The sequence below is a fragment of the Cryptomeria japonica genome, chromosome 10, assembly GCF_030272615.1.
Source record: "Cryptomeria japonica chromosome 10, Sugi_1.0, whole genome shotgun sequence".
NCBI lineage: Eukaryota > Viridiplantae > Streptophyta > Pinopsida > Cupressales > Cupressaceae > Cryptomeria > Cryptomeria japonica.
Window position 1 is genome coordinate 654335381 of NC_081414.1, and position 144179 is coordinate 654479559.

General features: G+C 36.4%; 2 long non-coding RNA genes across 3 annotated transcripts; one reads left to right on the forward strand and one right to left on the reverse strand.

Moving 5' to 3' along the window:
• The first annotated feature begins 11785 nt into the window (after positions 1–11785).
• LOC131859626 (uncharacterized) lies at positions 11786–115371 on the forward strand. Of its 2 annotated transcripts, none has more exons than XR_009359255.1 (4): positions 11786–11874; positions 66181–66532; positions 66769–66813; positions 115115–115371. It is a non-coding gene; the product is annotated as an uncharacterized LOC131859626 (long non-coding RNA). The 2 variants fall into 2 exon arrangements; XR_009359254.1 differs by lacking the exon at positions 115115–115371 and adding an exon at positions 108312–108638.
• Positions 30695–33421, reverse strand: LOC131859627 (uncharacterized). The gene is made up of 2 exons (XR_009359256.1): positions 32902–33421; positions 30695–30928 (listed from the first exon to the last, which is right to left on the reverse strand). It is a non-coding gene; the product is annotated as an uncharacterized LOC131859627 (long non-coding RNA).
• Positions 115372–144179: the final 28808 nt, after the last annotated feature.

Here is a 144179-nt window from a genome sequence, read left to right on the forward strand (position 1 = left end):
GCAACATCCGTGTGATGTACATAGTGAATGCATCATTCACTCTTTTATAGTCTTCAACTCTGTGCATACTCAATTGGGGGTAGCATTCATAACTCTTAAACTGTCCTTGCCCATTCCCGACTTCACCTTTGCATATTAATCCTCTGTATGAAACAAATCGTGCAAGCAAGTACACCAAGTAGGAAGTCATGGCGAATGACTTGGACCGCTCTACATTCCTCAACTGAAAATCCAGATTGTCACTTATGATCTTAGACCAATTCACTAGTGTTCCTTTAAGACAATCCTGGATGAAGTAGAACATCCATCCATGAAATATTGCTCCCTGCGGCATTCCCATCACTCTATTGAGTAGAAATATCAAATCACTATATTCCTCCTTAAAATCTATGCACATAAGTGTTTTGGGAGCCTTGGAATGATGATTCCTAGGTTCAATCATCCACTCTTTATTAATTAAACTCTTGCATACACCCATCTTCTTTGTGTATCTGTCTGCATAATCTTCCTTGATCACATCCTTCATGTCTGTACTGCGTGGAATTCCGAATACCTCAGCAATGGCATCCTCAGCAAGGTAGGCGACGACAACACCCTTCGGACTCTTGATCATTCTTGTGAGCGGATCGTAACATCGTGCACACTCCAGGATCAACTCACTACACTGTATGGATTGTGGAAACCCAGCGGCATGGAAAATGCCACTCTTCATAATATTCGCATATGCTGGAGAAGGAACATGATCTCTGGATCCGAACATCCGATGCTGCATCTGGTCGAAGTCCAAGAAATGCATGTTGGTATCAGTGATCTCCCTCCATTTGGATGAAATCTTGAACTCTGGATAAAATCTAGTTTCCAACGTCTTCAGCAGCTCTTTCCTTTCCTTGTATCCTGATTTTGACATCACACCGGATTGATGATGACTTAGGAAAGGTGTGAAAGGTTGTGTTTTCACACAATGAATGTCTGAAGACACCTTCCGCAGTCAACAATGGAGGTCAAAATTTTGAAGACAACCTGAAAATTCAGACTTTCAAAATATGTTGTAATCTTCAAAATGTGCATAAAATCAATAAAAATCAGTTTTATTGATGAAAACAATCATTTTCAAGAATGTAAGTATGGCTGGTAAAATTTAGTTTTCTGAGGACAAAGTCTGAAAATCGGACACTTCAGACTTACCAGCACCTTGCAAAGTGGTTTAGATCCCTGAAAATGATGAAAAATGGCTTAGGAAACAACCCCAAGCAAATTCGCCAAAATTGGTTAGGTCACTGGAAATGAAATTTTTTTAGGACAAGTGCCTAACAATGGAGTTTCAGACCTGCAACAGCGATAAAATGGTCTAAAAAGTGCACAGAAAACTCCACAAAATGTCTCCAAATGCTAAATATTCAAGTTAGAATTGGCTGGGCAATAAAAACTTAAGTTTGAAAATTCATGGCAGCCATTAATGGAAGTCAAAATCTGAAGCAAACCTCAGATCTAAAGCGAATCAGCAGGCTGGAAATGATGACAGCCAACAAACATGCATGAAAAATCCACCAAAATGTGGCCTCCAAGCAAAATCAAAATTTTCCCAAGTCTAGCGCTAAAATGGAAATCTGAAAATTTGATGCCAATGGTAGCTCAGATCTGCAGCAATGGAGGATGGCACCAATTTGGAAAATTCGCCCAAGTTGGGATTGAAAACCCCAAACACAAAATTTTGCCTTCCTTAGCAAAAAATCAAAATTTTCAAAATTCTGAAAATTGTTGTCAATGGCAGCAATCTGCAGAAATGAAGGTCTGAACAGCAAGCAAAAATGGTGGAGGAAAAATTGCCCAAGGTCTCCAAACACAAATTCGCCAACTTTCACCAAAAAATGCTAAATTTGGAAAAAATCGCCAAACTTAGCAAAATCGAAAATCTGAAACTGGTCTTTAATGGTAGCCAAGAGGAATAAATCAACAAGCTGAAAAAATGGAGGAAAATAAATCCTCAATCCCACACTTCACAAAAATGCCTTGCTAAAAATTCGCCCAACTTGAAAAAAAATCGCTCTCATGGAGACACCTGGCAAAAATAATAATAAAATAATGCTGAAGTTCCTCTCATATACTTGCTTTCAGCTCCAACTTTCACCACACAAGCAATGTGGGATAAAAAAATACTTGTATAAATGCTTGCTTGGTGAAACCCTAACTTGCTTCTAGAAGATTCAAACATTTAATAATAATTGCAAGTTATTAAATTTGCTTTTAAATTTAAAATAATCATTTAATAATTATTTAAAAGCAATCAAAATGGGGCTTTTTATTAGAAAAATGCAATTTAAATTCACAATAAAGCCTCCACGGGAAAATCGATGTCACTTGGGATTGAAAAATCCCTTCAAAAATCGCTTAAGTGTCAAAATTTGCCCCATGGGGGAAATTCGACCCATGCTTGGATAAAAATCCATGCTCAAAATCATCAAAATGCACATAAATCACCCTCCAGGGGAAAATCGATATGAGTTTGGACAAAAATCTAGACAAAAAATGCACTCATTTTGCAAAAATCACCCCCCAGGGGAAATTTGATGGGTGTCTGGAAAAAATCCACACTAAAAAATCACTTAACTTGAAAAAATACCTCCCTGGTGGAAAATCGACCTCAGTCTGGACAAAAATCCGGACTCAAAAACTCTTCATAATGTTCCCAATGGAAAATCGATCCCTGTCTGGATAAAAATCCGGACAAAAATCCTAACTTAGTTGTCACAAAAATCCTGGTGGAAAATCGACCCAGGCATGGAATTATCCTTGCACTCCAGTCTGCACTCCCAAGGGAAATTCGATGGGTGTTTGGATAAATCCTGACACTTAGCCAAATTTTAGCATTCCCAGGGGAAAATCGCTCCAGGTGTGGATAAACAGTGGGGGAAATTAGTGGCCAGTATGGATTCCAGGGGAAACCCATGTGTAGTATGGATTTTGAGTGGGAGAATGGGTTGGGTAGTCTGGAATGTGGGGAAAATCACCTCTAGCATGGATTTTGACCCTTTAACCCTTGGAATATGGATTTCCCTTAGGGTTTTAACATTTTAACCACTCAAAATCACTCAGCGACTTTAAATTTAACTGGACTTAGACTAATTTTCCAAAAATATGAGCGAAACGCTAGGAAAATGTTGAAATAAAGTGCAAAACCAACTTAAATATTACCTTAGGAGCGAGAAAACAACTCCAAAAGGTCTATGAATATCTTGGCACTTTAAAATCATTGATGCGCGTGTTTAAAAACACATTAACGTTCAAATGCTCAAACACTTAGCAAAACTTAGGATCATTAAAAATATCATCTTTTGCAACTTGATCCTAACACTTCAAAAACCCTAGACGACACTAGGCATGATCAAAAATCCGAGACTCGAGCACGGAAAATGCAAAATTGCCCACTAAGCAGCCAAAACCCTAACCTAACAACGCAGGAAGCTGAAAAAGAGGGGGTCCCCGTTAGCAATGGGGTGATGTGTGAAAAGGTCACAACACGTACCCAGGTACTCGTATAAGATATGTTAGTTACGTATATATATACATATACTTAAACATATATATTAAAAGGTAATATTAGTCCAGTCAACTTAATTAATAAACGACGAAATAATTTATTAATAGTAATAATTAATAATTATTTTAGGAAACGACAACCTCAGATTCTATGCATCGACCTACCGGTTAACTGACACACCGGCTAATCAAAGTCTGACAAGATCCATGTAGGTTTACCTGGCTTAGGCTAGGGTTTTCAAATGACATTGAGTTCTTGCATTCTTTCACCTCCCGACCTGATGATACTTTCCCTCCTTTCGGAGGGGACGACGGTCTCCTGCATACACTTGGCCCATGGAAATCGGTTAGATCAAATCTTGTCTAGTTCTGACAATTAATAAACCATGATAAAAGTGAAACATGATATCATATAGCTAACTGAAATTCCTCAATTTACTAAATCAATTTACATCAATTTTGCATAGAAAACATAATTATCATTATTCATATATGCATTAAAGCATAAAACTAGGCACATCATACATCACACAAGTATATCAAAATGCACTAGGGTTAACATGTATCAGGAGTCAAGAGGAAAATACTGCACAAAATCACTAGGGCACAAGTGGGATGTAACAGGCTGATCCACTATGAGTGTCATCACAAAAATCATCATCACCCTCAAAATTTTCAGAATTTGACAAACTTTGCTTGATTTTTACTATGGAGTGTTGAATGTCCTGAATGTGTTGAAGATGGAACTCGGTTTGTTGAGCCAACAACTTGGCTTGTTTTGCCCTTTCTAGCCATCCATCAATCAACCTTTGGGACTGCTCGATATCAGCTGCTCCAAAGTGCCTGAAACTTATCCCGAAATAAGACGCTTCTTCAAAATTTTCATGTCCTCTATTTGCATCATTTGTACTAACCATAGAACTTCCTTTCCCACAATTGAAGGTTGCCATATCATGAGAAAGTGAAGACATACTGCTGCTGTTCATGTACAGAAAATAAGGACTGATTTCAACTTGTTTGTCCTTGCCTTCGAATTCCTCTTCAATGCAAGCTTCATGCTCCACACTTGTAAACTCATCTTCACAAATTCTTTCATGTGTAAGGACTGCAACCTCATGAGAAGTATAGAACATAATGTTGCTGTCCTCAAATAAATCGGTGATGATATCATGCCATTGCAACATGTCTCCTTTATCATGAGTAGTGAAAATACTACTAGTTGCTCCACTAAGTAAAGGATCAACCTCCACATCATCCTCAAGTGGCCCTATTTGATGATGACTACTTTCTATCTCAAATTTTGTGCTTTCAAATGATTCTGAATCAGCATCACTCATCATATGAAAATCACCATATGTGCTGTCATCCAAGCATACATCATCATCCAAGGTTCTGCTGCTACGTATCTCAACTGATGGCTCATCTGGCAAAGTAAAAGTTGTTGGTATGACAGTACCTTCACCTTCTTCTACCTCCAATGTATCCGCATGTCCGTCTAACTCGCAATCCTGGAACTCCTTGTCCAAAAGTAAATCTTCAAACTTAGTTTCTAAGGTCTGATTTGAAAAATCAGACTCATCATGACTTGAATCCTCACCATTCCATGCGTCATTAGTACCCAATTCTTGAGTACTATCATGTGTCAACTCAAGAATCTGCATGTGTAGATGCTGCTGACTCATGTGGATGTAAGGTATCATAACTGCTGTCATCAGAAGTGCTAGGGGGCATATTCACCAAGCAATCATTTCCCAATACTGTCCTAATCTCTTGATTCAAATCAGCCCATGAATCACTTGTAAAGAAGTTGGATAGATTACAATAAATGAATGACTTGCTTTATAGAAAGCAAGAGAAACCTAATCTAAAATTAGGGAAACTAAAAAAACATAAAGGAGCTAAATAAAGCTCAACTTAGTGAACTTAATCTATTATTAACCTAGTCTAACAAGATAAAAAGCACCAAAGTTAAGCCTAAGTGAACAAAGAAATTAATTAAACAATTAGATAGTCTCCTAATTACTCCAACACTCCCCCTTAAGATTAACTTAGGGATGAGTTGAATGTCTAAGAATGAATGCAAAGAGCAAGCAAAATGAGTCCCAACAACAAAGCCATGATTAGGTACCCATGTACAAACCAATGCAACACTCAAAAGTGGAGAAAAAGAGAAAAACCTAGTGTGAGAAAACTCATTTCCAAAAGAGAGAAAAAGATATACGAAGTGACAAGAATGATAGACTCTAAATTTCCCCCCCAAGTACTTAATTGGTCACATAATTACAATCAATATCCCACCCATAGGAGAGAGAAAATCAGGATATGAACCTCACCAATAAAAAAGTATCTCATATGCTAATGATGAGAGTCTAAAGACATAATGCAATTTACTGCCTTCAAACAACATTTCTTGCCTTAGGAAGAAACAAATCCACTGGAGATATGAAAAGCCACTCCCTTAAACTGGAAGATGTAGGAATCTAGATCCAAACTGTGTGTGCGTATGGAAAATGCTTATATGTTGCTATGTCCATGATAGATAATGATGCTACAAAGCAATTAGCTACATGCCCAAACAATGTAGTAGGTGGCAAATTAGGACTTTGCAAAAGATGATGAAGAACAAGCTCCATGGGCGATGAGGATGGGCAAGAAACATTGATTTGGCTATCAACAAAGAGGAGATGAATATCCTCAAAATAATCCTCTAGATCTACAATATGAGACTCTACAAACAAGGATGATATGTTTGCAAGATACGAATCCCAAGTAGTTGTGTCTGAAAGAATAATGTCCTACTGTATTGCATCAATGGGGGATATGCATGAGCCAATGCTAAGGTCATCATGAACAACAAAAGATGCAGATGATTGAGCTGGGATCTCAATATGAGGAGTGAGAACTGAGAGACTAGCCTCTAATCCATCAAACACGAAAGACTCGTGATATACTCAAGCATCTCAAAGTACCATGATCATAGGGTATACAATTTGCATGTGCAAGGGGAATAAGACAATCTACTACAAGATCTTCTGGAAATGGAGAGATATTAGGATCTCCATAGATCTTCCAAAAGCGAGTAGAAAGTGTGGGGACAATCAATGTCCAATAAAGCACACAGTGTCAAAATCAAAACTAGAACCGATCACTCTTGCAACATGGTTGTTAATGATCCTCCAAGCATGCTTACCTCTCTTTGAGGCTAGTTGAGGGATGAGTCCATATAGATAAGGCAAAAAATCAAGCCACCTGAGATATGTCAAGATCCCCTTTTGCCAAGACTCATAAGTGCCCTTTGCTAGGTTGATAATAGAAGGATGAACAAAAAAACCCATGATACCTCCTCAAATGAAATAATTCAGTACATGTAAAGAAGATTAAGTAAAGCGCTCTCCAACAAATAGATTCATTCCAGTTGCCAAGACATCCAAGTAATTAACTAGATAGTGAAAACACTAAAGTTTAAGTAAAACATGTTTGGGGAAAAATTTGAATTTTTTTTATGTATAGATCTGAAGAGCTTTGAATCACCTTTTCAATGCCTCACGAATCACGAAAATTAGAGATACTGGTGAAAAGATATGAGCTTGAAACTGAATATTTGAATTTGAACTAGTATAACAAAATTTGGAGCTGAATCTGACTATGAAACCACAACCATTGGAAAGTGCTCGGAAATACCTTTCCAATGTGTTGACGTGGCTAAAGTCATGCTTTTACTCTCTCCGGTCAACATTGAAGAGAATGCTAAGTATCCTATCCTCTCTTGAATAGGGAAATCCTTAATGTTGTATTAAATGATCAAAGGGGACAACCTCAAGGTTCCAAATGTTAGGTCTTGACTGCGGGATAACTCAACGGTGGATGTGTTTTGTTGGTAACACAAGGGGGGCTTACGTTTACAACAAGCTGGCCTACATCTAACGATGTTGCGATTCTCAGACTGCAGAAAATAAAAGCAAAAGGGAAGGGTTTAGGGGTTCTAACTCCTAAGTGCAATAGTAGTAATGGCTGGTGCTGCGGGTAGACAGGTTTCCATAAACTAATCCCTGCTTCGCTAGAGATATGCTCACAACTTCACAGGGATAATGCAAGCTCCAAGGGAATGAAGGATTTTTAGACTAGAGGTACGCATGTAGGCACCCAATTGTGGCGCAACCTAAGACAAATATCTATAGTTGAACTAGGCACAATAGTAAGGTTCAGACTAACCATACATGGTGACCTACAATCAGTAGGCCCCAATGGTATGAACCGGAAATACATCAAATACCCCCCACATTTCGCCATTAAAATCATTGAACTCTACTTAACCAGCTGAAGGAAAACCATGCAAATAGAAGTAAACAAAGTCACTAACACCATACTTCAATGTTCATATATTGGTTTCAGTTGCCATTACAACAATTTCTTCCAACAGTCCTATTCTACTCCTAATATGCAAACTGCATCTAACTATTCTAACCTCTAAAATTCTAACTACTAAAATCTAACCCTTTACAAAGAGAGGTACTACCTTTTATAGATTTTACATTTCAGATGAAGGGCCAAGATTGATCTCTTCCAATGGCTGCAATTCACCTTCTAGAAGCTTGGCATCTTTAACTCGTGCCTATTTACTTCTTATAACTTCTCGACTGCCACTTTCAACCACTTCCTTAGCTATTGGCCACTGTTCTACAACAATTCGATCAATCAAGTAGCTGAGGAACAACTGACCTGTGTACCCCATTTGTTTTGAATACATTAATGGGGGTCCACAGGTAGCTATTTTACAATAAAACAATTTTGTTTTTACAAACTGATTTTCTGATATTTTCAACTGTGTATCTTTTGCATCTACATATTGAGTGCTTTTATTGATGTTTTCTAGAAACTTGGAACATCATCCTTTTGGTCCTTTGTGCTATGATTGTTTCCTTCATCTGGTCGAATTGATCCTCGCCACTGTCGTGTTTTGCATTCAACCTATAGCGTGTCCTTCATTGACACCACTCCACGATCATCATTTTGGTCTTGTTTCTCCTTGGCTCCTTGTAGCGGCATCGATCTACAAAAGCGAGTTCAAATTGAATCAATCACCTTGAAAAATTAAAGTAATCTTGACAAATATTAAATGTTTTCAAGGCAACATTGGGCTTCGTTTCGGCATATAGGAGGGGAAAATGAAAGATGTTTACTTTTAAAACAATTTGAACCTCCTTTACTTCATTCCACTTTTGACTTAAAATCACGCCACTTTAAAGGGAAAAGTTAGGCATTTCAGAATAAAAGTGCCAAAAAGTTCTGTTATTTGAAAATCTCACATTTTGCCAGTTTAAGGGGAAATATCGGCCTTGCTAGGCTAAATTGCAAATATAAACCCCTTTACATTTTAAAACGCCCTCCACCCCCACCCCCACCCCTTCCCTTTCTTTTGCTTAACTTAACACCTGGCAAGTATTTCGGCTATATGAGGGCAAAAAGAAAATTCCTTTTCTTCTAAACACATGAACGTAACTTTACCCAATATCTTCCTCATTATTCTATTCATATTGAACTGCTCTATGTAGTTCAACACATTTTCGGCGAAAGGAGGCAATTTAAGTTTTTTAACATATGAACCTTACTTATTTTGACCTTGTGTTTAAAGAGAAAAAGGTCGATTTTACTTTTTGACATCAACCCCCAACCCTTTTGCCCTTTGGTATTTTTCGGCATTTTGCAGGTGAAATAACAGGAGGCCCATCGAACCCCATTTCTTTTCTAAAATCCCGACCTTCTATTTGGCACTTTGATATACCTTTTGGCACTTTATCGGACTTTTTTTGGCGAATGGAGGAGGCCAATAAAAAAAATTGTGGCTCAAACATACGAAAAATGCTGAACTTTTTTAGTGTTTTGGTCGTTTTTCGGGGGGCTTCTTTGGCATATTTTCGGCCTTGAAGGCGATTTTGACAAAAGAATTCTGATTTAAAATGCCACGCGCTTTTGGCTTTGCGTGTTGTGATCTTATTCGTGATATTTTCAGTGATTTGAGAGGGGAAATGAAGGCACGAATGAAAGAAAGGGAATAATTTCATTTAAATGAAATACCCGCATTTTGGTATCCTTTGACTTCTCACTGTGTGGCTTGCTTCTCTCGTCGAGTTTTATTTCGGCCCTATAGACCTTGCGTGAAGGTTGGGGATTTTGTTGACTTTATCCAAGGTGATATCAAGATGGTTTGAAGAGTGCCTCAAACCTTGAAAGCCCGAGCTTTCATCTTCCCAACGCCATCGCTTACTTTAGGATATTTTCGGTATTTGGAGGAATTTTGGGCAGAAGACTTAAGTCATTTTGATTTACAAAGGCCAAGTTTCCTGAGTTTGTCTCGAGAAGTGGCTTGGAAATGAAGCTAGGTAGAGCCTCGGCAAGGGATTCATTGACATTCATAGCCTCTTCTCTCTCTCTCTTTTTCCCATGGGAAGAATGCAGACATGGGGGTTCTCGTCAAGGCTGGGGTGTGTTGTGCAGAGCACAACACAACAATATCTTGTTTGCCCAATTTTGACACCGTATGCAAAAGTTATGGCAAAAAAAATGAATAGGCGAAATTAACCAATTGACAACTTGCAGATATGACCCTTGCAATTTGATTTCTGCAAAATCCCTTGCAATTTGATTTCTGCAAAATCTTCTCACTTTCTGCAAAATCTGACAGATAACCAGATAGTTTTTTGGGGGCAAAGAGCCATACCCAAAAACATTTTGTTTGTTAAATAATTTTTGAGAAGTTATGGTGGAATTTTTATTTTTTTATTTTTTGTACTATTTTTAGCTTCCTTTTTGCTTTTTTTCGATTAAATTTGACGGATCTTGGAAAACTGAAAGTGACTCAGATGGTTATATATGGCTCTAATGAAAACCTAGAAATTTGTTTTTCTTCAAGATTTGCCAATTTTTCTCCTCAAGGTTGGATCTCTTAGAATTTGGATTGGAACTTAGTAGATCTGGAGCTCTGATACCATGTTGCAGTTATTTGTTCAACTCTACAAGCTGCATAATCACTTGCAAGCAAAACACCTATCACATTTGAAGAGAAGAAGCCATGATTAATGCTATATGCAACCTTGAGAGATATTGATCTAAAGAGGAATTTGTTATGTAGATTAACTTGTAAAGAAATTGGATAGATTACAATGAATGAATGACTTGCTTTATAGAAAGCAAGAGAAACCTTATCTAAATTTAGGGAAACTAAAAAAAGCATAAAGGAGCTAAATGAAACTCAACTAAAGCTCAACTAAGTGAACTTAATCTATTATTAGCCTAATCTAATAAAAGATAAAAAATATCTACGTTTAGCTTAAGTGAATAAATCAATTAATGGACCTAATTAATTAAATAATTTGATAATGTCCTACTTACTCCAACAGTTGCATCCTGAGTTTGAGTACTATTTTGGACTGTCGAGTCTGCGCCGTGTCCAAGTCCTTAAACTTTGATTTATAGAGTTGAGAAATATAATAAACTATAAATGGTATCTACAAACAAAAATCTAAAACCATGGATTCATATCCCCCAAGGATGCCCCATGTTTGACCATTCTTGCTCCTCTGTGACCCTTTACCCACCTCTAGTGTCTTTTAAAATTTCAAGGCCAAATTGGTTTGCTTAAAGAACAATTCTTGAATTGTGACTCTTTATATACTGTCTTGAAGTGTTTCTCTTTTTTCTTATTTGGTTGTTTATATTCGACCCTCTCATCAAATACATTTTTATGTGTTACAACAATTACATATGAGAAAATTGATCTAACCAAGTGTGGCATCCCCCACTTTACTGCCAATATTAAATGTTAGTTATGCAAGGTGCACAAGACCGACGCCAAGAAATCCACCTTTCACTTTATTGAACACAATTTTATTGTTCTTTTTGATTAAGAAGCAATTCTTTTTCTTTTGCATGATGCATCTATTAAATAGCCAAAATCTAAGGTCTATTTGATTGCCTAGTTTACTAGGAATATGATATTCAAGTGCATTAGAATTCAATTTTCAAATTTATTTTTAGAGTTGATAGCAAAAGTCAAATTAGATTATGCAAAACTCAAAATGAGAAAAAGAAAATGATTAAGAAAGGACAACTAGATAGAATTCTATCTATAGTATTAAATATAGTTTTTTCTTTTCTTTTTTTATATATCTTGCTACTGTAAGATGAGTAATTGTATAAGGTTAAACATGTTGGGTGGTTACTATATTAAACATGTAAATGTATCAATTCAGGAAAGATGGAGATGCAATTAAGAGGGTATCTCCACTACTTTTGCTTGGTTTTGTTCGCTCAATTCTTACAAAAGGGGTTGACTATCAGGTATCTAAAGGCGATGAAGTTGCTTCGAAGATGTTGAACATATACCAAGTATTTATTGCATTTTTTTGAAAAATGAGTAAAAATGAAGAATAACTTGCTGACTTTAGAACATGTATTTTTGATTGTATTCTTGGAAACTAGCTGTCTTTTCAGTTGTGTATTGTGGATTATATTATTCAAAAGTAAGTTTCTTTGCTTTTAACATGGTATTCATCTCCTATCTTTAAAATCTAGTTTCCTCCATGCGGAGTGTATTGTCCAAAACCACAAGTTTGTTGATTTTTGGCCAAAAGTTTACAATTTCTTATGTAGCTATAACAGTGGGAAAATGACAGTTTTTTATTCTCCTCTTAGAATTGCCAACATGATGGCTACATTTTGATGAACTTGAATGTCATGTTAGAAGGGCTGATTTTGTAAAGTCTTTGTCGGGACTTCAAAAATTTTGTCTAATTTTGAAGACCCAGGTTCAAAATTTTGTGAGTTGCATTCATAATCGCCTTTTTGAGCAAACTTGAGTAGTTCATTTGGTGAGCTCATATCTTTGCACCGGTGAATTGTCAAGAGAAATTCCTTTGGGGGATTGTTATACACTTTATATAGACATCATGTGTCTATTTGCAGCTTCCTCAGATCAGTTTCGATGCATTTGTGAAGTCTCTTTTGGAGGTTCTGAGGTTAGGTCTGCATTTTACACTTGTTTTCATTTTTCTGAGTGGCCCTGTTTGAGGCATTGTATCTTTATGCATGTTGATTTTCAAGCTAAACGGAGAGTTTCTTGTGTTTCCCTGCAATTTTTTGAGGCCCCCTACCAAGTTGCTAAGTCCCATCAGTCCGTTTGACAAGTTTCCCAAGTCAATTCCATTTGCAAAAAGTTCAGTTTTGCAACTGAACATTGTCAAGCAGCAATTTGAAGGCCACTTTGAAAGTTTAGATTTTGCACCTAGTTGACCTGCAATTCAAATCAATGATACCCCGTGATTCTTTGTAGAATTATCTACCATATCCCAGATTTGTAGCCCCCCAACTCGCCATATGATCAGTTTTTGAAGCCCATTCCAAACGTACATTTTCAAGGTTTCAGCATCAGCAATGTCCAGATTTTTAGAGTAGCCAACTTCGAGGGTGAATATTTTCCACATGTGACCTAATCAGGTCAAACCCTCTTGCACACTCATTTAGGGTATATTCATCTAGCAGTGTGCCAAGTGGCGGCCCCTGAAGTGATGATTTAATATTTTTTCAAATTAGGGTTTGAGTGCTACTCAGGTTGATTCAACAAGTTCAGATTCAGAAAAGCCTGAGTAGGCGACTTTGACAGTTAATAACTATTGCCTCAGATGTCATAATGACAATCCGTCAGATGCCCCAGATTCTTAGTATTTCAGTCTATCAGCGTGTCAGTGCCCAGGGTTTGGTCAGTTTTTAAGGCCTGTATCGGGAGCTACTCAGGTGTTTTGGGCAAATGTTGAAGTTGCAAAAATGATCAGAATGAAGATCTCAAATTCAATTTCTCGGCTTATGAGCACGTCCAGCCAAAAGGAAAATAAATATTATTTAAATTTCTTTGATTTAAATTATATTATTTTTAATTTGTTTGGCACAGTGAAAGGGGGATGATGTGATTTCATTTAAATCATTTATTTGATTTAAATAAGAAAAAATCAAATTTTATTAAATCATTCCCTAATGATTTAATAAGCAAAGGGATTATTTAATTTTTCAAAGTGGCCTAAAAGGAGGGAAGATAAAATCAATTTTTGAAATCACTTTAATAAGTGATTCAAGATTCTGCAAAGATTATTTTCCCTCACAAAAGATTATTCGCAGGCCCATGAAGGTGGAAAGCGATATTGAAATGAAAATTGCATGAGGTCCTCATCGACAAAAAATAAAATAAAATGTGGGACACATTTTTCTCATTCTGCATTGCTCAGTTGAGGAGGCACAACATTGCGCGAGATAAGCTACATGAAGGAGAGATCGGTGAAATTACCCCGCAGGGCTCGCAGAGCGACCCAAAGTCACCGCGGGATAAGAGCTAATGGGTGGGAGAGATAATATTTTCTTATCCTGCACCCATCCGGGAGACCAAACGAAGACCTGCGGGTTAACCATAAGGCAGTGTGAGGATAAGGTTAATGTTATCTCGTGGGAGAGAAATGGAGCCCACAATGCATCACGAGATACGGGGGCAAGGCACAATATAGAACAAATATTATCCCGCGCGCATAGAAGAGTGCCAATATTCATGCCACAAACAAAACAACCCGAGATAAGAAGAGGTAGGGCAACCAATGATATTGGTGCGAAGGAATGATTGAACCTAGGGTTAGCGGCAATGCTAGCTCCTCTTCCCTTTGGCCTTTGATTCGTGATCATTCTGTTACATATGATGAATTTTCCAGAGGGTTCAAAGGATGGGTAAAATTTTCTCTGCGCTAGTAAGGTTTGATTTTTACTCAGAATGTCGAATTATTGAAGGAGCTCCCTGTGGCTACAAGTGTAGATTGCAAAGTGCGTAGATTGACAAATGTTAATACCCACTTCTTGGGCAATATTGACCTTGCGGAGCTAATTGAAATGGATGGTAAAAAGAATGGGTATCAAATGGATTTCATAGCACTCAGCTTCAATGATGGGTCCATTTCTCCTAGTAATCACCTTGGCGCCTTGAAAAGTGATGCAAACGTTAGGTAGGGCGTAAGGAGGGTTGGTCAAAATGTAGTATATGCAGAGTGCAGAAGAATACAAAGATTCTTTTTTGTGTGTGGGAAATGATTCTCAAGATGTTCTTATAGTGATTTCTCTCATGCTTGGCGTAATGAACAAGGTATGCGCACATTACGTGGAAAGCATGGTTTTATCTGCAAAAGGGGTTCCATTAATAAGAAATGTGGGAGCCTTGGAGCACGGTTTGGACAATCATCAAGGCACCAATTGGAGTATCCCTAATAGCCGCAGTTTTGGGCAAAATCTCTCAGAGGCAAGTGTTGCGCATCAGGATGATGAAAGATCCCAAATGAATCCTTTTGTTGTTGCTGCTGTAAATTCTTAATTAAACATACTATATTTTTGTAATTTTCCGGTGATCTTATAGAATAGACAAAAGTTGCAGAAAGGGATTGTTTCTTTTTGGGTGATAAATAGCAACAACTGTGAAATAAAACAGTAAACAATGTTCATATGTAAGAACACTTAAGCAATCTGAAAATACTGCAAATCATACCAGCCAAATAACCTAGCTTTGTATTTAGCAAGAATCCATACATTTATTTGGAGCTGTTCTCAATCTGGATTGATGCCAGAAGGAGGAATATTATTGGCAACGAACAAGGAAGACCAAATAAGCTGAATACAACCCTTCAAGACAACATACAAACAAGGTGTGGTTGCAAAGGAGGCGTGGAAGCTGCTGCAAATCACGTGCCAGCTGAAATAGACCAGCCGCCCTGTTGAAACCCCCAATATGCATGCTGAATCTTCAGGCCAAGAAGATGTGTCTTCTACCTCTGACAATCTCTGTGCAATCTTGGATAAATCCACTGACAACTCCTGCTGAGGGCTACATCCCAACAAGCTCAGACCTGGGGTTTGCGTCCCAGACCAAAATCACTCTTCCAGAGCAATTCCCAAATTCGCAAGTTTCAAAATGATCAAAGATGCTATCAATTAGGTTTTCATCTCCGTATAACTCCTTTCCCTTTGCAAGTCGAACCCTAAAGAATAATAAAGCTTGCGCTTTATAATTAAAGTGACACTTTCCCAATTATGGTGTCAAACTATAGAAAATAATCACTTTATTGCGAATAAATAGCTTCAAGCATCCAAAAAGACTCCGGGAGGTGAGAATCATGTAGCAAAGTTCAAGAACTTTCCAACGAGTTATAACACATAGACATATCAAACCAGATGAAACCAAAAACCCCTTATTACTCTGAAATGGCTATATACATAGCCTTATTTTAATTTATTTAATCGCTAACTTAGGAAATATTTAAATATATTAAGATATTTCCATAGATCGAATAATAGCCCAAAATAACCAACCAAACATGAATCTAACTTTGTCACCTGTCTGTGATTGATGCCGAACAAGATGGGCCAACTGGCAGTCCCATCCATAAAATCTAGGGATGCTCCTAGAAACTAGGAAACACACCCAATCTTCCTGAAACTGAAACCATGGTATGGTCTTGTGGAACCTCAAATATGGAAACTGCCACAACCTCCTAAAAAGTAGGAACCTCTCTCCAAACACCTGTAACTGCTCAAAAGGATCCTGCTCTACTCGTTGGTCCCCCAGTGGTCATTCAGTCAACTGTCAGTTCTCCCTAAAAAATAGTGATGCAAGTATTGTCATTGATGTCAAATTAATTGAAAGCAGGAAGCATCTGAAATGACATCACAGAAAGAATGAAAGTATCTAAAATATATCCTAGAGTCGGGTGTTGGTTTGGAAGTTTCCTGGCAAATCAGCACGATGAAGCAAAAGATTACAGTGAGCATGGTTCATATCTATATCATTATCTGAAGGCAAAAATAGAAATCAAATGAAAACTATTAATGGAAAGACTTTATAAATAATCTAATATATTTATTACCCGATATATAATATAGAAAGACTTTATAATTATCGGCAAATATATTAATATAGCGGCAAGTTTATTAAAGCGAAAAAATGTTTTGATGGCGGATGTATTAACCAAGTATTTTTTACGGCACCTCATGAGCGTTAATATATTGAACAATATTATCCGTGACACACTTTAAATTAATTAAAGCAGAGATAGATATGGAGTGGCAAAATTAAAAGTGAAAAATAAATCTCGACAGTAAAAATTATTAAACTTTGTGTTTTGCGGAACTTACTTAATACCAGCTGGGAGAAAATAATATCGTAAATAAATTACATACCTTATTTTTACAATACATATTATCGGGCTTCATTAAGTTCGGTGGTTTGTTTATCATGAAAAGTATTGTTTAAGGTATAGTGGCATAAGAGTTTATTAATATAAACAAAAGTGTTTGGCAAACAAATACTCCCGTAAAAAGTTTATTAATAGAATTTAACAAAAAGAAGTTATTGAAATATTGAAGGATATGACTTTTCAAACTAAAAGTCATGTTGGTTTGCAACCGGTGGAACTAGCACATATATATATATATGAATTTTTAAAAATGCTTTGAGAAGGAAGTTGATATGCTGGATATATATACTTTGTATAAAACTTTGGATTTTTGAAAGTATACCTCACGTAGGTGAAGTAAGAGGTGTGCAAAGAGAAACATGAACAATCAATTCTAAAAGAGCATAAGTTTAGAATATAATAGAAGATATATAAACTTAGCACATGCAGATTTGAAATGAAGAGTCGGGCAGATTTATGATCAGCTTACAGTAGATTTAAGAAAGAAATTGTGACATATTTGTATGAAGATGTGTATGCAGATTTAAAGAGTGTTACCATTGTCCATCATCCATTGTTACAACAACATGTTCAAGATGTAAAATTAGATTTGTGAAGAGTGAGTTGGTGCTCACAATTTCAGTAGAGAGAGTTGGTGCTTCCAGTGGGTTGGTGCTCACAAAACAGAGTTCGGGGGTTGGTGCTTCCAGTGGGTTGGTGCTCACAAAACAGAGTTTGGGGGTTGGTGCTTCCAGTGGGTTGGTGCTCACAAAACAGAGTTAGGGAGTTGGTGCTCACAAAATTGTAAAAGAACATAAATATATAGCATTCATTTTCAGTGGTTTTCTCCCTCATTGGGTTTCCACTTAAATCTTTGTGTTAGTGTGTTCATATGCAAAATTATTTTTATTGATTGATTCTATCATATAAAATATTGAATTGAAAAGTCTCATTATATTGATTCACCCCCCCTCTCAGTATAACTATGTGCTCTTCAATTGGTATCAGAGACGGTTCCTTCGAAGATAGCCTTACAGCTTGAAGGTAGATCCTCAAAAGAGCACAATGGTAGATAACTATGGAGTTAGAAATCCAATTTTCGATGGGACAAATTATGCATTTTGGAGTATCAAGATGAAAGCCTATCTGAACGCACTTGGTTATGATGTTTGGCAATCTATGGTAGATGGATACACACCTCCATCAACTCCTCCGACCGATGCAGCAGGAAAGAGGAAAAGTGAGAATAATGCCAAAGCAGAACATGCTCTCCTATGCAGCCTGGCTAATTCTGAATTTACAAAAGTCATGCATTGCAAATCAGCAAAAGAGATATGGAACAAACTGAAAAGTATCTATGAAGGGGATGAAAAGGTAAGAGAGGCCAATTTTCAATCACTTAGAATGAAATTTGAAAGCCTTAAAATGAAGGAAGATGAAGATATCGCCACCTACTTTTTGCATGTGGATGAAATCGTAAATGCAATCACAGCATTAGGAGAAGAAGTTGAAGACACACCTATCATTCGAAAGTTGTTGAGAACATTGACAATGAAATTTGATCCTAAGATATCAGCAATAGAAGAAATGAAGGATTTGAAAACATTAACAAAAGATGAATTGTTTGGAATCCTCACAGCCTATGAAATGAGGAGAGAAGACAAACCATCACAAAAGGAGGTATCTTTCAAAGCATCAAAGAAGGGAAAGAACAAAAATCATACACCAAAAGAGAGTACAAGCAGTGAATCAGATGAGGCTGAAGCTTACTTCATGAGAAAGTTCAAAATGGGCAAAGGCAAATACAAAGGCAAATTCCCTTTCAAATGTTTCAATTGTGGCAAGGTTGGGCATTATGCTTCAAAGTGTCCTCAAAATGAAAGTGATAGCAGTGAAGAGGAGAAGAAAAACTATTCAAAGAAGAAAGGAAAGAAATACTTCAAGAAGAACTACTCAAAACATAAGAAAAGCTTCTACTCTAAGCAAAGTTCTAGTTCATCAGAGGAAAGTTCTGAAGATATGTCCAGCAGTGATGGAGAAGAGATTCTTTTTATGGCAATGAAAGTCGAAGATGATGAAGATGAGAAGGAAGAAGGACAAGATGCTATATGTGATGAAGAAGATGTAGATCTTGAAGAAGAGTTACATTATGCATATAAACAAAATGAAAAGTTAAAAGGAAGGGTCTCAAAATATAAGACAAAATTACAAGAATCAAGCAAGCTCATTGAAGACTTAAAAATACACTTGGAGGAAGCAAAGAAGAATGAGAAGGAAATAAGGGATCAGCTTAAAAGAAAAGAGGAAGGATGCAACAAATTAGAATTAGAAATTGTCTCCTTAAAACAAGACTTGGGGAAACTTCAAAAATTTGAAGACAACACCAAGAAAATGGATCGACTTCTTAAGGCACAAAGACCTACGTTCATTAAATCAGGTCTAGGAATGAAGAGGATCAAACAGCAAATGCTACGAAGTCAAAAACTTTGGATGATTCATGGAAGACAGTAGAAAACAAAAGAAGGAAGAATGATCCTCAAAAATCTCATCCTCCCACAAATATGTTGAAAACATCTCACATAAAGAAATCACATGTAACTAATAATTATTATCCATTCAAAGGACATTGTTTTTCATGCTATAAGTTTGGTCATAAAGCAATTGATTGTAGAAGTCATACTAGAAATATTTCTAACTTCACTCCAAAGAAATATAATTCATTTTCTCCTCTAATGAATTATGATGTAATATGTTATAAGTGTCACAATTTTGGACACACAGCCAGATTCTGCCGAACTGTCTTCCCTAGTTTACCAAGAAAGGGAGATGTACCTATCAAAAGGGAGGAAACATCTAGAATGACTTGGAAGAAAAAACAACAAGAAGAGAAAGAATCCTTATTTGTTCAAATAGCTCTTCATGCAAAGAACAGAAGGATAGATGGTATGTAGACAGCGGATGCTCAAGGCACATGATAGGGGACAAAAACAAATTCATCTCTTTTGAACCAGCAGATGAAGGATTAGTAAGGTTTGGTGATAACACAAAAAGAGAAATAAAAGGTAAAGGAACACTTAGTTTAGATTATGGAAAGACTAAAACTGAGAATGTGCTATATGTCAAAGGCTTAAAAGAGAATTTATTAAGTGTTAGCCAGCTTTGTGATCAAGGACATAGTGTGACATTTTTGTCTAAGGGATGTGAGATTAAAAAGAATGGAAGAATCATTGCAAATGCCCATAGAACTGCAAATAATTTATATATTCTAAATGAAATAAATGAAGAAACGTGTAATTTTGTTCAAGAGGATGAAAACTGGCTATGGCATAAAAGGCTAGGCCACCTTAACTTTGACAATCTTGTCAAGATCAGCAAAAAGGAAGCAATAAGGGATATCCCTAGAATTACAAAACCATCTAATGTCATTTGCAAACAATGCCAATTTGGGAAACAAACTCGAGTAAGTTTTAAATCCAAAGAATACTCGTCTTCAAAGCCTCTAGAGCTGATACATACAGACTTATGCGGACCAACCAAAACAAAAAGTTTGCAAGGGGAAAGGTATTTTATGCTACTCATAGACGATTACTCCACGATGACTAGGGTTGCTTTTCTAAAAGAAAAATCTAAAGCTCTTGAAAAATTTAAAGCCTTCAAAGAGTTAGTTGAAAATGAGATGGATGTCAAAATTAAGTGTCTTAGATCAGACCGAGGAGGGGAATTCACTTCAAATGAGTTTGAAGATTTTTGCACAAAACATGGAATAAGAAGACAACTTTCAGCAGCAAGAACTCCACAACAAAATGGAGTTGTTGAAAGGAAGAATAGGACAATTCAGGAAATGGCAAGAGCTATGTTGAATGAATCAAAGATTGCAGACACTTTTTGGAAAGAAGTAGTTCGCACAACACTGTACATATTGAATAGAGCATAAATACGGGTAAACAACGACAAGACACCATACGAACTATGGAAAGGAAGGGCTGCAACTATTGATTATTTCAGAATTTTTGGCAGCACTTGCTACATTAGAAGAGATGAAGAGGACTTGGGAAAGTTTGATGCCCGGTTAGATGAAGGAATCTTTCTTGGATATTCCACCAGAAGCAAAGCTTATAAATGCTACAATAAAAGACTTCACAAGATAGTTGAAAGTGCTAATGTGAAGATAGATGAAGGAAAGCAATTTGAGAAAGCTATAGAAGACCATCCTAAGGAACAAAGTGATGAAGAAGAATTAAAAGAAGAAAGTGAAAATGAGGAACAAGAAAGTTTTGAAACTCCATCAAAAACACCATCAAAGACACCTTTAAAAACACCATCAAAAACTCCATCAAAGTTTGTTTAGAAAAATCATCCAGAAAGCTTGGTTATTGGAGAGTTGGATACAAACATTCAGACAAGGAAGAGACTAGCTACCACCACAGAACATGCTCATTTCTGTCCACTTTCTAAGATAGAACCAAATTTTTTTGATGAAGCTAGTGAAGACAAGTATTGGGTAAATGCTATGAATGAGGTGTTGGACCAAATTGAAAGAAATCACACATGGGAGCTTGTTCCAAGACCCTCAAACAAAAATGTCATTGGGACCAAGTGGGTTTTTCGCAATAAAATGAACGAGGATGGCGAAATTACAAGAAATAAGGCAAGACTTGTGTGTAAGGGTTATGCACAAGTGGAGGGAGTCGATTTTGAAGAAACATTTGCCCCAGCTGCCAGATTGGAAGCTATCAGAATGTTTCTGGCTCTTGCAAGTCATAAGGGTTTCAAAGGCTATCAAATGGACGTGAAATCAGCCTTTCTAAATGGCGATTTAGAAGAGGAAGTGTATATTGAACAACCCAAAGGATTTATCCAGTCAGAAGAGGAAGATTATGTATGCAGATTAAAGAAGGCACTCTATGGTCTCAAACAAGCCCCTAGAGCATGGTACTCTAGATTAGACAACTACCTTCAAACACAAGGGTTTAAAAGAGGAGCAGTAGACAGTAATTTGTACTTCAGATGTGAAGGTAATCATTTGCTGATTGTAGTTGTTTATGTAGATGATATCATTTTTGGTGGTAGTAAGAATCAAATGTGTGAAGAATTTGCTTCTAACATGCAAAAAGAATTCGAGATGTCTATGCTTGGAGAACTTTCTTTCTTCTTGGGATTGCAGATTTCACAATCAGATGAAGGGATATTTCTCTCACAGACTAAGTATGTTAGGGAGATGTTGAAGAAATTCAGAATGGAGGATTGCCATCCTGTCAGTACTCCTATGGTCACTGGTTGCAAACTTAGTAAAAATGATGAATCCCCTGATGCGAGTCAGACTCAATATAGATCCATGATTGGAAGTCTCTTATATGTAATAGCTACCAGGCCAGATATAATGCAAGCAGTTGGCATAGCAGCACGGTATCAAGCATCACCAAAGGAAACACATGTACAGGCAGTTAAAAGAATCTTCAAGTATTTGAAGGGTACAATGAATTTTGGATTGTGGTACCCAAAATGTGATGATTTCACTCTCAAAGCATACACAGATGCTGATTGGGCAGGTGACAAGGATGATAGCAAAAGCACCAGTGGAGGAGCCTTTTTCCTTGGCAACAACCTTGTATCCTGGTTGAGCAAAAAACAGGCTTCAATATCTCTATCTACGGCAAAGGCAAAGTACATTGCAGCAGCAGCATGTTGTACGCAAGTATTGTGGATGAAACAAACCTTGCAAGATGTTAAGATTGAGTATGATCATCCTATCTCTATCTATTGTGATAATACAAGTGCAATCGGTATGTCAAAGAATCCAGTGATGCACTCCAGGACAAAACACATCCCTATCAAAATTCATTTCTTAAGAGACCAGGTTCTTGAGCAGCAAGTAAAGTTGGAATATGTTCCAACAAAGGAACAGTTAGCAGATATCTTTACAAAGCCTTTTCCAAAAGAGACTTTTGAGTACCTAAGGGATAAATTGGGAGTAATATCACTCTCATCCTCTCAGTAAGCACTTCGTATGAAGCATACATTAAAAAGGGGCAGGTTACAAACAACAAAAAATCCCTTGCCATTGATGTCAAAGGGGGAGAAATTGGAGACAGGGGGAGTGTTGGTTTGAGGGGGAGCAATCTGGATTGTAAGGTTGCCATCAATGACAAAGGGGGAGATTGATGCAAGTATTGTCATTGATGTCAAATTAATTGAAAGCAGGAAGCATCTGAAATGACATCACAGAAAGAATGAAAGTATCTAAAATATATCTTAGAGTTGGGTGTTGGTTTGGAAGTTTCCTGGCAAATCAGCACGATGAAGCAGAAGATTACAGTGAGCATGGTTCATATCTATATCATTATCTGAAGGCAAAAATAGAAATCAAATGAAAACTATTAATGGAAAGACTTTATAAATAATCCGATATATTTATTACCCGATATATAATATGGAAAGACTTTATAATTATCGGCAAATATATTAATATAGTGGCAAGTTTATTAAAGTGAAAAAATGTTTTGATGGCGGATGTATTAACCAAGTATTTTTTACGGCACCTCATGAGTGTTAATATATTGAACAATATTATCCGCGGCACACTTTAAATTAATTAAGCGGAGATAGATATGGAGCGGCAAAATTAAAAGTGAAAAATAAAGCTCGATAGCAAAAATTATTAAACTTTGTGTTTTGCGGAACGAACTTAATACTGGCTGGGAGAAAATAATATCGTAAATAAATTACATACCTTATTTTTACAATACATATTATCGGGCTTCATTAAGTTCGGTGGTTTGTTTATTATGAAAAGTATTGTCTAAGGTATAGTGGCATAAGAGTTTATTAATATAAACAAAAGTGTTTGGCAAACAAATACTCCCGTAAAAAGTTTATTAATAGAATTTAACAAAAAGAAGTTATTGAAATATTGAAGGATATGACTTTTCAAACTAAAAGTCATGTTGGTTTGCAACCGGTGGAACTAGCACATATATATATGAATTTTTAAAAATGCTTTGTGAAGGAAGTTGATATGCTGGATATATTACTTTATATAAAACTGTGTATTTTTGAAAGTATACCTCACGTAGGTGAAGTAAGAGGTGTGCAAAGAGAAACATGAACAATCAGTCCTAAAAGAGCATAAGTTTAGAATATAATAGCAGATATATAAACTTAGCACATGCAGATTTGAAATGAAGAGTAAGGCAGATTTATGATCAACTTACAACAGATTTAAGAAAGAAATTGTGACATATTTGTATGAAGATGTGTATGCAGATTTAAAGAGTGTTACCATTGTCCATCATCCATTGTTACAACAACATGTTCAAGATGGAAAATTAGATTTGTGAAGAGTGAGTTGGTGCTCACAATTTCAGCAGAGAGAGTTGGTGCTTCCAGTGGGTTGGTGCTCACAAAACAGAGTTCGGGGGTTGGTGCTTCCAGTGGGTTGGTGCTCACAAAACAGAGTTAGGGAGTTGGTGCTTCCAATGGGTTGGTGCTCACAAAATTGTAAAAGAACTTAGATATATAGCGTTCATTTTCAGTGGTTTTCTCCCGCATTGGGTTTCCACTTAAATCTTTGTGTTATTGTGTTCATATGCAAAATTATTTTTATTGATTGATTCTATCATATAAAATATTGAATTGAAAAGTTTCATTATACTGATTCACCCCTCCTCTCAGTATAACTGTGTGCTCTTCAAATATGAGACCTCCCTAAAATGTAGGAACTGTCGTCTGAAGGTCCAAAACGGCTCTCAGAGCCCTTGCAAAGCTCCATGACCCTCAGAATGAGTCCCCAACCATGTCATTGACCTACGGGAACTCTAATGGTAGGTCAACCCCTGCTCATCTCATGTCACTTAGAAAAGGGGACATTAGAGATGAAGTGCCACGACAACATAATATATGCAGTGTTCAATGTGCTTCATATATTTTTAATCTACTATGTTCTCTGCGGGGTTGCTTATTAATGTTGATGATAACACAGTGTGGAAGTATACTGCAAGGAATCTGTTTGAAGGTGCAAATGCTCTAATGGATGCATTTATGTGATTTGGGTTGTAAAAAATTTTGTGATTCAATGGCGGAAGCAAAAGATACGGTGTCCATGGAAGGAATGCTATTTGCTTCTTTTCATTCCCTTTATCGTTTCTGAAAGCACGGACGAAGAATGTCAATGATTTGTGTTTGCAGGGAGCATCGAGCCTGTAGAGTGGCACAAGGACATTAAAAAAACAAACAAATCATTTGTTGAGCTCGAGTCCTAGACTTGGTGAGAACCATGAATAAACAAATATGCATAAGGTAGCCAATATGATTGTTGAAGCTGCAGGAAATGAAAAAATGAAAGGCTTTGGAATTTTTCAAGTCGTGCGATGGACACAATACATTCGAGGGTAGTGGGTATGCAGCTCAGTATGTATGCCAATGGGTTGTGACTAGATAAAATGGAAATGCGGCAGGATGAAGTGTTTTTCTCCAAACAAGGTAGGGCTGCGGTGGTGATAAGGTATAGAATGGATATTTTGTTATAAACTAAAAATTATACAATTTGACAAAACATTCATTCATGAAGAATAATATTGCAAAATATTACATTCAGATAAAAGGGGTCTTTCTGTGATAGATACATTTCGCAAAGGGGGGAACATAATTTTTACCTAGAGAGTGAACCACTTCAGGTGTAAATCTGCACACAAGGTGTTCGAAAATTATTATTTTGCTACCAAAGGGAGTTGATTATTTTCCAAAATATTAATATTACACAAGGTGTAATATTGCAAAATATTACATTCAGATAAAAGGGGTCTTGCTGTGATAAATACATTTCCCAAAGGGGGGAACATAATTTTTACCTAGAGAGTGAACCACTTCAGGTGTAAATCTGCACACAAGGTGTTCGAAAATTATTATTTTGCTACCAAAGGGAGTTGATTATTTTCCACTCAGAGGTAAATTGCAGTAAAACAGTAAGTTTTGGCACTTGATGGTGAAAATATTTGTGTAGGGAGAGTATATGTCATCCGCATGTAAATGGCAACTTTAGAATATTTTCATTAAAGTATGCATTGAGAGGATGCAAGTGGAAAATTTTCACTCGCAGGATAATGTTTTTCCCAGATTGTAAATCTGGGGGGAATGTGAAATTCACTTTCACGTTGAAGTGAAATTTTTTCTGAATGAGAGTGCATAGAAAAGGAAGGTCCCAATTCACTTAAAGGAAATTGTTTTTCATCGAGAGATAAATCATGTAAAGAATTTTAAAATGTAAATCAGAGAAATGACATGTCATCTTTCAATCAGTGGAGTCTTTTGCTCAGCCGAAAGTATACAAAGTAAAGTCATCTCTTGACTTTCACAAGTAAGGGCATTTTCAGTTTTCAAGAGCAAGTGCAAAAGTGACTCTTTTCAGTCAGTGTGGGCAGCGAACTAAAAATAGAAGGCATTGAAATGGGTGCAGATTTTGAACTGAGCAAGCAACTTAAGGAAGATTTTTTCAGATTTTCAAAAGGCTTCAGTAAGGTCAAGGAGGAGAGGACAGGACAACCAATGAGAGCAAAGTTCAGATTTCAAAGTTGAATACAAGTCATTTTCAAAGATGCCTTTAGGGTTTGGATTAGGTTTTCTTCTTGGAATGTATATCTTTATTTTTCCTTTCAGTTCTGATGATTCAGAGTGCAAGTCTTTTGTAAGTGTTGGAAGCAAGACTTCCATGCACAGTTCTAAGTTAGTGTAATTCTAAGTTTTTCTTTTCAGTATGTAATATTTTGCTTTCAGATAGTTATAGCCAGCATATTAGCAAGTTTTATGAGTTTTCTTAAAACTGTCTTCTACTTGTATTGATACCATTTTATAAAATATATGATCAAGGATCATTTTATTCTGTCCCAACAATCTTGGTGTTGTTTTATCTTTCAGCTTCTCTTCAAGGAAGAGATTAAAGTGCTTAAGGTAGAATAAGAGATGGTATTATGTATGTGCAGGATCTTTCAAAGTATGGTTGTAGGAGAGTTTCAATAGAGAGTGTTGATGTCATGCATTAGTGCTCAGAACTAGCTAGTTATGTTTATCTTGTTTGGATTCATTTGTTGCTTGTTGTAGGTTGACTCTGCTGCCCTGATAAGGCATTGTTCATGGGGCTTGCACCCAGTTTTTAGAATCATCTGTTAAATCAATCTTTCATTTCTGCATTTCCTTTCAGCATTAGGAGTAGGAGTAGTGTAGAAACCTCCTCAATGAGTTAGATGCGCACAAACTAATGTTAAAGCCATAACCAAGAGTTTATCCATCTTCCTTAGTATCTTTGATTGAGATGATCTACTGTAACATGTAATGTCAAGAGTGTTTTTAAGCTGAAAGTTATAGGACATTGCATAGGTTCACCCGCCTTAGTCTCGCGGAGCCAAAAGAGGAGATTAATCGTCCAAACAAAAGTATAAGATTTTTTGAAAAAATCGGAAAAAAATCGGATTTACAAAAAAACGTAAAAAATTGCAGAAAAACAATCAAAAACTACTTTAAAAAAAATATTTTAGGGCATTTCCATAGCATAGAGATATTGTAGGCAAATAAAACAGACATCAATAGAAATCAATATCACAAAAAACCAAAACAAAGAAATTTTTGATATATGGCTGCAATACAAGATATAAAGGAAAGGAATCAAATGCATCCAACTTCATATGCCTAATATATGAAGCTTGATAATGTTCTTATGCAGAATTTAATAGTAATATTAATATAGACTACAATACAGTCATACTTAATTACATATTTATTTATAATGCATTAAAAGGTAGTGTCCTCATAGCCCATTCCTTAATCATCCGTTATTGCCTCTCATGAGGATAGGTTGGATTTGTCAAGGAAAGGCTGAGCAATACCTCACAAGATAGGTAAGCCCAAGATGGGATATGGATAGAGACTTGAAACCTTGAGGGAGCCTACTTGTAGACTGGTTTCCAAGTGCCCTATGACAAGTAATTCCCCATCCTCTGTTAAAATTGATAATTAGGAAAGAAGTAAGGATTGGGGCTTAAGTATAGTAACTGTCAAATGTATTATGAATCCTAATTGTTCCTTAATTTTAATAATCTGATTTAAGACATAATAATGCATAGTATACACATTAAATACAGTATTATACTTTTGTGTATGATCCTAATAGTGTATATAGTATTATACTTTTGTATATACAAAAAAATATAATTTATAATTTTCTGAATACACAAAATACACAAAAGTAATAATCTGATTTATTACAGAAAATTATACATGGAAAATTTGTTTTGTTTATAATAAATTATATACACAAAAATATAATATCCTAACAGTATTCATGCGATTTAAATTTGCTGTGTATATAATTTATTATAGACAAAAAGTAATTTCCGTGTATAATTTTCTGTGACATAATTTTCTATGTATATCCGAATAGTATTCATGCATTTAAAAAATGGCATCGAAATTTATATGAATCTTTGTAAAAAGAACCTGAGCCATTTTCGTAAAAAAAAACCTGGCAATGGCATGCGACCTGGCTCTTCTTCCCGTCAATTGTTCCCGTCGTCCACATTCTGCCTCTGAAACCCTTCATGCAACATACTTGTAAAAAAATTTCACTGTTTTTTTTACTTTCCGCATCGTTTAGGGTTTTCGAGGGTTTTTTGTTCTGCGCTGGCGATTTTTTCCCGACTACTCATGCGCAATTGTTCTGTTTTTTTCAGGATTACACTTGCAAAAATCGTTGATCGAAAAAATCACGATTTTTTTAGGGAATTGATCGGTCAGGCTCGCGATCAATGATTAATGGGCTATAATCTCGATTTTTTGCAGAGTTTTGCTTCATTCGTTTGTTGTACTTTGTCTTCATCACTAAGCAGAACATTTGGAGTTGATTCACCAATTGTCATCAAATCTCAAGATGTTCAATAGAACTAAATCATGCCTTTTCAAATTCTAGGTAGTTGCAAACAGTAATCTCACAACTAGTTCCTATCCACTTGCTTAGGAGCAATTCAACAAATGTCAAAGTCAACTATCATTTCCATCCTAAATTGGAAATTCAGTGGCACAATGCAACGAAGTACACACAAAGTTGCACATATGAACAACAAACATGGCTCAAGGCCATACAAACAAAAGTGTTGCTCAAGAACTTGTGCATTGATTCGCTACTAGTACACCAACCTGTGTAGTGACAATATTGACATCAAAGATCTAGTAGAAGCTTGCCCAACAATTTGCGGGTTGCATGGGCAATTGGCTTTGAATGAAAGCTTGTACAAGGTTCACGGTTGAACACATCTAACTAGGTTTGGCAAAAGCAAATATTTGTGCAAGGCACATGTGAATATGCAAGTTGCACAAGACAAAAGGGCTTTGTAGGCCACACCAAGTTGTGCAAGTAGAAATCGCTTAAGGCACAAGATCTATGTGGGTCTATTGATTGCCCAAAACACACAACATGCCAGAGAAACATCAAAACACACAACATGCCAGAGAAACATCAAAACACACAACACATTGAAGAAAGATTTGTGTATGTAACAAAAACCGACAAGAAATGTTTTAGGGTGATGCAAGATTTCTTAACCCTAGGATTCTCCTGCATTAAATACCCTAGGCTAAATGATTTTGAATATGGCACTCAATTTTGGTTATCTGAAAGACTAATTTCGTCACCAAGTCAACTTACTTCAACTTTAGAAATTCGCTTATCCTTCCTAAGTCCCACCCCTCCAACAATAAGAAATTCCTTGTATTTGCTCCATTGAGTCTTCTTAGTGGTGCATGAATTGAAAATTTATGCCATCGCTTTTCTTTTCAGGATATGTCTTCTTCTATCTATAACTTCCTATGAGTGTGATTATATTTTGTTGAATAGGCATAGGTAGGAATATAGATCATAGACATTGAAGTTTGGCGAGATACCCAACCCTTTGGTTTGATCTCATATGCATTTCTAAAATCTTAGCAAGATTAGACATGTACCAATTTTCTTTGGTTTCAAGTTATTCATGTATGGAACCACTCCTGTCTTAGATGGGCTATGACTAACTCACACTCAAAGCAAGTCATTTTTCTTTTGCGCTTCTTGAAGCGTGCTTTGTATTTGGTGTTGCTTTTCTCCAATCGTTTTTTGACTTTTGCATGAACTTCCTCCATGTGTTGTGTGAAGTCTTCAACTTCCGCACTATTGTGCTTGCTATCTTCCACCCTTATTAAATCCATTACACCTTTGGGAGACATTCAATACACCAACTAGAATGGCGTTTTCCCAGTAGGTGTGCACACTGAATTCTTCTACACAACTTCTACTTGCATCAACATGGAGTCCTATATATGCTTCTCTTGCACCAGAGATCTAAGCAAGTTTCCAAGACTTTGATTTGACAACCATTGTCTGCACGTTTGATTGCTATTTGTTTGTGCATGGGAAATGCAAGTAAAATTGAGTTCTCTTTCCAATTTCTTAACAAAGTTTGCCATCCTCAAATTTTTAATTGTAATTATTTTGACAGTATGTGTAAGCTCAACATAAACATATAATCAATAATATTTCACTATTATAAAGTGTTGATAAGATTACAACCTTGATACAAGCGATGATATAAAATGGCACTGATGAAGTTACTTCCCAAAGTTGCCCAAAATGCATAGACCCAACACCTGACTGGAAATGACAATGAAATATCTTAATGGATGGTTCGAAAGATGATTGCAGGTTTGTCAATGGTCTGTGTTACCTATTTTTCACTTCTAGTTGAAAAATATTTTAAGATATGCTTGTTTTTACAAAATGGAACAAGTACATATTACTTCTGCTATATTGCATTCCAACTGCAGTAAGGAAAAATGCGTTAAAGATTACATTTTAATACTTCTAGTTCGTAACAACAAAAGAGAGAGACATCTCATCTAAAAAAGGAAGTATTTTTATTGATATTCAAGCATGCATCCCACACAAAGAGCCGTGAGACTAGCTACAAGCATCAGGTGCAAGAAGGAAATACATAGGCATGTATACATGAGTACAAAATAAAAGAGAACATGTTGAGAGTATGAATGACTGGTACGGTTGGAGTAGCCTTGATGTTGCCTTTGTCTTGCCGCTTTGTCCTTGTCTGCATCTGCCTTCCTTCCGGTATCTGCAAAAGAGTTAAATATGCAACGAGTTAGAACATTTTGTTCTAAGCAATGGCTGATTACATTCCTAACATGTATACTAACGCATGCATGTATATATAGTCCCTACATGTATCAGGTGCATATAGTCAGCATCACGGAAGATCTCAAAAAAAGCAAATATCAGATCAGAAGAAACTCATAATACATATGCATATTATTTCTAACATGTTTGCTTCATGTGCAGGACTAGGAAAAGGTAGCTTGTTGGTCATAAACTTCACAAATGAGTGGGGGTAAATGAGGCTCCCACAAGGGTTGAGCCCAGCTCATATGAAATCAACAAAGGCACAGAGTCATATCTCAGAAAATGATGCAGACAAGAATCAAAATAGGTATGAGCAGCAATATGAGTGGTTCTGTATAAAGGCGTATTTAAAGGCTAAAAGCATTATGGCAATTGACAGCAGTAAGGGGAGTTTCATGATTGTAATAACTCCTATGTAAGACGGGCTCTTCAAACATCAAGACAAAATGGATGCCTTTGTTAAGAGGTTAAGGCAATCATCAAAATGCAGTCATAATACCTTTCATTCATTGTTGCATGATAAATTTTAAGAGTTACATCAGAGACCAAAAGGAAGGATGCCTCAGAGATCTAAACCCTGAAGATGTTGTTGTTGCATTAAGCTTTGAAATCATTGTAAATACTTTGTCACTCTCATATATAACAGCCTTAAAAATGAATGAAGTTATTATGAGCAGAGACAAAGGAGTTTTAGTATAAAATAAGGCACTAAAATGAGTGTAACAGTCCAATCAAGTTGAGACAGTCATGCACTAGCAAGAGTCAAGAGATGGAGTCCTGGTCCAAGTAGCATATGGAGTGCAGTCTAAAGCATTTTTTGAAAACGGTGATCAGGTTGCAGCACTTCAAGGATATCAAACATAAGGGCAAAGAGATTGCAGTCCTTCACTCAGCTTTATAGACCAAGGGTAATGGCAATGAGGTAAATTATTTGTGCAGTCAAGACCAAATGGATAGATGCAAATAAAATTAGGCATTCACAATAGACAAAGAGAATTATTTTCAAAGACTGCATGTGCAACACATATTATTACATAGGTAGCAATCAGATCCTGGCATTTATAATGGCCAAGATTAAAAAGAATCAAGGTATATCATGTTACTTGCAAGCCAGCTAATGAGCACCTTCAAGGCACAATGATGATTTACATGAGTACGCCTCATAATAGTGACAAGCATGCCTAAAGATACACAGTGAACTGGTAATATTCGAATCTGACATCACAAAGAGGGTCTTTTATGAAGCATGGAGAAGGGACATAACAGTGAGTACATTTATACAATGGAGGTGCAGCCATAGAGCCTAATAGCTAAAAGAAAGACGAACCTTCAGTACAAAGATGCAGTGATTGTTAGATAATAATCAGCAGGGACTCATTTTAGAGATCTAATGTTTTCTTCCTCAAGTGCAATATGCAAGTATAAGCAAAAATGCAGAAATCTTTCAACAGTACAACATGTTGTAAGAGTTTACACTAAAAAGGACAGATTCATGCTATATGATGTAAACTTTTTATCCTTTTCAGATTTATCAGTGGTTACCAGAGGATATATATTTTCTTCTTAGAGCACAGATAGAAGAGTTTTTACGGTTTCCAACAAAGATGCAGTGCAGTCCCGACATGACAAAGAAATCACACAAGAACCCCATAACAGTTCAGCTATATTTGCAAGTATTTTTCTCAAAAATCGAAAATATGAAAATATTTTTTGAGAATCGACTTTCAGAATCAACCAATTTTCATTTACAAGCCCAGATTCATATACAGCTACAATTTTCAAAAAATGCATCTTTTAATACACAACATAATGCATATTTAGAAGAGCAAAAGGAGGGTTTACAACTTTTTTCACTTTTTCAGTCATTATGATTGTTCAAAGGCAAATTACTTGCACAGGAGAGCTTACCTATGGCAGCAGGTAATGGCGGAATAACACTGTCCAAAAAATTCTTTTTAAACCCTCAGCGAAATCCGCCCAGAAATAAGAAAATCTTGCCCAATAGTAGAATCGGCAGAAGTATAATTTCTTTTGGGCCTAGATTCGACTTCGAATCATCAAAAGAAAATGGTCGCTTCTCAAATTTGCAGCTTTTCACATTTTACCAAAAATCCCAGTGTAATGCTTTCAAAAAAATGCCTTCGAAAGGTGCAGAAAATACGCCCTTCATCCTTCCAAAACCACGCCCAACACACAGCAACGGAGCCCAAATTTCCTCCAGTTGGTGCTCATACAAACCCTCAAAAATGTGAAGTGCAGCATAGTGGCCGGGGAAGAATCACTCCTAGCTCAAAAGAGACCAGAAAATCGACCATGGTGGCACAAATGGAGGCTCAAAATCGACAAAACTGCGGATTATCGCCTACAGGAAAACCCTTGGCGGCACCTTCCAGCGAAGATGAAAATGGACAATGCAAAATGAGGAAGAAATGATACATTTTAGGGTTATTCATACCCTATATTATATTCATCGATGACTTAAGCAATTATTTTTTTTGCCTTTCATTTTCATTCTTTCCTTCTCCATCTTTTTCTCGTGATTGCCTAAGGTGGGGTCGTTGTTATGAAAGGCTTTTTTCCTTATAATATTTATTAAGTGAGTTAATAATATCACGTAATAGTTTTCATTAAATATTAATATTTATCAAGTGACATTATTAACTCACTTAATAAATATTATTTATTAATGAAACCTTTTGAGCCTAGGTTATTTAACAAATAAAAATAAAATATACATCAATAAAAAATTAAAAAAAGAATTTATCATTTTAATAAAATAATTTGTTTTGTTTCATCTTTATATTTAAATGGGAAAAATAATGTAAATGAAATATTTAAATATTTTGTTTAAGTGATGTAAGTCACTTTATTAAATTGTTTTATTATTATTTACATTTATTACAATTTTGCCTTTAAATATAAACATGAAATAAAACAAATATTTAATTAAATAATAAATTTAAAAAATTACTTTATGAGATGTATATTTTATTTTTATTTGTTAAAGGTCAAAGAGATATTTTTTTTGCATTTAATGAAGCCTTGCAGGCTTGTCAGTGATATTTTGGGGCCATTTATGGTGCTTTTAAGAGCTTTTATGGTTGCAACATGGGTTGGCTTGATTTTTGGCCTAGCTTTTCCCCTTTCAGACCTGTTTCAGGTCTTTTGAAGTGGGGTTTTTGGTTCTACTCGCCCAAGAAGAGGTGGATTATATTATTCATTATCTGCTTTTTGGAAAGCATATATACTACCTTCCTTCTTCATTGTAAGTCTTCTTGATCATTCATCTTTTGGTAGACTATAATTTCAGAGTTCTTTCTGCAAATGGGAATGTTTTTGTAACACTTTTTCAAGAGTAAGAGAGCATTGTAACAACTTTGAGCAGTAATAAGCAATCCATGCCTTCCCATATTATTTTGTTAGCAAATCCTTGGTGTTAATGCAGGTTTTTGTGACATTCTTGTCCTTGAAACTGTGTTTTCATATGGGTATCTTATGCAGGAGCATAATTATTTGCAGGTTATAAGCTATGTGAGTGAAATAACAGTCTTAGGTTGTGAGAAGTGTTTTCTTCTGCTCTAAGGGCTGTCATTTTAGCCTTCTTATAAACTATTTATGCAAGGGTTATGATTTATTGGGTTGTGTAGGTGAGTATTATTGCTGTCATATTGTTTATCGTTTGCTGTTCTTTTTCAAGATATTCAGTTTGGTGCATCACCTGTTAGGCAGTAGGTTCATTTTCATGTTTTCCTTCTCTTTTCTCAACAAAAATCATTAGGATAGTCAAAATTAGGTGATAACCAGCTAAGAACCAACTCTGGAGGTCCACTCCAAGTTTTAGGCAACCCACAGGCCTAGGAGAGTTCCCATGTGTCACAAGCCTGCTGAGTTAAGAGCTTAGCAAACAGGGGTGCAGGTTCAATTGATAACAGTCTGAAAGCACACTGTTACAGCTTGGGTAGTCAGAGAAACAACCCAGAATGATCACCAACATATGCCTAGCATACCCAACATGAATATAGACATTAATATTTCATCAAATATGCTCAGAATTTCACCGAATAATGCTGGAAGGGAAGAATATGAGACTGGAAAGTTTGATCGACAAGTCTTTCACTCAGATTTCACAACAAATGCACTCTCAGCTTGCCATCACTGAAAAACAGACTGTAAAATCAGCTTTAAACACTATGAACTTCACCCAAACACATCAAAATATCATGGAATGAACATTGCAGGTCTGGGAATGGTCTAATCAAGCTGTAGCAGTCAGAACAGCAAGGAAACATTCAACAAACTTACTATACACACCTCACACCCAACTTTGCAACTTTTCTTGTAACACTCCAAGATTGCTTAAAAACATTCCCAATCATGAAATAAGGTAGATATAACAGACTTCTAAGAAATCAGACGTACACAAATTTGAAACAGGGTATTTCCATTGTTCGTACAACAAGTACAACCGCAAAATATATTAACAACTCATCATATAATCATTTCACCAATTTGTAAAGTCTCCATTCTTTCATATTGTAAACTTTTCTCACAATTGTGATCTTTGAAGGAAACCACCACAAGGGATTGGAGGGATTTCATCCCCAAATCTGAATACCACGAGTGCTTTTGTCCTGAGACAAAGTCTAATGTCAGATAAGAGGGAATTTGATTTTATAAAATGGATGCTTTCTTCCATACCTAGCCGCTCCATTTATAACCATTTTTAAAATTGTAAAGTCATTTGCCCACCTTATTCCAGAAATGTCAAGAAAATACCTTTTTAAAAATAAAATTACATTGACCCTGTTTTCTAGACCACTTTTTAATACTAAAACATAAGCTTCTTTTTAATTAATATAACATAAAGTTACTTATGATGACTTAAGTTAAATTATTAAATTATTTCCCTTAGTTCATCCCATTAGCCTATAGGAAATAAAATTATGGGGTAGGAAACTTTTGATGACTTAAGTTTGGAAAGGGAAATGACAACATCACCTCTAAGACAGTCTCTTATTTTGTAGATCTTGTATTGGTCCTTTTAGAATGATAAATGATTTTGTTGGTTCTTTAGTGTCGAGACTTAATATGGACATTGTGACTTAATTGGTTCCCTACCATGGTCTCTTAGTTTTATGTTCTACAACTTGATGCTTCATGGAGACACTATTCATTGCAAAAGTATTTGTGGTTAACCGATTTAGATACCCCATTTGTGTTTATTTTCTTTTCATAATCTAGGGTTATGCTGTGCTAGGTCTTCTCTGTTGTAATTGAATATAAACTTCAACTCCCATTGACCTACTTCGAGTTATTTTCTTAATTAATTTAGTCATTTTCTTTCTTTCTAGATGAGATACTTTTGTCACATAAATTGCAAATTTGTTAAGATCACAACAAATAAATAAACAAATCAAGAAACAAAGAAATTACATTAATGTCCAAAAATGATGAATGTTGGTCAAGGCAAAGGAGTGTTTAAAGAAAAAAGTCCCACTTTAAAACAAACTAAAAAAGGAACAGGTTGTTCGATACCTGCTGGACTATAAATAATCATACTCAAAAAACAAGTTTGGTCATTGCTCAAAATGAATGCTAGCTATATGCACATGCAGCTCAAACATTGTTCATGTGCTTCTAACTCGTGCAACCTCTTTCTTTTGATTGGAAAGTATTTCATATGATTGGAAGTAAGAGGCACTTGGAGAGCCTACAGTATGACAATCTACTGCAGCAATACAAATAAATAGATTTTATTGAAAAGAAAAAGGGTACTCCTAGAAATCCTAAAATCAGGAGCTAAGAAAATATGAGAATACAATCACAGTTACAAAAACTGGATATAAGAGACCCACTAGCAATTAGTATTGATAGCTGCACACAATTCTGTATGGTTGTAAACTAATTGCCATTGAAGTGCCCGAGTAGTTCGTCAAAGGAAAGACCTGGGCTGGGACTGGCATGTGAAGTTTTCATTGGAGCTTGCAGATTATATTTTGAATGCCTTGTAGCATTGACGTGATTTTTGTAAAAATATAAGAAAGCTATGCTGAATTGTGGCCAATATTTCATTTTTTTAGTGGATGCATTTGTAAGTTTAGTGTAAAGTAATAACCAGCAAAAGCTCTAGAATAAAAAGAAAAACTAAATGGATGATATAGAGCAACGCAAGATATCTGCAATAATGATTGTGTTAGCAATAGGCATAGTACATTAACAGACACTCCAGGGAGAATTCACATCCAACCATAGGCAGAATGGTGGCTGATGGGTGCGGCAGTTGAGACAACCATTGCTATTCACTTGACTGACCAATACTATCAAAGAACTATTAACAGCTGCACACAAACATAACCATAAACATGTGGTCTTTGCTTTATACAATTACTTTGGTTTATTGGAGCACAACTTTAATACCATATGTCAGTCCAGGTACTACAAGCATAAGTGATATCTATTTCAGTGCCTGCAATAACTTATTGAATTTGCAATTTATTTGTTTTAGTCTTGAATTAACTGATAGTCTCCAAATATTATGAACAAATATATCTCATTGATATTCTATGTTAGCAGTCTAATAAAAATATGTTAAATTGCCATATATGTAAATTGTTTATGTTTAAAGTGTTGAAACAATAGCTAGTTCGGATCAAATATAAGTATTACTTGTATTGGGCTGGACCCAAATGCATTATGTAACTTGTAATTTGGTCTGGCCCTATAATGGGTGATGTAACTTGTGAATAGGGCTAACCCTATAATGACTAATGTAACTTGTAAATGGAAATAGGGCAGACCCTATCACATGTAACTCGGAATTTATATTGGTCAGACCCTATAGTTGTAACTTGTAATTTTGGGTGCCAAAATTATGAATGTATGCAAGGCCGACCTAAGTCAATCTAGGCGGACAAGTCACCTATATATACAGATCATTCTTACATCAAATATACACACTAATCCAGCGAATTGTCTCCACTATTCAGCAAATTATCTCTGCACATATTCAAGTGAGTTCCTTCAGCAAAGCAGCGAATTTATACCTTTAGCAAGTGACCTGATCCAAGGGGCAGCAAACTCACTGTCAGGGACAGCGAAGGTGTTTTTGGGGCAGCAAATCATCTTCTCAGTCAGCGTGCTGTCAAGTGGATGATTCACACCAGCAGATTGCTTTACTTGATTGGCTAACCATCTACAACAAATATATTCAGATAAGTTTGCCCTAACACTGTCATACTGCTGTATGCCCTAGTTTGGATTATACAGTGCTGATATATTGCTTAAAGTGTTGAAGCAAAACTTGTAAGAATCTACTGATTTGGTCTAATACAATCTGAGATTTTGATTGTTGGGTCTTTTCACCTCCAAGAGGGAGGTTTTCCCAGGGTACCCTTGTGTTCTGTGTGTTCCTTGTGTTGATTTTCTGTCATTGCTATCTAAATTTAAAAGTCTGATTCTAAAATTAACATGGTATCAGAGCCAGGTTCCTTCTATAAGGCCTAACAGCTTGAAGGAAGAACCTATACTTCTTCTTGTGCAGATTAGGGCTGAAGAAGTCTATGGTGAATCAAAATGTTCAACAGCAATGTCTTCTTGACAAATTGAAGGCATCAATGGGACGATAGCAAGAATAAGATTTCAGGTGTTCTCATTCCTTTATTCTCAATGGTGTTAATGTTTATAGCGTCAGTCAGATTCTTTCCTAAACTGACTGTGCAAATCCAATTTCAGCCTTAGACATTTTGTGGATCAATTTATATTTGCATCGTCTTATGGGCTCGCCGATATTTGTGGTTATAAAATGTTTAAGTGTAATCAGCCACTCATTTGATTATAAGACATGGCTATTAAGACACGGCCGTTAAGATGTGACCTATGTTTAACTTAAACACGTGTTGATTAAAGTATAACTAATCTCCAATGAAGAGACATGATTGCTGACCCTTGGAGGAATCATGTTGGTTGGCATCATTCATGAACGGGTATATATAGTTCGATCCTCTCTCTCTTTGAAGGCATCAATTAAGACATTCAAGCAGATCGTGATCTTCCTACTTGCAGTTCGAAAGTATTCTTCAGTAGTTCGTTGATATTCTACAACAGATAGAAGACTATCTACAGCAGGTTGAGCATCAACTAAGGAATTCCGATTCTTTATTGTAGATTGTATATTCTCTATATTGAATTGTTGTCGTTCATATATAGCTTCAAGAGTGAAGCAAATTCTTTGTAAAGTCTCTTGACATAATTGAGATAATAAAGACATATTTCATTGCTGGGTTTTTCACCTTCAAGTGGAAGGTTTTCCCAGGATAATATCTGTGCATTTGTGTGAATTATTGTGTTATCTAATCTGATTATAAAACTTAACATGGTATCAGAGCCACGGTGAAAGAAGATCGTGATCAGATTCTAAATAACTTCTAAGTATTCTCTCCTCTCTCTCCCGTGCAGTATCTCTAAGTCTCGAAAATGGTGAACGGTCTTAAAGTCGAAGATAGACTTGAAGGCGCATCTAACTTCACCTCATGGAAGTTTAGAGTGCTCATTGCACTTGAAGAGAATGATCTTCTTCAATTCATAGAGGTAAAAGATTTTTCCGAACCAAAAGATCACGAGGAGAAACTGCAATTCAAGAAGAATGCAATCAAGGTAAAGAAGATATGAATCGACTCCGTGAGGGATCACTTGGTGCCTCTCATCTCCAAGATGACAACTGCAAGAGATATGTTCAAGACCTTGGAGGGTTTATATGAGATTAACAACGTAAGTAGGGCTCTTGCCTTGAGACAACAACTCCACCAAGTGAAGATGGCAAAAGGAGATTCAGTCATCACCTACTTCATGAAAATCTTAGAATTGAGAGATCAACTATGCGCAATTGGGGATCAAGTCATATCAGGAGCAATATCAAGCCAAAAATATATAAATCTAAGAGTAGGAACGTTGATGACAGTAAAGTTATGCCATAGTTCTCCCAAGGTTTGCATAATATACAACAAACTAAGACAAAACAGTTAAACTGAGATAAACAAAGGACAACTAACAGCCTACTAGTTTTTCAACACTAAGTTACTCAATAAAAGCTTCATATCAGGAGCAATATCAAGCCAAAAGTTCAGAAAACTAAGAGTAGCAACATATACAACAGTAAAGTTATGCCATAGCGTTCACAAGGTCTCCATCATTGGCACGAGTTGGATCCTGATCCTTTTGCATTGTTCTCTAGACTGAGTTGGCAGGCATAGCAGTAGACTTGAAGAGTCATTGAGAGAATTCGCTCTGTGGAATGGCCTCGTCCATAGCTGTCTGTAGCAGTTTACTGCATTGTCTTAGTAATATTCTTATTATCATTTATCAGATAGTTGAGGCAATTGATCAACTTTTCATTTCTCTTTTAGAGTTTGGATGCATTCAGATTGTTGATTCAGGCAGCTAAAGAAGAAGCCTGGGAAGGGTTTCATTGGCTTCCTTCTCTATATCTCAAGACTCTATGTATGGGCGACTTGGAGAATTGTGGCATTTTCTTAAGCCCAGACAAGTTGCAGTTGACCCTTAGATTGTGATTTGACGTGGGGCTTTTGACTCAGATTTGAGGTAGGGGTCTGGACAGGGCTTGCAAAATATACATTGCATTTGTGTGCGTCATGCCCCTGCCATGACCTCAATGTTCACAGTTTACACCACCTGTAATACAAGGAAACTGACTTTCAGGACCTCGCAATTTACTGAGACTCAAACCAGACCAAATAGCAAAAGAAAATGATCGACCCAAGGTTGATTCAACACAGACGGTGACCATGTGTACTAGCAGTGACCTCATAATTCAGCGATTTCAATATTCATAAGGCTGTGATCAGAATCCTCTATGGTAATCAAGGCAGCCACATCATTAGTTAGCAACAGCAAATTTACATGCAATTAAGGCAGCCATGTCATTAGTTAGTAAGCACAAACTTGTCAAGGGGCAAAGGATATGATAAGGGAACGCTACTCTTGGGAAGGTTGTGTCCAACGCAAGGGACATAACCTTCCGAGTGAAAATGAAAGATATAAAAAGGGGAACTCTAATTGAATGGAAGGCATCAGGTGAAAAAGAATGAGAATTATTATATAATCTGCACTCATCAAACCATCTAGGGAATCAGCAAGGAAAGGCATTGAATCAGACTAGAAAACTTATAGCGATCAGATGAAGATAGACTGAAGCATCTGCCGCAACCATTACAAGAACACGAATACAGATCAAGGAAAGATCACTGTGAGTAGCAAATGTGAATTGGACCAGACCTGTAACAGATCATATCTAGATTCACTATATCAAACAGACAATAGCTTTAATTATTTATTTTGTGGGCAAAGTCTAGGGTAAATCCAGAAGGGGACATCACAGTGTGGCTATGGTCTTGTGTGGCTTTATCTTTGCAATTGGAAGGGAGGTCATAAAACTTAGTGGCAGGGTGACTTTTTTGGAATGTGGAGCTGAAGTGATTAGCAGCATAGATTTTAATGCTTATATAGGCTCTTGGATTTTGAGATTGAAAAATATCCCTAGTTGAAACTCAAAAGCATGAATAGCAGCAGCATTTTTTTGTAAGGATACAGATGAGTACCTGAATCATGGAAATGACTTTTTGGAGAATGGGGCTGAAGGCAATAGCAGTAGAGATAGCAACATTGGATGCAACCCTCTTGGATTTAGAGATTGAAAAATCTCCCTGGTTGAAAAGACACATTTTAGCCTTAATAGTTACCTTCATTTAACAAAGCATTAATAACTGCCACATTGTTTTGAAATGGAGGTGGCAGATGAATACCTTGAATCTGAGGACTTTTGAAGGCATTACTAAAAGTAGCATTGTTTTGAAGTGGAGAGATCAGATGAATACCTTGATTGTGGAAGAGGTTCCTGATTTGGGAGTTGATTGGAGTCCAAAGCTCCTCCGCATGACTTGGCCGAGGATGATTATGTGGACCAGTATTCTTTCACAACTCCTTGCTGACTGCATTTTTGTGACTTTGCTCTGTCTTTTCCTTTTATAAAATCTGAAAGGGACTCTTGGATTATGAAGGCAAATACATTTAGTATTCTGAAAGATGCCCAGCCAGGTTATACTGAATTTTTCTGATTCTTATGCTGCTGTTTAGAGGTTTTAAGACTGATTTTCTGAAGGTTTTTGCTTAAGTTTGTCACCAGTAGATTGTATAGGGTTTAAACATGAACAAATGCCAATGAACCAACACTTTTGCAGAAATATAATTGACTGTACATTAATTTCAGAATTTTGATTTTTTTTATCCAGCAATATAATAACTTTCAGAATGAAGAAATAACCATCCGTTCCCAACTATCCTCTCCCAACTATCCCATATAATTGACTGTACATTAATTTCAGAATTTTGAATTTTTTTATCCAGCAATATAATAACTTTCAGAATGAAGAAATCTATTTCACCAAAGCAATGACTAGCATACCGGGAGTCCAATGCCTAGCTAGGAAGGGGGGTTTTATTGAAGAATATGAAAATAACATGAGCTATGGGCTCCCAACTGGCAAAGATAGCTCCAAATGGCTTTATTCACTACTGCAACAATTACCAAAAACAAATTATGGAAAACTAGACTCCCATGCCTGGCTCCCGGGCTAGATTATTCAATCTACATGAAAAGTCAACATTCTGAAGAGAACTTTATTCCTATGGCCTGCTGAAATAATCAAAATGCTGCTGTGGAGTGCTGCACATGAGGTTGGCATGAGTTTTATGCCCTTAATTGGCTAAATTGATCAAGTATGACATCCAAGTGATTGTAGAAGGGTACGGCTGCCTCAAGAAGTTGTATGGCTGGCTTAGGGAGTGCAATGGCTGCCTTGTCAATATCATAAACCCTTCCAAATCTGCAATCCAATCTGCAATTTGCTGAATTGAGATTTCTTTCAAGCACCAATAGGAATTTTGAGTTAATCCCTCTCTCCTATGGATTGGGGTTACCTCCAATACACTTCCCTTCAAGGAGATTTCATTACTAGAAGACTTATTAGCTATTGACAATCTTCTCTAGAGCTCAATTCTCAACCTGTGATGTGTTGTGACCTTTTTCACACATCGTGTAATATCCCCTAATAAATTCTAAGTCAAAATCATATTAATATATTAATTCTTTTATATTAGTTCCCAATTCACTAATATAAATTAATTAATTAATAAATGTCTATTGTAATATTAATTATATAAGATAATTAATAAAGGTTTATACGATTCGATGGTTAAGATTATTTAAGAGAATTGGTTCGATTCAGTTGAGGAACCATCACCTCGGGAACAGATTTAATAAGGAAGAGACTTGGCAAATGGGGGTGAAGAAGATTGGAATTATTTGTGTAAACGTACAAAAGCAAACCTCCTTTCGTTAGTTGTCGGTTGACCTATTGGACGCAGTTTGGAAGTGGAGCCGTGTTTGGTATAAGCAAAGGTGGCGTGAGTCTCAGTTCGGGTGTAGAGCCTTGTTCAATATAAATAGCGATGGCATGAGTTTCAGACTTGTAAACACTCCTTTGGCATGTGACGGGAATACGAACTCCAGACGCAGGCGAAAGTCGGCACGTCAAACCTTTTCCTCTGTGGCCTTGAAACCCGATATCGAGATATAGTGCGTGGGTCTTTCTACTGCTGTATGAGTTTGCAGTCATCGCGCAGTGTTTTCAGAAGGGACATTAAACACGCAGTAAACAATGATAGTACCTCAATCCAGTTTTATCCATCAAGTATTCAGTGGGACGAAGTTCGGGATGTAACGCACGCAGTTGTAGATGTTACTTCTACGTTGTTACCGGTGAACATATGAGGAGTCTTTGGGAGGCAACAACAACAAGTTTGGCATCACTAGTCGCCACGAACTAACAGGTGCATCTTGAAAGAAAACCTTGACCTGCTTCCTGGTGTAACATTAAACCATTTGATTGTTAAAATAATGTCAGTTGTTCTCTCAGATGATAAAAGCTATGTTTAACAGTAAGGCTGAATGTTAATTTGAGACTGCATATGTTGAATAATAATATTGATAAAAGATAGTCATCGACATGTCAATAATCCATTGGATGTGTTGTATAACACGTCTTTGTTTAAATCTGGGCATATTCATCTATTTGCAATCAGTCTAGTTAAGGAACTTTACAATGGTATTAGAGTTTAGAAATCTTGCCAGCCTGTAGGGTGTTTGGTTTTTCTTGAGTTGGAAATTCATGAACAATCTATGCATAGTTGTGTATGCACCAGGGAAACTATAATTTTCGGAATACTAGGGTCCGACAAAACAAATATCAAAACTCTCCTTTAGCACAAGGTAGTTCCTCTATTCAGTTTGAGATTGAGGACAACCATACTGAAACCGACGAAGAGATTATTTTTGAAACAAACAATATGGGGGAACCAGAAAACAATAGGGATCTCATAACAGCTTTGATTAGAAGTCAACAAGATATGTAGGACAATGTCAACAGAACGACTAATTTAATGACCCAATTCATTAATTAACATCAAAATAATGGAAATAATCAACATCATAATGTTGTAGCAAACAATGGGGGTAGAGATGAGCATTCTGTCAACAATAATCAGCCGGAAAGAATAGGAACAACCAGACCTTTATGCCAACTTTCATTGTTAGGAATGTGCAACCAGAAAACGAACCGACAATTAGAGAATTATAGGATGAGATACACCAAGATTGGTTATTATCAAGGGATGATTTTAGGTCAACAATGACATTTAGAGAGTACTTGGATGTCAGAATGAAACATAGGCCAAGAGGACAGCGAGGAAATAACAGTGAATTACAAAGGAAAATCGGTAAGATGTCTATCCCTTACTTTTGTAAAGTTTTATTCAATTGCAATAAAAGAACATATTATATATGTGAGAATTTTATATGATTATATTGTCTAATAATCTGATTGTTTCGTTGTAGGCAGAAGGAGAGAGATCATTAATATTTTTTATGTCTTCTCCAAATGATTCATGTTGGGCTTTATATGTTTTGGAAGACTGGTCAATAGATGTCTTGACCGGTCATGTCTTTTAGACATGACCGATCAAGGCACCTATTGATTGGTGCACATCCCGATTTTGGTTATGTTTCGTAACTAACATAATACTTAACACTCGGTTGAAATAGTGTTAGTTATGATGCTTTGTTAATGGCCTGAATAATTGTTTATCCCGATAACAAATAGCATTACATATGCTATCGGGTTAATACCTCAATAGCATATTAATGCCGATTCATAAGTGAATCGACATTAATATGCTATCGGGTTACTAGCTCGATAGCACTTAGATCGACGCTTAACTGTGTTAAGCAAGTCGTCGATCTAATCCATATTTATCCAATGTCAATATCATAATCATGATCAATGTTACAATCTGATAAACATATTCAGTTCGGAAAGCATAAATCAGATAATCTAATAGCATAGATGAGTAAACCAGAACAAAATAGAGGACATTAAAGGGTTAAGAAAGTCTTATCTTGCAGAAGCTACTAATGCATTAACACTCCCTCTTAGCTTTGGAAGATAGATAAAGTAACCTGCATCACATTTCTTTTCCATAATGTTAGTCTCCAAGAATATAAATCATCTATACATATGATATGAAGTACCATCAGGACATAAGATACAAATATAAAACATCACTCTAAGTATGTGACATAGAGTATCACCTAACCATGTGATATAAAAGATTCATCATTTCATTATGACAAGATATCACCTGAACACGTGATATCAGTATTGCCTAAACACGCAATACTAAGGATAAACATATGAGGATGGTTAGATTCTCATCTTATCCAGGTTGTGACATGTGCACAAACATTTTATACAAATGTTTTATCACAACACCATCATGGCACATCCATGACATACCAGAGATCCAACATGATAACTGGTTTAGCGAATCATAAGATCGTCACCTTATGATGTCTGCATACAAGTGTTCATAATCTGAGAGATCGTCACCTCTTAGATATGAACACAGGGGGTGAAACCCTGAATGTCCCAACATGACAAAAGAAGTTTACACATTAAACATCTTATTCACAAAGCAGATTACCTTTCTATCATACCTAAACCTTTTCTGAAGTGATCAAGCTTCACTCTGGAAAGTGGTTTGGTCAGAATATCGGCAGTCTGATCACTAGTACTAACATATTCCAATTTGATCACATTTTTTTGTCTACCATGTCTCGTACATAATGGTATGGAATCTCAATATGCTTAGATCTGTCATGAAATACTGGATTTATAGAAAGTTTTATGCAGCTCTTGTTGTCACAGTGAATGACAGTGGGTTTCATGGGTTCACCAAATAGTCCCACAAACAACTTCCTAAGCCATACTACCTCTCGAGCAGCCATGGAAGCTGCAATGTACTCGGCCTTAGTGGAACTCTATGCTACAGAAGACTGTTTTCTGCTGATCCAAGATATCATGGCTGATCCTAAACTGAAGCAACACCCTGAAGTGTTTTTCCTGTCAGTCACACTCCCAGCCCAATCCGAGTCTGTAAATCCGGGTAGGTCTAGATCGACTTTCTCATATTTGAGACCAAGGTTTAGAGTACCTTGTAAGTATCTCATAATGTGTTTCACTGCAATCAAGTGGATTTCCTTAGGCTCACACATAAACTGACTTAAGGCATTGACCACATAACAGATATTTGGCCTTGTATTCACCAGATACATCAGGGACCCAATCATCTGTCTGTAGAGAGAAGGGTCAGTGGATTGTGACTCTGCTGATGCTTCCTTAAGTTTCTGTAAATTTGTTTCCATGGGAGAGGTCATAGGTCTGTAGTTATGCATTCCGAATCTCTTCAAAATGTCGAAGGTATACTTTCCTTGGTTTAGTATAATATTTTCAGAATTTTGCCATATTTCCAAACCTAGGAAGTAATGAAGGAGTCCCAAGTCCTTCATATCAAATTCTTTAGATAAATCTTTCTTACATTGATCTATGAGGTGATCTTCTCCAGGCCCTAGGAGCCTGTTTAAGCCCATAGAGAGCTTTCTTGAGTCTGCACACATGAGACTATGCACCCTGAATTTCAAATCCTTCAGGTTGCTCTAGGTAGACTTCTTTTGAGATCTCACCATTAAGAAATGCTGTCTTAACATCCATCTAATGCACCTTCCACCCTTTTGCTGCTGCAATGGCTAGTACTGTTCTTACTGAGGTATATCTGGCTACAGGTGCAAAGGTTTCTTCATAATCTATTCCTTCCCTTTGAGAGAACCCTCTAGCTACAAATCTGGCCTTGTGCTTTTCAATACTGCCATTTGTAGCATGTTTGATTTTAAAAAACCATTTAGATGAAACAACAAATTTCTTAGTAGGCCTAGGAACGATCTCCCAAACATCATTCTTCATAATGGACTGATACTCTTCAGACATGACATCCTTCCATACTTGATGTTTAAGTGCATCTGATACATTGTTTGGTTCAGCTTTAGAGAGATCATTCATAAGAGCAACATAGCTAGTGAATTTATTAGGTTTTTTGCTTTCCCTGAAGGTGGCCCATAGAGGTCTTTTCTTGAGGTTTTCTCTAGGTGGGATTGGAGTTTCACCTATAGTTTCCTCAAGATTCTCCCTCTGAAGCTCAGGAGTAGGGTCTTCTTCTATGTTAGGAGTGGGGATATAGATTTCAAGCTCTATTGTACTTAGGGCTCTTTTGAAGGCTAAGTCTTCTTCAAAGATTACATCCCTACTAAGTTCAATATTTCTCTGACTATGTATATATATTCTAGAGGCCTTGGATGTTTCACTATATCCTACAAGTATTCCCTTTTTCCCAGAAGGTTCTAGTTTTAGTCTTTTCTCTTTAGGTACATGTATATAGACAGGACACCCAAATATCCTACGATGGCTGATATCTGGCTTTAGTTTGGTAAATACTTCCTTAGGAGTTTTATCTTCAAGATGTGAGTGAGGACATCTGTTTTGTATATACACAACAGTGTTAGTTGCTTCTGCCCAAAGATTGATATTTAGATTTTGATCAAGAATTATGGCTTTGGTAGCTTCTACAATTGTCCTATTTTTCCTCTCAGCTACCCCATTTTGTTGAGGATTATAGGGTATTGTTAGCTCCCTCTTAATCCCTGAGTTTTTACAAAAATCTCTAAATAATTTTGATGTGTATTCCCCCCCATTATCAGTCCTTAGGATTTTAATTTTATTTCCTGAGTAGTTCTCCGTCATTTATTTAAACTCTTTAAACCGACTAAGGATCTCTTCTGATTCTTTACATTTCAGAAAGTAGATCCAAGTTTTCCTAGAGTATTCATCAACAAATATTACATAATACAAACATCCTCCTAGAGAGGGAATGAACATGGGTTCACATGCATCAGAATGAACTAACTCTAAAACTTTGCTTGTTTTCCTAGTACTATTATGGAAGGCACCCTTGATATTTTTACCTAGGGCACATCCCTTACATGCCTCTGAATGATATTGCTACAACTTAGGTAAACCCGTGACAAGGTTTCCCATAGATGACAAAGCTCTATAATTCAGGTGGCCTAGTCTTCTATGCCAGACCTCATTTGCATTTGTTGCTTCATGAATTAGGGCTAGGTTGGGCTCTCATACAAATAGCCTTGTCTTTGACCAATGACTTTAGCTTTCTTGATGGAAGAATTTCTTGGCCAAGCCAACACCTTGCTCTCCATGAAGGTTACTCTGTATCCGTTATCTTCTAGGGCTGATATGGAGACTAGATTTCTCTTGATGCCGGGGACATATAGTACTCCTTCGAGTTGCAATGATATGCCTATCTTCAGTTTGATGGTGTAGGAACCAATTCCTCTAACTGGATGTGAGGAATCATCTCCGATGGTTACTTCCTCTTCATTATCCTCTGTCATGGAGTCTAGCACTTCTCTAAACCCTGTAATGTGTCTGGATGAGCCACTGTCGATCACCCAGGAGTTAGACTTATTTTATGCATGGCTTGTAAGTGCTGAGTAGAGGACATAGTTCTGGGAGTCATCTTCTCTTTTAGATTTTCCTGCTCTGGCAAATGTGGCTTGTTTGGCTCTCTCTGGACATTTTGCAACAAAGTGCCCAAACTTATCACACCTATAGCATTGAATATGTGATAGGTCTCTCTTTGAAGTGTTCTTGCCTTGATGACCCTTCCTCTTCCTAAATTGCTTCTTCTTGGTTGTCTTATTTGTGTTAGTATTTAGGACTTGAAGGTCTTCATCTATGTTCTTTTGTTTTATTCCCATCTTGTTCAATCTTGATTCTTCTTGGAGACAATCGTCCCTTAATCTTTCAAACTTAGGATACTTGGGTTTTGCACTGATGCCTTGGACGAATGTACTCCATCCACTAGGCAACCCATCTAAAGCAATGAGTGTTAACTCTTTGCTTTGGATCTCGTAATCCAGAGTTTCTAGTTCATCTCTTAGAATTGATATCCGCATAAAGTAGGCGTTGATTGTCTCCCCCTTGTTCATGGTGATATGATTTATTTCTCGTTTTAATGGCAGAGTTCGACTTGCATTTGATATCTCAAATGTGCTTTCAAGTGCTTTGAACATTTTATAGGCTGTTTGATGTTTTCTTATGATGGGTATTATGTTGTTTCTAACCCTATCAACTATTATTTTGATGGCCTTTTCATTTCCCTCAATCCATGCGGTTTTGTCAGGTTCATTTTCAGGTTGATCATTTTTAGTTTGAACAAATGAATCCACTTTGTTCTCCTTTAAGATCATCTAGATTTTGAACTTCCAGGCTGAAAAATCATCGCCACCCCCGAGTCTGTCTATGAATCTGATAGCGCTGGCCATTGGAGAAATGTGATGTAGTATATAACCTTGTTCTTAAATTATTCACAAAATTGAATAGCCTCAAGTTCGATCAAATTGGCTCTGATACCATGTAAAGTTTTATTCAATTGCAATAAAAGAACATATTATATATTTGAGAATTTTATATGATTATATTTTATAATAATCTGATTGTTTTGTTGCAGGCAGAAGGAGAGAGATCATTAATATTTTTTATGTCTTCTCCAAATGATTCATGTCGAGCTTTATATGTTTTGGAAGACTGGTCAATAGATGTCTTGACCGGTCATGTCTTTTAGACATGACCGATCAAGGCACCTTTTGATCGGTGCACATCCCGATTTTGGTTATGTTTCGTAACTAACATAATACTTAACATTCGGTTGAAACGGTGTTAGTTATGATGCTTTGTTAATGGCCCGAATAATTGTTTATCCTGATAACAAATAGCATTACATATGCTATCGGGTTAATACCCCAATGGCATATTAATGCCGATTCATAAGTGAATCAACATTAATATGCTATCGGGTTACTAGCCCGATAGCATTTAGATTGACGCTTAACTATGTTAAGCAAGTCGTCGATCTAATCCATATTTATCCAATGTCAATATCATAATCATGATCAATGTTACAATCTGATAAACATATTCAGTTCGGAAAGCATAAATCAGATAATCTAATAGCATAGATGAGTAAACCAGAATAGAATAGAGGACATTAAAGGGTTAAGAAAGTCTTATCTTGCAGAAGCTACTAATGCATTAACAACTTTGATGAGTCAGGGAAAACGGCTGCTAGAGCCTGGGTGCAGAAACTAGACACCTACTTTCAATTAAATCCTATGTTGGAAGATGAAGCAATCAAATATGCAGCATTACATCTTGACGGTGTAGCACACGAATGGTGGCACCATGGGCAAGTAACTTTGGGTCATAATCATATTAATATTTATGTTGAATTCACTGAGAAACTTATTGACAAATTTGACTCCAAAGATCCTGAACTTCATCTAAAAGATTTAACTCAGCTTAAGCAATCTGGGACTGTTGAACAATACATTTTTGAATTTGAAAAATTGGTAGTTTTAGTGACTGAAATTTCAAAGAGACATAAAATTGTAATATTTATAGATGGACAATCCGATTCACTCAAAGGTTGGGTTAAGTCCTTGAACCCTCCTACTTTACAAATAGCTATTAAAAGAGCAAGAGAATTCGAACCATCTTCAAAAGGGAAATTTTTTAATAAAGCCCCACCATCTAAAGCTGAAAATGACAAACAACCTTTCCATAAAGATAATTTTCCTAAAAACAAATTAGATAAAGAGGAGAGAGAAGAACTCAAAAGGAAAAACTATGTTTCAGCTGTAGAGAATCATGGCAGCTGGGACATAGATGTTTGGGAAAGGGAAAAATTCATTACATTGAAGTTATGTCAGATAGTGACAATGAAGAGAATGTTGAACCTAATATAGATCCTACACCTCAGAAAATAGAATCAAAGACAGGTACTAAACATGGAGAAGGGATAATAGCATCTATGACGGGAACACCTCATTATAATATTTTCAGAATTAGAGGAGTTTTGAATGGGCAGTGTGTGGTTGTCATGCTTGATAGTGGTTCTACTAATAACTTTATAGATGCAGCTCTTGTGGAAAAACGGGGGTTGCAAACTGAAAAACATGAAGGTTTTGATGTTAAAGTAGCAGGTGGAACTAATCTGTCCAGTACTCATAAAGTTCCTAAATTGAGTATTTCTCTTGGCAATTATACTGTTACTAATGATTTTTATGTGATTGTTTTGGCTGAAACAAATGTTGTTTTGGGCATTCAATGGATGGAAACATTAGGTGAGTACACACAAAGCTTTAAAAGATTGGAATTTTCTTTTAAGATTGATGATAAGAAAGTAGTGCTTTGTGGTATGTCTAATGATGGTCCTAGGATCGTTAGTGCTAGAAGAATGGAGGCTATATTCAGACATGGAGATGTGGCATGGTCAGCACAATGTTTAATTTCTAACAAGGTACCAGGATTTGAATCAAAATCTTATCAAGATGATTTGTTAAAAGTATTAGATTCACATCGTGTGGTTTTCAGTGATATTCCTCCAGGAGTTACACCTGACAGAGGATTTGAACACACCATTGAACTAGTAGAAGGTGCCCAACTAGTTATTACAACTTCTTACAAACATCCTAAAACATTCAAGGATGAGATAGAAAAGGTGATTAAAGAATTGTTGGATATGGGGCATATCAGGCCTAGTTCTAGCCCTTTTGCATCGTCAGTAGTACTGGTCGAAAGGAAAGATGAAACTCTCCGTATGTGTATTGATTATCGGGTTCTCAACAAAAATACAATCAAAAATAGGTATCCAATTCCTCGTATTGATGAGTTGTTAGATGAATTACATAGTGTTGTTTACTTTTCTAAAATTGATTTCAGATCGAGATATCATCAGATTAAGCTGAGAGATCAAGATATTCATAAAACAACTTTTCGCTGTCATTATGGTCATTATGAATTTTTGGTTATGCCATTTGGTTTAACAAATGCTCCGGCAACATTTCAGTCTTGTATGAATCATATCTTTAGCAAACAGCTGAGGAAATTTTTGCTGGTTTTCTTTGATGATATATTAATTTACAGTAAAACCCGGGATGATCACCTAAAACACATTGACATAGTTATTAGTATTATGGAATCTCAATTGCTTTATGCAAAGGCTTCTAAATGTGAATTTGGAATGACATAAATTTTGTATTTAGGGCATATGATCGGTGCTACAGGGGTATAGGTTCATCAGGAAAAGATAAGAGCCATTTTGGATTGGTCACCACCATAGAATCTTACTGAGTTAAGAGGATTCTTTGGTTTATGCAGCTATTACAGGCGGTTTGTAAGAGGGTTTTCATATCTTGGGGCACCATTGACAGATCTTACCAAAAAGGGGGCATTCCGATGGACTGAAGAAGCACAATCAGTTTTTGAGAAACTTAAAGAGGTAATGAGTTCTTGCTCAGTACTTGCACTCCCTAATTTTAATCAACCTATTGTTTTGGAATGTGGCTTCCGGAGACGGAATAGGAGCAGTTTTAATGCAAAATAAACATCCTATAGATTATGAAAGCAGGAAACTTAGTAACCTTGAGAAATTATATTCCATTTATGACAAGGAAATGTTGGCGATCATGCATGCAGTAACAAAATTTAGGCAATACTTGGTTGGTAGCAAATTTGTAGTAAGAGCTGACCATAACAGTTTGAGATATTTCTTGGGACAAAAAGATTTAAATGACAGGTAGTAGAAATGGATAAGTAAGATCCAAGCCTATGATTTTGAAATTGAATATGTGAAGGGTAAAACCAATGTTGTTGCAGATGCCTTATCTAGGAAGCCGGAAATAAATGCATTATCTGTAATAACAACAGATTGGATATATCTATTGTTGGCTGAATACTCTAAGGATTCTTTTGCATGTGATTTGCTAGATGGGAATGTACAGGATGACAAATATAAGGTTGTAAATGATGTTGTCTATTACAAGGACAAAATTTACTTGGTACCTGGTTCAAAGCTGAAGGAGAGAATCCTCCAATCAGTGCATGATATTCCTTTAGCAGGGCATCCCAGATACTTTAAAACTTATCGACAGATAAGAGAAAGGTTCACATGGAAAGGATTAAAAAACGATGTCCTTCGTTATGTCAAGGAATGCACCACTTGCCAGCAAAATAAAGCAGAGCATACTTATCTTGCAGGTTTGTTACAGCCACTGCCAATACCTAAACATAAATGGGAAAGTATATCTATGGATTTTATTACGGGTTTACCTAGGTCCCAAGGTAAAGATTGTATTTTTGTTGTGGTTGATAGATTGACTAAATTTGCACATTTCTTTTCTATCACTACTGGATTTACAGTTGTTCAGATTGCAAATCTATTCTTTAGAGACATATTTTGTTTACATGGATTACCGACGAATATAATCAGTGATCGAGATTGCAGATTCTTGAGTATATTTTTGGAGGAACTTTTTAGATTGACAGGAACAGAGTTGAATCACAGTACTAGTTATCATCCACAAACAAAAGGACATACATAAATAGTGAACAAATGGATAGGAGGTTATCTTTGTAACTATGTGGCAGGACATCAGAAAGCTTGGGTTTGTTGGTTGTATTTGGGTGAATATTGCTATAACACTACATTTCATATGTCAATTGGTATGACTCCTTTCAGGGCATTATATGGTTATGATGCACTCTCTTTCCTTCATCTTGCTTTTGATCAGAGTAACGTTCCCAAATCTTGTGATTTGCTTCAGGATTGTCAGGATATTTTGAAAGCACTTAAGGAGAATTTGCAATGTGCACAGAATCAACAGAAAATTTATGCTGATAAAAGATGAGTCAAGCGACATTTTGAAGTTGGTGATCTGGTATATCTAAGGTTACAGCCCTACCGACAATCATCTCTTAAGCGTAGTGGTGTTGAAAAGTTAAAGCCTCGGTTTTATGGACCATATCCGGTTGTTCGGAAACTTGGCACAGTAGCTGACGAATTGGATTTACCAGCAACTAGCAGGATACACAATGTGTTTCTCGTATCTTTTCTCAAAAAGGCTTTGGGACAGCAACTGACAGTGTCATAGGAACTACCTCCCATGAATGATGAAGGCAAATTGGAAATGATTCTTGAAGTGATTTTAGAATCTCGGGACAGGCACTTGCGGAATCGGACTATCCGAGAATATCTAATTAAGTGGAGGGATTTGCCTTTAGATGATGCTACATGGGAAAATGAGCATATTCTCTAGCATTCTAACTTACAGTTGCTTGTGGGCAACCAACAAGCGGCAGGGGAGTCTGTAATATCCCCTAATAAATTCTAAGTCAAAATCATATTAATATATTAATTCTTTTATATTAGTTCCCAATTCACTAATATAAATTAATTAATTAATAAATGTCTATTGTAATATTAATTATATAAGATAATTAATAAAGGTTTATATGATTCGATGGTTAAGATTATTTAAGAGAATTGGTTCGATTCAGTTGAGGAACCACCACCTCGGGAACAGATTTAATAAGGAAGAGACTTGGCAAATGGGGGTGAAGAAGATTGGAATTATTTGTGTAACAAGATACGTACAAAAGCAAACCTCCTTTCGTCAGTTGTCGGCTGACCTACTGGACGCAGTTTGGAAGTGGAGTCGTGTTTGGTATAAGCAAAGGTGGCGTGAGTCTCAGTTCAGGAGTAGAGCCTTGTTCAATATAAATAGTGGTGGCATGAGTTTCAGACTTGGAAACACTCCTTTGGCACGTGACAGGAATACGAACTCCAGACGCAGGCGAAAGTCGGCACGTCAAACCTTTTCCTCCGTGGCTCTAAAACCCGATATTGGGATATAGTGCGTGGGTATTTCTACTGCTGTATGAGTTCGTAGTCATCGTGCAGTGTTTTCAGAAGGGACATTAAACACGCAGTAAACAATGATAGTACCGCGATCCAGTTTTATCCATCGAGTATTCCGCGGGACAAAGTTCAGGATGTAACACATGCAGTTATAGATGTTACTTCTGTTAGAGTAAAGTAATTAATTAACTTTGCTCTCCTCTTAAGATTTCTCTTTATGCATACATTAGTCATTTAATAATTAATATTTAATTATTAAATGCTCACACCTTAGGGTTAGGTTTTCCTTTTGGTGTTGATCTCCTTTATAAGGATTGATCTCTTGTATTATTCATATTCTTGATTTATTTTTCTCTGATAATACATCTTTTTTCTTTGTCAGAGCCAAAACCCTTGTATTCGTTCTCTCTCTTTCTCTGTGACAGGTTTCTTGCATGCAGGTTTCTTTTGGGTTTTGTGGATTTGTATTTCTCAAATCCTACATGGTATCAGAGCTCCAGACTTGCTGCTTCCTGTTCGTCTTCTAAAGAATTTGGAGCTACGAGGGTTAGATCTGATTTTCCGGTTTTGGTTGCATCAGATCTGTGTGTCTTCTGTTTTTTTATTTTGGAATAGGGGTATTTTTTTTTCGGTGCACTTTGAGCCCAAACGGACCTCACCGTTGAGCTCGTAGCGCCCAAAAACCCCTATTTCCATATAAAATTCGTCCGATTTGGATACAGTTGCACCAGGAGGCAAATTTTTTTTGGCCCCAAGGCCGTACGGCCCTAGGGCACGACAACCGAGGCGAAATTTTCAAAAAAATCAAAAAAAAAATAACAAAAAAACCCCACGGTTTTTTAAAACCGGGCGCAGCGCTTTTTTAAGGCCAGCACCACCGGTGCATAGCCCGGCGGCCACCGCCGCCGGTGGTAACCACCGGCCGCGGCCCGGTCCCCACTGCCGCGCCACCGGCGAAAACCGCCGCCACCCGCGCCGCCTGCACCCCGCCGGATCCAGCTGCGCCGCCCCTGCGCTGCCTCCGCGATGCCAGTCCCCCCTGCGCCAGCTCCTGGTCACCCAGAGGACCAGGGGCCTATTTTTTTTAGCCCTTGAGGGCTATAAGAGCTTATTTGGGCCCTTTTGGAGCAGTTTTACTAAATCGGGTATAACTCGGGCATTTTAGCTCGGATTTTTGAATGAAAATAGGCGTTGGAAAGCTGGTTCCGAGCCCGATCTAAAAGATGAAGATCTTTTTTTCTGATTTTTCCGTTTTGTAGTGTTTTTTGCCAGTCGAAGTCAGAACAAGTTTTTTGCACTCCAGGAGCCATATCTTTTGCATACGGACTCCGTTTTTCGAAAGCGAATAGGCGTCGGAAAGGTGGTTCTGTGCTCTTTCCAGATCTATCATGTATTTTTCCAGAATCTTCACCAGGTACATTTTATTCAGTACTTTGTGTTTTCACACATCTGTCACTTACTTATCTCTTGAGGATGATGTAGATCATGATCCACCATCTCCACCACCACCAGTTGCTCCGTCTTTGCCGAAGTGGGCCCGTGATACTGTTGATGCAGCTGGTTCTTTGGCAGGTGATCCTTCAGATACTCGTCGCACTCGTGCTTAGACATCTGGTTCTAGTCTTTTGAGTCATACCCTTTCAGATGATCCTCAAAAGTTTTCAGAGGCGACAGGACACCCAGAGTGGGATAGGGCCATGGATGAGGAGTATTCTTCTTTGATGAAGAATCATACTTGGGATCTTTGTCCTCTTCCTAAGGGAAGAAAGTTGGTTCGGTGCAAGTGGGTGTATCGTACCAAGTATGCTGCAGATGGTTCTATTGATAAGTATAAGGCCCGTCTTGTTGCGAAGGGGTTTTCTCAAGTAGAGGGTATTGACTACTCTGAGACCTTTGCTCCTGTCGCCAAGATGAATTCTATACGCCTGGTACTTTCACTTGCAGCTTCACAGGGATGGACAGTGTTTCAGATGGATGTGAAGAGTGCTTTCTTGCATGGAGACCTACATGAGGAGATCTATATGGAGCAGCCTCAGGGTTTTGTGCAGGACACTTCTTTGGTTTGCAGACTTCGACGTTCATTGTATGGTCTCAAACAAGCCCCCAGGGCTTGGTATGAGAAGATGGACTCCTTCTTGCTTTCCTCGCACTTCACACGCTGTCATTCCGATCACACAGTCTATATTCAGCGTCAGGAGGGTGATCTTTTGATTCTAGTGCTATATGTAGATGATCTCATCATTACAGGTTGCTCATCCTCCATGATTCAGAGTGTTCAGAGAGCTTTGATGGAGCAGTTTGAGATGACCGATCTTGGTCTCTTGCACTTCTTTCTGGGTCTACAGGTTATTCAGTCTTCGGATGGGATTTCCATTTTTCAGGAGAAGTATGCTCTTGATATGCTTCAGCGATTTGGCATGCTTGATTGCAAGTCTGCCCCCACTCCATTTCAGTCAGGTGTTGTTTTGTCTTCCACTTGCTCTACTCCTTCAGTAGACCCCACTTTATATAGGCAGTTGGTTGGCAGTCTGTTGTACCTGACACATTCTCGTCCTGATCTTTCCTTTGCGGTTGGCCTTGTCTCTCGGTTCTCCCATGATCCTCATGAGAGCCATTGGCAAGCAGCCAAACGTATTTTGAGATATATTCGGGGCACCACACATTATGGCATTCACTACTCTTCAGGATCCCCTCACATCATTGGCTTCACTGACTCCGATTGGGCTGGTGATGTCAATGATCGGAAGTCTACTTCTGGCTTCATTTTTTGCCTTGGTTCTGGTCCTATCACATGGTCTTGCAAGAAGCAATCTGCTATTGCATTATCATCTACAGAGGCTGAGTACCGTGCAGCAGTGTTAGCCAGTCAGGAGGTTTTATGGCTTCGGCAATCGATGACAGAGTTTGGGTTTCCTCCAGATTGTCCCACTATTCTTTGGTGTGACAACCAGAGTGCCATTCACATTTCTCGCAACCCAGTGGAGCATCAGCGGACAAAGCATATTGAAATCCACATGCACTTCATCAGACAGTTGATTCAGGATGGTTCTCTCATCTTGGAGTATATTCCTACAGAGGAGCAGGTTGCAGACATCTTCACTAAACCCTTGGCATCTCCGCGCTATCTTCAGTTGCGCTCAATGCTTGGGGTGAAGGAAGTTGTCCTTGGGGGGTCTCAGTGAGGCCTTCCTTCCTTCATGTTTTCTTTTCAGCATGATTCTTTATCTCTTTTTGGAGAGGAGTTTTTTCCCACTGGGTTTTCTCCTTTACTCCGCTTTATAGAGATTTTCTTGTATTTGGGTACCTCATCAGGCCTTGTTGCCGGGACCCTCTTTTGCATTGTAGTTCCTTTGCTTTTTTCTGCATTGTTTGTAGCTGCATTGTAGCTCATCTTAAGGGGGGGTGTTAGAGTAAAGTAATTAATTAACTTTGCTCTCCTCTTAAGATTTCTCTTTATGCATACATTAGTCATTTAATAATTAATATTTAATTATTAAATGCTCACACCTTAGGGTTAGGTTTTCCTTTTGGTGTTGATCTCCTTTATAAGGATTGATCTCTTGTATTATTCATATTCTTGATTTATTTTTCTCTGATAATACATCTTTTTTCTTTGTCAGAGCCAAAACCCTTGTATTCGTTCTCTCTCTTTCTCTGTGACAGGTTTCTTGCATGCAGGTTTCTTTTGGGTTTTGTGGATTTGTATTTCTCAAATCCTACAACTTCTACATTGTTACCGGTGAACATATGAGGAGTCTTCGGGAGGCTACAACAAGAAGTTTGGCATCACCAGTCGCTGCGAACTAACAAGTGCATCTTGAAAGAAAACCTTGACCTGCTTCCTGGTGTAACATTAAACCATTTGATTGTTGAATAATGTCAGTTCTTCTCTCAGATGATAAAAGCTATGTTTAACAGTAAGCCTGAATGTTAATTTGGGACTGCATATGTTGAATAATAATACTGATAAAAGATAGTCATCGACATGTCAATAATCCATTGGCTGTGTTGTATAACACGTCTCTGTTTAAATTTGGGTATATTCATCTATTTGCAATCAGTCTAGTTAAGGAACTTTACACATCGCCCCATTGCGAATGGGGACCCTCCCTTTTTCTTGCTTTCTAGGGTTTTTGTTAGGGCCTTGTGACCTTCCTGCTTCAGTATTGTCAAGTTTGTTAGTTTTGAATGGCCTGAGTTTTGAACATTATGAGTTAGTGTGTGCAAGCCATGGTTAGAATAAAGTCTAGACATCGTCATTGAAAGCCCAAAGGACGAAGATTGCAATTGATTTGAGCTAATTTGGACAACTTTCTATTTTTGGAAAGTTTTGCTTTTTTTGCTTTTTCCTATTTTTTTAGGAAGTTTCGTTTTTGGCATTTTGAGCACGATCCCCGAAATGGCCATTTTTAGAAAGTTTTTCCTTTTTTTTAGGGATGCTTGTTTTTTCTATTTTTGGAAAGGGGATCTAGGGTTTGCACTATTGGCTCTGAGATGCATTGAAATGATCAACAAAGTCCTCAAATCCAAGTTTTAACCCAAAAAGCCAATTTCCTAAATTTTAGGAATCTCGAGGAATTCAGTGAATGATTGAGGCATAGTTATCAAAATTCAAGGCGATTCAATAAAATTTGCACTAGTTATGAAAATTTCAAGTTTTTATCATGTGGTTCCTGAAATTGGCAGAGTCCATGGGTTGGTGCACAATCTTCACAAAGTCCGCCATGAGTTCTGGTGCAGTCCGCCCACTATGCATTGAGTGGTGCATGAAAAGAACAAAGTCCACCCTCATGGAAGGTAAGCATGGTCACGACCTTCTCAAAGTCTGCCCTACAAATGGTTGCAAAGTTAACATGATGGTACACAAACTCATGGAAGTCCGCCCTAGGTGATAAGTAATGGTGCATGGATCAAGCAAAGTCCGCTCAAGAGGATATCATTTGGTGCCTGAGTATCTCAAACTCCGCCCAAGAAGTGAGGGAAATAACAAGGTTGAAAGGTTCTCAAGTCTACCCAAGTCTGCCCTCCTTCAAATCAAGGTGCATGACATCAACGAAGTCCACCCTCCTTCAAATCAAGGTGCATGGCATCAATCAAGTCCGCCTAACCTGTAGGTCTATGGTGCCTAACTTCAGCAAAGTCCACCCTTCCCCTACAAGCTGAAGTACAACAAGCTGAGATGGTTCACAAGCTTCATAAAGCCCGACCTGCTGCAGATGAAAGGTTCTCAAAGATGACAAACTCCGCCCTCAAGCAATGAGCCATAAAGATGATGAAGTCCGCACTTGGTTGAATGTAAGGTGCATGAGGTTAATGAACTCCGCCCTCACCTTGGTTCTTGACTATCACAAAGTCCGCCTTGGGGTGTGAAGTAATAGCAAGAATGGTGCACAAATCTAACCAGTCCGCCCTTATATGGAAAAGATTGACAAAATCCACCTTGCTGTCAAGAAAATCTGCTAAAGGAAAGAAGAAAGTTTTTAGAAAGTTTCGAATTTGGAAGGAGAAAGAAAGATAGAGTCCGATTCATGAACTCAAACTTAAAGTAGAAACATTCTCAAGGAACTAAACTCAGACTTGATTCAAAATCAGAACTTTCCCATGTGACTGAGTTCAACTGAAAATGAAATTAGAAACCTTCTTAAGAGACTGAACTCAACAAAGAAACAAGACATGTCCAAGTTCGATGAATGAAGAGTGAATTAGAAACAAATTTTGAAGATCCTTTGTGTTTCTAATTATGAAATTTGAACTTCATACAAATGCCTTTCATTCTCTCATTTCATCATCTGAAGTTCGAATTTCAAGAACAAGTTGAGAGGCATTTGAGAGAAGTTTTGTGTAGGTTGAGAGTATTTTGAAGAATTTTCCGCAGATTGAAGTAATTTTGTAGGAGATTTTAAGTTTAATTCTGAGATCTCCAAAATTTTTCACAAGTTCACACGCAGATTGAAGGAGATTCTTGACTGTTTTGAAGAGCAAATCCACATATTTTCTGAAATTTTGAAGGTGATGGGTATTCAAGGCAGATTGGTTAAGTTTTTCAATCTAATTTTGATGAAGTTTTCATGGAAAATGGAGCTGGTTTTCACAACTTAGTTTATTTTTCAGACATTTCCCTATATCCAAATCTGATTTCAACATTCATTTCACAGGTTTTGGGGACTAAGTTATTAAGAGTAATCAATCACAAATTTCACTCCCAAACCTTTAAATCAGATTGAGTTTTCAAGGGTTTCTAAAATTTCTAAGTGTTCGCAGCTTGTTGAAAGCTAGAAATGTTGAGGAAGTGGAGAATCAGAGCACACCTTGCCATCAAACCTTCAAAATTCATGTTCAAAATGAGGATTCTAACTTAACTCTTTTGGTTTTGCAGGTTGTGGATGAGAGCTAAGGCGGGATCATCGCAGAAAACACAAATGGAGTTTCAAGCCAAATTCAAAATTGAAGACAAATCCACGAGAAAGGTTCGTCTGAGCATAAAGATGGCTGAAATTTGGCTAAGTATGGGAAGAGCTATTATGATGAAGGCCTAGAGGAATTCTTCTCCTAATTCAAGGCAGTTGAAAGAATCTCAAGGAATCAAGAAAGAAAAGTTCTCAGACTTGGTGAAAATATAAAAAAGAATTTCAGACTTCTTGGGGAATTTCATCTACAATCCCAGACCTATGGAAGCAATTAGGACAACTTCTTGAAGGATTTCATCTCCTGAAAGATTAAAGACAAGCTCCTAATCAGAATCAGATAGTGACAAGAAGAAACAAATTTCCATACTTAGATGATTTCTTTGCACAAATTGGAGAATTCAGGAGGATATCCAACGCGCTAAGGTGGCATCTCGTCATCTTCCAACCAATCAGATTGTTCCAAGTCAACATGTCCAGGCTCAATGAACCTGACTTATCCACATAAGCTTCTAGAGGGCACACTTCACAATGCAACAACCTTCTATTTTCATTGTTGGTTCATATTTAGCAAGAAGGACAGGGGTCTCCAAATGTAATTTTCTCATTGGTCGAGGGGTAGTTAGTTTTGGGAAACCCTAATTAGGGTTTTGAACTTTTAATTTGAGCCCTTGATCATTGTTTGATCTCGGTCATTCATAATTTCTTGACTACTATATAAGGTTGCCTCCTCTCATTTGGAGAGTGTGTGAGGTTTTTTGAAATATTGTTGCAATAAGGTCATTTCCAGATAATACATTACTTGTGTGCTTTCTTTGAAGGCCTTGTAATCTCTTTTATTTGAATGATTAGCGAGGTTTTTAGTTTCCTCAACATAGTAGTTAGAATTTATTTCATGTTGTTAGATGAATGAAAGATCTTATAAGTATTGGTTTATGGTGTATCTTCGCTCATACTTTTGGTAAATGGATGATTTTCATTCATTGTGCAAAGTTAGTCTGAGCTTTCCTTTGTGCACATTTAACTTCCAAATCATAAGAACGTCCTTTGAAGATTGCACCCACTTTGTGTAGTTGTGGTGAATGAGGCAAAGCAAAGTGTGGTTTATTGAGGTCATCAAATCAATACCATCTCTGGAATTCGTAGGATTAGAGTAGAATTATCAACCCTTATCTCTTTTTCCTTTTTTTTGAAGTCTTAAATCCTAAAAATGCCCAAAAGACACAGAGAGAGAGCTTTAATTGACTAATCCATCTAAATCCCAAAGTTGTTGACAATTCGTCCAAGCGTAAGTCCCTTTGTGTATTACCAGCAAATCACAATGCCCATTGAGCTTATCCACAAGTCAAGACTTGACTAAAGAAACCTTGGAATCACCATATGATCTTCTAGCAATCTTAGCATAAGCGGTGATTTTTCAGGAGAGGATAAATTATCTTTGGGTACTTTATTCTAATGTTTGGTAGATGGTAAAACAGACACCAAGATGATGTAAAAATGAATTCATAGATGCCAAAAAGAAGATCCCTCCTGTTGATTTATTGCTCTCCAACCCTAATCGTACCATTTAGGGTTCTCATGCCTTTATTTTAATGACATTAATTTAATAATTATTCCCCTAGCAAGTTCACCCAACTTGAGGGTCTAATTTGTCATTGAGATTGCCCATCTTTTAAAACAAAATTATGCCTAGGGAGGTGTGCCATGGGGTGCCTTTTTATTATTTTAATTCAACTTTGTACTTTACTTTATAAAGTTAGTTTAATTAATCTTTTTTCTATTTTTAGAAAAAGGGACTTTATAGTAAAATAACATTATATTATCAAATAATAACACTTCCTAGCGCCAAAGTGTCAAGTATAGGACCCCACATGCCAACACTGTCATCTCCTATCCATCGAATTCACATGCGGAGATGGATAACATGCGAATCTCTATAACTGAGTGATCAACTAGGAAAGAGGGGACATTACATATTTACAATGGTGAATCCCTCCTTTTATAAATTTTTGAATGAGATATTTGCTGCTTCCAGCCATGTGAAGATGGTTTGAAATACCAAGCACATCAACATCAACTTGATATGACCTGACAAAATTGATGACATATTGGCTAGCTTTATGTACAAGACATTCGGCATGCCATCTTGGCAAGGGAGAACTTGTAAAGGAGTGATTTTGAGAGGAAAGTGGTTGTCGATCTTGGTGTTTTGGGGAGTAATCTGGTATAAATGTACAAATCATCAGTAGAAGGGGTACAAGCTTCCAGGTGGTCTTCATGGTGCACTTGCAGGCAGATCTTTCTTTAAAGAGAATTAAATTGCAAATCCATGTAGTGAAGACTTTGATGAGGATGGCCTGCAGATTGGTGATGATAGAGGAGAAATAAATTCTCATTCTGTTGAGTCTTACCAACTTAGTATGTTGTAGATCACTTTCCACTAGTGACTGAATTTTAACTTCTCACTGAAAGCTAAGTTCTTGGAGGGATCATTTGTGAATTGGATTGCAGCTTTCAAACTCCAGCACCTTTAGCATTTCTTTAGTCAGTATTTGAGGAATAGGGCTGGAGTAAATAATGGTCAATAACACTTTGAATTTGCTTTAGGAGTAGTAATTTTGAAAGAGGTGTTAAGGTATTATGGAGGGACATGTTCAGGGCAAGGGGTTTATAGGGGACAAAGTGATGGGTGTTGTTCCTAGGTAATAGGAAAATATTAGAGACCGAGGGAGGTTTGGGGAATGGGAGGTATGGGTGTGTTGTGCAATTTCAGGCTTATCATGCGATAAAATTCTAGGATGTTGGATGTGGGATTGCTAGGTGTAAATCTAGGGGAGTATGTGAATATTATCATTATTAGGCATGTTTCAAACTTATTATTATCTTATTATTGAGGGGTGTCTTATTTTAGGGCTCTTAGCGTTCCTAATGGAATTGTAGCCTTTTCTCTATAGGTTTGGTGTCACTATTTCTAAGGCTCCAAGTGTTGATCCTGGTGAGTAGATCTGCAAGATTGTTAATAGACCTAGGAATGTGTATATCCATTAAAAGATAATAAGCTTCTGCATATAGAATTTGCCATAGGACCTATCTACAATTGATACACTATAGTTGTATCATGCCTTTTTTGAAGGTGCTGAGAATAATTTTGGAGTCATCCTTAGTTTGAGCAAGTAGTGCCTTAAACCAAGGGCAAATTTTATACAAACATCTCATACAATAAGTTCAACAAAATTATTTTTCTAGCAACATATATGTTAATGGAAAGAGAGGACATCTTGTCCTTTCTTGTCTCTAAAGAATGCTTCAACACTAGAAACAAAATTGTTATGCTGCGATAACTTGTTTGATAAATATTGCCAAATCTTTTTAAAACACGTTTGGAACCATGACCAAATCTTTTCAAAACATGTTTGGAGCCACGAAGGGATAATCTCTTCAAAATGCATTATGAATGTTTCTATTCATCATATGATTGTTCATACATGGTTTATGAAAATGTGTCTGTGGAGTATAACTTCACATCCTCCCATCCAAAGATACCAGCGAAAAGTCACAATTAACTTTACTTATCACAGCATGTCTTTTTCTGAATACAAAGTTATCTTCAGTTCCTTGTAAAAAGTAACTAACTTTACCTTTACTGCATCTTTTATATATGTATAACCCTCACACTAAGGTGTGCTTCTGTAACACTGGCTTGATCATATCAAGACGTATTGTGAATTACCTTTAGAACACACAAAGAATTGAATAGTTTACATTCTAAAAGTTAACTCTTATTGATGCATTTCTAAGATACTAAAGAACTCTTTTGACAATAGTGCTCAAAAGACATGCAATTAATCTCAAGAAATTGTGATCCACCACATCTATCATGCCATCTTGAGTTTTTCAAAAAGTGGTTCTGATATCTTTTTATCCAGACCTATCCTTTTTTGCTCTTTTTAACAATTAAGAGGTAGAAAAATACAGAGAGAACTAGAGCGAATGATTTGGCTAAGGGTCAGAGTTAGTATGTTTTAAATTTTCTGTAAGTGTACTTTGAATTTAATTTTCTTAGAAGTTAAATTTTAAACATAACAAGGGTTTTTCTTTTAAACTATACCCAAATTTGGGTTTAGGTTAAAAACACAAGGCTTCCCATGATGGAATGTATTACTATTGTAGGGCAAGCTCTTTGTTTTCAACATAAACCATTTTAGGTGAAAGTAAAACAGTTGCAATTTACCTATGCAATGTCTAATTTTATATCTATGCACTATATTTGATATGAACCAGAAAAATTAGTTTCCTGTTTTATTTTTAAAAATAGTAAACTGTCGTTTAGTTCCCAAATTTTTGCTGAGTTTTCCTTGTTTAAAGCCTGAGCAATCGAATTCCATTTATCTTCTACCATGCTGTGTGAATGCCTTGTAAATGGAATGGTACTATATTTTGACTCTCTTTTTTTTCATTGTTTTTGACTTGCTCTGTCGTTACTTTACAGGATATTGGGGCTTATACCTTGCTAGTGTCAACGTAGGTTATCATCTCTATTTCCTCAAAAAACCTATCAGTGCTAGAATTGTCTGTGTTGATGACCAGTCAAGACTACTTATTGAAGTGTGGCTCCTCTGTGGTTTATTTTGGTATGTTGTGCACATCCAAAGATGGGGACATAGTCACATATCAAATAGATGTGTTAATACTTAACGCTGAATGAGAATATATGCTTTAAAACTATTAACTTTCGTTCATTAACACCAAAGATATACTGAATCTCTAATTATGCATCTCAAATAAACAGGGGATTGACAATCCTCTTCGATCAATTTGTGGAGAAAATTTCACGTCGCATGGTAACATATCTCAACTAATTTCATTTGATTACATATAATTGTGAAAAATTGCATTTTAGTAGGCAATTACTCATCATTTTGATAAGTTAGGTATAGATATATTGATTCACTATTATGTCTTTGCTCTTTTTATATTTACCTGGTCTATCTTATGTGAATGTTCACCATACCCTTAATTGTTTTGGAACTACTCAAAACATGAAATAAAGACTGAAATTTCACGTGCTGCAATGCAGTGCAATTTCACATACACATCGTTTGTTTTGGCAGTAAATGCTGAGGTACTCTTATTCCTAATACCTTTTAACAAGCTAGCAGTTAATACTTATTTCATTAATAAAGATAGCATGTTGTGATTTATAATCAACTGTAGGAAGTTGTAGTTCACTCTTTCAACTTCAAAGTTTTAATTAATGCCTGATTTGATGCTATTTTTTGTGAAAAGAATTTTCCTTGTCACTTTAGTACCATTTGTAGTGGTTTCTGGTGTGTTGGTCTTGTACCAACATATTCATTACATTTTCAGAATGATACACTTAGAGGAAACTTAGATAAAGGTTAAACTACTAAATATTTGTATTTTGCCAAAAAGTTATGCTAGCATTTTAATTTGTTTGTTGCTAGACAACACAATATTGATCAGCACATGTCAGCTAGGGCATGTCAAAGCAAATTTGATGTTTTGGTGAAACTAAAAATGAGTTGTAGAGTTCGTAAGAATTTACAGCAAAAATATTATTGGTCAAAAATAGGAGCTTTACATCTAGAATCACGGGAGTGGATGTCTTTCAACAAAACATGAGCAAATTTTTACAACGCTTTAAATAGAAAATTGCGGTTAGCAAGGTCGCATGGTAGATGCAGTTGTAAAGACTAGGAGCATGCAGCTAGGGCATGCCAAAGCTAGTTTTTTTTTTTTGAAATTATGCAAACAACGCATTTTGTGACAAGCTGTGCGACTAAGGCTTTATTAATGCTTGACTAGGGTATGAATTTTTTCGGTTTTGTGGGTTTTTAAATTTATACTTTCAACTTCAACAAAATAAATAAAATCAATGTTCTTTCTTTCTAGAGAATTCCACAAGGCTTTATCGTAGTTTTGGATTTTTTTTAGTTGTTTGGGTTATGTAATTTTAGCTTCGAGACTCTAGGTGTAGTTTGATTTGGGCATGTGTTAGGTAATGGAGAATTTTCTAGTCCTTTCTAAGATGCTTTGTGATAGAATTAGACCACAAATGTTAGGTCGTACTCTTCTAAAGCGACCCTTGAGGATGCCCAAAATTGATACTCAAAAAAATGTAAATGGAATCATGAAAACAATAAATGGATTGTTGATGGTAAGATTTAAAAAAAAATGATGTGCAAGGTGGGATTGATGAAATTGAGAATTGGGTATTGATTGTTTGGTTTCTTCTATTTTGTCCTTTAGTGGTCGCTTTCAAAGAGTGGACGAGGATGTTTTGGCACACAAAAGGTGAGTTTATGATCTCTTTTTATGCAAATGGATACTTTTTGATATTCTTTGCCTCAACAAAAGACAGATAATTCATCTTCCAAAGGGGGCCATGGTTTTTGGAAGGGCATCCTTTGTATGAAACCTTGGTACCCAATGTTTAAGGCAGATGACAAAGTTCTTTTTGTGGCTTCAGTGTGGGTGATGCTGTTTGGGCTCCTTGCAAAATACTGGAATACCATAGTCTTCCTTAAGATCATTAACACTCTTTGCATATACATGACAGCGATAGACTCCTAATTATAGTTGGAACAAATGATGTATGTGTGCATTCATGTGTTGATGGATCTTAGTAAACCTTTGCAAACCAAAATTTCTCTTCACTTTGGAGTAGGATCATTGAGATTAGGTGGTGGATTATGAAAATATCCCCTTTTGTTGTTGGCTTTGTCATGAGTATGGGCACTTGTTGAAAGATTGTCCTCTTAGAGCCCCAAAGCCTCGAGTAGAAGGGAAACCGCATGATGATTTTATTATTCCAAATAAAAAGAAAACAGCATGAAAACCTGTTCATGACAACATTGATGCCAGCAATAGTAATAGGGTTGTCAGCCTCAAACAAGAAAATGATGATAAAGTTAATAAGGACATCATTGAGTCCCAAATTCCAAAGACAAATGAACACACAAAACACAATAGTTGTTCAACCTACGATGGAAGAGTAGAACCAACTTTCAAATTTTCACGCTCCACCTAAGCAAGATGGAGCTTTCTTTACAATGAAAAGTTATCTTTATAAAACTAAGTTTCAAGAACAGTTTGAGAATCAGAATTAATGAGTAGGTGACACTAAGAGGAAGGAACAACTATTGATGTTGATCGCTAATCCTATGGAGTAATTACAAGCAGATTTATTTCTAGTTATAGCTCAAGAAAAAAAGCAAAAAATTGATTATGGACACAAATATTGAGGCTGCATAAATCAAATCAGACCAACCTCTAGAAAGAGGGCTAGAAATTGACTAATATAAGTATAGTCAAGGATTTGTCCCTAATCTTCACTCAGTTGTCCTAGTGAAGGTGATCACATGGAACATATGGGGTGTTGGGACTCAATCTTGTCATCCCCTTTTCACGATCCCTAAAAAATAATCAATTTGAGAATAATTCTTAAGGGTCATCATGTTGTTGAGATAATTTACCCAATATTGAAAATCTAAAATCTGATTTGTGTGTTTGTTGTTGGGTTGAATGTTTTTGGGCTTCCATTTTTTGTTAGTCCTCTTTGCCCTTATCATTCCCCTTTTCTCGATTCCCAATGCCCGACCCTTTGAAAATTCTACGTGTTTCGAGTTTCAGTGGTTGGACTTCTATCTTTCGGTTTAACTGCTTTTATTATGAGTTAGACGATCTTCTCGATCCTTCAAGCCCAACATTAATTTTCCTCCATTTATTTTGTCTTTCAGGTGTCAAGTTTTCAATGTTTCGTTTATCTTATTTTTCTTTTAGCATGAAGTATGGCATGGGCTCGAAGCCCGACACTCGACGATGGGGAATCTTCATGGTTGGGCATGCTCTCCTTCTAGGCTTTTCAGTAGGTGGTGTGTGGTAGGGCGAAGGCTGATGGCCAACTGACAAATGATTCTGTGGGGTGTTGGTGTTGTGAGGTTTCTTCTTGGCCCACTTGTTTCACTATTTTGGAATAAGCGTTAGGTTCGAAGGTTGTTTCCTAACAGCCCAATGGGCGATTTTCTTGGCGAATTTTCGCGATTGCTCCTCCTTGTTTTGCAGACTGACTATTTAGCATAGATGTCAAGTCTGAAGGTCAATGGTTGATATAGTTTGGCCAATTTGGGGTGGGAGCAAATTTAATGATTCTCTCCCTAGCAAAGCTATACGAGCAAGCCCAATATCCTGCCAATATGCCCTAATTGAGTTTATAGTGCTCAAAATGTGTTTTTATTCAACAACAAATCACTCCACGTACCTGCATTTTTGGTGCCGCTTCTTCCATATATCAGAATTAAATGCAGATGCTAGCCTTCAATCAGAGGCATTCATTTTGGGTAGGAATCATTGTGGGCTATGAATTTGAAAGTTCTATTGTATGTCAGTTTAGGCTTTTGCCCTTTGGCAGGTTTAAAAGATTATTTTTGCTCAAGTTGAAAGATGTTGGTTAGTTATAGTTTCTTCAGACACTTGGAAGTGTTGCAGGGCATCCATTCATGCCACAGTCCAGTTTGCTGATGTACAAGCTTGTGGGAAAGAATAATGGTATTGTTATGGGATTTTGCTGCAGCATGTCTCCAAGATGCTTAGCATGTATTTAGGAAAATTTCTTGGTCCCATCCATGTATTATTCCTTGCCACATTTGCTAATATGAATGTAATTTTGAGTTAGATGAATATGACAATATTCGTAAAACATTTCAAGCCTTGTAACAATCTTCTCATTTTTATGTATGTATACATGTAGTTGTGTTTGGATTACTAAGTATGTTCTGCTGTAAATTTTTATATTTATTAATGAATGAAATGCATAGTTGCACTTTCATCTTTCCTGGTTTGTCTTCCTCTTAGTATTCTGACTTTTCTGTCTGATAGACAGGCACTGGCCTGAAAACATTCACCAATATCACATCTGTAGATCAAAAACATTTAAAACTATTGTTAGTTTAGGTGATCCTCTTTGTGTATTCATGACTATCAATAAAACCAGGGAATTAATATTGAGTGAATAGTCAACATATATATTTCATGTATGTTATGAATGCACCGTTTTATCAGCTATATAGGGGTTAGTGAGACAACCATTTCTCCTTAGTCTAGTGACAGTCTTTGGGTCTTGTTGTGACTTTTTTCACACATCGCCCCATTGCAAATGGGGACCCTCTCCTTTCCTGCTTTCTAGGGTTTTTGTTAGTACCCGTGGCCTTCCGCTTCAGTTTTGCCAAGCCTTGCTCAGTTTTGAACGGTTCGAGTCCTAGAGATTGAAAGTTAGTTTTTTTAAGACAAGTGGTAACAGAGTCTCGATATCGTCAAAGTGCCTAGAAAGGCCAAAGGACGAAGATCGCAATTGATTTGGACAAATTTGAACAACTTTCTTTTTTTAGAAAGTTCGCTTTTTCCTATTTTTTAGGAAGTTTCATTTTTGGCATTTTTAGCCCAATCCCCGATATGGCTATTTTTAGAAAGTTTTCCCTATTTTTTAGGGATGCTTGCTTTTTGCTTTTTCGGAGTGGGGACTTAGGGTTTGCATTGATACCATGGACTTGCTTTGAACGCGATCGAAAATTTTCAAGTTTTGACCTAAAAAGCTAAGTTCCTACATTTTAGGGGCCATGATGCTTCAGATGGTTTGCCTGAGTATGGATTTCAAATTTCAAGTTAATCTGGTTAAAATTGAAGAAATTGTGGAATTTTGAAATTTTCCAAATATTTTTCTAAGTCTGGCTAATGAATGATGTTGAGTGTTATGGCAGGTGATAAAAACTCCGCCCAAGGTGCTAATGATGGAGGTGTCTTCAAACCCCGCCATATGCAAGAGGTGGTCTTCCAAAAGTCTGCCCTCCTTAATGTCTTCAAAGTTCGCCTTCCCTAGAGTCTTCAAAGTCTGCCCTCATGATGGTGTTATGAAAGTTCGCCCTTGCTATGAAATATTCAAAGTCCGCCATGCTTGAGGTGTCTTCAAAGTCCGCCCTCCAAGCAAGCTGCCATGTCTCCAAAGTCCGCCCTTGGAGGTAGTCATGAAAGTCCGCCCTACTTGGAGAAGCCTAAAAGGTCTGCCCAAGCATCAAGTTGGAAGCTCAAAACTCCGCCCTACTCAAGAAGGATGATGAAGGTCGCTCAAAAATCCACCCTATACTTGGAAGTCAAGCAAAGTCAACAACAAGTTTGAAATTAAGTTTAAAATACGAGTGATGTCATCAAATCTTCATAGAGCTCAAACCGCTAACTGATTTAGAAAGTTTTAAAATAGAGATATTCGAAGATCAAGTTCGAAAATGCGCTGGGAAATCAAAATAGAAACTTGAGTTTTGTGAGAAATTTGAACCATGAATCAAAATTAGAAAGAGGATATTTGTAGATTGAGGCAATTTTTTTAGGCTGAGTTCCCAATTAGAAACCTTTTGGAAGATGCCAATCTATAGGCCTAGTTCGAATATGAAGTGGGAAAACAAATTAGAAAGCTGTAGAATAAGATTTTCGAACTTGAAGAGATGACAGTGCAACTCAAAATCAAACTGGAAACTTTCTCAAGGTTGAAATTGAATATAGAAACATGAATTGGAAGGATATTTGCGTGTTTCTAATTTCGAAAACCAACTTCATTACAAATACATTCTTTACTTCTTTATTCTCACACAAAGAAGTTCGAACTTTCTGAGCAAGCTAAGGAAAACACTGAGAATTATTTCGTAGATTGAAGGTCATTTCGAAGAAATTTTTTTAGATTAGAAGTATTGCAAGGTTATCTCTTGCAGGTTGGGCGAACTTCTAGAGGAATTTTGATTTATCAACTTCATTCTTGTCAAAGTATCTATAGATTGTTGGAGTTGAACTAGCTGGTAGAAGGCAGATTCGTCAATTTTGCCGAGTTTCTTAAAATTCCTTCTATCTTCTAGCCTTATTCTCATTCATTCGAAGGTAAAGTTGGTTTTAAAATGTAGATTTATTGTATTTTCTGAGTTTTCCATATTCGTTGGAAGTGATTTTTGTGGATTTATTCAAATTTTTAGTGAGAAAACATATTTTTTGACTAAATGGAACGAGAGTTTTAAAACCTGTTTTGGGATTGCAATCATAAATGTCCTTAGAGTGGAGAGTTTACATGTGAAAATTCCATTTTCTTGGCTAAGTATAAAAGTGAAGTAAAAGCTCCAAACACTTAACCATTCGCGACCTCGATTTTCTTTAATCAGAGTGCTGATTGCTAACTTAAGCTTCATGTTTATTTGCAGATTTTAGGCACGATGAAGTTCCAAGTAGACAAGGATGCTCCTCCTGAATCGAGAATGACCTCAAAATGGAAGAATATCAACGATATTAACCTCGAGCATATCAATCTGAGGGAGTTTTGATAGTTCTGATACTTAATGTAAGTACAGATCCAATAGCCAACAAGATGAGAGGGAGGGGGTGGGGAATCATACAAACTTAATCTTTCATAAAAACATCAAATTCAACCTCGGTAACATATACTTCAATAATATAACCAAAACTGCTAAACATGCAAACTCAAAAGCATATAAACATCATAAACCTCATAACACCAGATTTAACATGGAAACCCAAATAGGGAAAAACCACTGTGGGATTTCAGACCCACTAAGAAATATACTCTTCTAGAGTATGCTCGGTTAAAAGAAAATCCTGGTAAAGATTACAAACACATTGCTAGATGTGACCCAGTTTAGGGATTTCCCTCAGATCTGTTAGGATTTTCACTTTGTTAGAAGTGACTTTGTTAAAAGATTTCAAACACTCAATTAGAATGTCACCTTGCTAGAGGGTTTTACAAATAAGTCTGTTAAGTCCACTCAGTTCAGAGATTTTTTATCAATTTCACAAAATAATAGTAATAAAAATCTATCTGCAACTTCACATCTAAAATGCTAAAACAGATTCTTATTTGCTCAATACAATCTAGACATAGAATTAATCTTGTCCATCTACTGGGCTTCTATACTCAGTTATTCAAACAGGTCTTCAAGCTTCTGTGCTTGGTAATCACTATGTAGCATCCCTGTGTATACATTTGCCCGCATACATTGTTTATCAATAGTTCCCTATTTATAAACAATTAGGTAACCGCTTAATCTCTTTGATCACATTTCCCATGATCAATCATAGCCATCAGATCTTCAAACTTTGACTAGGTTCAATGTATCATTCGATCTGAAAACGTTTTACCCTGCTTTGGGAACTTGCATACATTTCTTGGAACTTGTGCTAGGGTATTGCGGTTCAATCTAAGCTGTAGATCTTCATGCCGATTTTCCTTTGCCATAGATTTATTAACAAACTTCATGCACGACATACCAATCATTTAATCAGTTCCAGCTCATCAGCTTCCTTTATTAAATAACGCATGTAACCATTTAATGTATTATGTTACAGCTCGGTTACAACTCGGTAACAACTCGGTAACAACTCGGTAACAACTCGGTAAATACTAAACTTCACTCGGTAGACATTTCGCCTTCATTAACCGATAGCGATAACCTTAGGGTTTACCGACTAGGTTCCTTAGGGTTTACCGACTAGGTTCTTTGCTCGGTAACATAGTATAGTATTAACCTTACAATTTACAACATATGTATGATGTTAAAACAATCTAAACATCATGATCTCATCATTGTCTGACTCGGTAATAGTTGCCAATTGAATACCTTATTCATCCCCTTATTCATCATATTCTTTCCGTGTCTTTTACCGACATCTTTATACTCTTGAAATCATACTTCTCAAGATATGGCAACATCATACTGAATTAGAAAATCAATTTCTTGACATCAATGACAAAATAATAATATCAAGACAACAAACATCCCTAATCAGTTATATCCATAATCATCAACAACCTTCTCAATATCCTTATTGAAATGCCAACAATCTCCCATTGTCTGTTATAATTCCAAATGCCAACAATCTCCCCCTTTGACATTGATGGCAAAACCAATTGATTTGACCTTAAAAAGATTCGAATTGCTGTGATTCTAAAATGCTGAAATGCTCTCTTCCTGTAATCAGAATTCTCCCCCATTCATTAGACTTCTCCTTTTTTTCAGTCTTCTCTCCTTCAGTTTCAGTCTTTTTAATCAGTCTTCTCCCCCTTATATTAGTCTTCTACCCCTTTGTCAACAATGTCAAAAAGTAAAGAACTAAAACATAATTTCTTCCTGTATTAAGTGAATTCCTGTTGTAATGTGTATCAACTCAGTCTCGGTCAGAGCATTTTGTCTTCAATTCCTGTTCCTTGTATTGTATCCTGCATTATTTCCTGTACTATTTCCTGTACACCTTTAGAAAACATCCTAAAGTGTGTAAATCAACATCAACTCTAAAAATATATTCGATAGAGTCATTGAATTGATGCTTTCACCGAACTCGGTCAGTGAGTAGAAGATAGGGGTAGGACCCCTAACTTACTTCTGAGATATTCAAAAGTGTCCCTTGGTAGTGGCTTGGTGAAGATATTTGCTATTTGTTCCTTTGTGCTAACATATTACAACATCACTTTCTTCTCTTGAGCTTATTCTCTAAGATAATGATATTTGATAGAGATGTGCTTTGCCTTAGAGTGCATAACAGGATTATTTGAAATGTTAATGGCACTAGTATTGTCACAGAGTATAGTTACTGGTTCGGTAACTTTCTCATTTATACCTTCCAACAATTGTTTGATCCATGCAATGTTGGTACAATTCAATGCTGCAACAATGTATTCAGCTTTTGCTGTTGACTGTGAAACACATCCTTGTTTCTCGCTAAGCCAACTCACTAGTCTTTCTCCTAAAAAGAAAGCTCCTCTACTTGTGCTTTTTCTGTCATCAATGTTGCATGTCCAATCAGCATCAGTATAAAATTTTAAATCAAAATCATTTCCTTTCTGATATACTAAGCCATAATCCTCTGTGCCTTTGAAGTATCTAAAAATTCTTTTGATTGCTGTCATGTGTGTTTCCTTAGGATCTGCAGAGAATCTTGCAACTCCACCTATTGCATGTGCTATGTCTGGTCTGCTATGAACAACATATTGTAGCTTTCCAATCATGGATCGGTAAAGTGTCTCATCAACAGATGCAGATTCATGATTCTTTGATAGTTTACAGTTGGTAGTTATAGGAGTACTTGCTAGTTTTGAATCATCCATTCCAAGTTTCTTCAAGATTTCCTTTATGTACTTGGATTGAGTAATGAAAATCTCATTTTTCATTTGCAGTATCTGTAAACCTATAAAATACTTTATCTCATCGATTAATGACATCTCAAATTCTTTGCTCATTTCATTTCCAAAGTTCTTGCATAAAGAGTCATTTCCACAAAATATAATATCATCAACAAATATGGCTGAGATCAGTATTCCATTTTCATCATTCTTCATGTACATGTTGCTGTTCTCACTTGTCCTTATAAAACCAATCTTAATCAAATAAGAGTGCAATCTTTCATACCATGCTCTTGGTGCTTTTTTCAAACCATATAAAGCGTTGTTCAATTTACATGCCTGATCTTTATTATTGTTTTCAACAAATCCTTCAGGTTGTTCAATGAAAACTTCTTCTTCTAATATTCCATTCAGAAATGTAGATTTGATATCCATTTGATATACCTTGAAGTTCTTGAAAGCAACATAGGCCAACAATGTTCTTACTCTTTCAAGTCTAGCAACAGGTGCAAAGGTTTCACTATTATAAATTCCTTCTTCTTGAGCAGAACCTTTGCAAACTAATCTTGCTTTGTTCCGAATGACTTCTCCTTTTTCATTTAGCTTGTTTTTGAAAATCCACTTTGTACCGATTACATTTCTGTCCTTCGGTCTTGGGATTAGTGTCCATGTGTCATTCTTCTTGATTTGATCAATCTCTTCTGTCATAGCATTTATCCAATTTAAACTGTTAAATGCCTCTTTCACTATTCTCGGTTCAAATTGAGATATCAGACATGTGTTATTTCTCAGTTTGTTTCTTGTCATCATGGATCATCCTTATCTCCTATAATCTGACTTGGTGCATGATGTCTTCTGACATACTTGGCTAATACAGGCTCGGTAGGCTCTGTATGATCTTCTTCATCACTCGGTAACTGGATATTCTCTTCAACAGTTTTCTTGGTAAAACTTGTCGGTTGAACATAAACAAATTCATCATAATCTTCTGGTTCTTTGGAATTTCCTTCTTCATTTCTTTCTGCAAATTCATCAATTTTCACATTTGTACTTTCTACTGTTTTGTTAGATGATTTGATAAGACATTTAAATGCTTTGCTTCTAGAAGAATAACCTAGAAATGTTCCTTCTTCACTTTTCTGATCAAACTTGCCATTTCTATCATCTTTGTGTACATAGCATCTACTTCCAAAGATTTTAAAATAACTTACATTAGGTTTCTTGTCATACCAGATTTCTTATGGTGTCTTCAAAGTACTTTTCTTCAGTTGTATTCGGTTCAGGGTGTAAACTGCTGTGCTTATTGCTTCTCTCCAAAATGTTTGTGACACTTTCTTTTCAATCATCAGTGTTCTAGCACAATCCACAATAGATCTGTTTCTTCTCTTAGCTATTCCATTCTGCTGTGGAGTTCTCAGTGTAGAGACTTGTCTTTTAATACCATGATCATTGCAAAATAAGTTGAACTCATCAGATGTGAACTCTCCTCCTCTATCTGATCTAAGACATTTCAGTTGTGTTCCTGTTTCATTTTCAACTCTTGCCTTGTACCATTTAAACATTTGAAAAACTTCTGATTTTTCTTTTAAAAACATTACTGACATCATCTTTGAATAGTCATCCACAAATAATATGAAATATTTATCACCATAATAACTTTGAACTTTCATAGGACCACAAAGATCAGTGTGCAAACAATCTAAAATTCCCTTAGAAGTGTAAGACTTACTTGTAAAACTTGATGTTGTCATCTTACCCATCTGGCGTCCTCGACACATAGCATTCTCAGGCTTTTCAAGTCTCGGTAGACCTCTTACTCGGTGCTTCTTACTTATTTTGATCAGATTATCAAAATTTACATGACAAAACCTTTTATGCCATAACCAGGTATTATCTATCTTTCCATACAAACATTTATTCCGAGTTGAGTCAAGGTGAAATGTGTTACCTTTTTTGTGTCCCGGTAGCAGCTAACTTTCCATTTTTGTCATGAACTTTGACAATTCCCTTCTGAAATTCTATTCGGTAACCTGTATTGTTTAGCTGTGCTACACTTAACAAATTTTATTTCAAACCTTCAACCCAATAAACATCATTGCATCTTGCATTGTCAAGAAGTGTTATAGATCCTTTACCTTTCACCGGACATGGTACATCATTACCAAATCTTACATAGCCTCCATCATTCTAACATAACAAACTTGTATTTATCTCCTGTCAAATGTTGTGAGCATCCACTATCTATGATCTAGGAATCATTAGTATTTACATGAAATATTAGGGCTTTTTCTTCATACCTTTCTTCATCTGATCCATCTTTGATAGCCACATAAACTACTTCCTCTGTATTAGTTTCATCTGATTTATCATCATTGGGTTCTTCATCAGCTATTAAGCATGTCTTTCTATCTCTTCTTTTGAAGTCTCGGTGTCCTCTGTAATGATTGTCTTTCTGTCTGTCATCTCGGTAATCTCTCTTTTTTCAGTAGATTCTTTGTCAGGACAGTTAGAAGCCATATGCCCTATTTTATCACAATTGAAACATTTCAAAGGTAGTTTTCCTTTATACTTACCTTTGCTTCTCGGTAACCTTCTGGCTAATAGTGCTTTAAACTCTTCCTGCTTTCTGATTTCCTCATATAGTTTGTGTATTTCTTCCATGTTCTTACGAAATCTTTCACTTGCTCCATTGTGATCTCTTTCAGAGTACTTATACTTTCTTTCATTGTAATCATTAGATTCATCAAGATGAAAAGAACTAAATGCAAATTCAACTTTATTTACCGAAGATCCACTGTTATCAAAGTTACTTAACTCAAATGCATGTAGCTTACCAATAGTAGCATTTAAAGAAACTGACATATTGGGTACAAACCTCAATTCATTGATTGCAGAGACTCTGATTGCATAAGTCGGTAGAAGGGTTCTTAACAACTTACTTGTTATATCCTTTTCTTCAATAGTTCCACCTGCTCCTTTGATTTGATTGACAATCTCCTTTAGTCTTGTACTGTACTGGGTTATGTTCTCACCTTCATTCATCCTCATAGATTCAAGATGCCCTCTTAGACTATCTACTTTAGCTCTTTGAACAAGTTCATCTCCTCCATATACTGATATGAGCTTATCCCACATAGCCTTTGCATCATTGCAGCCTTCTAGATCATTAAACTTTGAGTCAGTCAATGTGGATGTTATTTCAATCATTGCTTGGATATGTTCTTGCTTGGCCTTTATCTCTTCCATTGTCAATGGATAGGTGCTCGGTGTGATGAAATCATTCTCCAAATAATATACAACATATTCTCCAACTCCTGATAGGTGCAGCTTCATCCTTTTCTGCCATGTAGAGAAACATGCCTTGTTCAACTTTGGTGCATCCCTCTTATACATCTTTGGATCTTTGCCTCAAGTACCTTTAAACTTTTCTTTTGGAGTCCAAAGCTCTGATACCAATTGATAGTTCTGATACTTAATGTAAGTATAGATCCAATATCCAACAAGATGAGAAGGGGGGGGGGGGTGAATCATACAAACTTACTCTTTTATAAAAACATCAGATTTAACCTCGGTAACATATACTTCAGTAATATAACCAAAACTGCTAAACATGCAAACTCAAAAGCATATAAACATCATAAACCTCATAACACCAGATTTAACATGGAAACCCAAATAGGGAAAAATCACTGTTGGATTTCGGACCCACTAAGAAATATACTCTTCTAGAGTATGCTCGGTTAAAAGCAAATCCTGTTAAAGATTACAAACACATTGCTAGATGTGACCGGTTAAGGGATCTCCCTCAAATCTGTTAGGATCTTCACCTTGTTAGAAGTGACTTTGTTAAAAGATTTCAAACAGTCAATCCGAATGTTATCTTGCTAGAGGGTTTTACAAATAAGACTGTTAAGTCCACTCGGTTAAGAGATTTTCTGTCACTTTCACAAAATAACAGTAATAAAAATCTATTTGCAACTTCACATCTAAAATGCTAAAGCAGATTCCTATTTGCTCAATACAATCTAGACATAGAACTAATCTTGTCCATCTGCTAGGCTTCTATACATTGTTTATCAATAGTTCCCTATTTATAAACAATTAGCTAACCGCTTAATCTCCTTGATCACATTTCTCATGATCAATCATAGACATCAGATCTTCAAACTTTCATTAGGTTCAATGTATCCTTCGATCTAAAGATGTTTTACCTTGCCTTGGAACTTGCATACATTTCTTGGAACTTGTGCTAGGGTATTACGGTTCAATCTAAGTTGTAGATCTTCATGCCGATTTTCCTTTGCCATAGATTCATTAACAAACTTCATGCACGACATACCAATCATTTAATCAGTTCTAGCTCATCAACTTCCTTCATTAAATAATGCATGTAACCATTTAATGTATTCTGTTAGAGCTCAGTTACAACTCGGTAACAACTCGGTAAATACTAAACTTCACTCGGTAGACATTCCGCTTTCATTAACCGATAGTGATAACCTTAGGGTTTACCGACTAGGTTCTTTGCTCGGTAACATAGTATAGTATTAACCTTACAATTTACAACATATGTATGATGTTAAAACAATCTAAACATAATGATCTCATCATTGTCTGACTCGGTAATAGTTGCCGATTGAATACCTTATTCATCCCCTTATTCATCATATTCTTTCCGTGTCTTTTACCGACATCTTTATACTCTTGAAATCATACTTCTCAAGATATGGCAACATCATACTGAATTAGAAAATCAATTTCTTGACATCAATGACAAAATAATAATATCAAGACAGCAAACATCCCTAATCAGTTATATCCATAATCATCAACAACCTTCTCAATATCCTTATTGAAATGCCAACAATCTCCCATTGTTTGTTATAATGCCAAATGCCAACAAGTTCAAGAAGAGGATGTTCGGTTTAGATAACCTTGTGCCTACCGTGACTGCGCGAAAGATGATGAGGAGTGGTATCATGCATGCTGCTGGTTTTCTCCCTACCATGCAGTGCACAAAGTTGGTAGCTGAGTGCGCTAGGCACTACAACACTGTCAGTAGGGATATTGTCGCACCAGATGGAAGAGTGTTGGCAAACATCAGCGATGAGGCCACCAGGGAAGCCTTTAGAATTCCAGAATATCATAATGTTGTGTACGTAACCAAGGATGAAGCTGATCACATGTATCGAGATCATTTGGAGGAGTACGACGCTATCGTCAATCATTCCTGGCTGGATAAGCCAAGGAAGGGTGCCTCCAAACTACATAGGAAGAGCTTGGTGAGGGCATATTTCAAAGAGGATATTGGAGATATGATTGTCTTGTTGAACAAGATAATGGGTAATCTTCAAGGCGCTCCATTTGAGCCTTGGATGTATTATTTCATAAACGAAATAATGAACGAAGACAAGATGATAGATTGGGCTTGAATGATAAGTGATAACTTGGACAACCAGTTGAAGAATTTGGAAGCGAATATGACCTTTTTCATGAGCTCATACTTGTTCTATTCCCTGGCTAGAACCTACAAATACTAAGGCCTCACCTGTAGAGGGGAAGTGAGAAACAAAGAAAACCAGTTTCCTGTCTAAGACTGTTATCCCTAGCTTCACATGGAAGAAAAGTTCCATTTCAAGAGGGTGAATGATACATTATTGATGCACATCACACGGACACTGTAAGGTGGATTACAGACTCTCTCAAGAGTCTATGGACTTCATAAGTAGATTCGGATATTGGTATATTCAATATCTGAAGTTCACTTACATTAGAATTCAGGGGTTTTCCGGATCTCCCTATAAGCTCCCAGCTTATCCTACCAACCGAGTTGTGCTATTAGAGGTTGTGAGGCAATTTGAGGGCTGTATGACAGTTCAAAGAGATAAGCAAAAGAAGGCAGAAACCTCCTCTCTCACGATTGAAAATGGACTTGAGACGTGCCCGTCTTCACAAGCCACTGCCACTGCAGAGAAAGAGCTGGCTTGGTACCCTTTCTACCAGTACAAAGCAAGAAAGAACTTTGATGCATTCCATGAGACAAAAAGGGTCGAAGGGATGACATTTGAGCACAGAGTTGATTTGGAAGATTATTGGGCTAACACAACCGATAGTTTCGAAATCAGGAGGAGATTTTGGTCAAGAATTCCCTTGAACATGGTAAGAGCAACGAAAGTATTCAGAGTTGCTGATCAAGTAGAAGACAATCTTGAGCTTCAACAACGAGGCTTTGAGAAGATGGTGAATGAGCCACTTGCCTTGGTCGATTGGTCAGAAGGAGAGAAGTCAGATCTGGTAGACCTCATGAGATTGGTGGTCGAATACTCCAAGTGGTGGACATCTGAGAGGACGAAACTATTGAAGTCTAAAGGTGTGGCCCTGACCTATTATTTAATGGTAGTAGATGACTCTCTGTCCTCCAACCCTTGTATCTCTGCAAGCAATTCTTAGAATCCAGAGAGTGTTGGGTCCCGAAAAAGGAAGGAATTAGTTTGAAGTTGTAGAAAGGCTAGGGGAAAGAAAGTTCTCAGGGAGAGACGTGAGTCCAATGAAGGTCATTCCATTTTGAGTGCCGCATTTGCTGTGCCTGACCAAAATGCAGTTGAAGATCAAGAGATGGACACATATATGGTAAATAATGAAGTGAGAGTGCCTTCTCCTTCGATCGAGGAAATAATGAGAGAAGCTGTCCAAAGTCCGGACACGGAACAAGTTTTAAATGCAGCCACAGAAATTGAAGAGCCTGAGCCCCTAGTAGTTTTGCTTGATGGTATAGTTATTGGACTAGGAAGGACAGATGATGGATTTGATCAAAATACTGTGGAGAAGTCGACCATTCTTGATTGGTTGAGGGAAAGGATAAGGGCTAAGGTCCCTAAGGAAACCCATTCTGAAGAGAATACAACAACATTTTTGGCAAAGGTGAACGAACCAGTCATACTCAAGCCACCTAAGCCAGCCAAAAAATTCTCTTTGATTCAGAGGGATAGTGCCGGGTTTAGGACAATTTAAATAAATGTGCCAAAGGATTGTAAGATTACTACTATAGTGTTGGGTAAGCCTACTCAGGACCAAGAAGTCCAGTACTTTGACGACTCTTGCAACGCCCTCAAGGCAAGGCTAGCCTAGGAGAAGGAGAAAAGAAAGAAGGTTGAGGAAGAGAATCAATAGTGGAAGAAATATGTTCTCTATCTAACGAGGCCACTCAACCATGCGATACTAGTCACCCCTCCGCAGCCTCTTCAACAAGAGTCAATGAAAGATTACGAGGACATGAAGGGCATATTCACACAGGCTAAGGAATGGATTTCATATGCTTCAACATGTGCTAACATACTTTTAGAAAATTTAGTATCAACACATGAGTCAGCCTCTTCATTGGTCAGCCGAATTCGGGACTTAGCTGCAAATTGGGAAGATGTTGAAGAAATTCAAGATGAAATACTTCCTCAATTGAAGGTTATCCGAGGTCTGTCAAAATGAAGTTTGGTGGATTTAAGTGTCATACAGGTTGGGGATAGATATGACTTTAACACCTAGTATTATGCTTTGGTCACCAGGATTGAAGTCCTGAAGAAATCCGAAATTAAGTGTTCTGAGATAGAGGAAAGTGTCAGAAAATTTTTGAGTAAGGTGTTTCGTGTAGCATCAAAGATTTGGAAGAAAGAGAGTATACGAGAAAAACACTTGCAAGCAGAGAACCTGAGAGCCAGAATTCAGTCGAGTTTTTTCAAAGACTCGAGGATGATTGATAAGGGTGATCTTTCAAGGATTGCAAGTTTTTTCTTCATTGACGAGAACTTTCTTGTCCAGGTAGTTGAGTGGGAAGGCATCCTTGCCACATGTACTGATGATGTGGACATCATCGACTTCCAGATTAGCAACTTGCAAGTGTCACTATGGAAGAGGTTAGGCTCATCGTGTCTAGATACATTGAATCTGTAAAAGGGGAAACTGGACACTCATCTGAGTGACAATAATAGCTGTGCCACTTGTCACTTTCTCATTTTTTCAAACTAATAGAGCTTTGGGAAACCCTAATTAGGGTTTGTAACTTTCAATCTGGGCCCTTGATCTTTGTTTGATCTTGGCCATTCATTGATTTTTGAAAAACTATATAAGGCTACGTCCTCTCATTTGGAGTGTGAGGTTTTTGACATATTGTTGCGTGAATGTCATTTTCAAATAATATATTGCATGTGCGCTTTCTCTTAAGGCTTTGTAATCTCTGTTGTTTGAATAATTAGCATGGTTTCAATTTCCTCAACACATTAGTTAGAGTAAATTTAGATTTGCTTTTATGTTGTTAGAACTAAATGAAGGATTTGATAAGTATTAATTGACGGTGTATCTTTGCTCATACTTTTGGTGAATGGATGATTTCCATTTCACTGTGCAAAGTTAGTCTGAGCCTATCCTCTGTGCATGCCAACATTTCGATCATAAGCACAACCCGTTGAAGATTGCATCCGCTTTGTGTAGTTGTCCTCAGTGTGGCGAAGAAAAGTGTGGTTTCCCGACAACACCCAGTTAATACCATATCCGGAATTCATAGGATTAGATCAGCTTTCCTAAACCCTATCCCCTTTTCCCTTTTTGAAAGTCTAAATCTCAAAAATCTAAAAAAAAGAGAGAACCTAAAATTGATAAATCTACCTAAAGTCCAGAAGCTTGAAAGACACTTGTTAGCGCAAGTCCCCCTTGAGATTTTCATCATGAGAGGATAGAATACCTTTGGGTATCTTATTCTAATGTTTGGTAGATGATAAAACAAACACCAATAGGTCTTAGACACTGGGTTAGGTTTGGCTGTCCATTCTGTGTGACCTCAATACTTGTTAAGGTATGTTATTGGGAATACCTTCCCGAGTCTAAGCTAAGCTCAAAGTGAAGGAGATAAAACCCATTCTCGTAGAGTTTTTTTGAATTACTGCGGAGTCAGTTGAAGAGTTGGTTTCACTTAGATGTTGACAACTCTAGCTTTGTGAGTGAGATTTTGCTTTAGAAAGTGCAGCAATGATTTTGAGACTAAATAGATTGCTGCCATTGTCAGGGATAATAAGAGCAAAAGATTATTTTCAAAACCTTTATTAATTGGAGTAAATAGTTTGCATTTTATTAGGGTGAGCTTGATAACCGTCAACTCACGTCAAACAGAATTGTGCTTGAGGTGTGACTAGGGTTTTGGGTTAAGAATAATTTTGAAGACTGTACTGGTAGCTGTACCAAGAATCGATATTTGTGCCTTGGAGGTCATATACTTCAAGGGTTTCCTCATTGTTGTGAGGTGGTGACTTTGTTGTCAAAGAAGTGAATTTTTGTTGCTGCTCTTCACGTTTCATGAAATCTTTATCAAGCAACTACAACTAAGGATGAATCTGCTTGATGTTTCTACAACCTAGCACATGAAGAAATTTGCAAACGGGCATGCAAATGTCCATGCTTAAAAAGGAGTTAGAGATGTTAGATCTTGAGGAGCTTGAGAGGGAATGCGAAGAAAGAGTCAAGGTTTTACAATCACATAGATGCTTTTTTGTTATAGTAAAACTAATTTCTTCATCTCATATTGTCCCTCTCGATCCTATTTATGATTAGCTTAAAATTTCTTGGGTTGATTATAGAAGACAAATAACGAGATCATCAATCTACCTATTGATGCCAGGGTTCGATGGGTATTGTTGTGCATATTGCACACACATCCCTTTGCTTGACAGGGGACTGCCATTTTTGTTGTTTGCCCGTTTGAAGGTGAGAAAGAGGGGTCTATACAAGCCACCTTCAGATAAGACAAAGGAACCAAGTCTTGCAAATCGGCTAAAAAGGTCGACTTTCTCCTTGGCTTGCAAAATGATCTAGAGGCCCGAATTTTTTCTGAGGAAAGAGTCTTTCATTTTTCTTCAAGAGGCCGAGTTTGGCCAAAAGGGTGGATTTACATTTTCTTCCCAGGGGCCGAGTTTGCAATGTGCTCCAAGCGGCCGAGTTTGGTCAAGCGGCTAAATGAAGGCGAGTATTTCATTTTCTCTCCAAAGCCCGAGTTTGGCATAGAGTGAAGAGGGACCGACTTTCTAAAAGGGTTCAAAAGGCTGGACTTTTTTTAAAATCAGTAAAGCATTCAAATTTGTCACTAAACCCCAGAGTTTGCAAAAATGTATTAAAGACCGACTTTGCCAAAATCACATAAAGGACTGAGTTTGCAGTATAGTGCTAAGCATTGAATTTTGCTAGGAGGTCTTTTAAAGACCTCTCGCATATTAATCAAGAAGGCCGAACTTTGCAAGTCTCACGCCTTTGTAGCTCAATCCAAAGTCCGAGTTCGCCAATATAATCTCCTAAGCCGAAAAAGGTTAAAAGGCTAACAACTCACAAAATCCTCCCATAGGCTGAAAATGCCAAAATGGACAAGATCCGACATTTTATCTTAGTAGCCTGAATTTGCCATGAAAGGGCATTTGAACGAAATATTAAAGAAAGGCTCACAAATCGGCCTTCAAGGCCGAAATGTGAGACAAAATTCAACATCTCCCAAATCATGCGAAAGTGTCATTTAAGCCGAAAAAGGTGCAAGCTTGCAAAACGGCTCAATAAGTCGAAAAGAGGAAAAGAGACCAAAAGTTCACATCTCGCAAAAGGCCCATTAAGGCCGAAAGAGATCAAATGACAAAGTTTAGCATTTTTTTTTAGATTTGTAAGAAAGGAGAAACCGCACAATCCATTCCAAAAGCCCGAATTTTCTTAGGGTGGCGAAAATAGTGAAGTTCAGGTGTTTTCAAGGGAAATAAAACAAACCAAAAATCGCACATTTCGGCTAAAATGGCCGAATTTCTCCGATTTCGTGAGGAAATTTAAAAGAAAGCCAAAGAACTAAATCACACATTTTAATGAAAATGGCCGAATTTCATAGTGCTTGGGGCGATTATAATCAAAGTCACGTCTTTTTTTTAAGTTAAGTGGCCGATTTTTGTAAAAAGAAAGTTTGCTAATTATGTATCAGAGTCCTTAGTTTGATGTCAAAAGAGGAAGCATTTAAAACAAAACAAAATCGCACAAATCAACACCAGTAAACTCGCGCCCTTTAATCTTAAATCCTTAATTTTGCGAAAGAAATTTTTTATTGTTTTAAAGAGTGAACAAACCAAAGCCCGACCTCGCCTTGAAAATTTAATAATTTTTTAATTTATTTATTTTTTCAAAGTGATTAACTCCGGATGAAATTGATTGTTTGCAAATTCATGGCAACCTGAAACACAAATTGGAGACATGATCATGATTCACGCTGGGAAGCAAAAATGCAAAGCGCAAGATCAAAATGATGATCTCCGGCATTGCAAATGAAGAGCACACCATAAAACGCAATACGAAGCACAGGGAAGCGCACCATCACCAGACCACCAGAAAACAAGATTGAAGACAAAGAGCATTCAAAATGCAACGAGTGTGTGTATTCTCAGAAATGCACAACTCAATTTAATTCCAGAAATTTTGTTTAAAGAACTGAAATTGTTTATTGTAAAAAAACTGCCTATGGGTCTCGGTCAACATATTTTGAAACAATGGAACACAGGTTAGTTGTGGATAGTTATGTCTAGCTACCAAATTGACCGAATTAAAGCCAAACAGTTGTAGGTAGTTGGAATTATGGTTGGATGGATAACTAAGAATTGAGTTGGCATGGGTTAAAGTTGCCAGTTTCTAGAAGGCAAATTAGGGCCCCTGGATGCAGTCCATCTTGGCCACCGGTTTGAATTGTAAAATCTATAAAAGGCAGAGGCCTTTCTTTTGTAAAGGGGGGTTAGAGTTTTTGTAGGAGGTTAGACAGTTAGATTGTTAGATTTCAGTCAGAATAGGTTAGAGTTTTGTAGAAAGTTATATTTTAGGAGTAGCATAGAAATGCTGCAAAAAATTGTTGTAAGGGTAGTCAAATGGTGTTTGTTATCTTGGTTTTCTTCTGTTTGCATGGTTTTCTTCAATAATTTAGATAGATCTTCTTGGTGTGCAGGTATCTGATGGATTCAGGCTCATAACATTGAGGATATGCTGATTGTGTATCCTTGTGTATGGTTAGCTTGAGCTTTTAAAATTATGTTTAGTTCAATTGCAGGTGTCAGTCTGAGTTGCGCCAGAATTGGGTGCTTAGCCATGCACCTGCAGTCTGAAAATCTTCCAAGTTCCCTTGAAGATTGCATCGTTCCTGCGAGGTTGTGAGTTAGTCTGGCCAACTAGGGATTGATTATCTTGAATCCATCTACCCGCGTACCAGTCTTTTTAATTTTAGGTTTTCTAAACCCTTCTCTTTTACTTTTATTTCCCAGTTCGAGAATCAGATGCAGACCAACTTGTTGCAAAACGTAAGTCCCCTTGTGCTCCTAGCAAAACACATCAACCGTTGAGTTATCCTGCAGTCAAGAACTGACATTTGGAACCTTGAGGTTGTCCCCTTTGATCAACTAAAACAACATTAGGGATTCCTTATACAAGATAGGATAGGATACTCGGCGAGAACATTCTATTTTGCATTGGCCGGATAGAGTCCTAGCAATGCGACTTTAGACACGTCAACATGTATGATCATTGGGACAGGGATGTAGATGTTGCATTTTCAAATTTCATGGAAAAATATCAGTTTGAAGATGAGGACATGTGGATGAGATTTTTTGTTAGGTCCTTGGATGGAAAGACAAAGAAATGATATCAAATTTGTCTTCAACATTCTTTTTCCTTTTGGATCAATTTGTGGCTGCATTCGAAGAAGAATTCCTTTTAGATCTTACTACTGTTGTTGAAGAATTAGCATATATCACATGGCAAGAGGGAGAGTCAAGCCAAAGGTCCCAAAAAAATGTAGACTTATTTGCTTATATTGACATGTTTTTGGGAGCCTATGATGTTTCTCTAGGTTCCAGTTCAATATGGAAAGAGTTCAATTCGGTTAACATTGAACATGCACATGGGTGCCTTGATTTCATTGACAATATGGGAATGGATATGGTTACAAAATGATTGTCCTTACAAAAGGGGGTCATTTTGTCAATGAGAAAATAGATCCTCAAGTTCAATTTTAAGTTTTTAAGGCCAAAAGTGGCCCCTCTCATGGATCGAACTTCTTGGAGAGTTATAACAAGTAACTTCCATAACATTTTCATTCATTCTTACCCCTCTATTTTCAGATCGACAACTTGCATGAGGGTTTCAACAACTTTGGACTTCTAGGAACGCCATCTTTTGGAAGATTTGGGGGATTTGGACGAAAACCCATTTGTTTGGGTATTAGTTTCCATCAGAATACAACTTCAGTCTGCATATGGAAGCCTTCTTTGGGGGTTTAGGAACAGATCTATTAGTTTGAGGGTAGGTTTCCTACAATTGGTTGCAGGGCAAACCTTCTAGAGGTCATTATTATCTATTTCCAGCTCTATTTTAGTCAGCTGTTCCATTTTGGGTTGAAAGATTTCAAACCCTAGAGTATATTTAGGGTTTTAATATTATTTGCAGCTGATTTCTATATTTCTATTCGCTAAAAATTTTCATCAGACGTATGGGCATATCTTAATGGCATATGCTCATTGGTCTTTTAAGCAAAAATAAAGTTTGTTGATTATCTTCCTTATGTGTTATGCATTTTTCTATGTGAAATCAACAATCTCTTTGATGTAATATTCAATTTTTTTTGCTTAAACTTCAAAACAAACCAAAACAAAAACAAAGACCAATCAAACCCATCCAAATATACGCTGACAAAATTGGATTGGGGATGTTTCATGAATCAACTCAAGTAGTTGATCATGCATCGTGTGCACATGGTGGTAATGTTTATGATGAACAAGAAACAATTTTTTTGTTTGATCTTCTACCTTCTTTCGTTTGTGTTTCTGATTTTGAAGTGACTGATAATTGTTTGTGTGAGGATGATTTAGGTGCAGTTTTACATGGAGAGAAAAATGCAAAAAGTAGTGTTTGCACTATTTGTTGGTATTATGTTGTCAGTGATGTCAACCGGCATGGAATGGTCATCGGTGAGTAAGTAGAGGTGATTGGTATGGGTGAAGTGAGTAATGATGTCAATCGGTATGAAGGATGAAGTATGTAAGTAGATAGTAAAGGTATGTTACCGGTACACATGAAGTGAAGCATCTATCGGTAAAGCAGGACCACTGACAAGCAAGCAAAGAAGCAAAGAAGAAAATGGAATGTGACCATCGATAGACAAAGAGAAGTATAATGCAATCGGTAAATGGATTCAGTGGATGGATCAAGATGTTTGATGAAAGGCCAAGTTGATCCACCGACAGAAAAGAGGTCAGCATGTATAAAAGTCCACCGGTGAAGTTAGGATATACCGGTAAGGTGTGTTGAACTGGTAGTGAGTCTTGGTCGGTGAAGGATGTCAAACCGACTTTGCAGTCTGAGCAGAGGTGGATGTCAACAAGGATGACAGTTGGACACCAGGTGGCGAGCACGTAGAGGTCGTTGAAGTATTCATCAACATAGTTGTCTGATGAGGATGTCGGCATTAATGAAGAACCCGCAAATCATGGGACGATGGCAGGATGTTGCGGCTCGAGGAAGAAAAAGTGGCAAGGTGATTGAACTAACCTTGTAGAAAGATCTGATCCTTGTACTCGTTGGTTGAAGGAAGCAACTGAGCCATTAATGGCGATTGATATAGCAACGCAAAAAAGCATGTCGTAGACATCCAAAAATAGAAAACACACATTGAAAAGCGAGGAGATGGCGGTGCTGTTTGATGTGATGCAGATCACCATTCGAGAAAAGTAGATCAGATCAGATCTAATACAGATTGAGTTGGTGAAGGAAAACTCGAACACGCCACTGTTTGAATGTTGCTTCTGGTGGAAACCCTCACAGATAAATATGTGAACTCTAGATTGAGATTAATTGATGCTTGATGCGAGTTGTGAGAGAAAAGAGAGCCTGCGCAAGAAGATAGACTATCTGTCTAAGAGTTCTTTCACAAAGTGTTAGAGTGTGTGTTAGCAAGCTGAATCGGTGAGAGGTTCTAACCCGTAGAGACAGAGTAACTGGTGAACTGTTATAGTCTTAACAGTCAAGCATACCGGTAGGTATTGAAAGGTTAGGAAGGAATCTAAGTGTTATACTATGTAGGGTGAGGTTCTGAGAAAGAGAAGAGAGGCAAAGAGCATCTGGTAAGAGATCAGAGAGAGCAATCTGATAACCGACAAAAGGACTGGTGAAACAAAGGAGGTTGATAACCGACAGACATCCATTGATCGAGTGTTGCAGAACTCATTTGCAACTAGGTGTTATGATTGCATTAAAATTGTATTTCATCATATTACATCGAGTTGGTGCTTGGTGTAGGGGTTGGTGCCCTAAATCATTGCAATCTATTGTTTCATTGTGAGGTTGGATTGGAGCAGTAGACTCGAGCAACGTTTCTCACCGAGGTTTTTCCCATATTGGGTTTTCCTCATACATTTGGTGTTGTGGGTTATGGATTTGTGTGTTTGCGTCTTTTGATATCCACTCTTGTGTTACCGGTTTAATTGTTTTAGTGTTTAGATTGTTAACCGGTACTCCAAGCTTGTTGTAAAAAGAAAAGATTTGAGGAACCACTGATACACCCCCCTCTTAGTGGTACGTTGTGTTCAACACTATTGACAATGTTCATTACATATGGAGAGTTTCCACTTGAACAATGTGATGTTGGTGATCATATGGATGCATATGAGAGATCATTCGTATAGAAATTTCAAAATGACTAATGCATTTTCATATTATGTCATCACCTTCTCATTACTTTTTCTATCCATAATAATTAAATAATTTTTAATTATTTAATTAATTCATCATCCCTTTCCTTCCATTATTGATTAAATAATGTATAATTATTTAATTAACTCATTATTTTCCCTCCCATATCATTTAAACAATTTTATTATTTAATTAATTCATCTTTTGGTCCTGTTGGTGTACATTTTATCATATACCAAACACTTAGAATAAATCACTACTTGTGCCAAGATTGCGAGAAAGACCACAAGGTGACTCCAAGGTCTATATGTGCGAACAAGCGACTTTATGTTGGATAGCTACCTTGGTTATGTATGCTGAAATACAAGGGGGACTTACGCTTGGCTTGTTCAATTCACAATGGAGATTTATCATTTTTGTTTTGGATCATGGACTTCAAGAAAACTGAAAAGGAGATAAGGGTTTAGAAATTCTAATCTATTCCTAAGAATTCAAGAGACGGTAAAGACTAGGTGAAACTAATAACAACACTTTGTTTCACCACACTTAGGACAACTACGCAAAGCATGTGCAATCTTCTAAGGTTGTGCTTAAGATTTTCACATTTATGAATAATACCAACAATTGAACAATATTACTCAAAGTAGAAGTTAGGCATCCACATCAAAGCTCATGCTAACTTTACACATTGAATGAAAATCATCCATCCAACAAAAGTATGAGCTAAATTTCACCAATCTAAACTACCAATCCTTCATTCATCTAACAAATTAAAATAAAATCTAAACTATGATGAGGGATAAGAACCATGCAGACTCCAAAATAAGAGAAATAATCACCATCAATTCGAACAATGTACTACTTATTATTTTGGCAATCCTTAGCAACATTTACTTATCTCAACATATTTTGCAACATGCTCCCATGATTTACAAATGAGGGAGTGAGCTCAATTTATAGGCTCCCCAATTACAATTCAATGGCCAGGATTGATTTCAAATCAACAGTTGAGTTAACCCTAATTAGGGTTTGTTACAACTAACTACCCCTCGACCAATGAGAAAATTACATTTGAGGACATTTGTCCTTCTTGCTAAATATAGACCAATAATAAAATAGAAGGTTGTTACATTGTGAAGTGTGCCTTGTAGAAGCTTCTGGATAAGTCAGGTTTGTTGAACCTGAACACGTTGGCTTGGAACAATCTAAGTCTCCAATGTTTTGCCCAAAAATTGCCTAAGTGTGGAAATTTGTTTGGAACACTCTTCTCGCCACCATTTGATCTTGATTGGGAGCCTGTCTTTAGGAGATGAAATCCTTCAAGAAATCTAGAATTTCTTTTTCATATTTTTGCCAAGTCTGTGCCCTGATTTTGGAGAACTTCCCTGTGCCTTCACCACAATGAAGGAAATTGGAACTTTTCTGTAAAGTGTTTCCTATACTTAGCCAAATTTTGGCTAGTCAATTTTATCTTGTGATACCTTCATGTGGTTCCTTCATCACCTAGCCAAGATTTTGGCCATGTCTATGCCTGATTGAACTTTGTCTGTGGTTTTGCCCTCAATTCTAAATCTGGCTTGTGCTAAATAGGACAAACTCCAACTTTGGCCAAGAAATTTATTCATCTCTTCTTTATTTTCCTCTTTGTTCTTTTTTTCTTCCTGTTTCCTCTTCAACACTTAGTCAAAATTTGATTCTTTTGGTTGTGGAAAATTCCATGTAGCCATTTTTCATGTGTCAAACTTTTATTTTCCAACCCATTCATTTGCTTGACCCTTGATTTCATGTGCTACTTTGTCAATTTTTTTTTTCCTCTAGCCATTTTCTCTCTTGGGCATGGCAAGTCGATTGTCTTCGTGTCTTATCCTTGAGCCATAGGCAAATTTTCAACTTGTTGAGGCATCTTCACATATTCCATTTATGCCCAGTCAACTTGGAATGTCTTGCCAACTTGTGTTTGTGCAATTTATCTTGGCAAAATTTAATTACCTTTTATCATGCCAAACTCCCCACCTTTCTTTGCCTAGGTGGACTTGGATGAAGTCTTGCCATCATGCTTTCTCTTGGCCAAGGTGGACTTTTCTTGGCCTTAGGCAAAGGCGAACTTTTCTTGGCCTTACAAGCTAAGGTAGACTTGGTATCCCTTTAGGCATGGCAGACTTTGCTGCTGTTGTGCCATGCCTTTTAGCTGCTGCTAGGCGGACTTCATCTTCCATTGGCACATGGCAGATTTGGAGTCTTCTAAGACAAGGTAGAGTTCAAGGTTCTCTTACCATGTTTTATGATTTTGTACTTGGCTGGGCGGAGTTCACACAAATCTAGACATATTTCTTTATGCCTTGGCGGAGTTTGAGGGTCTCATGACATGGGCAAACTTGGAAGAAGTCTTGCCAACTTTTCCTTGATCATGCTTACGCGGGGTTTGAGGATGTCTAGACGAATTCTTCTATGCCATGGTCGGACTTGGACAATCTCTATATTTGCTCTTCCTTAGGTGGGTTTTGAATGTGTTTGTACATCATCTCTCTTCCAATCTTTGTCTTGCCTTTTACCATCCAACCTAGGCAGACTTTGTGGCTTGCGCCACACACTTTATGCTACTTTTCCCTAGGCGGACTTGGAATGTAATGTCCCCATTTTTCCTTTGATCACTCAATTGCATAGTTTTGCCTGTTAGCCATCTCCGCAGGCAATTACAGAGGCTAGGGGATGATTGGCTTTACCAAGAGGAGTCTATACTTAGTCACTTTTTGGCCTTGAGGAGCTTAGGTTATATAGACTTTATAATAATTCATTATAAAGTTAACTTTTTTTAGAATTAGAAAAATTATAAAGTAACTTTATTAAAAAGGAGATTAATAAAAGTTAATGATGAATTATAAAATGGCCCCTTAACACATTTCCCTAGAAGTTATAACTTAATAATATGGTCACTTTTAATGAGGAATTAGACGCTCAATGGGTCAAACCACTCAGGGGAAGTTATTTTTTAGTAAAAAGAAACATTTGAACATGTTTTTTGATGCCTAAAGTACAACCCTAACCCCAAATTCGAATTAGGGTTTGAGGAATATTTAAAAGACATTGGGGACAACATTTTATTCATTATTCATTGGATATTTGACAATTTCTTCCTTGGAGAGCTCTATAGCAGCAAGATTGATTGGAGTTTCAGGTTGAGAACAAAAACTCTCACCCTTATTTAGTGTCTGGACGAAAACCCATTCATCTTTGCATTGAAGTAATCCTCTTTCAGGTCATTTGGGGCTAATATCTGGAGGCAAATTCATACTTTCAACAAGAATAGATCATCTACAACACAATTGAGTAGATTGGAACATATTGGGGAACATTTTCCAGCAATTATTGTGCTTTTAATGCTGGCCATACCATTCACAGGCTGGCTGTACCCTCTGTGCTTCTCCTGTGAAGCCAATAAAACAAATTAGAGGGTTTTGATTCAAAAATTTGTGTGTAAATTCATTGTTGGCAGCAAATAAAGACAGACCAGTGGTTCTTTCAGGGAAATTTTAACACATTTGGGCTATATCAGCATTTTAGTGGGGAAAAAGGGTCAATTTTGGAGGTTTCTCTGGGCAAAAATTTGGAATAAGCACTTGATTTTCTATTTCTTCCTTAAATTGTTTTTGATAACTATATATAAGGAGAATAAAACACATTGGAACAATTCGTAGCAACTGGAGGCTCTTGTATTGCTTTGTGCACCACCTCCAACATCAAAATAAGCTCATCCAGGCAGGGTGTTGGACACCTGGTAGGCTAGTTTTTGCTCTAGTTGTCTTAAATAGTCATTCTCTTGAATTTATAATTTGCTGCAATAAAATCTGAGTTCTGAAATTTTATTTCAGTCTATTGATTCTTTTATGTATTGCATTCTTTTGGCAAATTTTCATTGGCATAAGCAAGCGAAACCCCCAAAACTAAAAATACATCAAAATTCACCTCAAACCAATAAAACAATTCGCTGGTCAAAGATTTGAAAGCAAACAAAAAAAATCCAGACTGGATCAGATTCTCAGTTGGCATCTTTCATGGAAGAGTCTTGACATGTCCATGGGGCGGAATTGGAAGACATGATGCCAACTTTGTCTTGTTTTAGGAGGGGTGGACTTGAGCTTCTTCTTGCCATGTTTACCAACCACTTGTCTTTGGTGGACTTCATGGATGTCCTGCCATTCTTCTCCACCATATTTATTCAAATTGTCATGTTCATCTTCCTTCAACGGATTTGCTTCTTTCTTAGGGAGTTTTCCTTGATGCCTTAACCGAATTTTGAAAGTTTATTCCCCAAGGTATCAATACTTAGCCAATTTTTTGAATTTTTTCTCCCCAAGGTATCAACACTTAGCCAATTTTTTGAATTTTTTCCTTAACCAAAGGTAGGAGTTTGATGAAACTTTGCCATGGGTTACTTGATTGAAGGTGGGAGTTTGCTAGTGCTTGGACAACTTTTCTTGTGCAGGAGGCAAACTTTGGAGAGTCTCTACCAAGAGCGGACTTGGAGGCTCCTTGGACATGCCAGACTTAGATGATGCTTTGCCAAGGCGGACTTGGCATGTGCTTGGACAATCTTCCAAGGCGGACTTTATGTGTCTCATGCCAAGGCGGACTTCACTCTTCCTTGGACAAGGCGAGGTTGGTAGAAGCTTGGACATGCTTCCACTTTGCCTTGCAATCTTCCTAGCTTCTAAACATTCTTTCTCTTCCGTTCTTCCCTTGGGTGAATTTCATCTGGACAACCATTTTTCACACTTATTCAAACTATCATATCCATCTCCGACCTACCATGTTCATTTTGACCTACCACGTTCATCTGGAACAAAAACACTAATTAGGTTTTTACCTTGCTTTTTGCACTTAAAGACATGATTTTTCAAATTTGAGGACACGGGTACTGATCATATGTAATGTCCCTACTTTGAAATATAATTTAATAATAAAATTAAAATACAAAAGAATAAATATAAAAATTAAAATTAAAATATAAATGAATATAATTAAATATAATTAAAATTTGATTAAAGCTAATGAAAGGTCAAAAGGCATTAAATGATAAGTTGTGACTCCCTCAAACGTGAGATATAAAAGGGAGATGAGAAACTCATTTGAGGGGGGGAGCAATTGAAATATGAGAATTCCAGATCTGATTTAAATAAGAAGTGCAGATTTGATTATGAAAGGTTGTGTCCCTTTCAAAGGGCGGAAATAATGAAGAGTTGCACTCTTTCAAAAGGTGCTAATGGTGAAAGGGTGTGTCTCTTGCCAAAGGGCATGCATGATGAAGAGGTGTGACCTCTCCCTCACATTGAGAGATATAAAGGAAAGGAACCAAAGCATCCAATAACATCACCATGGATTGATAAGATCGGAATAGTTATTAAGTTACAAGCAATAACATCTTTGTTCTTGGTGGTATGAATGGGGATGAACTGAGTATGTGTATCTAATATATGAAACCTGATAATGTTCTTATGTAGAATTAATAGTAATATTAATATGGACTACAATATGTATGACAATCATACTTAATTTCATATATATTCATAATACATAAGAAATTAGTATACTTATAGACTAAATCATGTTATTACTGTCAGTATTTAAGAAGATGGGAATGCTATGTTCCAAAGAGGGGCAGTCTAAATCCAAGCAATAGGTTAAGTCCCAAGATAGGGTGGGGATCAGTGACCCACAAGCCTTGAGGGTATAGACCCGAGATAGGTAAGGGCTTGGATTTGTAAACTTTGAGGGAACCTATTGTATTTGGTTTCTAAGTGCTTTGGTAACATACATGGACCCTTCTCCCTTAAAATTGAAGTAGTGGCAGGGTCGGATATCTATATTAAAAACTATGAATAATGAAATTAATCATCTAATGAGGAAAATAAATAAGAACTTGTTGATAACTAATTGAAGAATATCAATCAACTTTAGTATATTGAAATAGATCAAGTAGGGGACATTACATCATATGGTTGATCTTTTGGAACAAAACCCTAATTTGATGTGTGTTTTATGCACATAACATTTCAAAATAAAATACCAAGGTAATTTACCCTCTCTTGAACAAAATCACCTTAGATGATAAGGGTAAGATCAACTAAAATGATTCCAAGGTTTCTACATGTCAGGTCTTGATGAGTGGGTAACTCAATGGTCGATGTGAATTGCTGTGTTCACTTGGGGACTTACAAAAATGTTAGGATTATGTTTTTCAATCATGAAATATGCGTAATAGGTATGCTAACAACTTAGGATTTAGCAATGTAGTTCCAGACTTAATTCTTACTAAAAAAAAGGGCAAAAGGAATAGAGTTCAGGAAATCAAACTAGGCGGAGTCTCACTAAATGTAGGAAATGATGAACAAATTTAATGGAATCAAACTGGGCAGAGTCTCACAAAAAGGTATTGACACACCCTTAGTGTGATTGTCTAAGGTATACTCAAGGATTTTCAGAGTATTACCATCAAACGTTGACACCATCCAAGTTGACGCTTGTCAAGGGACACGCAATAGTTGAAGTTAAGTTTTACTCAAATTTTTAGTAGACCACACAAACCACACTTAGCAACGACAAGAGGATAGTGGTATGGATTAAGGATTCCACACAAATATATTCAACAAATCTTTCATTCAATCTAATAGGAAATGATGAACAAATTTAATGGAATCAAACTAGGCAGAGTCTCACAAAAAGGTATTGACACACCCTTAGTGTGATTGTCTAAGGTATACTCAAGGATTTTCAGAGTATTACCATCAAACGTTGACACCATCCAAGTTGACGCTTGTCAAGGGACACGCAATAGTTGAAGTTAAGTTTTACTCAAATTTTTAGTAGACCACACAAACCACACTTAGCAACGACAAGAGGCTAGTGGTATGGATTAAGGATTCCACACAAATATATTCAACAAATCTTTCATTCAATCTAATAAACATGAAAACAAATTCTAATCTAACTTGGAGGAATTGAGAACCATGAATGAAAAGACAACATTTGAAGAGAAATGTCACCAACAATTGAACAATGATTTAGATTCAAATAGCTGCAGCATATATCGACAATTCTACAAAATCTCTCTTACAAATGACAGAGGAGGAGGTATATATAGAGTCTCATACAAAATGGATGGCCAAGATTAAAACTAAATCAAGGGCCAAGATCATGCAAACAAAACCCTAGAATTGCCCTAATTAGGGTTTACATAAAAAATGGTGCCACCAACATATGGCCCAATAAAAAGATACCTAGTCATCAAATAGGGAATCTTCTAGAAGATTCCTCCCTGCATCTCTCTCTCCTAGCATACACCAAGAATCTAGCCAATACAAAATCTAACTCCTCCATGGAAATGCTAGGTAAGGTATCCTGCTGCAAATCAATCACGTCTAATTTTTGTAATTATAACAAGGTTTGACATACTCCATCAATTCACCAACTTTGTTGTAACAGACCTTTATGTCATCCATGGAAAATAGGCCCAAACCATGTAAAGACGAAGGTGATATGCGATATATCCTCTCATTAACACAAAATTCAGTGTTTATTGGAGGAAGTTCCTTCGATACCCATTGTTTCTGTAAATGTTTGTACCTCAAGGGAACCTCAGTGTCGCCTTTGGTCTCATCATCGTAAGAACATGACCCCCTTGGGCAAGGAAAAATTTCATGCATTTATTGAATTTTCTTCTAATCTTTTGACCTTTAGTTGATCTCCCTATTTTAGATCTACTACATGTCTCACTTTCGTCTTCTATTCCTGCATTTCCCTCACTCGAGGAAGACACATTTGACAAATACCTATTTGGTGATACCTGCACTCCATCAAATGAGAGAGTTAGTTGGTAATGAGAGATATATTTTGCAAATGAGGGTAATATTGATGAAGAAGTCGACCCTAAAGTTGATGTTGATATTTAAATTTGAATAAGTCCAACTGGGGCCTCAAGTGATGATAACTGTATTAGATTTGTTGCTAATGTCGATGTTTGAAAAACTGAGGAAGTTTGTTTTCCCAGTAATTTTTAAAAATAAACTGTTTCTATAGGGTGTTTTGACTGATACCTATCGATCCAAGAGACTATGCAAGATCCTCGTCTAAGGGGTTCAGGATCCTGCATATGTAATTCAATTATCTTATGTTAGCTAAAAATTACATGATACGTATACTAAAAAATACATAGTACACAACATGAACAATATGCAATCATCATAATCATTGTATATTTTTCTATTCCTTACCGTTACTTTATGTAGACTGTGCAGGATCCTCAACTAAAGGGTTGACGATGTCTGTAGTCAATTACCTGTTTCCACCAAGGGTGGCAGCATCACAAAAAATATATACATGAAATCAACACCAAAAATTGAGCATCATAAGCATCACATATGTATCATCATAAACATGTAATCTATCAAATATATATCATAAATAACCATCCATCACATAGCTAATAAACAATCCACAAAGTGAATTAATTATGTAACCATATAAGTCAAATAAATTTCTATCAAGAAATTAATATTAAATAGATAATATACTAATCACATACCTCATACATTTCATTCATGTCATTGATCTTCTTCTTCATCCAACTCATCATCATGACCATCATGATCATGATCATGACCATCATGATCATGATCATGACCATCATGATCATGATCATGACCATCATGATCACCATCATCATCATGATCACCATCACCATCATCATCGTCATCGTCATTGTCATCGTCATTGTCATCACCATCACCATCATCATCAACTTCTTTTTCTTCACGAACATTTCCATCAGGAACATCATCGACTAACTCTCGACCGTGATCATCATCTACATCATCTTCTACTTCTTTGCTATCTTCTTCTTTCATCACATTATATCTACCTTCCTCTTGGATCATGTCTAACAACAAATGATCTATCCGGTTTATGTGGAACCTCTGAGTAAAATACCTACTCACATTGGCTTGGAAGAACATAGGGCTCATCCCCAACTAGCTCAAATGACTTTGTATTAACCATTGTAAATCCATTATCATGTTCAATAACAATTCTATCAGGATCATTTTTATTCAGTTATAGCTTGTACCATTTGACGACGAACAAAACTAATTTGAAGGAATTAAAGTCATACTCAAGTATATCATCCAAAATATCATAGTATCAATTTTGAAACTCTTGAGGATGTATGTCATTTCTAGATGAAATATTGGTCACCTCAAAGACTACATTTATCCTAGAATCACAAGTTTTCTTCGTGTCATCCAACTTTTTGATGCAAAATTTATGACCATTGAAGCACATAGCATTGTGGTGTTTGACCTGCAATATGTCAAACATGTAAAAATTATTGCATCGTGAGTTGATAAACATATGGGTGATTAATAAATTTATACGTACCTGTTTATCTCTTAAACCATATGGTAAATCAATTTCCCTTTGTGTAACATTGGAATCTCTATTACGATGAACTTCTTTAACCAATGAAGCCACACCTTCCCATGTTAATGGACAACTAGAATGTTGACATCGTTCAATCCTTACCATCATCCAATCAAGATTGTTTACAATATACAAATGTAGTGCATCCCACTCTCAATGAACTGTACAAAAAATAAATAGACGACTTACAACCGATTTTTTTTGAAGATGAAGAATTAATTAACTATAATAACATCTTACAATTATCTCTCACTTTCCTTAATCTACCTTTCCCCATCAAGTACTCCCCTTCGAATTTGTTAATGGGGTTGGGATCCCAAATGCAATCTACGTGGATCTTTGTTGCAAACTTAGGAAGATATTCAGTAATGTACACCATAGTCTGGTATACCATATATCCCTCCACCATACAACCCTCAGGATGTGCTCTTTGTCGAACCAAAGCCTTCAAAAATTTCAAGTGCCTCTCAACCATCCACATTGATATAGTCTGTACAGGTTAACACAATTCAATCTCCTCAACCTGGTGTATGAGGTAGTGTTCTTGTGCATTTAAAAAAGTTGAAGGTAGACACTTTTGCATTTCACACATTAGATGAAGAATTTTTCTCTTCCAATATTTAATATCTTCTTTATGGATTTCTTTAGATGACAACCACCTACAAGAGATTCAAGACGCAAAAATATGTAAACAAGGCTTTATAAAATAAGATACAATATATTACATAACAAGTAAAACAAATCGTAAATATAATATCTATACAACAAATTGAACAAACATCACTACTTACCTCATGTATTTTCCAAAATCATATATGACTTACTTGACATTATTATCGAAGTGGTCTGGGAGAGATAGAGGTAGAACGTACTGCAACAATTATAAAATGACCTTTTCATTGTTTTCTAACATAATACAATGAAAAGTACATGCGCAGTATACAAATATATAGTAAATACACAAGAACATAAATTAACTTAATGAAGGTATGCCAATCATGTGTTTTCATCCCTAACTCAAATTCACTTTTATTTGATATGAGATTGTTTATGTTCGCAGCAAATCTTCTGGGAAATCGAATTTTTTGTATGACTTTTTTTATAGCATTGCTTTGCTGCTCCGTTAATAACCAAAGAATGGCACTTATATTAATTTGATTTCCATTGCTATTTGATTAAATGACATTTTTTATTGTATGATTGGATTCCTAAATGCCACAACAAATTTTGACAATTTTTTCTTTGTCATGCCTTCCATCCAATATTTTTCATAATGTCTCTGTTATATTCTTTCCAATATGCGTAGTATCAAACAAATGCACAATTTGTAGCTGATCGTAGTAGGACAACCTACTAAATTGTCTGGGATAACTTTTTAGTCCCATTGGAAGGTGGTCATCCATGCCTTGACGACCTTCACGATTATCAATTACATCATCATTAAACAAAACACAATAGAAAAATACAAGTTCCAAACATAAACCATTAGATGAAATGACATTACCTTAACGATTAATTCTATTATATTCCAACTTCCATAGGTGAGGTGTCATTCTTCGTGGCTTTGATGTAGTCTCTTCTTTCCGATTGAAAATATGTTTTTCAGTATTTTGATACTTATGAGTTTTGTGGAGGAAGTGCCTATACTCATCAAACACCTGCTTTCTTAATCTTTTTGAATGACGAGATTTCATCTTTGGACGACAAACTGGACATGCAAATTTTCCATTTGTTTGAAGACTTACAAGATAATGTATAATTCGATTAAATATGTAAATTTTTATAATTATAATTATTATGCTCAACTTGAACACTATAACATACCACAAAAATGTGTTAGCCCTGGGGCATCATGTATTGTCTATACAAGCATTGCATGAAATTGAAATTGTCTTTGTCCTATTGGTCTAGAGACGCCATACATGGTGACACCATTCCATAACTCCAACAACTCGTCGATAAGCGGCTCAATATATACATTCATATCTTTAACTTGGTACTTACCTACTTGAATGCACAGAAACATTACATAATTATTATGACCATTTTATTGCAATACTTATACTTAAATGTAGATAACTATTAAATGATAAAATACCTGGAACAATCATTGCCAACATTATGTGTTCCCTCTTTATTGACATCCATGGAGGAATGTTATTGTTGATAACAAAAACAGGCCACATCGAGTAAACATATCTCAACTCTCCAAATGGATTGACACCGTCCGCTGACAATGAAAGCTTGAAAACGAGGTTCTTCTTTAAAGTGTGGCCACTTTTCCTCTATGTCCATAAATGCTGAACCATCCATAGGCATTCGAATAATGTCATATCGACTTCTTTTGCGTGCATGGTAATCCATTAATTGTGCCAAGCTAGTGCACTTGAATAATTGTTGCATACATGGAATAATGGGAATATAAAAAAGAACCTTGCGAGACACCTTTTTTGTTATTTGATCTGTTCGATATCTATTGATATGATATTCAGGGCATTCTGTTCCAAATTCATGTTGTTTATGATATATAACATGATCATTGAGACAAACATCTATTGCTTGATACTCCATTCCAATATCTTTCATGATAACAGATAATTCTCAGTATGAGCGAGGTAGAATATTTGATGGTGGTAACAAAAAATCAGCTATCAATCTACAACAAAAAATATAATTTGTTAATATAAAGAATATTAATGGTACATGATTCACCATTTATTAACTATAATGACATATATGACATACCTTAACATACGTGAGATTGTTATGTTGGATAAACCATTCGTAACCTTCAAGTTCACCAACAACAATACAACAAAGAGAAGAGTTGTTTGGGAGCCTTCGTAAAGGGCCTCATATGCCTTGTCAAGTAGAGATAAATCATGAACAATATCAAGGTCATCTTGATCATCATGATCAATTGTGCCAGTACTAAATGTGTCATGGATCAATGCATTTGTACCATCATCTTCAATTGTCTTTTCTGGTGCATGATCGTCATCTTCCAAGGGATCATTATCTTCATCTTCGATATTCATATCTCCATATTCCTCCACTTCAAAAATCATATTCTCCAAGTTGTGTTGGTCCATATCATGTGCCCTGGGGTGCTCAACCTATATAAAAATGATCAACATAAATAAACCATGATCATGATCTCATCATCAAGTGATTTCTTATGTATATAAATTGTTAAAATGATATAATGAACAAATTACCAATGGATGATAATCATGTCCCCCTTCAATGTGACCATGCTGCCTACAATGTTTCTTAGCTATTTTGATTAGAAGTCTTCTAGTCTTTAAGCCCTTACAAATTTTGTAGGGACAATAACATTTTCCATCACCTTTTCTTTTCAAGTTAGACCACAATTTAGCAATTGTATCCTTATTTTGTTCTTCACTAATATTATCTGACATGGTCTTTCTTTAGAGGCAAAAAAATGAGGCTATGGAAACTTAGGTGCATATCCTTCACAAACTACGCAAATGGATATCGCAAGTACAAAAGTATTCTTAGAACTAGTTATATAGAAGTTGAAATGTTAATTATGAAATAATGTTTCAGTATAATATACCAAATTAAAATACTTAAACATAGAAAAATTGCAAATCGAACCAAAGCCATTTAACTTTTCTTTTTCATCTTAAAACATTGAACTCAATAGAGAACATATTTAATATAGCTAGTGGTCATAAGTTCTTTTCAGATAGATGTTCAATCATTTAGATGTTCAACATAAATTCTTTTTCCTCTCCCACCAACTCTTCCTCCCTCCCTCGTTCTCGTCCTCCCAGCAAAAGATGTTGAGTGCAGATGCTAAATGGCATCAACAAAACTGCCCTCATCATGGCATCTTAAAAAATACTTAAGGAGGAAAACAGTTGGAGTGAGATGATACACTTCAATTGCATGGATAGATTATAATGAGCAATTGAGGAATATGTTGAGGACCAAGAACTGTACAATGGACCACATACTCTTGTTGAAGAAGGAAATTATTGTAGGCATCTGTCTACCTTATTTAATTCTTCATTCTACTCACTCCCTTCTACAATTGCATGTTCGTTGGATGCATTGTTTGCTATATGCTTCCCATTCCATGTAGTAGTCGAGGTTATCCTTTGCTACACCTACAACACAAATAGTCATATTTGACCTTATTTACATATTTGAAACTTCAAAAAACAAAACTTTCATATTTTGCCTCATAGAGACTTGAAGGCCAATTAGGTGCTCTTGCACCAATTGACTGTGAGAATGCTATGAAATGCTCCAACCTTTGGTCCACTCTCATGCCTTCTAGTCATCTAAGACTCGTTTTTACTGTTAGGACAATTATTTATTCCATTTTGGACTGTGGCATGCTTTTACAACTGACTTGTGAACTCCTTGACTATTAGGACAATCATTTTTCTTTGTCCTTTACTATAGCTTTCTCTTCTTTTACATGATAGTGGTCATGCAATATTAATATGACTATCTTATGTGATTCCTAAGTGACTACAACCTTACTGTATTTTCACCTTTAACTCTTGTCATTTTCCATCTTGTGATTGATATGACATTTTGAATGTCCAAAGACCTCTCTAACATTTTAAGATAAACACAAGATCAATTACTAATGAGTAGTGACATGATTGTGCTCATTGTTTTGTTGTCTTCTTGGGTTAAGTATACATTATAATAGCATCTATGACCTACAAATAGTTGTATTAAATCCCATAGCTATGAAAGTGATCCTCACACTTGTCATTTTGATCTTTATATGTTGTTTCAATCTTTCACTATGGAAATGACGTTTTCACTTTTGATTTTTAAGAATTTTCTCACCTTTGTTATCTTGACTTAGTAGTATTAAGAGACATTGGAAGAGTTTGTTGTGCTTAGTTTTGGTAGAAACTTGCTCTTTTTCTTCTCAAGCAAACTATTGAGACAAACAATTGTTTTGGAGATTTCAAGTGGCCATGCAAATTCCTATGTTGTCCTAATGATATCAGATTCTAATGTAATGAATGGATGGGATAGATATCAATTGGATATTATATTTAATGAATTAGAATTTATTTTTTGGTACAACACCCTAGCTTGCAAAATGAACATTTTACATTTAATTCAATAAGTAACAAGTAGTTAGAATAATGATGTAGAAAAAGGCCTTCCTAGTGCCCTAGTATTGTGGGTGTAATTATGCACATCATTCAAACTACCCTTATATTAATGGCTATAAAGAAGGCATACAGTTATTGTGCATGATTATTTACAAGAGCTTATCAGTGGCTGGCATTTTAAGAGGATTGGTGGCGTAGATCTCTTGTACTTGTGCATTGTGTGTACAATACCTATACTAGTGCCTACCCTCGATTGGTAATCATAAGGCCCACTTTTTAATGTAGGGATGCATTACGTTTTAGTCTGCAAATTATCCTTCTATGATTCTATGTCCAAAAGGGCTCCTTTTGTTTTGACAATGACATCAACACTATTGTGTCCAAGTAGAGTTGAGAGAACTTTATGATAATTACCCCATAAAGGCAAAAAATATTTTTAAATCCATTGGATATGACAATAACTATCGAAAAAGAGGTCTCTATACACTTAACATTGAACTTCTCAAATAGGAGGATTGTTTGGATGGCATATATACTTTAAGGAATATCAACGTCTTTGTTCCACAAGGACCAAGCTAGAGGATACAAGGACCCGTGTTTTGTTTTCCTTTGAGATCTTTTTCCTCTTGGTTTGTTGACTATCAATTTCTTCAACACCTTGGAATATTTCATTTGACTCTTCACTCCTAAGCCTAACACAAGGCCTCACAAGCACACTAGGATCTTTGTGAATTGTAGGTCTCTCTTCCTCAAGAGCCATTACTTGATCTACATTATCCAACACATTCTTGATCTTGACTACTTTATTTTGTTCATTTTTAAATAAACTAGGAAATGTTGGATCTTTCCTCATATTCTCTTTTTCAGCCTTCACAATTCTAAGACACCATCATTATTCATTGATAGATGTCCAACCATGTTCCAAATCTCCCATTTTATCAGAGGTAGGGGGATGTTGGGTAAGGTTGTTGAATCTAGCTTTACACCTTCCAATTGCATTTGATTGAAAGTTTTTAAAGCCTTTTCAACAAATCTATTTTGTGCATATCTTGCAATTATTGCAATCCATAAGACCACATTTTTTGAGGCATTTTCTCAAATAGGTCATAAGACTACATTTCTTCGAGGCATTTTCTTTTAGGCTTCCATATTTTACATATAAGTCAATCAAGGCAGTGGAAACTGCAACATGAGTTGGAGAGCTTGAAGCCATGAGAAAAATAAAGAACGAGTTTACATGTTTCATTGAGATGGATTGATGTCTAAAAATGGAGAGCATGTTCTTGTTTTGGTTGCAACAAACAAATCATTTTATCTTGACACAATTATTAGACAATTTTAGAGAAGGTAATTGGAATTGTTAGTTTCTCTTCATACAAATAGGTACAATCACCAAGATGACTCAATGAAAAAGAGACTTCATACGAAAATTCCTATCTCCAAAATTATCCAAAATGCACACGAACCAGTGTTTTAGTATCCCAAAAACCCTTTACTTGTTGGTGCAGGAGGTCAGACCTCTAAAGTTACCCCTTAAGTACTATTCATTATAGAGACAAAATTTTCATTGGTTCATATGTAAGATATTTAGATCTTCAGGGAAAAGATAATTTTCGTTGGTTCATATGTAAGATCTTTGGATCTTCGAATCTAGAAATCATTTAGATTCATTTATTCATCTAGTAATTAGCATCATCATTTTGTCAACAAATTACATTCCTAGTAAAAATTTCGAACATCACATCCTTGCTTTCTCTCCATTTTGTATCAAAGCACTAAAAAATGGCATGAAGGCATTGGTTGAAGGTTGTTTTGTATGGAGACAAAATATTTGACACTGTGAAGAATAATGTAAGTTTTATTTTTTGATCTCTATTGCTATGTGTTTGATAGATTAATAATATTTGTGGTAGAATAGAAGGTTTTCTAATTTTCTAGAAGATAATAAATGTGTTATGTGGCGATGCACACATGTAGAGGTGTGTGTCTTATGCACTAATCTAACTAGTGTATAGGAAAGTAGATGTGTCATTATCTTTTGCTTCATTTAATTATATGAGAATGAAGATAGGTTGGGCAAACAAAGTCTAGGTTGTAGTTTTGAAATTGAATTTGTTGCAGATTTTAGTTCATACCTATGTGAAGGATTATTAAGACATATGAAGACAAAGAAGGGCATGCAAAATCAGATTCATTGCTAAAGAATGTTTGTGTCTCGTGTGATGAATATTGATCAATGGAAGAGTTGGTTATAAGAGTTTCTAACAACAAGATTTGGTTTGCTTTATTACTTTGTTTACTCGGTTGAACTGGATATTTCAAATTCTCTTCCTTATGATTTTTTTTAAAGGTTTGTGATAGGTGAAAAGAGTTTGGAAGTAATAGTTATATTAAAACTTGATTTTGTGTTCAAATACATATGTTTCTTTCCAACATGCTATTTTATTGGTTCACTCCCTCTAGATACAATAAATTTTAAAGTAGAATGGCTATAATAGGTCTACCTCTTGGTGGCATGGTACAATAGTGAATGAAAGATTTAGGAGAGAGTATTTGTCAACATTTTTCATAGCTACACAATGATGGTGAGGTGTATAAAAGTAGAGAGGTTGTCAAAGATCATATGCTGATTTTTTTTCTTGACTGTAATAGTACTTGAGGTTATTTGATAGTAAATAATATTAGAGATTTGCATAGTTTCTTCATAAGATTTTTTTTGGAGTGATAATTTTTTTTTTATGGAGATTCCATGAGACAAATATTTTGGATTCAATTTCCATGTATGATGAATTAAAATACAAATGAAAGTAATGAATACAATATTATGGGAAAGAGTAAGTGGAAAGGAAAAGGCACCTATAGATTAAAATAAGCTATTGGATTCGATTAATAGAGATGATAAAACCAAGGTTATTATTGGTCTTTCTCAATTATCACTCTAAACTACATCATATGGACTTGGATAAGTCATTAGTAGATATTTGTCCATGAACAAAATGTTTGGAGAAAAAGTAGTTAATGCAAAGTTTTCCCTAAAACTACCATTGTTTAGGTTCAAAATAGAAGTTGAAATTACAATGTCAAATCATATAATTAATTTGAGTCTTCTCATTAGGTATCTAGAAGAAGTTAAGGCTCTAGTAGACGATGATGATAAAGGTATCTTGTTAAACAACTTGTCTTCAAAATACAATAAAAATAACTTCACAAACTTTACAAGATATGATTTTAACTCTTCTAGTAGAATAAAAAAGGACAAAAGAAGATATAGAAGATGATCCTCAATAAGAGAAAGAACTATATTCACAAAGGATAATAAATAGTTAGGTAAAAATAAAAGAATAAATGCATGTTTTTACTACAAGATAAAGGGTCACGTAATATGATTTTATAGAATTCAAACCAATGGTCTTCTTAAAGGAAAAATCAAAGATCAATCAAATGAAGGTAACTTAATCTAAATTTAGGGCGAGGATTTATAATATTATGAAGCTTTTGTTAATGATTCTTTTTTTTGGTCCTAATAATGTATTAGTACTATGAGCCTTCACTTTTGGAGGCTGGTGGAGGTTTGAAGAATTTCCGTCATCTCAAGGTAGCTTCTCACTTTCAGATGAGGTGTTGCATGAGAAGAATTTTTAGCTTTATTTTCTTGTTTTCTTTTTTGTTTTGATTGATTGTGTCGATAGATTTAAAGAATTTATATATTGTGAAGTTTGATATTTTGGAGACAAGTAAGGGTTTGGTGTTGAAATCAATATGAATTTTTTTCCAATGATTTTACAAGCCTAAGATCAAGAATTATACCCGTCCAAGGGTCAAAACATTATATGGTGGAGTCCTATGTGTGTGGAGGTCAATATGGATTGTTCTCCAATTATTTAATGTTTATGATTGAGGAGATTAGGATTCAGAACTTGGTATTTCAACTTCGAGTTACAATTGTTTTAACTAAGTGAGGAATCTCAATGTAATTATTACATTTCTATCATATACAGTTATATGTGTAACTATTTTATTACATACAATTGTTCTATTTCTCCCCCATATATCATTTTTATCATCTAGTAATATTATTAAACAATAATTGCCCTTTGTTTCTCTCACCAAGACTCCAATTTGCATACACATGTCAATCATGCTCTCAAAATAAAAGACACCTTGTGTATCTATCTCTGTGAATGTCCAAAATTTGGAAACACTTATAAACCTTATTAGGAAGCACCAAATCAAATAATTTAATGTGCCATCAGATGTGCCTCATAAAAATATGAACACCATAAAATTTTCACATTGAAATTCATATTAATGCTCACATGATAAGACCTCAAAATTTAATCTCCTTTGAGTTATCAAATAAGAACAATCTTCTCTATCTTTTTCCAAGTGAAAAACCATCTAATCCATTATGTACCATACTATAAATTATCTCGATCACTTATTGAAAATAAATAAATAAATTCCTATGCAATAGCCATCACATATTAAGTGTTTCGACATAATGCATTCTTTAATAGCACTAAAAACTAACAACAATAGACAATTTGCAATTCAAACATATACCACCACATAATTCTTATAGAGAGATTTCTGCTAACTCTCAAGAGTTAAAATTTAATGCTATGGGTAAAATTTATACCCCAAGAAAGAAGATTTATCTAATAACTTGGTATTCAAGATTAAATAAGGTACATGTTTGCATAGTTTTGCACTCCTAATGTTAGCATGAAACTATCACTAACACTAGTTGATGCTAGTAATGGTGCATAGATAGTTGTACAATGGTAGTAGAAGGTTTTGGCAGTACTCAAGCTTCAAATCGGTTGTGAAATATAAAAGTTTTCAAATTTAATCATTAAGTTTTAATTTTTAAAACATCCTATTAGGGTCTTATGATTTCTCTTTCGTTAGATAGTGACCAAAGACTATGGGATCTAAGCCACTGCTATCCCAACATCTCCTAGCCAACAACCACTATTTCACTAGTTGACAATGGCACCAATTACACTACAAGGCTATGGGGATATATATATATATATATATATTTTCAAATTGAATATGTAGACACGGGGACAAGATTTAGGAAGGATTGTTAGGAATGATAAGGCACTTGAACATCAGAATAACAAAACGGATATAGGATAAAGTAGATGGAACTACTTATAGTCGATCGTAAGGCCTGAAGAGAAATGCGATAGTTCGTACTCACAAATCTCTCCATACCTATCTCGATTAATGGAATGTGGCTATTCAGGTTCAATACAATAAGAAATACAAGCTAAAGTACAGTGCTCGTGCTCCAGGAAAGATATGGCTAAGGCTTTAGGGAAGATAGCAAGGATGAGAAACTGACTAGAAAGTCAAATTTCGTCTAATCAATCCCAGATTTTCCCCAGAGGGATAAAGAGTTGATCATTATAAAGGGATGCTTTGTGGAAGAATGGATGTACGTGAGCATTATTATCTTAGTTGCAGATATGGTGCATCATACCGGCTTAAGTTGCATGTGCAGAGATGAGACTTTTCAAGTGCAATGCAAGAGGCTTTTTCACATAGGTGAAGGAGTCTTTGATGCGATGTGGAGGCTGGCATCCTCTATCCTTGGCGGAGGTAGGAATTGGTGTGATGGATTCATATATGAGGTTGTGATATTCCCAATGGTAGATGTCCTGGATTCAAAAAAGATGTGCATTCAAAAGAGAGATGGTTTTATTCGCACTATGGATGGGTAGGCTGTAGCCAATGAAATTTTGAATCTAGAATCGAAAAAGTGGGAGTGTATTTTAACACCGCTAACTATATCTCCTCTGATTCTGACGAGGACTCTAACTATGAGAATGAGGGTGACGTCTGTGAAAAAGAAGAAAAGGGAAGGAAGAAGGCCTTCATCAAGGATGCCTGGGAGGTATACCGAATTGGGTTCATCAACAGGAACTTAGCCCTCTTCCAAAGGTTGATGGACACAAAAGATTGCTGGCTTTCGGCGGCATCTGTGATGAAAATTATGGAGATTGGAGAGTGGCTGGCAATCATCCTCCAATCACTCTTGAATTAGTCTGTATCATAGGGTTATTCTCTAATATGTAGTAGATCAATATGAAAGAAGTCTCTGTTAGGGATGAATATATGTAGTAGATTAGTATGAAATAAGTCTTTATTAGGGCTGAATGTAAGGGAGCTAACCCCTTCTGGTTAGCACTTATCTAAAAAAAATAAAATATATATATAAAATGATGTTTTTTATGATGCTTATCAGACAACAGAGAAGAAAATAGTAAATTGGTTGCAAAAAAAACCTTACTAGAGGAGCGCGCGGTTGTGGAGAGATCACTCCAAGGGGAAGGAGGCAAGAGTAGCTTTAAATTTGGCAAACGACACTCTTGAAATGTTCTTGGTTTCCTTTAAAATGAATTCGCATTTTTTTTAATAATGATGTCCGAGTTTGTCAGAATTCCGACGACCCTTTACCATCAGAATTCTGACGAACTTAGGCATTTAAAAAAATAAATCAAATTTGATCACAATATGCCTTGTTCGTTGGAAACCTTTGTCGGAATTTGAGGCCAAATGTATTAGTGACATACATACATACATACATCCACACACACACACACACACACACACACACACACACACACACACACACACACACACACACACACATACATTCATACATATACATACACACACATATATGTATACATATTCATACATACATATATATGTACTTATATATATGTATGTATACATACATATATATATGTACATGTATATATATGTATGTATATAAATGTATATATATACATACATATATATGTGTATATATATAAATGTATATATATATACATACATATATATGTGTATATATATACATACATATATATACATATAATATGTATATACATATATAAATATACACACATATATATAGATATATATATATATATATGTATGTATATATATACATATATACATATATAAATACACACGCGCACACACACATATGTATGTATGTATGTACATGTATATATGTACACACACACACACACATCTGTACATACATATGTATATATATGTACATATGTATACGTACACACACACACACACACATGTATGTATTGTTGGCAACAACAATGTAGGAAAACTGAGAGTGGGGGTTACTCAGTTTTCACCAAACTTTAATAAATTGATCTCAAATTCAGATCTGATCAAGAATAACAATAACAAAGATAAACTTCACATCAACAACACATAACACAATACATTTTTGACGTAGAAATCCTGGTTAAGGGAAAAACCGTAGTGGGAACCTACTCACAATATGATGATATTCTGCAGTATTATGTGAAATATTACAATAAGAAATGCACATGCATTTAGGCACACTGCCTAAAGCTCACTGCTAAAAAAAAATAAAGGGCTACAACCCTGGGAAGGCACACTACCTTATGAAGAGCAGACAACAATATGGATTACATGAACTAAAAAAATAACATCTTCGAATGCTTGATCACAATTCCGGTTAAGCACATTGTCTGCTTTACAACACTTCTCTTCTCTTTTCCACACTTCTGAAACATCAATTCGCTTGTTCACACATACACAATTCTCAAAGAACGAAAACACACATCTTACATGATTATTGCACTTATTTATACAAATCATCAACCTTAATTTCAAGGTCAACTCAAATTATAAGAGCTAATTACAAAATTACAACACACAATACATAAATAAATATGCAGACCAATACAATGTCGGTAAGGACATAAAATTGACCCAAATCAAAACCTCGGACACACAACACCACCAAATATCTCACCAAGATCATCTATAACACAAAAGAATCATCGGGTCAACCAGAAGGTTGTATAACATGAAGAATGCCACCATGCCAATAAAATATTCAATAACATGCATGCCAATCAATGTGAACCACCAAAATGCATAGAACACAATCGAAAATCATCAACAAGCAATGTGAATTCCTCCACAACAACCGCAACAACTCAAATGACAAGAATCATCATCATCTCACCACCGAAGCTCAAGAACACCAACATAACTTACTGACAAACTGAAAGATACACTTGTGAAGTTCCAAATCATGAACCACTCTAACTGAGGATACACATGAACATCCCAAATGCTCTCAAAAAACTGCTCAACATAATGAATCAATTTCAGAGCAATATATACCAGAAATCACAACTCCGCAATACTGAACCAATAGGAAAACCAATCATCACACTGGATCACATAAATTGATCAAATTACCTTACGGAACACTGAAACTCATGCTGAAACAATTGAAGATACTAATCTCTGAATCCTTAAATCCGCATCAACATATATATAACCAAACCAACTGAACCAACTCTCTGCAACACCGAAGCACAAGAACATAGGAATATGTTGACGTCAATGACACCAACACATTCCAACAACTCTAATATCCAACAATCTCCCCCCTTGGCATTGATGACAACATATGTATGTGGAAAACAATCAATGCAAGGAAATAAATCAACTGTAGTGTAGTACCCTTTTCTCGATCAGATTTTTAGACTCATGTTTGACTTCAGTTGAATTTTTCAATGGATACATTATTGTGATATTTTACTTGGACATTATGCGGTATGGTGATATGCTTTAATTTAATTTGTAGTGTATTTTTTTCATGCAGTATTTTGTTATTGATGTTAAATGTGATTTTTATTGGATTACTAACATGGACTAACACATTTACTTTATACGTGCAATGCATTATATACATGTTTCGTGTTTGTAAGTGTATGGGGTGCGAGGGGATGATTTTCCTTCACTCATATCTGTGAAATAGGGAACGCCACGATTCTCCTTCATTAGTGTGTGTGTTGTGTCTTTTATATTTGTCTATATGCACATGTGGTTCATTGATGCAGGTCATTGCAAGTACAAGTACCGAGTAGGTATGGGGTATCGACTCCACCTGGTTTCACAAGTTTGAGCATACCTTATTTGTCTGATGGGAGTGTAGGAGATAATTGGTAGACCCTAAAATTGACCCGCAATTACACTCATGTGAGATTCCGTTTGATCGGTATGTGAGTCTTGGTTCTTTGACATTTTTGTTTTGTGAGTCGTCGTGTGGTTATTTCTTGTTTTGCGTGCTTCTTGTTAGTTAGAAAAGTTAGTTTGAGTGAATAGTGTTATTTCATGTTGGTGTATTTGAATTAAATTAATATGCCTTTGTGATTATTGATTTAGTTAAATAAATTGAGTTATTGAATTTAAATTGATAAATTACATGTTATATTTAAAAAGGAATTGTATTTAATTGAAAAAAGAAAATAAAGTTAAATAATATTCTATTGGAATTTTTAGATTATATGTTGAGTTAATTTCAAAATAAGGAAAAGAAAAAGAAAAAATTCCCCATTGAGTTTTTAAGAGGAAATTAAATTTTTACCTTTTATTGAAAATTGTTATTGGTTGAATGAAAACTTTAACCTAAAAGTTTTTAGGTTAAAAATTTTCATATATATTCTTGAGAGTTCATGGGAAGAGAGGAGAGGATTTTTTTTGGAAGCTAAGTTTGGAAACAAAAAAATTGGAGACTGGAATCTGGATTGCAAATTCCCAATTTTTTTGGATAGACTTTATTTTTTCTTTGGTTAAAAAAATTAAATGGTTTGAAAACTTCCGTGTCTGCTTGGAAATCATGAAAATTTTATGGGAAGCTTTAAATTGAATTTAAGTTGTGGAAATTGAGCAATTTATATTTGAATTAATCTTTTCCCAAATCAAATTTGTTAATTGTGAAGAAACTGAATTTTAAAACCAAAAATTTAGTTTCTCTATGTGTGTTTTCAAGTTGAGCAATTTGTTTTAAATATTTTCATTTCAAGATTGGGAGTAAAAGATTTATTTTTCTATGTGAATGGAGGTTTTCAAATTGTTAAATATCAAGGGATATGCAGGCCAAATTTTGCAATTTGACCTCACTGTGTGTGTTCATGATATTCCATGCATGTGAGAGCAATGAAATTTGAATTTGATCCCCTCTATTTTGTTTAAATTTCACTTGGTTTTTTGCCCAAAATCAATTAATTTGGGTCTTTTATATTCTTGTAGTATACATAAATTTTTCATTCAAGAAAAAAATTGTTTGTACTCTGTTTTAGCAGAGTTATTGTATAGGCAAAAAATTTATAAATAAAATAAAATATTATTAACCAGGTGGCAGGGGACCCACCTCCCCCCACCACGTGGATGGCAGTTGCTTCTACCATAGGGTAGCAACGCTACCATACGGTAGTTGCTACTACCATATGGTAGCAAGACTACCATATCGTAGCAGTGCTACCATAAGGTAGCACATACTACCAGTTCTTTTTCCCAGCGCTGTTTAAAAATGAATGATTTCACCTGTTTTATTTTATTTGTGGATTTTATAATATATATATTATTATAAAGGTATTTTTTATGGTTGCTTACAGAAACTTATTATATATATTTAATGTGATTTTTATTATTTTATGGAAATTATTTTACTTGGGATATTAATCAAAATGATGATTATGTGAAAGATGTATTATTTAATGTGGGATGATTTATTTGATTAAGTTATTATGATTTTTTTTTTTTTTAAAGGGTGGGCAATAGGTTATTTGAGGACAGTACAAATTCTAGCCTTATTAGACTAATGACGGCTTCGAATTTCCTTAAAAAGGGGTGGTTGTGTTTTCTTAAATCTTTAATTTTGAATTGCAAGTATATGATGATTTAATTATTTTCAAAAGATTGTTTGAATTATGATCTTTAGCGAATTTAGTATTTCTTAGCAAAGAGCTTGATTTCGTTGAAATTCTTGTAATTGTTTAGTCATCATGTTGTAGTGGTTGTTGTACCCTCTTGAACAGGTGTTGTCCTTATAACCTTGGTGATGTAAACCATGTTGTGTTATGTTCCAAATGGTTAACCAAGGGTTAGTAAGATTGTGTTTTCGTCACCTATGTTTTGTCGTGGTTATATGGCTGTCAGTATCGTCATAGAGTTCTTGAAGACAAACCGTGATTGTTTAGTGTCCTATGGGAGAGTGGATTTTGAGTGGGGGCCACACCCTAAGTGGATGGCTGGATAACCCCTCGAAAGTGAGTTAATAAGTGATAACCTAACAATTGATTAGGGGGTGGGTAGTTATAAACATTAAGTAAGATATTGTACCCCACACATAGTTGAGTGCTTGTATAGACTTAAGATGTAGTGGGAAGGCCTAGAATGGCCAACCGACCACCTTGTCTTCACAAAGGGTCGGTAGGGTCTACACGAGTTTTGGATGGAGCGAGGGGTTCGGGAAAGGTTACCAGGATAAGCGAGGATGGGGGTCGAGACCTATGGAGACATACTTAGGGTAACCATCACAAGCTATGCGATGACACTTTCTCCTTAGGGTCACTAGTGTATTGTGATGTTGAGTTCACCTAGAGTATTGTAGAGTCGCACTTGTATTGTTGACCATGTTTTGCTTGTGCTTGCTTGAGGGCCTTCTTCTATCTCCTAGCACAATGGGGTGGTTCCTTTTTGGGATCACATGTTCAGGTGGTAGTGCCACTTCCCATTGGATGTTTATGTTCGTGCCTTCATGCGATGATTGGCTTTGCAGATATTCTCGTGGTTCGTGATTTTCAGATCATCTCATGTTGGAGATTTTTTTACCTTTGAGACCTATGTGGTCATTTGTATCAATGGATTATGTTAACTTGGCAATTGGTAAAGATGCAATTTTATATGTATTATTGGAAGCCATGTAATAGTTGATTAATGTAATCTTAGTTTATTTGGATGTTTAATATATCAGTTATCTTTATTCAATATGCAAATGCTTTCTTGAAAAGAAATATATTGTAATACTTTCAATCTTCCAAATGCTAAAATTTGTTGTATGAATATGATTTAATTGTGTTCCATAGGTAATGATGACAATTGTATGTATTTGAGTATCCTAGGATGGATGATTGGATTAACCTTAATAATGAAATTTAACCTTTCGAATAATACTTCATTGGTAACCCTTTAGGAATTCTTTGTGTTAGACTTCCGCTTGTGTAATAAACGTGCAATGTAGTAATTAAAGAACTTCTTGTGGATTAAACTTAAAAAAAATTATTTCACCAATAGTTGGTTAGTTTGTTTGGTTTTCCTTTAGGGTTCCTAACGGGGTATTACATTTGGTATCAGAGCCCATGTTTCAACATTGGATACTCTGGTTTTAAATTGAGCTTGTTCAACTTGACCTTTTGTTAGGTCTTAGTGTTTGTGTTTCCTTTGTCAGTAGCCTTGTTGTAGATCTAAACTTTTTCTCTTGTGAAGTGTTAGGATTATGGCTAGGAAAGCCAAAGGTGGAGGTCGTGGAGATGGTTGCACTCAAGGTAGAGGTGGTAGACGTGGCCGAGGTTTAGACTGTCATAGTCCTTCACCACAACCCACTGATGAGAGTGTAGAGTAGGATGAGTCTGTGCATCAGAGTGAGCAACACATAGAGGAGTAGATTTTTGAAAGGGATGAGTTGAGGCAGATTTTTCAGGAAGTGTTAGCCAGACTTGGCCCTAGACATGAGGCCGAATAACCTAGCCATGCGCAGATGGGAGAGTCTCACCAACAAAATATATAGGAGAGTGAGAGAGAGAGGTCTCCCAGAAGGAGAGAGGTCTGAGTGGACAAGGATTCAGTTATTTTAGGGCACATGAGAGATCTGATGAGGTCTCATCCTTCCTTTGATGGTTCGGGTACCGGTCTTGATGCAGAGATTTGGTTGATTAGTTTGGATAGGTGTTTCACCATGCATCTTTATGGTAGCAACACCAAGGCGAGATGTGCCATCATGCGTCTCAAGAGGTTTGCTTCTATTTGGTGGCGGTTGGAGGAAGAGAGGATCAGTTTAAACAATAACACTGTGTCTTGGGAGATTTTCCATAACAGATTTAGGGCACACTTTCTCTCAGCTCAGTGGAGTCAGTCTCGATCAGACGAGTTTTATGCATTACACCAGTTTGACATGTCTCTGGATCACGTTGAGAATAGGTTTTATGAGCTCAAACAGTATGTTGGTATTGGGAATGATGAGGTGATGTTAGTCCAACACTTCTTTAGAGGTTTAAATGACTGCATCAGTGGAGGAGAGAGAGTGTTTGAGCTTGTTTTAGTATAGATAGCCGTGGTGAAAGCGAGGCTAGTAGAGAAGAATCTTGGTTGTGCTCATGGCGTTCAGTCTGGAGTACAGATTGGGAGTGTGCCTTACATTGGTTCCAGAGTTAGAGGGAATCAGTCCCAGACTGCTGCACCTTTTAGGAGTTTTTCAGGCACCCGCTAAGGGTGGGCAACTGCAGCAAAGTTTTCAGTGGAGGCCAAAGCAGTTTTAGGGCTAGCAGGGTGGCAACTCTCAGCCTAAGAAGAATAGGAATTGGCAGAGGAGTAGGCAGAGTTTCTTAGGATATTTCTCTCAGGGTGCATCACAGGCCCCCAGTAGGGGAAGTTTCCAGCAGTCCACTGAGCCATGTGGAGGTAGAGGACCTAAGAGGGGAGCTTGTTTCTCCTGTGGTCAGTTTGTCCACATAGCTGCTCAGTGTCCTCATCGTTCTCATCAGATAGGTAGTTAGAGACCAGCAGCGTCGAAGCCAACAATGGGGGATGCAGATAGATCCCGTAGAGTTTTTGCGGCGGTTGATGACCACCAAGCCAAGCACCAGGGTACAATGATCGAGACTGCATGTGTGTTGTGTGGTATTACTATCTCTGTATTTTTTGACTTTGGTGCTTCTGATTCTTTCATTTCTTCCTCCATTGTGGAGCGGTGTGGGCTCACGTTTGCTAGACGGGCGGATAAGTGGCAAGTAGAGTTGGTTACTAGTTTGCATGTGTCTGTAGATTCCCTCATTCTTAGTTGTGAGTTGGACCTAGGACTCTTTGTTACTTTAGTTGACCTTCGAGTCATTCCTTTGGGGTCCTATGGAGTTGTGTTGGGGAAGGATTGGTTATCATCTCACAGTGCTCATGTAGACTGTCGTCAAATGACAGTGGAGTGTTTAGATGATCATGGCAGGAAAGCGGGGATCGTTGGGGGTTCAAAGATCAATATCCTTACGTATGATTTCTACTATACAACTTAAGCAGTGTATGCATCAAGGGTGTCAGCTTTTTGCAGTTTCTCTTGAGGATGTGGATGAGGAAGAGAGGCGAGAAATCGCTCTTGATGGTCACCCTATTCTTTGAGAGTATGTTGATGTGTTTCCTATGGACATTTACGGTATGCCCCCAAAGTGGGACATATACTTTCGCATTGACCTGGTTCCTGGTGCGTAACCTATTTACAGAGAACCATATCAGATGACTACTTAGGTGTTGAGTGAGTTGAAGCTACAAATGGAGGAATTCATGGCCAAGGAGTTCATTCGTCCTAGTGTTTCTCCTTGGGGTGCGCTAGTTATCTTAGTTAAGAAGAAGGATGTTTGTCTTTGGTTATGCATTGATTACTGATGATTGAATAAGGTAACCATCAGGAATCATTATCCATTGCCTCAAATAGATGATCTTTTTGATTAGGTAAAGGGAGCCAGGGTGCTCTCTAAGATTGATCTGAAGTCTGGGTATCATCAGTTGTGCATTCATGATGCAGACATTCATAGAATGACTTTTCGTACCTGTTATGGTCACTATGAGTTCACAGTATTGCCATTTGGGTTGATGAACGTGCCTTCAGTTTTCATGAGCCTCACGAATGGGGTTTTCCGCACCTACCTTGATCATTTTGTCCTTGTGTTCTTGGATGACATTTTGATTTATTTTAGATCTATGGAAGAGCATGAGGGCCACTTGCAACAGGTATTGCATTACTTGAGGGAGAATCATCTTTATGCCAACTTGGTGAAGTGTGATTTCTTCCAGTCAGAGGTGAACTATCTTGGTCATGTAGTTTTAGGAGAAGGTGTATCCGTGGATCCTTCTAAGATCCAAGCCATTGTAGATTGGCCAGTGCCGACCAATTTTTCAGAGGTTCGTAGTTTTATGGGTTTGGCCGGATATTACCATCGCTTTGTTAAGAGTTTTTCTCAGATAGGTCACCCAATCACTTCTCTTCATAGGAAAGGGAAAAAGTTTGTTTGGTTAGAACAATGCGAGTCAGATTTTCATACCTTGAAGGAACTCCTTGTTAGTGTTCTGATTTTGGCAGTTCTTGAACAATCCAGAGATTTTATGGTTTGCACAGATGCATCTTTAGAAGGTATAGGAGCAGTGCTTATGTAGGATGGTCATGTGGTAGCCTATGAGTCTTGAAAACTCAAGGACCACAAGATGAACTGATGAAGAGGCCTACCCAAACTCCTGATGAAAATCCCAAACAAGGTTAAGTTAGTGACCCCCTAACTACACACAAGGGTCCTACAAGGAAGGACTTTGCACCTTGGATGAAAATAAACAATCATTCACTATGCTTATGCCTACTCAAGATGAGTAAAAGGCTTCAACTCCTCAAACATGCTTTACCGATGACCTCTACTCCTTGGGATTTTGAAGCTGGCCAACACATGTAATCTAAAGACTCTTTCAAACATTGGGATTTTGAACCTTAACTCAAAAATGTTCCACGCACCCATACAAACAATTTATCATTTCACACACCCTTTTGGAAGTTGTATTGATCCCCAAAATGGTTTGGCCAACTTTGTAGATACAAGGTATGTTCCCTCCAGAGGTTAAGAGACCTAATAGGGGCAATTAACCCTATTTTCCGAAGCAACTACCTTTATTGGTATACTAAATGGAAACTCAACTCTATGGGAATATGGGGGATAGTTATAAACCTTTGATTCTAGGGTTACACGCATGGAATCTACCGCTATGACAACTTATGATGACTGTCCTAAAACTTGTCCTAGGTAGTCACATAGAGATGCCTACCTAATTTTTCTGCTTTCTCACAACTAAGTTTGACCTGTTGCAAACCATGAGAACAATAAATTACAGTGTCTTATCTTGCATCCCTCCAAAGGAAGAGTCTTCTAATGGACCGAAGTGCAAGATAAAGCCATTTTTGTTCAAAACCCTCTCCAAACCCTCAATTTTCGGGATACAGTCAGAAGAATGGAGGGTTCTCTCTACTCCGGAATAGTTAAGACCTTAGACCTCCACCAAAATAAATCTATTTAATCTCCCTATCTACTCCATGGATGGTGGGATCCATATCAATCTATATAGGCACGCACAACTCCTGCAAACACATAATTTATGAGAAAATTGTTTTATTTTGTGAATTATTGATTCTCAAACTCCAATTCCAACATCAACCCCCTTGGGAATCGAGCCCAAAAGTCTTATACAACTCTCCAACGGTTGTCCATAGAATTTAGAGTAGGTTGGATCCTTTGAAAGGCTTCCCCCAACCGATTTACAAAAAGTTGCATTTTTGCACCAAAAGTTGCATTTTACAAAAGTTGCATTTTTGCAATTTTGCACAAAAAGTTGTCATACTCTCTAAGGTTGGGATCCACATACAAGGACCAACCAAACACACATAAAACATGTCTAAAACCTATCAAACTCAAATCTAGACCATCTATTACTCCTTTTTACCACATTGTCCCAATTGGCTTCTCAAATGGCCTAATTGGTGACATGGGCTTACATAGTGGGGTTTACTTCATACATGAAACACAAAATACATTAAGACACCCTAATGATCTCAGTCTTCATCCTTTGGGTCATTAATAGCTTTTTGATGAGGTGCTCTTGCACCATACTCCCCGGGAGAAGAGATCTCAAGCCCACTTGAGATTAGAGTTTGTAAATCCGCACCATGATTAGATATTTGCTCACTTGTCATCCAAACTACCTTAGAGTGTGGTTTGTCCTGCCAAGCCATCAAGTACTCAATGTACTCCTTGTTCCTTGTGTTGCAACATGTATTGGTTCTTCTTCTTCATTGCCATCACCTTTAAAAAGTGTAAGATCACACACATTAAAAATGGGTGATAATCCAAGATCAGGAGGAGGTTGGATCTCATAGGCATTTTGTCCACACTTCTTCAATATCTGACATGGTCCAATCTTCCTCTGCATGAGTTTGGTGTATTTGCCTTTTGGGAGTCTTTCCTTCTTCAAATGTACCTATACCAAATCCCCAACATTAAACTGTACATCTCTCTTCTTCTTATCAACATGAGCCTTATACTTCACTGCACATTGTTGGAGATGAGACTTGACTTGGTCATGCACCTCTTGTATGGCTAATGCAAAAGATTCACCATCTGCACTAATGGATTCTTCTTTGGGTAAATATCTTAAATCCAACACTCCCCTTGGGTGGATGCCATAAACTATCTGGAAAGGAGATTTACCGGTACTCTTATTTATGGTGTCATTGTAGGAGAATTTTGCCTGTAACCAAATGCTATCCCACTTCTCTCCATGTTGCCTTGTCAAACACCTTAATAGGTTTCCCAATGACCTATTGACAACTTCAGTCTGCCCATCAGTTTGAGGATGGTAGGTTGATGAGAAAGCTAGGTTAGTCCTTCCAAAAAGTCCTCCAAAAGTGATTCTGCCTGTAACCAAATGGTATCCCACTTCTCTCCATGTTGCCTTGTCAAACACCTTAATAGGTTTCCTAATGACCTATTGACAACTTCAGTCAGCCCATCAGTTTGAGGATGGTAGGTTGATGAGAAATCTAGGTTAGTCCTTCCAAAAAGTCCTCCAAAAGTGACCTATGAACTTCACATCTCTGTCTAAAACAATGTTCAGGGGCAATACATGTATCCAGACTATCTCTTTGAAGAATAGGTATGCAATATATGATGCATCACAAGAAGTCTTGCATGGCAAGAAATGAGCCATTTTACTAAACCTATCCACCACTACAAAGACACTGTCAAATTCTCTCCTTGTTATAGGAAGACCCAACACAAAGTCCATACTTATACTCTCCCATGGCCTAGAAGGAATGGGTAAGGGCTGATACAAAAACCTACATTTGTAGACTTCCCCTTGAATTTCTGACATATGACACATGTCTCCACAAACTTTCTTACATCTGCTTGCAACTTAGGCCAAAAATAATGTCTCTTCACAAGGTCTAGGGTCTTGTCAAGACCAAAATGAGCTGCCATGGCTATATAATGTTCTCCCTAATAATATTCAATCTCATGGAACACTTAGAAATACACAACTGCACTCCTTTGAACAACAATCCATCTTGTATCAAAAACTCAGAAAACTCAATATGATACTGGTCATGAAAAGTTTCCCATACCTTGTAGATTTCTCCATTGTCTTCATCAACAACATACATACTCTTCAAGGAATCAATACCAACACTTTCCATCTTAATTTGGTTGATAGTTAAGACCCTCCTGCTCAAAGCATTTGCAACTTTGCTTTTAACTCCCTTCTTGTGTTTGAGGGTGAATGTGAAGGCTTGCAAGGTCTCTACCCATTTCATGTGCCGGTGGCTTAGCTTCTCTTGGCTATTTATGAAACTGAGTTCTTGATTATCAGTAAAAACTATAAACTCCTTTGGCAATAAATAGTGCCTCCACTTCTTCAAAGACTGTACTAGAACATACATCTCCAAGTTATAAGATGAGTATCTTTTCTTAGCATCTTTTAGGTTTTCATTGAAAAAAGTAATAGGCCTTCCTTCCTGACTGAGTATTACTCCAATAGACATGTGGCTTGCATCACATTCCACCTAAAATATCTTATTGAAGTCTGGTAAGACAAGGACTGGTTGTTCTGCAACCTTCTTCTTCAATGTCTCAAATGACTCATTTGACTCTTTGGTCCAACTGAACCTGCACTTTTGTCCTCCCTTTATGGTGTCAAGCATGGGTGCACAAACATGACAAAATCCTCTTATGAACTTCCTATAAAAAGTTGCTAACCCATGGAAACTTCAGACATTATTCATAGTTCTAGGTGTAGGCCAATATAGTATAGCACTTACCTTCTCTTGGTCCATTTTCAACTCACCTTGTGAGATTACAAAACCCAAGTAGATGATCTGCTCCTGCATGAATATAAACTTATCCAAATTGATCATTAGATGCTCTTAATGTAACCTCTTGAGAACCATATCTATGTGTTTGAGGTGCTCTTCCCTTGTGTGACTGAACATCAAGATATCATCTAGGTATACTATCACAAATTTTCCTATGAATTCCACCAAGATTTCATTCATTAACCTCATAAAGGTACTAGGGGCATTGGACAACCCAAATGGCATGAATTTCCATTCATACAACCCTTCATTGGTTTTAAAAGCTGTCTTCCATTCATCCCCTGGCCTTATTTTAATTTGATGGTATCCACTTTTTAGATCCATTTTTGTAAAATACTTAGCACTCCCTAAGCAATCAAGGAAATCCTCTATTCTAGGGATTGTAAACCTATACCTTATGGTTATCTTGTTGATGGCTCTTGAGTCTGTACAAAGCCTCCAAGTGCCTTCTTTCTTGGGTACAAGGACTGGCGGTACTGCACATGGGCTTAGACTCTTTCCAATTAGTCCCGATTCAAGCAACTCTTCAATCTGCCTTGCCATTTCTGCATTGTGGTCTGGAGTGAGCTTGTAGGTTGCTTTGTTTGGCAATGTAGATTTAGGGATTAGATCTATGCAATGACTGATGTCCCTTATCGGTGGTAGGGACCTTGGCATTCCAACTGAGATGACGCCTTGATGCTTATCAAGCAACTGTCTGATTGCCAGGTCTATGTGTTTTGGTCCTCGTTCTTTCTCTTCTACAAATTGCTCTTTCCTTGTCACCTTGGGACTAGGCATGAGGGCATAGAAAACTGTACCTTTCTCTGCAATCTCCTTCATGAACTGTCCACCTTCTATTATCAGCACTCTTGTATCCTTCCCTTTTGATTCCATCTCTTCCTCTATCAGAGGTAAGAGTTCTATCACTTTCCCATCTTTGGTGATTTAGTAGGTGTTTCTCAACTCATCATGATGAGATTTCAAGTCATACTGCAATGGTCTCCCAAATAAGAGATGACATGCATCCATTTTGGCTATGTCAAATAGCAATCTATCCTTGCAAGATCCAATCTGAAACTTCACCCAAGCCCGCTCTTCCATCACTGTTTGCTGACCTTGGGTGAGCCATGAGACCTTATAGGGGTAAGGGTGAGGCAGCTTCCTAAGTTTAATCTTTTCTACCATTTCAAGTGATACAAAATTTTAAGTGGATCCGGAGTCTATCAGAACCTTGCATAACTTTCCTCTTGCCTTGCAAGTAATTTTGAATTGAGATTTCCTTTGTGTAGGCTCCTTATCAGGTACCTTCATGGTGGTTACTGCTCTCCTCATCATCAGAGACTCTCCTCTTTCAGGATAGCCATAAGTATCAGGAGCATTAACACTTTGATAAGTGTTTGCACTTGCCACACTTTGACAATCAGATTCCTGCACTAAATTTCTTCTCCTTTCTCCCATAGAGCTAGAAGCCTTCTCCGGACATCTATTCACCATGTGCCCTTCTTGATTACAATTGTAGCACCAAGGAAGTCCTTTGCCTTGGAATCTTCTTCTAGAGGGTGGTCTCCTACCCCTAAAGATTCCTCTTGGATTGTAGCCCCCTCCTTGGTTGTAACTGCTCTCTCCCCAATTGCCTTCTTGGTTAGAGTCTCCCTGGTAACCAAAATCATTTCCTCTACCTTTGAAAGGGCCTCTTCCTCCTCTCTGTTGTCTCCCTTTATCTCTGCCATGTTTCTCATGCCTTCTCTTCAACTTCTCCTCCACCTTGAGTGCCAATTGAAAGCACTTTTGGACTGTCTCTGGGGTGTGGGGATTCAAGTCTTCTTGGATTGTAAATCTCAACCCATTGAGATACGTTGCCACCTTCTCATCTTCACTCTCTTTCACCTTGGTCGTCACACACAACTTCATGAACTCCTCGGTATAGGAACTCACATCTATCTCCTTTTGTTTCAAATTCTGTCTGCTCCTATGCAATTGGATATTGTAATCCATTGGGATATAGGCTTCCTTCACCAAAGCCATCATCTTCTTCCATGTAGCTACTCTTCTCTTTCGCTCTTTAACCCTCTCATCATAGATGAAAGTCCACCAAGTTAGTGTAGCCCCTTTCATTTTGGATTGGGACATCTTCACCCTTTGGTGGTCTGGTATGTCTTCACTTTCAAAAAAATTGTCCAAGGAGTCTATCCACTCCATCACGGTGTCATGCTTCATCTTGCTTGCAAATACTGGCAGCTCCATCTTCACATCCATTGTTCTTCTCTCCATGGACTTGAGGACACTCATCAAGGGTCTCTGGTCTACAGGTACCTCTAGCTCTTCCTGCATAGGGATCTTCTCTTCATACCCTTCTTCTCCAAAGTCTCTCTCTCCCCCTCTCCACTCTGTCCTTCAATTGGTCCATCTCATTTCTCAAGGCTTGAATCTTAGTCCTGACTACTTTGCTCTCTGCCATCTGCTTCTGCACCAGGACATTCAATTTTGCATTGGTCATTCTTGAAGGTGCCTTATGGGATCCTCTTCTTCCGACATCTTGTCTTCTCTTTCTTTTCCAAAGGACACTCCTTTGCTCTGATACCACCTGATGCAGAGGCCTACCCAAACTCCTAATGACAATCCCAAACAAGGTTAGGCTAGTGACCCCCTAACTACACACAAGGGTCCTGCAAGGAAGGACTCTGCACCTTGGATGAAACTACACACTCATTCACTATGCTTAGGCCTACTCAAGATGAGTAAAAGGCTTCAACTCCTCAAACATGCTTTACTGCTGACCTCTACTCCTTGGGATTTTGAAGTTGGCCAACACATGTCATCTAAAGACTCTTTCAAACACTGGTTTTGGTTTAGGGCACCAATTCCTTCTACCTCCTTTGTAAACCTACCCCCTCGGCTTGTAGCCCTATTTGACGATAGAATGGACCTTAACTCAAAAATGTTCTACACACCCAAACAAACAATTTAGTATTTCAGACACTCTTTTGGAAGTTGTATTGATCCCCAAAATGGTTTGGCGAGATCTGTAGATACAAGGTCTGTTACCTCCAGAGGCTAAGAGACCTAATGGGGGCAATTAGCCCTATTTTATGAAGCAACTACCTTTATTGGTACACCAAATGGAAAATCAACTCTATGGGCATGTGGGGGATAGTTAGAAACCCCTGATTCTAGGGTTACATGCCTAGAATCCACCGCTAATTCAACTTATGATGATTATCCTAAAACTTGGCCTAGGTAGTCAGATAGAGATGTCACCTAATCTTGCTCCTTTCTCCTCACCAATAAGTTTTCCCTGCTGAAAACCATGAGAATAATAAATTAAAGTGGCTTATCCTGCATCCCTCCAAAGGAAGAGTCTTCTAATGGACTGGAGTGCAAGATAAAGCCATTTTTGTTCAAAACCCTCTCCAAACCCTCAATTTTTGGGTTATAGTCAAAAGAATGGAGGGTTATCTCTACTCCGAAACAGTTAAGACCTTCGACCTCTGCCAAAAGAAAGATATTTCATCTCCTTATCTACTCCATGGATGGTGAGATCTATATCAATCAGTATAGGCACACACAAATCAAGCAAACACATAATTTCTTGGAAAATTGTAGTATTTTGTGTATTATTGATTCTCAAACTCCAATTCCAACACCAACCCCCTTGGGAATTGAGCCCACAGGGCTTATACAACTCTCCAACAGTTTCCCACCAAATATGGAGTATGTTTAATCCTTTGAAAAGCTTCCTCCAACCGATTTACAAAAAGTTATACTTTTTCACCAAAAGTTGCATTTTTGCAATTTTGCACAAAAAGTTGTCATACTCTCTAAGGTTGGGATACACATACATGGACCAACCAAACACACATAAAAAATGTCTAAAACCTATCAAACACAAATCTAGACCATCTATTACCCCTTTTTACCACATTGTCCCAATTGGCTTCTCAAATTGCCTAATTGGTGACATGGGCTAACATGGTGGGGTTTATTGCATACATGAAACACAAAATACACTAAGAAACCCTAATGATCCTAGTCTTCATCCTTAGGGTCATGAATAGCTTGTTGATGAGGTGCTCCTGCACCATGAACTATCTAGTTCATGACTTAGAGCTGTTAGCTATAGTTCATGCTTTAATCAGATGGCGACATTTTCTATTGGGGCGTCGGTTTGAGCTAGACAGTGATCACCGTAGTTTGCAATATATTTTCACGCAAACAACTTGAATGCTCGACAACGAAGATGGATGGAATTCCTCTGTGAGTATGATTTTGAGGTTCGATATATTCAGGGGAAAGATAATGTAGCGAAGAAGCTTTGAGTCGTAGGCGACATGAGGTAGCAGCATTGTCCCTTGGGGTGGACTTGAGAGAGAGAATTCTTGGTATTCTTCCTTAGGACACCTCATATTAGGATGTTAGATCCGTGACAGAGACCGGAAGGCCATTAGAGGGTAGATATTCTGGATATAACGTTGAGGCAGATGGTCTTCTTCGTCATCTTGGACAGATCTATGTACCTCCTTTGGATGTTGAGTTAACTTCAAAATAAGGAAAAGAAAAGGAAAAAAATCTCCATTGAGTTTTTAAGTGGAAATTAGATTTTTACCTTTTATTGAAAATTGTTATTGGTTGAATGAAAGCTTTAACGTAAAAGTTTTTAGGTTAAAATTTTTCATATATTTACTCGAGAGTTCACGGGAAGAGAGGAGAGGAATTTTTTTGGAAGCTAAGTTTGGAAACAAAAAAAATGGAGATTGGAATCTGGATTGAAGATTTTGGTATGCAGGTGGAGGGCTCTTCCCAAATTTTCCTTCTAGGAGTGCATTTACAGGTTGGATAGACTTTATCTTTCCTTTGGTTAAAAAAATTAAATGGTTTGAAAACTTCCTGTGTGTGTTTGGAAATCATGAAATTTTTATGGGAAACTTTAAATTGAATATAAGTTGTGAGAATTGAGTGATTTATATTTGAATTAATCTTTTCCCAAACAAATTCGTTAATTGTAAAGAAATTGAATTTTAAAACAAAAAATTTAGTTTCTCTATGTGTGTTTTCAAGTTGAGCAATTTTTTAAAAATATTTTCATTTCAAGATTGGGAGTAAAATATTTATTTTTCTGTGTGAATGGAGGTTTTCAAATTGTTAAATATCAAAGGATATGTTGGCCAAATTTTGCAATTTGACCTCCCTGTGTGTGTTCGTGATATTCCATGTGTGTGAGAGCAATGAAATTTGAATTTGATCCCCTCTGTTTTGTTTAAATTTCACTTGGTTTTTTGTCCAAAATCAATTAATTTAGGTCTTTTATATTCTAGTAGTATACATAAATTTTTATATGAAGAAATTTTTCATTCAAGAAAAAAATTGTTTATACTTTGTTTTAGCAGAGTTATTGTACATGATTTTTTTTTATAAAAAAATAAAATAAAATATTATTAACCACGTGGCAGGAGACCCACCTCCCCCCACCACGTGGAAGGCAGTTTCTTCTACCATAGGGTAGCAGTGCTACCATAGGGTAGTCGCTACTACCATATGGTAGCAGGCCCACCTGTAGTGCCCCTTCCCTAATCAAATTCTAATCTCGGTTTGACCTTGGTTAGTTTACCATGTTGTAATGTTATAGTTAGATAATATGATTATTGTGCGTACCTGTTAATGTGGTTTTTGTATCAATTCTTGTGTAAGTTTATTTTCTCTCCTGATTTGTGTTATTAATCTCGGGCTAACACTTTCATTAAATATGTATATGTATGCTTGTGTGACTCATGGTTGCAGGAAATTGCAGGTACAGTACTGCATATGCACGAGGTTCATCTCCACCTGGATTCGCAGGTTCGAGTGTACCTATTTGGTCCTTAGAGATTGGATTAGGTGGTCGTAAGACCCTCGTTTTACTCTTGTCGTGCTCAAGTGAGTGTCATCTGTCGTTCATCAGTTTCCCTCTGTTTGGGTTTGCGGGTCGTCTGTTTGTTTGGCTTTCTTGAGTTGTGTGTTTTGTGTGTGATAAATTGAGTATTTAATCCTTAGTATTTAATTTGATTAAATGTGTGTTTACGCATTAGTAATTAAGGGACTAAATTAAATAGGTCCCCTTTATACGATTAATCATTAATTATGATTGCTCAATTCATTTTTGTAGCTAGTTCGATTAAATGGTTAATTTTAAATGATGAATTTATTCGATTTATTATGAATTTTGAAAGGAAGGAGTAAATTTTATTCGAAATAGAAATGATTTAGCCTCTTTGGCATTTTGGAAATAGAAAGGTTAATTTCAATTAATTGAGAAAATCAAATTTTAAAAGAAAAACAAGTTTAGTATATTTGATTTGTTGAAAGGAATGATTTTTTTTTTTTTATTTAAAACAAAGTATTTTAAATTCAAAAATAAGAATTTTGGTCAACAATCTTTGATTTAACCTAGGTTTTGAAAAATAATTGGAGAGGATTATTTTAGGAGAGATAATTTTGGAAAATATTCTTGGGAGAGAATGGTTTTGGAGAAATTTTGGGCATTTGTGGGAGGAGGAATTTCTGGAGCTTGCCGGTTGGGCTCTTCAACAAATCTCTTCCAGGATTGCATATGGCGGTAAATATTTTATTTGTCTCCTTTGTTGTCAAAGAAATTTATTGTTTGGTTTTGAAAGAAATGTGGTTGTTGTTGAAAAATATTTCAGATTGGTTTATAGAGAAGAATAGCAATGAGATTTTGAATTTATCCTTTCTTGAATTTAATCCTTTATTTTCAAATCAGTTTCTGGTTGCTCAGATTGATTTCTAGATTGAATTTGGGTTTGGGTTTTAAATCTTTGCTTATTAATTTGTGTTTTGTAAATTAGTTGGATGAATGTGTGAGGAATGATTCTTTTTGCCCAAATATGATATTTGGTTGAGAAAATTTTCTTATCTGGGTCTGGTTATTCGACAAATTTTGAATATTTGATAACCATTGACATCCTAGAAAAATATTTTAGTCTCTGTATGAAACTGTGAATTAAAAGAAAACTGGGGTTTTCCTTTTTTTAAAAGTTTGTATTAAAAAAAACAAAACAAAATTTAAATCGAAATTTATTTGGGCGGATTGGGTTTTGGAGGGCGGATTGACGGGCTGCAACTTGGAGTCTGTGACCACATTGGTGGCCATAGAGCTCTGCGGCCACAGTGTGGCCGTAGAAACCTATGACCCCATTGTGGCCACAGAGACCTGCAACCTCGTGGTGGCTGCAGGGATCTTGCATCCATAGCTCTATGGCCACCAGTGTGGCCGTAGAAACCTATGACCCCATTGTGGCTGCAGAGACCTGTGACCCCGTGGTGGCTGGAGGGACCCTGCGTCCACTGTGTGGATGCCGCCGGCTTGCGTCCACCACGGTGGCTACAACCTTCGCGACTAGGGCACAAATCCCCCACTCCCGTGGATGGGAGGTGGGCCCTGTGGGTTGCCCTTGGTTTTTTTTTTAAAGTTATTTTATTTAGAATAAAAAGATATGCATTGCATTTTATAATTTGGGTTATTTAAAAAAAGTTTTTAATATTATTTTATTAAAAAAAATTTAAATAGTTTTTTAAATTATTAATTAATATATAATTTATTAATTGAGAATTAATACATATATATATATATATATATGTTAATTAATATTTAATTTGTAATTTTATTATTAATTATTAATTAGTATATATTTTATTAATCACGGATTAATATATATATTAATTAATATTTAATTAATATTTTTCTATATGTATGCAAGAAAGTATTAGTTTATTTGGGAAATGATCATCGATTTTAATTTCCTTTTTAATGTATATTTCCATTTTTGGAAAGTATGTAATTGTGTTGCAAGAGATGAGATTAGATTATTGTTTTCGAACAATTCTGAGAATGATGTTTTATTTTGAAGAATAAATATCGTATTTTAGTTGATTAATGTTTATTTAATTGTATACTTGTGAATTTGGTTTAGAAACTCATGATGACGTATTTATGTTATTGTATGATGCAAATGAACTATAGTGAGTTAGTAAACCATGAACGACGTGTACCTAGACAAGGTAGACATATTGCAATCAAACTTAGATTCATTAGAAAACTGGATTGATTTTAATGTATAAACAATATGGAAAAAGGTTATCTTTTTTGATTTATGCCTTTTCATGTTTAATTTTCTGTATTCGCATTTGCTTAAGAAATGACAAGTCCTTGATTGTGATTGTTGGATATGGCCATATGTTGATTTGGGTACCTTCTTATGTCCTTGATCTCGAGTTTTGACTATTTTCTTGTGATGGTGTTGTATCCGGTCATGTCTTTTATGCGAGTGTTAATATGTTGGTATGTGGTTGACCATAGCTGGTTAGGTGTCTAGTTAGAGTACCGTCAGTCAGTGCACCTCGTATGAAGCCTTGTTTCACCAAGTGGGTATTCCTACCGTATTGAACTTTGTATGCTTGTCTTGGTGTATACCTGGGTTTTAGGAGTTCGTTGGTTTATGGTCTAGTGTCATATGAGAAAGTGGCTTTCGAGTGGGGGCCACTCTCAAAGTGGTTGCAGGGTAACCCATCAAAAGTGTGTCTAAATAAGTGATAAGTTAATAGAATATTAGAGAGTTTAGTTAATGAAACACTAAGTAAGATAATTGTGCCTCACACATAGAATGAGTGCTAGTACATATTCGACATGCAGCGAGAAGGCCTGAAATGACAAACCATCAACCTTGTCTTCTCAAAAGGATGTGTTGGGTCCACATGAGACTTGGATGAGCCGAAGGTTCGGGATAGGTTACCAGGGTAACCCAGTAGATGGGGCTGAAACCTATGGATACTTGCCATGGTAGCCATACCAAGTTATGTGATGACACTTGTCCCTTATGTTCGCTAGTGTGCTGTTTGCATTGTTTTTGATAGGAGCACAGTTGTGGAGTTGTCATGTTGTTTATGCCCTTGTGAGAACTTGATATTCATGTGAGACCATGGGTTGCTTATGATGGTTTGCAAAGACTTAGTTTTACGGGTGCTCCAGTTGATATTCGTATCTGCTTTTTATCATGTTCAGTTGGATCCTTTCCTATTCAGGGATCATTCGTGTATCTATTGGACCAATGTGGTCGTATGTATTATTGGTTTATGTACGCCTTGATGGAAGGATGTAAATGATATGAACTTTATGTATTCTTCACCCTATTATTTTATCAGAGGGGTCTTGTAGTTGACCAAACCCGAAGATGTAGCCCACTATGGGTGAACTCCGGTATCATTTCGGTGTTATGTGGTGTTTATGTTCTTTTGTTTCCTTTTTAATTTAGCATGTATGGATGACATTATGGTTAAAATGTATAATGTGGATTAGATGAAGTTAATCTTAAATGCATGTATGTATCATCTTATTAAATGCAGTAATTTGGAACATGAAAGAATGTGGATTTGAATAATGAAATGTATTCAGTTGTTGATAATACAATTAAGTATGCATGGAAAGTATTTGTTAGTTTATAATGAAATTAAAGTATGTAATGAAATTAGATGCATGACTTATTATTTAATGAAAGATTGAACGTTATGTATGGTTAAATTGTAATGGATGAACTTAATCATGTTATCTATAATTTTAAATTACCGAAAGAATTTATCCTTGTTTAAAGTATTATCTTGTCATTAAGTTAATCAACTTAAATGGATTAATTAGCGTGAGTTGAGTTAAGTGTTGAATTAAGTAATTACGTTGGGAAACTCTTTAGGTGTTATTTTAGTTTTCTGTTATGTTATCTAAGCTTATGATATCTCATTGTATCATTATGTTGTGTTTAATTTAAAAAAATAAAAATATTTGCACACTATTCTTGTGTTTTAGCGTAATCCCTTCGGGGTTTCCTGGTGGGGTATTACACCACCGTTTGGTAGTCGCTACTACCATATGGTAGCAGTGCTACCATAAGGTAGCACATACTGCGAGTTCTTTTTCCCAGCGTTATTTAAAATTAATGATTTCGCCAGTTTTATTTTATTTGCGGATTTTATAATATATATATTTTTTAATGGTTGCTTATGGAAACTTAGATCTATCTGCGATTTGAGTTAAAATTTAGATGTGGTATATATACATAGTATGGTATGTGTATATAAGTATATATTCGACGAATATATAATTATTTACATATATTTGTATTATTATATATATTTAATGTGTTTTTTATTATTTAATGGAAATTGTTTTATTGGAGATATTAATTAAAATGATGATTATGTGAAAGATGTATTATTTAATGTGGGATGATTTATTTCATTAAGTTATTATGATTTGATTTTAAAAAAAAAGTGGCGGGGAGGGGGGGTGCAATTGGTTATTTGAGGATAGTTTAAATTCTAGCCTTAATAGACTAATGACGACTTCAAATTTCCTTAAAAACGGGTGGTTGTGATTTCTTAAATCTTTAATATTGAATTACACGTATATGATGATTTAATTATTTTCAAAATATTGTTTGAATTATGATCTTTAGCGAATTTGGTATTTCTTAGCAAAGAGCTTGATTTTATTGCAACTCTTGTAATTATTTAGTCGTCATGTTGTAGTGGTTGTTGTACCCTCTTGAACAGATGTTGTCCTTATAACCTTGGTGATGTAAACCATGTGTTATGTTCCAAATGGTTAACCAAGGGTTAGTAAGATTGTGTTTTCATCACCTGTGTTTTGTTGTGGTTATATAGTTGTCAGTATCGCCATAGAGTTCTCGTAGAGAGACCGTGATTGTGTAGTGTCCTATGGGAGAGTGGATTTCGAGTGGGGGCTATGCCCTAAGTGGATGGCTGGATAACCCCTCAAAAAGTGAGTTAATAAGTGATAACCTAATAATTGATTAGGGGGTTGGTGGTTATAAACATTAAGTAAGATATTGTACCCCACACATGGTTGAGTGCTTGTATAGACTCAAGATGAAGTGGGAAGACCTGGAATGGCAAACCGATCACCTTGTCTTCATGAAGGGTTGATAGGGTTTGCATGAGTCTTGGATGGAGTCGGGGGTTTGGGAAAGGTTACCAGGATAACCCAGGATGGGGGCAGGGACCTATAGAGGCCTACCTAGGGTAACCATCACAAGCTATGTGATGACACTCTCTCCTTAGGATCACTAGTGTATTGTGATGTTGAGTTCAACTGGAGTATTTTGGAGTCACACTTGTATAGTCGACTATGTTTTTATTTTGCTTGCTTGAGTGTCTTCTGCTATCTCCTAGCATGGTGGGGTGGTTCATTTTTGGGATCACATGGTCGGGTCGTAGTGCCACTTCCCATCAGATGTTTATGTTCATTCCTTTATGCGAGGATTGGTTTTATAGATATTCTCGTGGTTCTTGATTTGTGGATCATCTCATGTTGGAGATTTTTGTACCTTTGAGACCTACGTGGTCATTTGTATTAGTGGATTATGTTGCCTTGGCAATTGGTAAAGATATAATTTTATATGTATTATTGGAAGCCATGTAATAGTTGATTAATGTAATCTTAGTTTATTTCGATGTTTAATATATCAGTTATCTTTATTCAATGTGCAAATTCTTTCTTGAAAAGAAATATATTGTAATACTTTCAATCTTTCAAATGAGGAAACCTGTTATATGAATATGATTTAATTATGTTCCATAGGTAATGATGGCAATTGTATGTATTTGAGTATCCTAGGATGGATAATTGGATTAACCTTAATAATGAAATTTAACCTTTCGAATAATACTTCGTTGGTAACCCTTTAGGAATTCTTTGTGTTAGATTTCCACTTGTGTAATAAATGTGCAATGTAGTAATTAAAGCACTTCTTGTGGATTAAAATAATTTTTTTTTTATTTCACCCTTTGTTGGTTAGTTTGTGTGGTTTTCCTTTAGGGATCCTGGCGGGGCATTACATGTAACAATCTCCCCATGAGATCTTGCACACATAGCAATCTACCTTAGATAGATAAGATAGTTTTTCACATACTTCTCTCTCCCTTTGCAATCAATGCTAAATTCATATACAAATCGTTATTCTCTCCCCCTTAGAACAAACTCACAAATCTGAACATCTGAACCACAACACTAACTACTCTCCTTGAGTAGCAGCACCCACTCATTAATTCAGATATCAAAATAAGACTATGAAGTCCACTAGATTGTTGCATCTCAATGAATGTAGTTCACATTAGGATGGACAATTACCCCTAACTTATCTCTCAGATATACAAATGTATCTACAGGCAAAGGTTTTGTAAAGATATCTGCAATCTATTCCTTTGTAGATACATACTCCAATTTGACTTCTTTCTCATTCACCTTCTCTCTCAAGAAATGAAACTTGATTGATATATGTTTTGTCTTGGAATGCAACACCATATTCTTAGAGATATTGATAGCACTAAATTGTCATAATATATAACATTAGGCTCATTATAAACAACTCTAATATCCTTGAGCATCCACTTCATCCAAATTACCCGAGTACAATTGCTAGTAGCAACAATTTATTCAACTTCTACAGTAGATAAATAAATAGGATTTTGCTTCTTACTTACCCAAGAAATCAATTTATTTCCAAAAAAGAATGCACCACCTGTAGTGCTCTTCCGAATATCAACATCACCTTCCCAATCAACATCTATATAAGCACTTAAAATGAAAACATCATTATTTAGATACCACAAACCATAATCAACTGTTCTCTTCAAATATCTGAATATTCTCTTCACAATAGTAACATGAATTTCCTTAGGATCAACCTAGAATCTTGCAACAAGACATACAACATTCATAATGTCTGGTCTAGTCTAAGTCAGTATAGCAGTCCACCAATCATAGATCTAAACAAGGTTTGATTAGCTTTCGAGGATTCATCATATTTTCTCATCTTGCATCCAGTTACCATAGGAGTTCCAAGAGGTTTGGAATCACCTAACCTAAACTTCTTTAGCAATTCCTTCACATGCTTTGATTGATATATGAAAATGCCTTTATCAGTCTATGTAATTTGGAATCCCAAAAATAATTTAATCTCACCTATCACAACATTTCAAACTCTTTTTGCATATCATCAACAAACTTGTTACTCAAATCATCTCCTCCAAAAATAATGTCATTAACAAAAAATTCAAGAATCAAAATATTATCATTATCAATCTTGAAGTATAATTTACTATCAGCAGTACCTTTACAGAATCCCAACTTCATCAAATACCTATCCAATCTAGCATACCAAGCTCTAGGAGCTTGTTTAAGTCCATACAATCCTTTCTTCAATCTGCATACCATGTCTCCTTAATCTTTCAGTGAAAATCCATCTAGTTTTTCAATGTAGACTTCTTCTAACTCACCATTCAAAAAGGTCAACTTCACATCCATCTGATATACCTTGAAACTCTTATAAGAAGCATATGCAAGAAATAATCTAATAGCTTCAATTCTAGCTACTAGAGAAAAAGTCTCCTCAAAATCAATCTTCCATTTGTGAATACCTTTTACATACCCATCTTGTTTTGTTTCTAACAACTTCTCCATCTTCATTCAGTTTATTCTAGAATACCCATTTAGTACCAATTAGATTCTTATTTTTTGGTCTAGGGACAAGTTCCCATGTATTGTTCTTCTCAATCTGATTTAACTCTTCTTCCATAGCTTTTACCCAATTTTCATCTTTACAAGCTTCAACGAGATTTTTAGTTTCAATTTTGGAAATCAAACATGTATTTTCAGCAACAATTCTTGTCATAGCCATTACACCTTTATTTTTATCTCCAATAATCTGATTCTCTAAATAATTTAATTTTACATACCTGGGGGTCTTCTGATTGTTTTGATTTTCAATCTCTTGAACTTCTTCAATGCCAACAACATCTGGATTTACTGAGTCTTTCAGATCACTATGTTTGATGGTTTGAGTCTACACTCGCTTTGAACTAACATCCCGATCATCAGATTCATATTTGCATGCTCTGATTTGCTTTTCATGGTACTCATCAACCTTCACATTCACACTTTCCACTATTTTTCTCAGTCTTTTGTTGTAATACGGGTAGGCATTGCTCTTTGTAGAATATCCCAGAAAGATTCCTTCATCACATCTTGCATCAAATTTTCCTATATCCTCATCTCTTTTGATATAATGCTTGCTTCCAAAGATTCTGAAATATCTAACTGTAGGAACATGAACAAATCATAACTCATAAGAAGTCTTATTAGAATCACCTTTTATATGCACCTGGTTGAATGTGTATACAATAGTGCTAACAAATTCTCTCCAATAGATATGCGAAACATTTCCTTCAATCATCATAGTCCTAGCAGCATCCAAAATACTTATGTTTTTCCTTTCAACAACTTCATTTTGCTGAGGGGTTCATAGAGCAAATAAGTATCTCTTGATTCCATTCTCTTCACAAAAGGAATTAAACTCACTGGAAGTGAATTCTCCTCCTCTCTTAGATCTTACACACTTCAGCTTCAATCGTGTCTCTGTCTCCACCCTAGCTTTGAATATTTTGAATTTCTCTAGTGCTTCAGATTTCCCCCTCAGAAAAATGACCCACATCATTCTAGAATAGTAATCAATCAGCAACATAAAGTATCTGTCACCCTGCAAGATTCTCACCCTAGAAGGGCCACATAAATCAATATGCACAAGATCTAATATACCATTAGATGTATATTCTTTTCTCTCGAATGAAACTCTTGTTTTCTTTCCCAATTGATATTCTTTACACACCGCATTAGTAGGCTTCACTATCTTAGGCATATCTCTAATAGCTTGGGTAGAACTTATCTTAATCATGAAGTCAAAATTAACATGACATATCTTCGTATGCCACAACCAACTTTCACCAATTTGAGCAATCAAACAACTTTTCTCACTAGCATTTAGATGAAAGATATCACTTTTAGTTTTAGTTCCTGATGCAATTTCTATATTAGAGATTTTCAAGATCTTACATTTCCCATTCTTGAATTGTAAATCATATCCCTTATCAACCATCTGTCCAACACTCAAAAGATTATGCTTCAAATCCTCAACATATAGAACATCATAAGTATTATGCTTACCATCAAGAGAAATAGAACCTCTACCATTGATTACAAAAGCTTTGTTGTCTCCAAATATTACTACACCACCATTATACATTTCCATATTCACAAATTTACCTTTATCAACTGTCATGTGTGGTGAACAATGACTATCAATCACCCATTCATCTTTCTCTTCAATCTTAGAAGCTAAGGATTTCTCTTCAATAATGCATCTTGTAGAATCAATAGGTACCAGATCATCTTCCTTGATAGCAATGAACACAAATTCATCTTCAGAATTTTCTTTCTTAGACTCATCATCTATCACACCTTCACCAGCAGCATAATAACACTTCTTTTGATATATACTTATGTTTAGGCTTGTAAGACTTATCATATTTTGACACTCTTTTCGTTCTTTTTGGACACCTAGAAGAAAAATGCCCTATCTTATTGCATGAAAAACATTTCAAATGTAACTTCCCTTAATACTTATCGACTCCCTTAGGAAATCTTCTGGAAATAAGTACTTCAAGATCTTCCAATTCTCTTTCCTATTCATCCCTCTCTCTCATTTCCCTTTCATATCTAGAAACCCTATTTTAACTCTCTCTCAGATCATACTTCTGCTTCCCAACTATAGGAGATTTAAATGCAATTTCAACTTTTCCATGTGATTCTCCAAGTTCACTCAATTCAAAAGAAACAAGCTTACCAAGCACTATGTCTCTCGGCATAGTTGTCACAGTATGGATCTCATCAATAGCAAAAGAATTGTGTTTGTAAGGAGGCAAGGATCTCAACACTTTAGCTACAATCTGATCTTTTTCAATGACTCCACCAACACATCTAATGTTCAGTACAAGATAATTCACTTTAGCCATAAAGGATTAAATATTTTCATCTTCTCCCATTCTCAACAACTCATACTTTCCTTTCAGATTTTGCAATTTAACAACTTTCACATGTTTGTCTCCTTCATACAAGGTTTCTAGCTTCTCCCAAATCTCATGAGCAGTCTCCAATCCTATCACATTAGTCATCTCTGAATCAGTCAAGGCACTCAACAATGCTTCTTTGGCTCTTATATTATGTTCAACATCCTTGATCTCATCTGTAGTAACAAGACCATTCTAAGAAACATTGTAGACATTCTTTGTGTTCTTCCAATAATCTTCTCTAAGACATTTCAAGTGACACACCATCTGGTTCTTCAATATGGTGTAATTAGTTCCATCAAATATCGGATTCTCCTTCTTGAAAATAACAGTTGTTACCCTGGATCTCTTCAAGCGGTCAAGATTCTTCCAAAGGATCTAGCTTTGATACCAATTGTTGGCAACATTAATGCACGAAAACTGAGAGGGGGGGGTAGGTAATCAGTTTCCACCAAAATTAAACAAATTAACCTCAAATTCAGATCTAATCAAGAACAATAATAACAAAGATAAAATAAACATCAACAATGCACATAATACACCATATTTTTGATGTGGAAAACCTGGTTAAGCGAAAAACCACGGTGGGAACCTACCAAAAATATGATGATACATTGCAGTAGTATGTGAAATATTACAATGGGGAATGCACATGCATTCAGGCATACTGCCAAGAGCTCACTGCTAAAAAAAACAAAGGGCTACTACCTTGGGAAGGCCCACTACCTTACAAAGATCAAACAACAATCCGGATTACATGAATTGAAAGAATAGCGTCTTCAAATGTCTGATCATAGTTCCAGTTAATAACATTGTCTGCTCTTCAACACTTCTCTTCTCTTCTCCACACTTTTTAAAGATCAATTCACTTGTTCACACATACAACCCTCCCAAAGAATGCAGACACACATCTTACATGATTATTACACTTATTTATACAAATCATCAACCTTAATTTCAAGGTTAGCTCAACTCATAAGACCTAATTATAAAATTACAACACATGATACATAAATCAATATGTTTACCAATACAATGATGGCAAGGACATAGCATGGACTCAAATCAAAACCTCGAACATGCAAAACCACTGAATATCTTGCCAAGATCATCCACAACATACAAGAATCATCGGGTTGGCCAGAAGGTCGTATAACACGAAGAATACCGTCAGACCAATAAAATCTTCAATAAAATGCACATCGATCAATGTAGACCACCAAAACACATAGAACATAATCGAAAAGCATCAACCAACAACATGAATTCCTCTGCAACAACCGCAACAACTCGAATTACAAGAATCATCATCATCTCACCACCAGAGCTCAAGAACAACAACATAACTTATTGACACACTAAAAGATATGCTTGTGAAGTTCCAAATCATGAACCACTCGAGCTGAGGACACACATGAATGTCCCAAACACTCTCCAAAAATAGCTCAATTGAATGGATCAATTCTGAAGCAATACAAACCATAAATCACAAGTTTGGAATACAAAACCAATAGAAAAACCAATCATCACATAGGATCACATAGCTCGATCAAATCACCTTTCAGAACACTGAAACTCATGCTAAAACAACTGAAGATACTAATCTCCGAATCCTTAAATCCGCATTAGCATTTCTGCAACCAAACCAATTGAACCAATTCTTTGTAACACCGAAGCACAAGAACACATCAATGACAACACATTCCAACATCTTTTAATTCTTCTATTTAACCATAATTCTAACTAATCAACAAACATGTATAGTATCTTTCAAGACCCCAATGATTTTCTTGGGGTGATTCTGGAGGTTATCACAAAGAGGATCTCTCACATTTTGTCTCCAAGGTTTCTCTCTGGGAGGTTAGGGATGTGTTGTTTTCCTTTGGTGCCTTCAAAGACTTGGGTCTTGATGGTTTTCCTTCGGTCTTTTTTCAAGTTCATTGGGATATCATTGGAGTTGATACCATGTGGTGAAGAAATTATTTCGATTAGGTAAACTCAATCAAATAAACTCAACATTTATTTCCTTTATCCCCATAAATGATAATGTTGTTTCCATTAAGGAATTTAGGCCTATTAGCTTGTGCAATACTTTGTACAAAATCATCTCTAAGGTTATGGTTAATAGGCTAAAACCTTTTCTTGATAAGATGATCTCTATTAATAAAAAATTTTGTGTCAAAGGGAGGCACATTTTGGATGCATTGATTATCGCACGTGAATTGGTTCACTCAATGGATACCAGTAAACTACCCTCTATGGCCTTGAAACTTGATATTTCAAAAGCTTATGACAGAGTCTCTTGGAACTTTCTCTTTGAAGTTATAAGAAGTTTGAATTCAAGGGTAAATTTCTAAATTTGATAGTTCAATGTGTCACAACTCTTGAATTTTCTATGCTTCTAAATGGATCTCCCAAGGGTTATTTTTTAAGTGGAAATGAGCTCCATCAGGGTGACCCATTCTCACCATATCTTTTCGTTATAATTGTTGAGGTTCTTGGTAGAAATATTGACATACTTAGAAGAAAAGGAAAACTAAGCGGTGTTAGGGCTTCTTCTACTCTGGACCCTATTTCACAACAATAATTTGTTGATGATACTATCATATTTGGGGAAGCTTATGTCTCAGAAGCGAAATGATAGAAGATGACTCTAGATAACTATGATAAGATCTCAGGGCAACATATTAATTATGAGAAGGGAAAGGTCTTATTTTTAAACGTCAGTCACAACCTTCAAGAGAAAATTACAAATATTCTATCTTGTCAGACTGTTGGCCTTCCGGACTCTTACCTGGGGTTACCCCTCATTTATAAATCTCCTTCCTCTACTTTCTAGAATGGGACAATTGAGAGGTTTTAGAAGAAATGTTAGATAGATGGATAGGGAAGTTGCTCAGTCTGGCTAGGAAAATTCATCTAGTAAAGTCTTTTCTCCAGATTAATGGATAGTCTATTTTCTTTCCCTCTTCAAAATGCCAGGAGTTGTTGCTGAGAGGATTGAGAAG